This window comes from Pezoporus wallicus, unplaced genomic scaffold, assembly GCF_028554395.1.
Source record: "Pezoporus wallicus isolate ANWC-B61680 ecotype Strahan unplaced genomic scaffold, APGP_CSIRO_Pwel_v1 contig_6789, whole genome shotgun sequence".
NCBI classification, from domain to species: Eukaryota; Metazoa; Chordata; class Aves; order Psittaciformes; family Psittacidae; genus Pezoporus; species Pezoporus wallicus.
The window spans coordinates 311745-431066 of record NW_026637361.1 but is presented as its reverse complement, the minus strand read 5'-3'; the positions used below and the strand labels follow the sequence as shown (position 1 = coordinate 431066).

The window sequence follows — 119322 nt, the reverse complement described above, 5'->3', positions numbered from 1 at the left end:
CCGGGAGCCGTGGAAAGCCTTGGGTACTGGCTTTGCTTTTCTGAGGTAGGCACTTAGATATCGGTGCGTTGCATGGGTGTGATGGGGAACAGAGCTGGCGGCTGCCGTATCTTAGCACTAACATGAGGTTTGTGGATTCTTACAGCACCCCTGCCTGACTGCCTGCTGCTTTCTTAAAGATTGCGTTTTTTGGGATGTTTCTTAGTGTTGCTAATTTCCATCACCAGTTTCATTCCTTCCATTGCCTCCTGTGACCTTCTGGGGAAGTGTCCAGAACTTAGCTCCTGATGTTTCCTCCCTGCTTGCTTTTCCTTTCTTTCTCTCTCTTCAAAGTTTTCCCTTCATTTTATTCCCCATACATAATGATGCTGGGTTGCTTCTTTCACCATTTCCTTCTGTAAACTGATGCCAGACAACAAAATACATCTGACATTTGAAATTTATTTGTAGAAATTACTTTTAAAAGGGTACAGAAATAATCACAGCTTCAAGATAGGATAAAATAGATTAATATAATGACTGTCATATTAGATTCACATTTCAGGGAAGGGGAGTTAAGTCGGGGGTTCTTCTGTACATCCTCTAACATTTGCTTTTTGGGGTGAAAGTGGCAGCTTCTGATGGCGTTATGTAGATACATACCAGCACAAACAGCCCCAGCTTGAAAGTTGTCCCTGGGGTATAATTTTTCAAGCTTGCACAATTTTTCTCATGGTCTAAAAAACAGAGAATAGTTCATCCTTAATTCTTTGCAGCATCTGATATTACATCTTTATCAGCATGGGAATTGAAAATATATTTTATAAACGTTGCCTCATCATATAACTTCCAAGTTAAGGAAAATTATAACCCTACTCTCTATGCTGTATCTTATTTTACATCAGGTGGCATTCCCATTTGCCTCAGCATGTTTATTTTCATGGCTAAATATCCAAGACTTTCTTTGCAAGGAAAGAGGAGTAGTTAAGCGCCATCTTTTAATTATTTATACTTTTTCTGTTTTGCAGTGGAAGATGCTTCTCCAAACATTGTTCTAAAAGCACCTGAGTCTTCTAATTCATATGCTTTATCTTTGGTTGATGCTACCCAAGGGTCAAAGTCAAGCCAATGTTGAGGCTCCCAGAATTTATTTATACGGGACCAGAAGGTGCTGGCTACATGACACTATTTAAAAGAAGCAAAAATGTGACTGGGACCATTCATACTCATTTCTCAGACTTGCACTATTTGCCTTGTTAAGGCACCTGGGTACTCCTGGCATTTCCGAGGGGAATGGAGCAGTCACTGCTGATATTACCTGGATACTCACAGGCATGACCCCTCTGAGAATCAGGCTTGGTCACACCAGTGCTCCTCCTTCAGTAATGTGGCAGAAAGCCTCCCTCACCAACAGTTGCTTCTTCTTGCAATTAAGCCAGCAACTTCTTACTGAACTGCCATATGCAGTCACATAAATAACAAGGATCTATCTTGTTTCTTTGTCAGCCTGCAATATCCTTTTGCAGTGATCTGGGAACCCATCCCCAGGCAGAGTGTGAGCGGGCAGGAACCCAGCCCCAGACACAACCACAGAGCCTTGAGCCTTTCCTTCCTCCTGCTGCCTCTGTCCTCACCCGGTCTGTCATCTCTGTGCTCCATCTGCATCCCCCCAGAGCAACCAGATTCCTGTGAGATCCAGATCCTCACCAGCAGCCCGAGTAAGCAGAATCAGGCATTCACCGTCATGGAGTTAGAAGCTGATTCACCAGCATCAGTTACTTTATGAAACAATTAATTTAATCAGGATACCATAAGGAGCTCCTTTATAGACTTTCTCAAATTGGAAAGTCCTTGTTGGGCAATGCTCTTGCAGGGAGCTCTCTAACAATATCATCGGATAATTGTTTTCCTGGTGCTGTGTTTGGTGTCACAGGAGGCTGCAGAATGCAGGCACCAAAATCTCACAGCTGAGTCTGGGCTCGGGCTCTGGCTCTGGTGGACCAAGAGCAGCATGGTAATCAGCTCAGTATTTAAAATTCCCTCCCTCTCCCAGCTCTGAAAAAATGATTGCAAATAAATAGGAAAAAAAGCATGTTACTACTGCTCTCTATATTATGAAACTAAATTCTATCTTCAACTGTGCTTTAGTGAGTACTTTGAAGATGCTGGAACTGTATGTAAACGGAAGTACATGTTGGTTTACACTTTCTCTAAATAACATCAGTGTTTACTGTAAGAGTTAATTCTAGATTACGTAAAAAAAAACTGAGCTTAGACTTAAATAAATACAATACTCCTTATGCAAAATATTGGCAACACTGCGAAAAGTTGCTAACATGAGTCAGTGGGTCAGACACATCCATGGCCTTTAGCTTTGGTTCTTTTCATCTGAGGATAAAATCACAGACACTCAGTTGAGAAAATAAATAATAATTATTCATATTAAGTATATAATTTGCTGGAGCTGGAAGTCACTTGTTATCAATTACAGTACTAATTTATTCCATACTTGACCTTTCAGTACTCAGTGTCTTTTTTTCTTCCAAAACATACTTATTCAAGGAGCTTCACTGAAGGTTGTCAGTCTTTCAATGGAAGTTGTCCATCTCATGGTGTACCCAAAGGTTCCTCCTGAGCTGGAGGAAATCCTCCTTGCTCTAAGAGTAGTTTATTGGTGCCTGGATCTATGTGCCCACATATTATGTGAATACAGAGAAAATGTAGAAGGATCGAGCTGTTCTTCATTACATCCCTGAATAAAGTCTAAAGGAATATATAATTTACCATAAATAAGGACTGTGCTGTCATATTCCTCTAAACTAAACAATACAATTTTCCCTTTGATCAGCAGTTAGAATGATGTGAGAATTACTAATAAAACGTGTTAGTGTTTATTTTAGTTTCTTCAGACAATCATTTTTATAAACCTTTTCCTTCCGATGTGATTAATCAGTCTGATTGTAAATGTGGTTTAGACCTAGCCGGTAACTCAGCACCACTCACCCCTCGCCTTTCCCCCTCTGGGTGGGATGGGGAGGAGAATGGATTGAGCTAAGAACAATTTAATAACTAAAATAAAGTAAAATATAATTATAATAGAAAGAATACCAATAATAATAATAATAGGAAACAACAAGAGAAGAAATGAAGGCTCGGAAAACATGAGCGATGCATAATACAATTGGTATTATGGCATAATACAATTGGGCTCATGGCCCACCAACCAATACCCAGCCCAACCCAAGCAGCGATACGGGCCTGCCAGGTAACTTCCCCCAGTTTATATACTGGGCATGACGTGCTGTGTTATGGAACAACCCCCTGGCTAGTTTGGGTCAGGTGTTCTGTCTCTGCTTTCTCCCAGCTTCTTGTGCCCCTTCTCACTGGCAGAGCATGAGACTGAAAAGTCCTAAGCGCTACTTAGCAACAACTCAAACACCGGTATGTTATTGGCATTGTTCTCAGACCAAAGCCAAAACACAGCACTGCATCAGCTAACAGGAAGGAGAAAAATAACTGTTACAGCTGAACTCAGGGAAGTAAACTAACACTGATAATAAAATCTGCATTTGATAACAGGTGCTGTTTAGTCAGATTCACAGGAAAGATCTTGTGCATCTCATTCAAACCTCTTGCATACAGCTGATCCTGTGAGGAAGCAGACATCAAACCACGTAAAATGAATGCTGATTTCAGCCAGCCCAGGGTTTAGCATGTAGAAGCCAAAAGCTTTTACCAACAACTTGTTAAAATTCATCTATGAAAATTCGTTTCAGACAGCACTAAAAATCCTATTTCCATGAAAAATTGTTACTTTTAATTTCAGAAGATGAAGGGTGAAACAGGCAAACATGGGATCCCATGACATCCCATTGCTGTATTTTGGCAATTACTAAGACACACTTGAGTATCCTTATGTTGCACCTGCAGGTTTTTTCACAAAATCCTTCACTGGATGTTTTAAACCCCACCTTTCTCACCTGTCCCACACATCACTCACTAGACATGCGCACATGAAGCTTAATTGTGTTTCTGCTTCCTTTTTCAGAATGATTTTTTTTTTTTTTTCCTATGGATTAAAACTGCCTTAATAGTAAGGAAATTGTTCCTATTAAGGAAGTTATTGCTGTTGTTATGGTCCCAGGGATTTTCTTTAGCCTGTTGTGTTTTCCTACAATGTGTTGAAAACCTGTGCCTGGCTTCACGTGCATATTTGAAAGCCCCAAAATACCTCAGGAATCCTCCCTGCTCCCTGACCTGGCCCCAGTGCCACCATGTGTACCATAGGTAACAGCAGTATCCAGCCCCATAGGGCTTCATCTTAATTGTTTTCCCCCATTTTGTTTCCGTGTAGTTGTGTTATAGATTTATACTGGATTTTATAGCCTTATAAATAATTGTCTGTAGAATAACTGGATGCAGTTACATCCATTCTTTCAGTGTTCACGTCTTACACTTCCCACAGTACATTTTATGGTGTTCTGCTGGTAATAAGTGTCATTAGATGGGTAGGTTAGCTTTAGTCTTCAGTCCTAAATTTCTGTTATTTTTAGTTATTCCTGCTTTCAAAAGAAGTGCATTGTACTAAAACACACTATTAGAAGACTTTTTCTGCTGGATGCATAGGCAAATTGTATAAGCCTTTTGTCTAGGCAATCTAAAACCTATTTTGAACATACAATGAGAAGTATTTACCAAGTGAAGTTTTTTTTTCCAAACTGGAGACCCCATTCCTGGCCCTACTAGTTATATGGAAGAATGAACTAGCACACAGCAAGTGGGTGTAACACTGTTGCCAGAAAAAGAGGTGAAAGCACAGTCTTTTTGGTGGTTCATGACTATTTTTAACTTTAATTTCCTTTATAATTATTTCCTTTTCTGGATTCATAAATCTGCAGTAGCCTGTTATGTAAATCTCATCTATTCCCATGTTTACAAATTATTCTGGCTTAGATTTTGTGTTCTTTGCACTTTGGAAATTCCCACAGACTTGATGTTTGGGTGTATAAAGACATTTGCAGGATATCACCCCATGTTTAATACTAGTTCTGTACAGTAAGCCCTTTGTAATGCCAAATACCCACCTGCATTTATTTTAACCTCCTCTAGCATTTTTGTCAGAGAAGCTACTTTTCACTTGCTGTCTCAATGACTGCTGTATAGTAGGGTAATACCAAGACTCTGGGGGAGGGAGTTTTTCTTTTCATTAGTTATTCATTTTTCGGGTAAAGAAAAAAAAGGTGGGGGAATCCAACAGTGAATTCCCTGTGAACATATACAATATGGATTTTAAGGGGTAATATAATTGTACAGTTGAGGGAATAATCACACTTACGTGCAGTTTTTAGAAGAATTATTTAGAGAATAATAAAATAAGAAGAAAGAAAGAAGAAGAGAGAAAGAGGAAAAAATCAAACATGTACTGGAAGGATAAAAAAAGGTAGGTAAAGGCAATAATTGTGGCACAAAAAAAAAAATCAGGCTAGAAGCTCTCAAAATTGTATTCATGGAAAACCATTTAGCACAGGAGATAGTGATGGCTGACTGCAACAAATTATTGTGTAACTTAGCTATGTTCAGCACTGGAAATGCTCATGCCCTATGTGACCAAGGGCTTTGGAAGTTGCCTAGGAGGTCCTGTAACACATCACACATCTATAATGTTGTCTGTTTCCAGTGTTTTCGGGTTAGTTGCTTGTGCAGTATTGCTACAAGATCACAGAGGTGACCAGACTTAGCTAGAGCAGTGCCTGGCCTTATGTGTGGGTGTAGCGACTGCTCTACAGGCATTTTCCATGTCTTTCAAGAGTCTTCCAGGGTAAATGGGGAAAATATAGGTGAAGCATTGACAAAACTGTAAGGATAATATGTTATTTCACTGTGGATACTTCCACATTTAAAGGCTATCTTGTCATATTGGAAAGATACTGTGTCTTACCTTCAGAGTTTACAACATTTAAGGATGAGCAAAGTGACTTTCAAAACGTTACTAAAGTAACAAGTGGCAGGAGAAATAGAAGAGGAACCACTTCAAGAGACGCTTCATTCAGGGAATTAATCAGTGGGGAGTCAGGACTGGCCATGGAGCTCTGATCCATGAAGAGCTCCCAAGCCCTCACCTCAGAGACAGACACAGCAGGATCACGTTGAGAGAGCGGAACAGCACCTGAAAGCACTGTTCTTGGTGAAATTACTGACAGCTTTGACCATGACATTCATGGAGACCAGATGAAATATTGCTGACACATTTGCAGTGTAATCATTGCAGATCGTTCCTTAGCCTGGGTATCGCACAGACGAGTACAAATAAATGTACTGTTGTTGGTGATAAAATATTATGATGAATACTGGCAAGTGGTAACCCTTAGCAATAATATGATTGTCATTGCTAATATGTAGATCACAACCTTGGAGACATATGATTTTGATTATTTTACCTAATCAATACTTCACAAATTCTATTTACAAGCAGTAAGTAATTTGTAAACAAGCAATTTAGCACATTTGCTTTTGTTAAACTATGCAGCTTCCCTGCTCGTACTGATGACACTATTCTGTTTGCCACTATGCACGACTGAGTTGGGGTTTGTCTTTAAAAAAAATCAGCTCTCTTCATTATTTTTTTTTTCCCATGTGTAGCTGGAAAATGATAGCTTAACATTTTCTGTTTGTACACGGTGTCCTTTCCATCTACCTAAAGGTCCTAAACCATCCTTGAAAACGGTTAAACACCAGCAAGTATCCTTGAACTAAGGATGAAAGTCATTTAAACTGTCAGTGTTAAAAAGAGAAAACCGTTAACCATTTCTGTGCTGTTTCAAAAGCTGCTACCTCAAGTGCTGGATGCTTTTTGTGGCACTGGTGAAAATGGCTTTACCCATGTATGTTATGACAGCAGATTCAGCTTGGGGCTAAGGGAAACATCTGTCACCACAAGCTCATTCTATAGCACTGAAAGGACATAAAACAAACTTCAACTGAAAACCTGCTGGAATTATCTGAGTGAGCAAAAGACAACACAGCTGATCTGCTTGAATTGGGATCTGTCCAGCAGTTCCAACATTCCCACATTTCCCAGTCTCTGAGCCTGGTGAGGCAGGAACAGTGCCTGAGTTCCGGTTCAAGGCAGATGACAGGGAAGCACTGCCTATCTTCTTGCAGAAGGAACTGCACAATTTCCCTTTCAGCCTGAGGTTAGCCTGCTGCCTGGGCTCAACATGTGCACAGGAAAAATGGGTATTTGTCTACAGACTTATACCCTTCTCTCCTCCCCATGTTGGCCAGAAAGCTTTCTTTTAAGCAAGGAAAGAGTCAGTAAAACTTTGGAAAGTGTTACTTGAAGTCCCTATTCAGGAAACCTGTGTGGTTTTTTCCCAAGCAGCATGCGGAATATTTTCTGAACCTGGCACAGCATTGAGATGGATAGTTTGTAAAGGGAGCAGGGTCTCCAAGTTGTTTTCTTTCACCTGTGTTTAGGCCTTCCTCTTTCTCAAGCATTGCTCAGAAACATTCGTGAGTTTTTATGAATGCATCTACCTGGCCATGCATAGAAGTAAATGATACTATTCTTCCCAGAGATATTTTTTAATGTGCTTTAGATGACATTGCACAATGGCAAATGTAACATCAGTGTGATAGACATTAACACGTTTTCCCAAAAATGCCCAATAGTTAGCTAAAGAAATGCAACCTTTTAATATTTTGTGAGTTACTAAAACAAACCAAAGCTTTTCAGACAATACCAGATTTACCATGACTTAAGAATTGGTAGAAAACTCTTCAGAAGTCTACAGATTTATTTCCCAATTGCTGTATGTTTCTTTGGTGAATTCCTGAAGCAAACTTCCCTTAGAGACACTAACAGAGGACAAGATGTGACATGAGGTTTTAGGGAACACTGCAGATTGTTTGGGTTTTTTCCTCTTTGAAAAGTGTACAGAGTTATTTATATTTATATTTATTGTTATTGTTATTGTTATTAATAACAAGGGACAGGGAAGGAGAGAAACTGAAAAGCAAGCTACTTTAAAAACTGTTGTAAGTATTCACTGTGCAGTATACACAGCTCTACTCTTACCAAATTTTACAAGTATGACTTCAAATTCCTTAGACACTGGGCTTCTGCTATTCCTTTCTATTCCTTTCAGTTTGACCATGATAGGCATTGCTTTTGCATGCTCAGCAAAAATAACAGCTTACTCTAGCACTAGCACTTCCACAAAAAAGCAAACCTACTCTCTTTTGGTCTACTGCATTGTAGATGCCAACTCAGTATTTCAATCTACAACTATATCTTTGTCAGTCCAGAGTCAGCTCTTGCTGGCAGGGAGAAGCCCTGTTGCAGCTCCTGATATATTTCTCTTGTTCACTGTCACCCACAGACACATCCTCTGAAAGCAAGCAATAGCCCAACAGTGATGCAGCAGACTGCTGAGCAGGGAACACCATTCAAGCATTGAATTCTTAGAGTTGCCACTGTTTTTAATCAGCTCTTTAAATAATTTATATTGATTACAGGGAAAAATACCCCAATTTCCTTCCCCAAAAGGCTGTGCCTGGTACATAGTTGGTATGAGCACACACATGCACTGCAGCCCTTGACCTCATGGTTGAGACCTAATCACCACAAGCAGATGAACATCCAGCTTCTTGGCCACTTCCTGATCTTCTCTAATGGTTAATTTGGCCTCAGCCCAGGCCTGTCTCTGTGACATGAGGAGAGCAAGAGGCAGCTATGCTTCCAAACAGGGTAGAAAACCACACGGGAATGGAACATTACTTTAGAACAAAGCTCCTGTGGTTTAGAGCAATAATTAGTTCTTCAGGTGTTTCTTTCTGGAAAAGTTGTTTTCTTTCTGCCTGGTTAAGACACTTACCTGAGAGCTGAAATTTAGAAGCATCATGTTTACTTATGAGAAGAAGGTAATAAAGGCTGCTAACATCTGTAAGTAACAGCAAAATTCAGTACACTCAGAAGGGCTGTTGTTGGGGTGTTGGGGGTGTGAGAGGGTATTTGTTGGGGTATTTGTTGAGGGTGTGTGCTTTGTCTATGTTTTAGACCCAGGCAAGAGAGTTCATTCCTGTATGTGGTGGTTTGTCTTTCTTGCCTGAACTGCAGTCTTGTGTATTTTAAACTCAGAAAGTAGAAAGCTCCAGCAAGTACTTCTAAAGATTATCACATATTCTTATTCATTCCGTGTTGGACCTGTAAGAAACACAGGTAAGAAAGTATCAGAAATTCTCTGAGCTGTGAAAGCCCTTCCTGAGCCCTCCTGGCTCAGTTCCAGTAACAAAGTGACTACCACAACCACCTGTTCAGCTAACAGCTTCCGGATGACCTTTTAACAACTTTTTGTCAATGCCTTCCTGTTACCCAGTTCCCGTAAACGACATGTAATATTGAATTAAACGTGCACGCTTCTTTTTCCTTTGCATGTGCCTTGCTAAATGACATACTCAGACAAATATTTTGCATAATTTCATTGACTGTTTCAGTAAGAGCTTTCATAATCTCAGTATTGATAGATCTACATTGCCTCAGATGTCAGCTTTGTGCTTTTCAAACATTTAAGATGTTGCTTCTGTAGAGTGTCTGGCTTTATCCAGACTGATAAGGAGTCTTTATAGCAACTGTTATTGATTCCAGTCTGCCATAGGTAGCCACTGGCAGCAGCATTTGGTGGCTGTCAGATGATCCATCTAGAAGGTCTCTCTAGTTTGACAGCAGCTGCTGTCTGCAGCAGTCACATCCCTACAGTTCAGCCAGGGAACAGACGACATGAGCTCTCCTCATCCTCTTCAGCGTAAAATCAGTCGAGTTACTACAAGCAGCCATGGCAGCAGTTCCAACTAGATGGGCTTACTTCTGTGATGCTGTTTATGAGGAGCACTCTGGTGATTTGTTCCACTAGTCAAACTGCTGGGGTAATTTCTGGAAGATAAGTTACAAGCAGTTGTAGATAGCGATGTCTTAAGCCACCACCACCCTTCCAGCAATGATTGTCAGATCATAGCTTTAGTATCAGAAATGCTTAAATTACTGTTATGATTTAAACCCCAGTATCATCCACTCAGGAGTACATGTTATCATCATAGTGCACCAGCATTTTCCAGAGCCTTCTCTACATAAATATTCCTAATGGTAAGTAGTTTAAAGGAGAAAAGGTTTGTGCAAATACCTTAAGTAGTAAAGGACTCATTGTCCCTAACATTATTGATAGCACCTATTGCAAACCCTGATGCAAAATCATTATGTTTAAGTTGAAGAATGACACTAGAATCCTTACTTGTATGTGTAACTCCTATCACCTCAGTTTCTCTTGCAAAACTATGACTTCTCAGCAGATATAATCAGAACTAGCCAAAGTTAGTTTTTTCCATAACTGAAAGTTCATAATAAACTCACATTATTTCCTGCAGTATCAGTAGTTAAACAGATCAGCTGACATTATTGTGCTTCCAAACAGCATGTGGTTCTCAGATACTACTATCTAGAAATGAGCTCTCCCGCCAGAGTACTAACATACCACGTCTAAACTTGACAGCAATGCACCACAGAAAGTAGATGGTTTAAATGGCAGAATTTGCTTTCTTTCCATTTTAATGGTTTGTAAATACTTCTAATAGCTTTTCCTGCATTTCCCAGTGTCACACACACCTCCAGCCCACAAGGCACAGCAGCCAGCATAGACACAGGTGTTTGCAGGGCCTTGGAGCTCAGCTTGCAACAGTGGACAATGGCAGCCTGGGTGCTATGGAGAGGGGGCTTTCTGCTAGCAGGAACTCACTGCTTTGGGGTGTAAGGCTAGCTACACCCAGGAAAGCTTTATATCATCCCTTCAGGAGTGGAAAATCCTCTTTATTATAGTAATAGTTTTACCTACAACAGAACTTTGGTAGTTTTTCTCCCATCTGTAGCATTTTTCCTTTCTAACCTACCCTGCTCTTCCTGAATGCATCCTATAGGTTTGTCTTATTTTCCCTGCAGCCTATGAGAGAAAAGCACATGCAGAGTCCCTCATTTGCTGTACCCCAGAATTTCTGAATTTGATAGCTTTTTTAAAAAATTAATGGTAGTTTTTGCAAGTTCAGAGCAAATAAAATCTACAGTGACAGAGAAGAAAAACATTTTCCACCTTTTTAGACTTCTTGTAAGTTAATTACCAGTTTAAATTTAAAAACAGAAGAAGGAGGCCAAATAATTTATTGTTCGTATTGAACCACATACAAAGACAGAATTTTATTATGATACAAAAGGAAAGAATTTGTCATCATTAACTGTAATGTTTTCGGGAAGGAGGTTAGATAGGAGACTTAGCATCATTACAGGTTTTTATCTAAAGATTTCCTGCCTCAGGTAATTGTTCTGAAGAAGTAAACACAGAGGGATTATGTCATTAATTCTCCTTAATGAAGTTCTGTGCTAAGTGTTGTTTTGTAGGCTCATTTGAAGAATTGTAACAAAACCTCCAGGTTTTTATTTATGTACTCATTTTGCAGATTCTTTGCAAAACTGTGACCGAATAATGTATTTTGTTTTCACTCTATTGCCACTAGTTCATTGAGATCAAATAAGGCAGCTAGTTATGTGATTCCTTTTCATATCTACCAGTGACAATCTCAAGAAACTAACATGGATACACAAGCATGGTTACAAATATGCTGGGGTTTTTTATTTTAATTAAAACACAAATTTCCAAGTGTAGGCATCTGGTCCACTGACAGATATATCTATACACTTGTTATACTGTGTAGTCTATACAGACTATTTGCAACAGATCAGCTACTCAAACACTGTCAGCATCTGTTGCTGAGTTATTCTAAATACTCCTCCTGTTTTTTATTTTTAAATGTTATTCCCATTGGAAATAACATCTTCCATTCTGCAGGAAGCAGAATTAAACCAAGAGAAAGTGTGTTTGTTGCAGATAAACATGCAAAAGCACACATTTGTGCATATACCTGCACAGGTGAGCACTACTTCAAAGACTAAGAGCAGCACTATATTAAGAATATTAAACAGTTCTTATCAGAAAAGTCCACTGTCAACAATCTCTAATTCAACTGAACTGCTAACATAGCTTGTGTGTCAGGTAACAGGGCTCTTTGCTGTGAGAATTTCGTTTTACTGATTCCCATAGTAGACCACAGGGAAAATGTTGCTGTTTGGTATCAAAAAAAAAAAAAAAAAAATCAAGATAATCTTCTTCTTTGGAAAGTCCTGGTTAGCTCTCCATCCTATGGCCTAAAGGTTTAAAATCCTCCAGGAATTATTCTTTGTGTTGTAGATGTGCCTTCTGCTTTTCATACAGAAACTGAGCTAAATTTCAGTGAGCTTGAAGGTTCCACACAGATGGTCGCTAAAGGCACATTACTAGGTGGCAGGGTTATGCGCCATCACCCTAGGGTACCTGAATGACCTTCATCTGCCTCCAAGCCTACCCATGACAGCCCTGCACTCCCTCACTTCAAGCCTTGTAGCAGGGGTCCCAGAAAACATTCCAATTTACAGCCTGAACTCTTCCCTGCTTCACGGGGTAGAAAACAGTTTAAAGCTTCCTGATGAAAAGATAGATCAAGATCACAGTATATGCACACAAAGGGACTGAATGAAGCTAGGCTCATAGCCTCAGAGGTTGATTTGGCAGTTCCTGACTTGACAGTCTGCACTTGTTCTTCTCAGAGTTCACATTATGCACACAGCCATGCTTTTCTTTTTATTGGCTTCCTGTTGCTTGAAATACTGCAGTAAAATAACAAACACTGCTTCCTTCAACATTTGGAATATGTGTATGCTCAACTTTTATGAGAGACTATAAAGAAATTTCAGTAAGTACTCTTCCTATAAGCAAATCTAACAAACAGAACTTCTATCTTTTTCTTTTCATCTGGTAGTACAACATTCCAATTGTAAATGCAATTTTAAAGAGTTTTCCCAAAGAGATTTCTCCTCAGATCCCTTAGGAAGATGTTTCTTTAGAGGAATCCCATGGGAACTTCTTATTGGTTCTTGTGTGGCAGGCATGGTCTATTAGAAATTAATTTTAAATGTATTTTCCTGAATGGAGCTGCAGTTTAGTGGCTATTGGTGAAAGAAATATGCTGCCAATAATGAATTGTCTGATAACAGAATTTGGGATGTTCACAACTGGAGAAAATCACAAACACCAGGAGGCATGCATTGCTGATATCCTTGAAACCTTTCTGCCCCAACCAGCTACACTCTAGTAAGATCTCTGATTGAAAGACAAGACCATTTCACAAAGTTCTTTCTGTACTTGTAGAGGCTCATTCTGCTGAGAAGACAGTCCCTCACAAGACAGACATGAGAATTTCATGATCAGCATCTGTATTTCCTGCTGTGTTTTTTGTTCTTGTGGCATTAATACTTCATAGGATTGTCTGACAGCCTCTTATCACCTTCCCCTGTGCGATGTGAGTACCTTGCAAGGTATTTCATTCTTCATTTTGTGATTTGGTGTTCAGTACATTTGTTTGGTTTTGGGATGTTCAGCCCTTAGTCGATATATTATATGTACTTTATTCATTATTATTATTATTAATAATAATAATTATTATATATATAATCATTATATGTACTTCACTTGTAGTGAAGGACCTGATCCTCTAACAAAGTTTTGACCCTTCTAAATCTGCAAAGTGTTGTAAGGCTTGTCTTTACTGACTTAATTATGTCATTACTTCTCACCTGTAACTCTCAGCAAGATTTAGAAGCATGGAAAGTAAGGGGAAATAATCTTTCTTTTTTGCTTTCTGTCATTTGCTTTCTCATTGCATTCTCAGTAGCACTGAGTGGCATTGCTGGTAGGGAATCTGTAAAGCCAGTGATATCTCAAATGCTTCCATCTTCTTAAAAATTTTCACTGAATGCTTTTTCTTGCATATGCAGAAAACTGGGTAAAATTTGGTGAAGAAAATAAAATTATAACTATTTTTATAACTTGGGATAATACCTGTTTCACCTATTTGCATGAAAAATAAAAGCATGTTTTTTCTACAAATCAGCACAAAGCACATTCCTCCTAGAAACTTATACATGCCTTAGGGAAATAACAACAGAGAATTATTTTCTTTACCATTTTTTTTCACCAGATTCCGCAAGAAATGTAAGGGGTCAGACACTGCAACACATGGAAACTGATGTCTTCAGGAGACCCCTGATCCCGCTGCACCAGAAGAAGCAGTGGTGTCAAAGCTGAGAGAGAAGCCTGAAGTCACAGCATCCAAATGGGTGCTGGTGTGGCAGGGGGAGGCAGTGACTGCTCCCTCTGACATTTTTTCTCCTACTCCCAAAAAACCTGTATAGCACCCACATCACTCCATTAGCAACGACATCACAGAAGAGACTTCAAGTGAGGCTGGTAAGAGAAGCTGTATAGCAATGGCTTCATTGCTCCTCCCTTGTGGAGACTGTAAGAGAGTGCTCCAGTTTGCCTGCTTCTTTGTTCCCGAAAGCACGTTAGAAATGAGGGAGCATTTGTTCTGTGTCTGTTTCTTTCTCAATAATGAGCAGTCCTTCCTATTATCTGATTAGTGCTTGCTACTGTTCATGTTCATTAAAAATAAAATAAAAAAAAGGAAAATAATTATTTTATTAGCTGTAAGAGGAAAATAATTCTACACTGCTGAACACCTCAGACAACACAGCTGCTTGACTGTATGGTTTGGGACAGCTTCTCTTGACTGTTACAGTTGTGGACATGTGGAGTATAGTAATTATGGTTTTGAGCAAGATAAAAGCCATTGCTTGTGCAGTTTCTCGGGATTCTGTTTGCCGGAGCCAAAGTGCTACAGGTCCCTGTTCTCTGAGGTAAGACTCCTTTGGAAAAATACATACTCTGTTTGAGGTGTTTTGTTAATAGCATCCAAGCATGCAGGTAGGATGTAGCTCTCCTCCCACGAAGTAGAAATAAATGAACGATTAATAAAAGGTCTCAAATTCAGAGGATTATTCTGCCTGTGACTTAAGCCTGAGGAGGATCATTATCACCAGCAAGCAGAGGATCTAAAAATAGCCCATGGAGCTGAGTTTAAAGCATTAGTTTAGCCTCTCAGTAGAAATTCAGTGCATTGTCTAAGTGTGGTTAGAGGCAAATATTATCTTACAACAACTTACAATTTTACTTTACACTGGAAAGGAAATAAGCATTTCTTAGTATCAGGATGACTGACACTATTTCAGTCTATCACTAAGACTTGTGACAGAAAGGAAGAAAGAATGAGGCAAAGCTGCAGTTCCCAACAAGCACTTTTTCTCAGAAATGGGGAGGAGTGGATATGCTAATTCTGAAAAGCCTGACTAATAGTTCTGGAAATCAATTCAGTCTACCCCTTTACAGGCAGTTGGAGAAGAAGCAACAGTCGTAAAAGCATGGTGACCAGCTTACTCTCCACGGCATCAAGAACAGAACAAAAATTAATCTATTTTATTTACAGCAATGGCAAAATCCATCTTAAATATTAGGAATAACTTTCTAATTATATTTTAGAAGTAAAATAGGCTGTTTTCAGAATTTGTGGAATCTGCATTGCTGGACATGCCTAAGAACAGGCTCTACAAATATCTGTGAGAGTTAACTAGACTTGATACCAGAGAGTGGAATTAATGCCTGTGGTTATACCCAGTCTTAGATTTCTACAGTTTCTGAGACATCTATTGTAGCAAAGTAAATCTTCATCTAAATGTGATATCCTATAATCAAGCCCATCTACACTATATTGTTACCTTAAATTGGTCATTGAATAGTTCCCTATGTAAGAAAGTTGAATGCATAATTAATAAGTTTTGTACACGAGTAATGGATGTATATTAATGTGTATTTTTCACAACCTGATTAAGAAACTTGTCACATGTGGACAGCCTACTGACCTCAGTGTTTAAAATGGCAGAAAAGAAAATACATCTAAAAGGTAGCCAGCACTGAGTGAACTGTATACGCTAAGTATTTTATAATCTGAAAGACCAGTTGTATTTACTGTTATAAAAAATGTATACCCAGAAGCGTTCCCTGGAATAGAGCAGTGGCTGTTAATACAGCAGCAAAACGCCTAATCCAAATTGAAGGCAAAAGGAGCTGGGCAATGACCCAAATATATTTTCCTTAGCCGTGAATTAGTGAACGAGAAATGAATCTTTTGGTTATTGGAGATCAGCTCTCACACAGAATGTTCTAATTTCCTTATCCCCAGCATTTCCTGATGTTAAATGTATGACAAAGTTATTTTTTATCCTTGAAAAGAAATGGAAATAATTTCTTACACAGAGGTAAATATCTATGCATATTTTGTATCAACTGATATTTTTTGCTTTTTGCCAATGTTTTACTTAAAAGATCATAAAACTAACGTCTCTGTTCCACTAAAAAGGAAAGCTCTTGAGACCTTGTATTCCCTGCCTGAACAGAACTGCACAGGTGAGGGCAAGCTTCTCATAAATCCCTGCAACCTGAAAGCTTAATAAACCCTAGATTTAAATATGTTTGGGAAGACAGGAGGGGGTTGAAAGTATATGCAGCATCAAGGGATGTAACTCTGTTTACCTGCATGGTCCCAAGAAACACATTCAGAAAGCAGAAGGCATCAGGTCAGGCGATTTAAGAAGCAACCTCTTCAAGCAACTGCCTTGGCTTATTACCCATGATCTTCTTTGTGATCTCCACTTTCATATTAGGATTTTCAGAAATGACTTAAGTTTCTGTCATCAGCATAAAAAGCTACCACTTTGCTCATCATTTTTCTCCTCTCCCAAAATCTTGCATGTCCTATGACAGCGAAGTTGTTACTTGTGACAGCTTTTGCCTTTTCAGTGTCTTCTCTGGCTGCTGTAAAGAGAAGTGATCATCTTCTCTTTACAGCTGCTAGATATGACTGCATTAAAAAGTCATTTCAAGCCTTTTGCTGTTGAGTAGATGATCTGGCCCTAAACTTCTTATGAACTTAGGTTTTGCTTATCATTTTGAGTAGTGGGCACACTATAGCAATTACTTATGTTCTTTAAGCTCTTTGAAAAGAATAAAGCACTCTGTAAGCATTAAACATGTGTTTGTATAGCAATATTTCCATTCCCAAGCTAATACTTGCACAACGTTGAAAGGCCTAAAGTGAAAAAACACTTCTAAGAAGGAAAAAAATCAGATATACTCAGGTCTCCTTTTTGTACTTTGCTCAGGGTCCTTGCAAAGTAAGGCACTCTCATCATGTTTGTCACTCCTCACAAGTGAAATTCTTTGGCTGAGTGTGGTATTACCTGGATGGAGGAAGCAAAACCCTGCAAACTTTGAATAGAAAGGAGAAGTAACTTTGTACTTGGGATCTGGTACCAAGCTAGGTAAAAGATGGAAAACTGAACCCAAAATAATCTTCCGCACCAAAAAAAAAAAAAGGCAGCAAATGAAAGAAAAATTGAGATTCTGAAAAGAAAGTAAGAGAAAGTCTCTATTTGTTTCAGTAATTCCATATTAAACAGAGCATTTTATTTTGAAGTCAGTCATCAACAAATGCAGGTGTGATCCCTTTTCAGTATGCATGCCCTGTAACAGGCAAGTACACAGGAACTAGTTTTGTGCAGAACCAGATTTTTAATAGGCTTAAAAACTGATTTCCTGATGCAGATTTCTCAGGCAAGACTCAAACATACCTCTTTAGCACCTGAATTGAGAATAAATCTTGCCCGTCATGTATGATAGTCTCACAATTAAGCAAAGCTGTGCTTTGTTATCTCCATAAACTCTCATTTATATTATACAAACACTGAGGACAGAAGCACTTTCTTAGTAAAAAATGGAAGCTAAAATCGTTGGAGTGGTTCCACATGCTATGATGTTCAGATGAAATGACAGCGAGTTTCTTCTGCTCATCTAAATGACATCCAGCTACACTGTCTCTGCAGTTCTAAACAGCAACAGAACAGTAACTAGCAGCCTAAACTGAGGTTTGTAAATATCCAGAAACCAGGGAAAGGGTTTGAAAACGGTTTTAGTTTGCAAATGTTGTCTAATATTGTATTAGAAAGAAGTCACATACTGGAACAGCAAAAAATGCATGTGAGGGGTCTGATGGAAATAATTGCTGCTTAAGAGTATTCAAATTCCACGAAGAGCTTATGAAATAGTATGAAACCAGAAATTTAATTAAATTTCTAAACTGATCATTGCAAGCTTCCTTTTATTATCAGATTTAGGCAGAAATGGCCAACACCATTCTGGATCTTCCACTATTAAAAAAAAAATTATTTGGCACATCCCATCCCAGGAAATGCAATAATGCTGTTGAGCTTTCATGTATCTGAACCTGACAGATACCCTGCTCTGAAGCAGATGTTGAAGCAGGTGCCATCAGCATTTTCCTGACTTTTCTGTCAGAAGATGGTAATCTCATGGACCATCTCTAGAATATATATATTATTTTTCACTTTCTTCCTCACATCCTCTACTCATATTCTCCAAGGAAGTGTCCAAATCTGATAGGAGCCAGAACATTTTCTTGCAAATATAAAACTATATCCTCTGTCAAAGTAAGGATTTTCAATTCTTTTTAGAGCTTTCCCTTCCTGACTACAATGCACCACTTGACTTAGGGACCAAATATTGGTATCTAAATTGGAAAACTCTTGTTACATTCCATAACATGGGTATTTAGAATGACTGTTTGGAAGAGCTGCTCCCTTTCTCCATTGATATATAAAGAGCTAGGAAGACAGACTCTTCATTCATTACTTATATTACACACCAGAAGTTAGGCAGTATGATAGTCTCCTCTGCTCCCATTATTGCTCACTGCAGGATATTCACCTGAGCTCTGAAGTAATTTAATAATTATGATGTAAATGACTTGGAGGCAGATGGGTTTTAAAGGATCTTTGCATTTATTACTGTGATAATTTTGTAGCTTGTGCCCTGAAAAAATGTCACGCACAAATGACTGTATGGTGCTGTGTCACTGCATGCAGTCACTAGGCCACAGTGATGGTGTTCAGCAGGGAACCGGCCTTGGAAAACAAGTTATTTGGAGGTAAAGTTCTACAATAGCTTTCTGAAACCATAGACAGGAGAAGCAGGTAGAACACCTAACAAGGACCAAGACATGTCCCTGTAAATTTAGGGGGAAGGAGTTTGGAGTTTGTAGCACTAACTGAAAGCCAGATAACCACACCAGATGCGCTGCCTTGCCCTTTTAATAAGGGTGTGGACCTGCCTCAAAGAAGACAGTGGAGAATGATATCATTCTGAGATACTTATGCATCCCAGCCCTGTCTTTGCCTGTGAGAAGGCTTAACTGGTTTTGATTTCTTATTTTTGGGTTAATTATGATAAGAGCTTTAATGGCTGTGAGCTAAGTAGGTTTGTGCATTATACTTGCTGAAAGACAAAGGCAGTGATCACTGAACTGTACTTCTGGTTTCCCAAGACTATTCCCTTCATCTCAGCTCGAAGTTCTTGTGTCACAAGACTGCCACATTTCTCAGCTACACAAATCTTAACACCTTATTTGCTTGTTTCTGTGGCAATTTAGAAAACCAGCTTCTTCTCACATGATCTTGGTTCTAGCAAAGCAAGCTAGAAATGTGACATTAAATAATTCACCACTATTTTTCTTCTCACTCAGGCTCATCATGAATTATTGTTATTCTGAGGTCATCTGTAAATCAGAGTGCAGCACTGAAAAATCAGGCTACAAAAAATTAGTCAGTTTCAACAGAAATCAGATGACTTGTAATTATTTAACTCAGGGAAGCTCAGAAGAACATACACATTTACTTTTAATACCAAATTTGTGTTTGGAATGATGCCGTCCACCAGTCAGTTTTAATAGGAACATAGGATCTGCCATACTCCATTAAGCCAATGATCCATCAAGTCCAATATTCTCCACGCTGCTTGGCAAATGCAAGATGCTTCAAAGGAAGGCAAATTGTCCCTCATGCACTTGGCCGATTTTTTAATTTCAATAGTCTGTTGTGCAAAGGCCATTCCATTCTTCATATCAAGTCCTTGTCCCATATGGTTACAAATGTTAAAGTAATCAAGTGGCGTGACTGGCCAAATGTACAGTTTAATAATATTTAAGACTCTGTTTATGCTCTGCTTGGGTCTGTTTCTCTTGAACTGTCAATTGGTTTTGTGTACAATGCTACTCACATTCATTCTCATTATATCTCTAATTCCAATTCAGCAGCTAAGCAAATTGACAGTATTCACAAATCCGTACAAGCTTATGTCAGTATTAAAAAATCAGTTACGATTTTATATCGACCTTAGTGGATATTTCTATTAAACTGCTAACTTGTGTCACAAACCAGCATGCGCTGATCAGAGCATGACAATAGTGTTCCACTGCATTTCCTTCATTAGAATTATATTCTATTGTTGCATGGTTGTGTCTTCTAATTTCTGAGGGAGGTGAGAAAGGTTTCTAATTTATGTCAATACTTTGCAGTTTTGACCCATGCGTAACAACTGCTGATGAATTATTGGCTAAGGGACCCGGAGTGCTGTGGTTAGATACTAGAAACCACAGGGAGATATTTTTATTATTTTGATATAATTTGCCTATTTATTAATTTTTTGCTTTCTGGGCATAACATTTTTTTCTCTTGTTCTCTGCTGTTTTCCTTAAGGATTTCATTTATTACTTGAGGGCCTGGGACATATTTTGCAAAGTTTACACCTTTCTTTCCTTTCACTGTCTTGCACCTGGGCTATAATTTAGGAATTGGGGTTTATCAAACCATTTCAGACACAATGGTTAGGTCCACCCACTAACATCAAGATTATCTCATGTTCTGGGCAATGCACAGATATCATAATGCAGAGCAATTGGGGAGGACTGGAAAGTAAAGTCAGAAGCTCCACTATAGTGACTGGTAGATTTATGTATATATATATATATATACATATATATATATATATATATATATACAGGATTAGGCTCCAAGGCCCTGCAAAGGGGAAAAGGGACTCTATGAGTTAGTGACTGTATATCTGTATAAAAAGCAGAAGGAAAAAACTTTCAAAAGTACATTAAAAGAGACAATTACTGGATACTATAAAATGTGGATTTTTCTTTTCTTATCTAGGCTACTTTCAGTAGAGCTCTTCTTCAGCACTGCATGGTACAGAATACCGGAGGGATCTGATAGCTCTAACGGACCATGGGAAAAAACAAATCTCAGAATATAATAAAAGGAAAAGAAAAAGGTGGAGGACATAAATGGGAGAAAATGTTTCTAGAAAATAGAGTGGCTGAGAGGGCAGAGCACAGCAATGTCAATTTTGACTGAAGTCCGATAAAAAAATATGTCAAATGCAGCAAGGAGCAATCCAAAATATCCAGGTAACATTTCTCTTGACATGGCCTACGCTGACTTCAGGCAGAATCCGCGACAGTGACAGTTATTCTCTGCTAGGGCTTAGCTGCGGATCTGGCTCCAAATGCCTCAGTGAGAATTTGTTGACGCAGGAGACGATCAATGCGATCAAGTGATTGCCAAATTTATTGCAAAGCCTTAACACCTTATATACTGTTTCTTACATGCACTTACAGTGATTTGGCATATTATGATTGGATACATGTCTTGAAGACCCTTAGTGACTAACATATAATTGGTTAAGCACAGGTGTGAGAACTTGACCTCGAAAGCTTGCCAACAGTCCACAGTTCTCATTAACTCAGTGAATTCCAGCTTCTTCTTATCTTGCTTGCTTAAGCTTCTTTGGGCCTCTCATGGCCTTGCTGCATCTTTCAGGATTATTCAGAGTTTATGTACCAATTATGCATTCTCCCATGAGAACACTGTCTCCACAAGAATTGCTAACAGTTGTTGCTCCATTGCATGGGGGTGGCAACACAAGGGACGAGGGAAGATGGGCAAACTAAAGGAATATAAGTAGGGAACTTACATGGGAGCCGAAAACTTTACATGCCTTGGTAGACAAAATTTCCCACTATTTTTTTTTCATGGGATGAAGAGTCAGGTTTAAGATCTCAGTTTGTCACATGGATCTTTCAGTTCCTGCAGAAGTCAATGACAGGCTAGTATGTTTTATCTGGATTAGATTTGTGGCTTCATACAAAACTGGATACTGATAACTTAATTAGCTTAATTTAACATAATCAGACAATGGGGAATCTAATGGGGCTATAGGAAGACACTATTAAGGAAAATGTTTTGCAGTACTTTCATGATCTAATGAGCTGTTTTGTATTAACTGTGGGGGTGTCACAGGGAGAAAAGGACCAAAATGCCGATACACTCATGCTTTCTTACTTCCATTCCATCTCAGTATCTACCTCATTTCTTCAGTGATTGCATCTCTGAAGATGACTGAAACAAACTGTTGCCTCCTCTCCAAAATCTCTTGTGTATATCACTGGTTTTGGACAAGTCAGCGTATCATTGTTGACCTTCTTAGAACTTTGTATTCACAATAATTTCCACCCTCCCCTTTTAATAAGGCAAATGTATGTAATCTTGGGTGTCTATCATCTCATAGAGGTTCTTCATTACAAAATGTCAAGAAGAAAGGACAGAGAATTCAAGCTACATTTCTGTCACTCATATGACTTGAGACACCATTTCTATTGGTTAGTCATATATTCATGTGCAATCAATCATTTCCATTTGTGAGTGACAGACAGAAGGGGTAACATAACAGATTCATTTCTGCTAAAAAGTTTGCTGAAATTATGATGAATTATGTTAAGCACTCCCTAAATCTGAAAATGAACTGTTCAAAAATGGACAGAGGTAATAGCCTGGTTCAAAGTGAAAGTACTTCAACTGTTAAAGAAGTTAAAGGGCTCCTCTTTGATGATTTAAAATTTCAAAACTAGAAAGTTTGAATGTGTGAGGCTCTTGGACTGTTTTTTATCTAATACTGAAGGTAAGTTATTTTGGGGATGATTACATAAGCAAAAGAGATTTTTGTAATTTCAGAATCAAATTTTGGCCACATTTTTTTTTTTTTGCAATTTAAAAAAGAAAAAAACTTCTGTATGTCTTTTACCATATTCTTCTTGCACCCAGGATGTGTATTTACATGTGAGCTTTTAACATAAGCCGTTAAATAATCTTTGTACCTCTTCAAATGAATTCTATGCCAACATCAAAGTCCACAATGTGCAGATTCCTTATTTTCTGGCTTGCCAGACATATATTTCTGTCAGCAGCTGTTTCATCTGATAAGGAAAACATTTTCCTTTATAGCCTAATTTTGATGCTCAGTATTCCAGTTTCTGAGCATTTCCCTCCTGCTATTAAGATCAAGTTTTATTTGAGCTCTCTATTGGTATCAAATCCCTGTTAGTTGAAAGGCTAGGGTGGGGTGGGATTCCTAGACTTCATTATTGCAGGCAGTTTCCACACATCAGTAGTGGCAGTGTAATGAAAAATATTGAGGAAGATGGAAATACCTCTATTATGGGGCATATAAATGCTTTCTGCATAAAAGATGTTTCTTTATGTCTGTCTGTCATATTATTGCAAAGTAGTCTGCCTTCTATGGCTCTTCTGCTGAATAAGCATCTCTGGTCTCATTTTCTGAGTTGTAATGGGAACTGTAGATGCTGTTTACTCCTAAAAACCAGGACATGGGTGTTTTAAAAATTAATGCAACTTCTGAGGGTCTCCTGAGATTTATTTTTTCTTCTTAATTTGGCAGAGATACCAACCCACCTAGATTTGGCTATGTTCTGAAAACCCTGAGAAAATTTCTTCCATCTTTTCATGAACATGGGTTTCTGGTTTTATTAAAAGCCAGATATGGAATTCAGACTCTACTGAGAGTGACTGCAGTGTTTTCATTGGCCTGAACTCAGGGTTTTGTTTTCCTGAAGTTGGAAAATGAAATTGGCAATGACCTCCTTATCTCTGTGTAAGCACCTGGTCACACGCCCGGGTACTACAGGGACTACTGAAAGACAAGAGCAGTGAGGTTCTTTAATCTTGCTTTCACTTCTACAACCATCTTCCTCCTCAAAACACATATTAATTGAACGAGACACCTACCTTTTACTGATCCTAGCAGAGTTATTCTAATTTTAATGGCAAAAGATATTGCATCACCACTATATTTTAAATTGGCATTCAGTGAATAATTTATAAGTACTGTCCTGTCTCCCTTTTTCCAAAGTTTTCCATTTTCCCTGTCTATGACTTTGAAGGTTGTTGTTACTAATAAGTGTAGTCTCTTCTCACAGAAGCATTCTGTTTGTTTTTTTCTTTCTTTCTATTGTTGAACACCTCCCAGCTGCTAGGAACTTCAGCATTTCTTCACTCCCTTTTCTGCAAAGTGGCTTTTCTTACCTACAAGTCAGGAAAACTGTAACAAACATACATACAGGATTTTTAAAATTTCATAACACAGAATATGTATATGGGATCTCCAACCCTGAAGTTGGCAAGAGTCAGATGAGTTGCATGCTATGCAAAAGCAAGATGTTGGCATCCTGTGTCTGCTTTAATCAGACAAGTATATGCATATAAATAAATACACAAAAATATATATTTACTATGTCTCTTATATTGATTCTGATTAACTCCTAATGAATGTTTCTGAGCATATCTTACTTCAAAGACAAGATGTGACCTCTTCATAAGAAGTTTACTACCAAGAGGCTTAAGACTAACCCACCAGTTCCCACTTGGGAATAATAATATCTAAGTGCTCAGTGCTTCACTGTGCACTGAACAGCAAAACTTCTCAAGGGTAATTGTTATTTGGTAGAACTGGTACCATGATTTTTGCCATACTAGACACTGAACTATTATTTCACATGGCCACAAATAACTCAGGAGCTCTCCAGGAGGATGAACTCCCACTTGCAGCATAGCTACACTCAGTGGGACCTTTTTTCAATCTCTTCTCCTTGCTGTTCCCCATTCCTGCAACATAAAAAAGGTTTTGGATGACCCACTGAGTTGCTTTCACTCAGATATTTAGTACCTGTGGTTGAGGGTTACCACCTATTCCAGAGCACCATGTGGAAGGAAAGATTACATTTTCAATCAACACTGTGCTGTGGTACTTACTCCTCTTCCAACAAGAGGAATTTAATGTTTTAAGGTATGGCAAGCATTTAGTACCATATGGTATTTATCCAAGATTTCTGATGGGATTTAATAAAATTAGGCTCTGAACTATGACAGAATCAGGTAATCTTCCAGTCAAAATTGCCAGGCATCCTGGAAAATGGAGCTTTGAATGGTACAAATGAGGATGAAGGATCTTCTCCTCAGGGAGCCACGCTTGTCACTCAGACTTGTCTTTTACAGTGGTAAGCTGCTGTTTAAATTTCTCTCTGCTAAGGTGTTACAACGGAGAATGTGCCCACAAATTAAAATATAGTACAATATCAATTCACAAAAAAATGTGGGAAATCCACTTGTTTCTGGGTGTAAAAATCATTGTGAACTGTTTTAATTCATCACTGACCTGTTTGTCTCTTGGTATTATTTTTTTATGTCCTGTTTCCCCTATTCGGATCCCCACAGTGACTCAAACCCTGCTCTCCCACTTAGAAAAAGACTGAAATGTGTCCAAATATATTCAGACTTAATACTTGCACTGGGCAGAAAATGTTGCTAATTTGCTAAAATAAGAGGTAGTCTGCACTCCATGCATCCATTGCAGCTCTTGATCTCATTAGCTGAAATACTGAGTATGGTATGTCCATGTGATAATTTTTACTGTCAACCAGCCAAGGGACAGTAGGATGCATTGCATTCACCCACCCACATTTGAAGCACTGTCAAAAAGAAAATCTAGATGTTGAAGATGTTGTCTTGTGACAGTAAATGTTTTTATCACGTGGTTGCCAGCACTCCACAGTAGGCCAAGATTCACATTTACATTTTCAAGGAGTATTGACTGACACAGGGACAGGGAAACTAAATTAAGGAAGAAAACCAGCCTTTTATATAAACAAGCAGTAAAGCAAATCTTATGAAAGTGTACTTTCTAAAGTTTATAAGCTCCATACAGTCCCCAGAGCAATGTACAGACAAGGGAACTGATTCTGTAGCCCCTTTCCTAATAGCACTTCTGTTAACTTCTACCAGTATGAGTGAAAAGAGAGGAATAAAATTTAATTGGAAGAGGCTCAGGATCATGTGGATTTGTTGAAAAGTGTGCAAATACATTGATTTGCTTAAAGACATATCTAGCTTGCCTTAGAAAAAGGGAAATAACAAGTGCAAACATATAAATGTACACACACAGTTGCCACAATGCAAAAAAAGAGCATTCGTCCATTTTGTCTAGACAGACATTCTGCAGATCTGTGAAAATGTAACTGGTATCTATCTAATGGTTTTATTGGCATGAGACTTCAACAGCCTTTTAATATCATATATTAGACCACAAAATACCACTGCAACACACAGCTCTGAGGGCTTGGTTTCCACTAGGTGATTTGACAGCATTTTAGACCCACTCACTTTGCATGGGCCTGAATTGCTGCACAGTGTCCATGAAATTACAGCGTCAGGTCTCAGGAATTTGTATGTTCATCTCATTTAAAAGCCTTAAACCATAATATTAGTTCTGAGGCTGAGATGTGCTTACAGATCAGTGATATCATATCACCCCTCCTTTTTTCTACATGCTGATTAACCTGTTTAGACTTTATTAGAAGTCCTTGATGTAGGAGCTAAATGTCCTTGAAAACATTGGGTTCTTGGCAAGTAGGCAAATTCCCAGTATGAGGCAAAGAAGGCCAATTTTACTTTCATTACACTTCCCACCAACTTCCCAATTTTCATAAAAGTAGTACACACACGTTAGAGAAGGGTTCAGTGTACTGCATGGCCTGGATTCTATTTCTAGCATTACCAGGAGTGTCTTTTTTCCCCTCTCTTCATCCGTCACCTCAAGCAAATAAAAACCAGTTTCGTCTCTTGAGAGAAGATACTCTTACTTTTTTATAAAGCAGGAAAAGAATTGTTTGGCATTATCACATACCATGCAAGGTTGTTATGCAAGGGAAATTGTTACTAAAGGTTCCTTGGATCTTGCTGATTTTTAAATGTAAATCACTTAGTATCAACATTCCAATTTTTAACAAGCAGGTTAAATTTATTTTCAGACTAAAACTGTTGAAACGTACCTCTCAAGAAATTCTGGTAAGAGCAACCCCAGAGCACATTCACTACATGACTTTTTTCCCCATTACTTGTCACAGTCATACTGATTTGTATATCTGCTTAGTCAGGTGCCTTGTAGATCTGAAAGGTATTCCTGCTTCTCTAGTGGAATCTAAGAATCTGATTATATTTCCTGATATTTTTGTATACTGAATGCCAGCTGTGCTGTTTGTTCCAATATTTCAGATCTTTACTCCATTCATCTGCCAATTTTAAAGAAGCTGAAAAAATGTGAAAGAGAAATATGAAACTCATGTTTTTGAAAATATTTCAAGGAAATTTATTGCTGTGGGTTCTTTAGACGCCTTATTTCAATTTAGAAAAGCAATTTTTTGATCGCTTCCTTCCAGCTGAAGAATATTGCCAATAGAAATTTTAAAATCAGAATTGTGTACTTCTCATGATTTGAGGAGGATGGATAAATTCCAACAGAGTTGTCAATCCACGTAATCAAAACCCTGTTCCATTCCTATTCCCCCCCCCCCCCCCCCCCCCGTCTTGATCAAATCAGTCCCATGAAAGAAATGAGGGATTGTATAGTGGCTGCAATTCCAAGTCAATCATGAAATAGTTATGGCATTAAGTCCATGTCTTAATTAAAAAAAATAAAAAGAGCAGGGAGAGTAATCTAGCATCTTTAGTGATGTAATACTATACCTGCTACATTTCTACATTTACTACTTGCTATAAATCTTTCAGGCTTTTCTGTTCAGTCTCTGTCCATACAGCAGTACAGCTTTCAGTATTTCACTCCTGTCTAAGCAGCTTCCAGGAAGCAGTTTTCTAAATTAAAATGACATCACTTCAAACCCCTGTAAATTCAAGTCAGCATTCACAAAACATACTGGACTGGCAGCCTTTGACTGTAAAGTCTTTAACCAGTTGAAATAACACAGGACACAACGTTGTATTGCTCTGCCTGGTCTACTCATCCTTTCTCCCTTGCTTTTTGAAGTTTGGCTACGTTGACATCTATCTGATACTTTGATAACATTAAATATTTTTGCGAAGAATAATGATTCTGGAACATTGGCATTATTGACATTATGAATGTTTTCAAATACGTGTAAAAGATTTATTAAATGATTCATACCTTTTTGAGAACATTCAGCCATATCCAGAATTTTGTAGGTGCAATTTCACTACCATTAGGTTTCTCATTTATTCTGCTGTTTCAGAAGTGTGGCTTCATGCAATTTGCTTATTTGAATATGGCACTTTGAGGCCTCAAGCATACCATCAAGACACAGCAATGATGTTTAAATTCGTACTGTCAAGTAAGGCAGTGATGGCTGAAGTTTAATCACACAAGAATTATCATATGTCTGTTTCAATACTGTGTTCTGGTAGCAGCCTGGTACTTCAGACTCCAGTAAATTTTCTATATATAATTTTATTGTGACTGAGATTGTTTCCCTACACATTTCAGTTGGAAATACAAAATATTTCTAAGACTATAACCATACAGAATATGTTCAAGATTTGTAATGGATTCTTTTGTTGTCATCCTGGCTGTTTTTCAGGTAGAATTTCCTTCAAATAAACAAAGGGGAAAATTCCTCCACTATTGTTGTGCTGCAGAGTTCAAATGCAAACGAGTGATGGGCAAAAAGCAAGTAAAGCAGGAAGGACAGGATGAAGAAAAGCAATTAATCAAAAAGTGCATTAGGAACCAAGTATTTTGGCTTGATGGCTTTGTAATAGCATGGTGAGAAAGAGAAAATATTTGGTCAATTTTTCTTACACTGTCCTTTCCCTTCAGTATCAAGAAGGAAAGCTAACTTCTCTGAAAATTTTGACTGACATTTCCTCTCTAACATAGGTGGTAAGGGGAATCTGATTTCTCAGAAGTCCATGTTGCAGGGATATTGTGTAGTAGAAAAAATGGCCTTCTACACAGCACTTACAGTGCTATATTATAAGAGATTTTTTCCACTGTCTCACACAGCATTCTCAGAACAGAAACAGTTCAATAGAAAGTTCTATGGCATGAAATACATACTGTAATATATAGTATTGCAATTACTTGGAGAGTTATCATTATTTCACCCCTCAAAATGGAGGGATGTATCACACAGGCTTCTGCAAGGGTGACTTGAAAATCAAGTATTATCAATACTTAGATAATGGAATAGGTAGTAGTCATTACCTTTCATTGTAGAAACAGCAAACCAATCTCTGTTTAGACAATACTCAAATAATAGAAAAAACAGCCCCTAGAACATGTAATTCCAGTTAGTGATGGGAAGTGCAACAAAAAAAGTAAGAATGTGACTTTCTTAAAACTAGGAACCAATATTAAACTCCTCATTTATGTATCTCTGAAGAGAAAATAAACCTTCATATATGGAAGCCTTGCTCATTTGGGAAGCAAGAGCATTCCTCATTTACTTCCAGATGTACTTATATGTGTTCTCAAGGGAAATTCTAGGGGCAATTGAAAGTCCATTCCTGTAGCCCACAGCAGTAGTACAGGGGTTTTTGTTGGTCGGTTGTTTTTTGTTGTTGTTGTTATTTTTATGTTTTGTTGTTGTTTCTTTTTAAGGAACACAGCATGGGCAGTATCTTTTTTCAAATCAAAGGGCCTCTGCAAGAATACAAGGTATGATGCAAACAGATTGTTGCATGGCTGTGCTCTAAAATACCTAACGCTGATACAGTATGTACAATTAGGTTAGACACCTAGATTGTCCTAAATGAGTAACCCCAAGTATTTCAAAGCTACGGTAGCTACACAACGTATCGGTTTCTTAGAGAGCAAAACTTGCTGTACCTGTACATAATTCCACTGAAGCTCAATAGGATTTTGCATGTGATGAAAGACGCAAGAAACTACTTCCCTAAATAGTTCAAGATGCAACCTAATTATAGTCACAAAAACAAACCCCAATTCTTTCTTCAAAGCTGGAGCTGAGTAAATTATCTCTGTGAAACTCCTTGTTGATTTTTCCTGTGCTTCATGAGTACAAATATTGTCCATATAGAAAACAACAAAGGCAAACCCATGGCTGACACTGAAAACAGTGTACAGTGTGAGATAATGAGCATTTTATACTAAGAGACTACTTAATGGTGCTCAGCAGTGAGAATTCTGTGTAAGCAGTCGTATGGGGATTTAAAGTCCACTTTCTCTGAAGTAACTGGAAAACTTACATCGGACTTGCCTTTGTTAATAGACTTGTGCAAATTTGTATTTATGCCACATAATGCTTAAAAAAAAAGGTTTAAAGCAAGAGAAAAATGGCATCTCAGCAGTATGGAGACAAAGGAATAGCTTTGTTGTATATCTATATCAACATATAGTCTCCACATACCTACTGCTCAGCATACTTTGTGTATAAACCCATAGATTCTCTGTCTCCATTTTAGTAGGGTTGCAGTTTTGTCATAGAATACTTTTGCCTACAGCATAATGCACGGAAAATCTCACAGTAAGAAAAGATGTGATACATTTCCGTATAGCAAGAATCTTTGTGACGGATATCAGTGGAGTATACCTAGCTCTGATTACACGCAGTGGGCGTCTTATCATCCTCCCACTGTTTTTTAGTTTAATACCAGTCAAGTTTAAACCAGTCAAGTCTAAGGCAGTGGCATCTGAAAAATTTTGGAACAGCGAGGCAGTGAAAAAAGTCTTTTTCCCCGAAAATTTTGAACTTCAACTGTTTTCAGCGTAGGGATGAATATTTCTCAAAGCCATGAGCAAGCTTTATGCGGATTTGACCGCTTTTGTGTTTGGGCAGTTTTAAAGAAAACCACGCTGTTGTTCACGGCCACCGCCGCTTTCACCTGAGCTTCCCTAGGAGCTCGTACCGTGGCGGGCAGCCTTGTAAGGGCTCGCTGCCACCTGTGCAAGGACTGCTCAGCGGCGGGGTCCTCCCGAGGACTCCCCCACAGAGGCAGCGATACCCGCACCTGAAGAAGGGCGTACCGCGAGCAGGTTTCACCTCGGCGGGGGCGGCAGGCCAGGGCCGACGGAGGAACACTTGTAACAGCCCTGTGGTACCAGCGCCTCCCCCTCACGCCCCCCGCGCCGAGGCGGTGTTGGGCGGGCGGGCAGAGGGAGGGGAGGGAAGGGAAGGGAGAAGCGTCCTCTCCTCTCCGGGGCGCTCGCTGCGGTAGGCGGCCGCTCCTCTTCGCGGTGGTTCGTCTCCTCTGCCTCAGTAACGATGGTGTCCTAGCGAAGGATGATGACAGGGAGAGAAGAGGGACACAGCCGCCGCCGCTGCCGGGAGCCCTTGTCTCTTGCTCGCTTCCTCGGCGCTTCCCGGCTCCTGCTGCCGGGCTGCGCATCGTGCTGCCTTCCTGACGGGCGGCAGGGGGAAAGGGCGGAGGGGCGGCGATGGTATTATGGTGAGGGTTTTGTCCTCTCTAGGTACTCTGTCCCCAGCTGGGCAGGGCTTTTCTCTTTCTCCTGTCTTCTTCCTCACCACGCACGCTGCCGGACGAGGCCGGCCGGGAGCGGGAGCAGCCACCGCCACCGCCGCCTGAGGGGTCCCTAACCATGTCGAGCAAGAGCAGGAAGAGCAAGGAGCAGGGGAGAGTGACCTTCCCTCCACAGAAGGAGGAGGAGGATGAGGGGGCAGAGGAAGAGGAGCAGCAGCGCCGGCGCCGCGGCTGGAGAGGCATCAATGGGGGGCCGGAGCCCCCTCCACCACCTCAGAGAGCCGTTAAAACGTTCCGGGAGCCCTACGGCTACTACCCGACACAGCCCTTCGCCAGCACCATGTAAGTCGGGGCAGGGTTAAAAGGGTGCTGGCAGGCAACTTTCCAGGAGTAGCCGTGGGTGGCCGGCCGCCATCTCCCCGGCAAGTTGCGGCGCTCGACCCTGGGAAGCGACGCCGGCTGCGGGGCGCCTCGCTCCGTCCTGCCGAGCCCGGGAGCTCGGCTCGCCCGGCCTGGCAGAGAACGGGGTGAGCGGTGGCGGCTTGCAATGGGCTGAGGTGCAGGGACTTCGGAGAAAGCGCCTTGAGGGGATAGTCCGGTCTCTACCTGCCCTCTTCCCCCGTGCTGCCGCCTCCCCAACCTCTCGGCTTTGCTCCTTCGAAGCGAGGCGGTGACAGCACCTAGCGGGAAGCAGGTAGGGGTCCCCGGGCGCTGGGGCGTAAGGCATTACAGCTCTTCCTTTGTATTTTTTCCCCTTTTTCTTCTCCTGGCTGCTACCATAGCTGCCGCGAAAAACTAATTATTGACTCGGCTGAGGCTTAGAGAGCCCACTGCACCCTTTTGCACTAGCAGTGCTAATGCATCTTTTTTTTTTTTTTTTTTTTGAAATCCAAGCTGTGGGAATCCCACATTCCCCACAGAAATACAGAAATCAAGAAGGACACCTGTGCAGAAAAGCCTCAGTTCCTGAGATGTCTTGTCCTGTTTTATGTTGTCTTTGGAAATTTCAGTTTGTTGTTGTTTTTTTTTTAAATGCTGTTTATATACATATATATATATACACATAAAAATCCTGACCAATGTTAACTTTTTTCTTTTTTTTTTGCCTCTGGCTTACAAAATGTAGGTTGTTCATAATTTATTAAACTGTTCTTGTAACACACTGCAATCTATCATAGACTTACTTCTGAGGGTCCCTTGAGTATTTTGTACTTTCAGGACAGTATTTAGTCCTTGATTAAGTTTTCTAATTACCACATGAAAAACACTTTATTTTGAGTTTTAAGGTAACATATTCAGCATTTGTAGAAAAAGCCATAGTTAAAATTGCCCTAGAGACAACTGTAAAGTATAAAAATAATTAAAGTAGTGCTTAGAATGGGGTAACCACAAATAAAAATGATTTTTACCACCCCAGGGTAGAAATTCTTCACATATATTCTGTACCCAGCAATCCAGACTTAAAGTGTGGGAGTCTTTCACATGTCTTCAGCTGTCTGAAAGTTAACTGCCTTAAGTCATTTGTCTAGGCTCCCTCTGTAGTTGATGGGATGAGAGAGAAAATAGCAGTAGGCAAGGCAGCATTGTCATTTGTCTTCTTTCTTGAGGTGCCTTTCTCTGTTCACCATAAAAAGAGCCTAGAGGATGAGTTTAGACTCACCTTATATTTAGACAGCTGAAGCTAGCTCAGATGAATTGTAACCTATGAGTCCTAAACTTCTGGGTCCCTTTTAGGTTAGTGTCCTCCTAGAACTGCTAGCATATTCCTTTCTTTAAGAAACAGGTGCTATGCCACCAGGGAATAAAACTGGGGTTCAGTTTGCACAGCTATAGGCATTTGAGCCTGGAGCGAGTTCTGTCTGTTGGAATTGCTTCCTGGTATATAATTCTTGTGACCCTGTCCTGCGAGTCTATGACAGCGGTGATTGCAAGACACTTTTTGTCAGGTCAACTGTCAAAAGGGCTGACATTTATTCCTGTAAGAGGAGTGTATTAAACTGCCAGGTCTTAGAGGGAAAAGACCCACAACTACTATTTCCCTTATTATATGCCTGCATTCATCCTTGACATTAACAGTGGGTTTTTTTCTTCTGGAGTAACATTTTGTGTTTGGTGCTAATGCGTAAAATCAGTGTATGTTAAAGAAAGAAATACGAGTATCGGTTTGTTCCATAATACACTCAGATTGACACATGTAAAGCTTTAGTGTGTGCAAAGTGAGTATGAGACTATTTGACTGGAAGAATTTGTAGTCCGAATATTCAGTACTGACAAAAAGTGCTAGGGGAAAGAGGCAGAAAGATGTCAAGTAGTGTGCACAAGAAGATGCACTTAGCTGGTATAGAAATGTCTTCATTCTGAAACCTGTAACCAGTGCAAGGTACCAGTCAATGTACAGCTGACTCCCATCTGTGCTAAATATTTGTGGAAAAATAATTAACCTCAGATTCACACTAAGACTGCAGACTGGATCTAATACTTGTTTCACAATATGTCCCAGTGGGAAAAACATAGACAAAAATTGTAAATTAAATGTAGTAGGCATTGGGTGCTTGGTTTCCTAAGTCTCTGTAAAAATTGTAGCTTAGTTTCCTGAGTGGAATGACAGAACACAAATAAAGGACTGTAAAAGGAGCTTTAAAATTCTTTGCTGCTGCAGCACTGTTTGCTGTATTTGTTCTTTCCTGGTGAGATACTTGCCTTTTCTGTGTATAGATGTACTCATGTCACCAAAGTATAGCCCTTTTTTCCCACAGGAATTCAGATGTTCAGTATTTTTTTGTTGAGGAGTTAATGAAGAGTAATTGTCGGAAAAAGATCTGCATAGTTTTTGGAGCTGGGGGGGGGGGGGGAGGGGAAGGAACAAGCTAAGTGTGTGTACACCTCCCCCAATACCTCTTTGTGTTTAGTTCCATTTTTTGACTAATTCTTTACAGTTCAGAGCCAGAACTTCTGTGAGCTGAGATGAGGGCATTTTGGATGATGGATTATATCATTTCAAACCAGTGGGAGAGTATAGACTTGAGTCAGATCTTGCAGCTGGCCTGATTTATGTTCTGCTGTTCAGCTGAATTAGCCAATTAGCCTCTCTTCTGGAAAGCCCAGGCAGTTCTTCACAGAAGGGAGAAGGAAACTCGTTTAATACATTTTAGATTTGCTGCAGGGATTCCCAAATTGGGTGGAACATGCGCAAGCTTCCATGCAAGCATACATGAACGTGCACTATTTTTACCAGTGGAGAAACAAATTTACCAGCAGTCTCTTTGGCACTTGGTTGCAGCAGAGCTTGGAGGGATATCAAAGCCTTCATTTGGGAGAGTCGGCGAGGTTGGGGCGTGGGGAGGTTGCCCCTCTAACCCTGCCTGTCATCCTGCACAGGGCCAGGAGCTGCTACCTCCCATAGAACAGCTCAGTCTTTTCCTGTGGTGGTAACAAAGCAAGCGTCTGAGACCATTTAGTTTAAGAGATCTCAGGAGTCATGAGCTAAAATGCTGCTCATATGTATGTGCATGTCTGAGCACTTACTTTTTTGTAAGGCTTTCATTTTAAAACTGGGACTTCAGAGGCTACTTTTGGCAGAAAAGGCGCAGTCCACATCTGTGCAGCTGCTGACTGATGTTGTCACTGTTAAATGTGTGTGTGCATCGCTGTTTCTGTGATGTACTTACCTGGCTATAATCACTGGACTGCATTTCCTTTTCAGGGCTAGAAAGGAATCAAGATCAATAGAGTTGTACTGCAGTAAACCTCACAAGTTTACTGCAGTGGGGTAAACTTGTAAGTTATTAATGCTCTCTTTTATTGCATTTAATATTTCAGGGAGAATAACAGCCTGTTCTTTAGTACGGATGTTAGAAAATTTCTCTATGGATCAGGGAAGGCCCAGAATGAAACCCCTGTTTCTCCAGTTTCTCTCCTTTTCTTTTAAAATTGCTTATGCAGTTTGCTGTGTTAAAAAAATAGACTTAGAAACAAGATTATAAAACTTTTGAATTGCTGTTTTTGAGATAATGAGCAGCAGAGCACAAGAAATTCTTAGATCAATTGTTTGTCCCACATTTTTGTCCTGCTGCTGCAATTCTGAAAGTTTGAATGTGAAAAGTTATAGATAGTGTAACAGAGTAGAAATCTGGAATTGAAACAATCCATGGTAGAAGCAGAGGTATCATTGTACTTATTCCAGTCCTTTGCAGCTGCAAGGCTGCTCAAATTTGTAGCCTTGTATGTAGGAACAGCTCTTCCCAGGCAGCAATATGACTCTGTGTAAGGTCACCGTAAGTGGGCAGAGTGCAAAACACAAGAAAACAAGTTGCCATTGCTTGTTTAGTGGAAATTAAAAAAAAAAAAGTATGTAATTGCACATACGAAGGTTATACATTTTAGATTAATATAAGGTAAACGTAAATATGTTATAATGTAGGATAGGTTTTTGTGTCTTATGACATCACCTGGTATGTAATGAACCAATTAGTTTTTCAGTGTGTATATAACATTGCCCTATCTGAAAGCTTGTGATACTACTCATTAGGTAAAGGTCTTGAAAGGTGGTGCTCTTTAGGAGCCGTGGCCTCACTAACTTGAGAGTTCTCCCGTGCAAAGCTGAAATGGAGGTCTCCTGTTTTCATATTATGCTACAAGGGGCTGACTTAGGGTCATGTCACATCTTGGTTAACTGTTAATTGTCTTGTTGTGAGTTACATTTGTTTACAGATATCGCTGAAGTTTTTGAGGGTTTGCTCAAGTATGAGGCAATGAACTAAACTTAAGCTGGCAAATGGACAAAGGTAGCAGTACAGTTAGGAAATATAACTTGAGACCATCCTTGGTTTATACTGATGAATGAATGATTCTAAAGATAGGTGTTTCTGAAGTTCTTTCTTCTTGCTGATGAAGCTCTTCGGTTCCTCAAAAGAACTGCCTAACTGGTGCATGCTTAGAACCAAATGAGCGTGTCCAGATTTGGTGGAATTGGTGTACTTCAGTTAATGTGATTGCTTTTGTCCAATTCCATCCTTCTTATTTGTGTTGAGCAACAGAGGCTTGAGGCTCCTTACAGAGGCAAGGTTGAGAATATGAATTTTAAAGGCTTTAGGAAGTAGAAAACAAATAATTAATGCACTTTCAGTTCTCTTTTAATCATAAATCTAATATATTTAGAGATGTAACTCTAAATACAACAACTTGAGATTTTGTTGGTTTTTTTTCAGTTGGCAAATTTTGCATATAAAATTTGCTGAAAACTGTTAAATAGTTTAAACTAAAATTTTAACAATATTCTTCATGCTTTTGGATAGTTAAAAAATATAATATGTAAGAAGAGGAGGGCAGAAAATGGAATAGGAGACCTTGTACTTGATGCTTCTTGCATGGGGTACTCTGACCAGAGCTGTGCTGGCTTCAAGGCCTTCGAATTAGCTGAGGGAAAAGGGGAAGAAGAGAGAAGGTATATGGATGAACCTAACAGTCTTCTGGCTGTGTGGTGCTGTACAAGATGTTTTGCTTTTTATCTTTTTGGGAGGTTTGACAGAATTTTCATCACTAAAATGCAGAGTCAATTTCACCTTTATTTTGAGAAGATTCTGCAGTCAGTTCAAATATATACTTTCTGTCACAAGATTTATAGCTAAGGATATCTTCCTTATGGGGAAGATATTCTAATGGAACACCTTTGGAAGGTTATATCTCTTTTTAAGGAAGTCAGATGAATCACCTCAGTCAGACAGTAGGTTTTGAAAGAAAGGTAGAGAAAACAGAAAGAAAGTGTTATATATTTTTATTTTTTCAGAATATTTTTAAGTATAAGGTAAAGTATATTGGTTTATATTTCATTAAAGATGAGGTTCTGGATAGCAGTTTAGAGTCCTCTTAAATCAAGAAGTCAGCATGAGTCAATTTGTTCTTTTTTTACTTTTTCAATACCCATACTTTGTTTCATAACATTACAGTAAACAACTATATTCTGTAGCTATACGTTTTTAGATGTGGAGGAAGACTAGAAATGCAACAGCGTAGCAGGCAACAATATCTTTTTTAAAAAAGTAACTATGAAAAGACAGTACTTGTTGCTTTACTTACTATTTTGCTGGGGAATAAGGCAACAACCTGTGCCTGTTCACCGTGTACACTCTGGGCTCAAGTCTTTATGTCTGAATACTCCCAAATGTGAAATATGCCCGAGCTTGAAAACATTAAGTCAATTTTGTGTTTAACAGGCTCAGATCCTGTCTGTTGTACAGCCTTTTTTCATGGAGTTAAAGTAGTACAATTTTGGCACATATTTCAAAGTAAATGCCAATTAGCATTGCTGACACTGCAGTGCCACCCAGGTCATTTCTGGTATTTCAGAAACACCAAGCACAGATCAAAATGTAAAAAGATCAAATGCTTCCTCCCAGGAGAGACCTGCCTTGGTAATAAGTATTACAAATCTCTTCAAGTGGTCTGCAACAGAACTGCGTTAACAGAAATGCTCAGAAGATGGACTACCTGTTAAGATATCTGTAGCTGTGATAAAGTGATTACAATTTTATGTTTGGTTTAATTTATTACAACTGATGCAGGTAGCTAGGAGGTCAGACATATTCTTACAGTCTCAATGGAATTAGAAAGCTGTTAGGGCTGACACTGCTGCATATGGGGAAATTCAGTGATGTCAACAGGTGTATTTAGCGCAGTGGTAATATTGCTAAGATCATTGTAAAAAAAATCACACGCACACAAAAAAAAAACACCTACATTTAAGAGGCTGTTGCTCTGGTGGTGGGTTTGAACCTGCAGCAATTAGTATATGCAGCTTTTGAAGCTGCCCATGGAGGTTGCACTAGGTTCTCTTAAACAAACAGCCTCTGTGTGTGCCAGAGGTGTGTGTGGCATTTTCCCCTTGGTTCTGTCCTTCTCCAGACTGATGGGGTTTGCTTAAAAAGGGCTGTTTAGTATTTCGCTTTGCTCTCGGCGTTCATTAGGTGGACCCACATCTCTCCTAATGCACATTAACTGGCTTTTGCGTTGAGGGTAGAAGGATCAATTTCCTTTTCAGTTTTTCTCTAGCCTTCTGTTCTTGTTTCTGAGTTTCTCACCAAAGTGAATAAACTAATTTTCACAATGCTTTTGTGAAATGGCAGCAAACTGTCTTTTTTCTATAGATCATGGACAAAGGCTTATAGGACTTAAGGAGCAAATTTGAAATTTAGAAGGCCTTTTTTTTTGTCTCTGTATAACATACATATATATATATATATATATATATATATATGTATTCAAAACACACCCTCCATTAACTTGTGTATTTTTGATCAGCTGCCCTGGTATCTCTGTGCCCATCAAATCATCTCCAGTGATCTCTATCCCTTGAGGTACTGGATTAACTGATAGAAGCTATAGCCTGAGCTGGCTTAGAAAGTAAAGGGAGGTGGCTGATGTTTGCAGAAGGCAGTGAGGGAAGATTATGGTATCTCTTGTACCTTTCTACGCCTTTAGCCCCTGTTCTGATAGGCAAAATGCTTTTCTTCTTCACCCAGCTGTGACCACTTCAGCCTGATCCCATCTATTCTGTTGTTTCAGACCTCACCAGGCAGTTGTTTCTTGCTGTTTTCTCCAACAAGGTAGTGTCTGCTCCTCAACCTCTCATCCTAGGTCCGTTTTCTTTGTAATTCCTTGTTTCTCTTCTCTGAAGCTCATTTCCCCCCTCTAGTTTCCTTAGCTAGGTCCATCTCAGCATCTGATTTCTCTGGTATTTCAGCCCATTTCTGTTTGCCTTCCATTGTTCTCAGCCAATAGCTTCACTGGTTCATAGTTCCAGTTTCTATGTTTTCTGAATTAGCTTGTTCACTCTTTCTTTTCTCCTGTTCCCCTTCTCTTTCCTCTCTCTTTCTGCTTTTGAAACCAGTTTTTGAGGTGAGTTCACAGGCTCCCTGGCTCTCAGGACCTTTTCCAAATCTCTCTTTGCTACACCTGTTTTTTCTTTGCAGTGCAGCCCACCATTCCAGTTTTCATTTTCATTCAGTACCTCTTTGATTTTCCCTTTTTTTTTTTATTGTATTACAAGAATGCATAAAGGCTTTTAAAAATATGTATATACTCATGTGATGACATTAGATAGCTTCTTCCTTTCAGTTCCTGGAATGGTAGATATATAATAGAGTATAGTACTAATTATTATTGCAAGTAGTATAGGAGATGTGATTTATTTTATATGTATGCTGAAGTGAGTTGGGAGGGAGTTCTGAAGTGATATTTTGCATAAAGTAAGGAAAAAGGAAAAAAAAAGTAAGATCTTGTCCATGCTAATGGACCAGAAATGGTCTGTGGCATTGAACCTGTAAGTGTCTTTAGACTGCAGACAAGCAAGCACGAAGGCAGAAAGATCACATTAAAAAATGCTTCTTGTCAATAGATGAGTAAATTACACGGGACAAAAGTCATTATTGTTATAGCCACAGAAGAGGAAGCTACAAATAACCAACATAGTGAAATTCCGAGAATTTTAAAAAAAACCCTTTGTTTTCTCATTAGGTACATTGAAGAAAGTCCATCTCTGAGACGTATGACTATGATGAGGGAAAAGGGAAGGCGACAGGCCATTAGAGGCCCAGCATTCATGTTCAACAACAGAGGCACCAGTCTTACGGCTGAAGAGGAGCGCTTTCTAGATGCAGCGGAGTATGGGAACATACCTGTGGTGCGCAAAATGCTGGAGGAGTCAAAAACACTCAATGTCAACTGTGTTGACTACATGGGTCAAAATGCCTTGCAGCTTGCTGTAGGGAATGAACATTTGGAAGTGACAGAGCTTCTATTAAAAAAAGAGAACTTGGCACGGATTGGAGATGCCCTGCTGCTTGCGATCAGCAAGGGTTACATTAGGATAGTGGAAGCAATTTTGAATCATCCTGGGTTTTCAGTAAATAAGCGACTGACTCTGAGCCCTTGTGAGCAGGAGCTCCAGGATGATGATTTTTATTCCTATGATGAAGACGGTACCCGCTTTTCTCCAGATATCACTCCCATAATTTTAGCTGCTCACTGCCAAAAATACGAAGTTGTGCACATGCTATTGATGAAAGGAGCAAGGATAGAAAGACCTCATGATTATTTCTGCAAATGTAATGACTGTACAGAGAAACAAAAGCATGATTCTTTTAGTCACTCTAGGTCAAGAATAAACGCATACAAAGGACTAGCCAGTCCAGCTTATCTGTCCCTCTCCAGTGAAGATCCAGTACTCACTGCTCTAGAACTCAGCAATGAACTTGCCAAGTTGGCCAACATTGAAAAAGAATTCAAGGTAATGGCATTTGGTGTTTTTGTTATTATTTTAAAGTTGCTGCTACTTCATGAAATCCTTAGATACTTTAAATTATTTCCTTTGTCTTTACTTCTTCCATTGCAAATGCTTTCATGATATTTATTGTCTCTTTTGCTCTTGAATATGAGGTTTTAATATGTAAGTCTTAAAAAAAGATAATATTTAAATGAAATGAAATTGCTTTTGCACCTACTGTGTACAAGGAAAATTGGAAAAAGGGATAGTGTGTGTTCTGATAAACTCATAGCAGATGAAAACCAGTTTTGATTGCTGTAGCGAAGATCAGTTTTAGGTACAAATGCTGAATAATGTAAGTGCAATAAGCAAAAAAATTACTCTTTCCTTAAGCATACTGCAGTATTGATCTTATTCCCTCTTTCATATTTGGACTAATTTTTAGTGGTGTCTAAATTGTTAAAAGTACAGGAAGTGGAGGGTTTGATTCACCTTTTAAAAATGTCTCTTATTCAAAGTCAGCTGTTAGACTGATAACAGGTGTAGGTGCTGTTATCTGGTTTTGATCTGTATCTGATTTTGTATGTCAGTGCCCTGACTCTTCTCTATATTTCAGCATCTCCATCAGACAATTAATGACTTAGTTAACTGTTGCCCAGTTCTTTTTTTAATGGTTTTGAAGTTTTTTTTTGAATACCTTGAAGTACCCACCTTCTCTCTTGCCTGTCCTCTTCCCCTTCCCCCCCGTCACCTCAACCAAACCCTGCCAAGAAAAACCAAACCCCAGTACACTGCATGTAATAAGAAAAGCTCAGCTTGGGGAATGATAGATTGCTCTCAGTGGGCAGTAATGGTTAACAGCACTGTGTTCTGCAGTGTTGGGTACTACTTGTTTGTTTAATATCATCATAAACGATCTGAGAGAGGCAAAAGATGCATTAACCTTTTGCTAACGCTATGGAGTACTCAGAATAGGTATACCACCACCTGGAGAAATACAGACAGAAATTATTAAAGTGAACTATACTAAGAGAAGAAGGAACAGTTTTAAAGTCCTGAGAAAGAGCAGCTCTAGATCTGGCTGAGTGATTTAAAATGTGGTTTTAAAATGAAGTCTCAGTGCTGAGAAGGATTCATGTATTATACCACACACTAACAAAGTATAAAAGTCAGCTTAAACCTTTCTTCTTCCTTTGCTGAAGGAACCCACTCATGCCATGCTCTCAATTGTGTAATTTGGCATGTGGATTGAGTACTTCCTCAATGTATTTATGTAGGACTGTAGGAAAAATGTCAGTTTTTAATTTTTTCTCTGCTGAAAATATACCATATTGAAAGTACTGAAAGTTCTGTGAAAGCTCTTTGTGAACATAAAATTGAAGAATTAGAAAATTTCATCATATGCACAGAGCCTGTTGGCTTGTGGGCTTCACACAATAACTACAGTTATGTTCCTCATTTACAGACCATTATAGAGGATTAAATCTCTGTATATAATAACTGTCTTATTTCCCACTGATTCCTTTTCAACTAGGCCAACAACCTGAGAATCCCAGGGTTTCCAGAATCTTGTGCCCAAGATGGAAGTTATGTGGTTTCTAAATAATGCCTCAGTGGTTGTGGATACAAACCTTCTTTCTTTGTTTCTCTGCCCTTGTTTTCTCCTGCAGTTTATAGAAAGAACTTTTCGTCTGGGTTGTACCTTAGAAACAATACCATCCTTTTTTTTTTTTCTTTCTTTGTAGTACTGCATACAAATTTTGTTATTGTACCTGTGTTCAGAAACGCTGAAGGGCTTATGGACTCAATTTAAGCAGTACATAACTTCCTCGGAACCCAAAATACAATCTCTGCCACCAAAAGCTAAATTAAGGCAAGCTGTATCATGTTTTTATAAGGGAAGGATGCAGATGATTAAAACTGAATGGAAAAATTTCAGTAAAAACATAAATTCATGGAAAGCTTTTGTGACATGAATACAATTCAATCAGGGAAAAACAAAAGGTTGAAATTTTGCAGGAGAAAAGCAATGAGTTTTGCTTGAACTTTTCATTTCAAACCAGAATTGAAAAAAAAACCAAAACACCCCCCCCCAAAAAAAAAAACAAAAAACAACTTCTGTTTTTAAAATGTGAAAATATTCTGGTTTTCAATTTTTCTTTTCTTCATGGGCTTGTTTTGGTTTTTTGTTGTTTTTTTTTTTTTTTTTTCCCCTCTCAACTGTTTAGCCCCTAGTCTGGGATGACTAAGAACAAAATAAGAGAAATCTACTTTTTTCACAGATTTGAGTATCTTTTCATAGTACTTATACAGCTGCTAACTGCATAAGATAATTTCATTTGGGCACCTATAGTAGAAATTGTTCCTGGCTTCCTGCAAGCATGGAAATTCCAGCCTCTCATCAGCCTCAAAACATGCCAGTGAAAGATTTGTTCTCCTCATTGACCTCACATCTGTCTCTCTTCCTTGTGATTTTTATGTGCCTTTGGGAACTCTTTCTGTTTCTACCAAGCCTGGTAAGAGAGTTGCTTGTTTTCCTCTGGCATCAATGGTTGGTTGCCCTTCCTGGGGAGATGGAAGTGGAAAATGGAGGGAAGGAGTCAAAAGAAGAGGCAAGGAATTTTTTAGCATCACCATTAAACAAAATCCGAGAAGGTCTGTAATTGCAAGTCTGATGAGAAGACCATGTATTCCACCGGGGCTGTGGGGAGGTACAATGGGGTGTTCATGGCATGGGTGTAATACAAGATGCTGCACTGAGGGCACTGAGGACTGTAAAGACAGATCAAGGAGAAAACAAACAGCACGTCTCTGTCTTACAGAACTACTTAATTGTAAGAGCTGGCCACATTTGATATAAATCTGATTTGTAACTGTCGGTTCAGAGCTTTCTTTTCTACAGGTATGTTATCTGAATGTGCTTTGTCGTATCCCAGAGGAGAAGGCTCTAGTCCAACTTTTGCACTCCCTACGAGGCAGAATGACTGATAGACTTCCGGTGCACTTTGCTTTAGGATCATCCCTGGAGATACTTAAGTATTCTAATCAAATTCTATCTATATCACAACATCAACCAGAAATGTTTCAAGGAAAATGGACAAAACAGTTCATCTCCCACAAAAAAACTGACAAATCTGTCTAAAGGAACTAATGGTGATATTCATGATTTATTCTTAGTAGCTATGGTGCATTAAGGTCTGTACATCTCATAAGCATGCTTGCAGCAATACACCTCCTCGGACGTAGAGCACTTATACAGAAAATACTTTCCTAGGTGGTTTTCCCACAGAGAAAGAATACACCTGAGGGCAAAGCTTCCTGGTAAATACTTGCTAAATTGTACTTCACATTTTTTGCATATGCAAAGTCCACTCTGCCTCTGTGACTTATGGTTTACACTAACAAATGTTTGTGTGAAAACTAGAGTTTACACAAGTGTATTAGAAATGTGGGAAGGCGGCTTAGGACATTAATTCATGGCAATCAATTTCCTGTGAATAATAAAAAAAAACCCTTGTAAATTGCACGGAATTTTTTTTTTTTTTTTTCCCTTAGAAGTGAGGAGAAAAGATTCAAAGAAATCAGTGAACCTTGATTTTTCCTGGAAGGTAAAAGATGTGTAGCCAAGAATAAGTATTGAAAATGAGTACAAGTAGATGAGGAAGCTGGAGCACTAAAGATCATTTCGATTCCCTTTTCATTCTCAAGCTTCCTTACTTCCTACTCCTTTGTGAAATCCTTGTTCCAAGCTCCTCTTGCTCTTTTTCATCTTCCATGCTAGCTGCTATCACACCAAATTTCAGTCTCTTAAAGCAGTTGATTAGATTCTTTCCTGTTAGGTCTTTAGGGGTGGTTTTTTATGTAGTAGAGATAACTAGAGAGAAAGCAGCACTGCTGATGAAGTCCTGTGTCTAATATGAAAACCAGAGTTATGCTTCACTCTAAAATTCTTCACCAATTTTGGTATTTACAAGGGCTTTTATAACCAACGTGTCTGACCAGAAAGTGTTTTCAAACTGTATTAAATGTGCTAGCTTGATTCCATTTTTTTGTTGAAAAGGACAAAACCTGTTAAGCTAGTGTCCTGGGTTCAGCAATAGCAGTCATTTTTCTCCTTCTTAGTAGCTGGTGCAGTGCTGTGGTTTTGACTTTCAGCCTGGGAACAGCACTGATAACACCGATGTTTTCAGTTGTTGCTGAGTAGTGTTTACTCTGTCTGAGTCTCATGCTCTGACAGGGACAGGGAGAGGCCGGGAGGAAGCAGAGACGGGACACCTGACCCAAACTGACCAGAGAGGCATTCCATACCACAGCACTTCATGCCCAGTATATAAACTGGGGGCAGTTACCTGGAAGGGCAGATCTCTGCTTGGGTCAGGCTGGGTATTGGTTGGTGGGTGGTGAGCGGTTGTATTCTCTTCCCTTGTTATTTCCCTTATCATAATTATTATTGGTGGCAGCAGCAGTGGTTTTGTGTTATACCTTGATTACTGGACTTTTCTTATCTCAGCCCATGGGAGTTACATTCTTTTGATTCTTCCCCTCATTTCTCCGGGAGCTGGGGGAGGAAGAAGGGAGGATTGAGTAAGTGGCTGTGTGGTTCTGAGTTACTAGCTGGGCTTAAACCATGACAGTTCTTTGTGGTGTCCAGAGTGGGGCTCGACAGGTCGAGCTAACGACAGATCTGGCCAGAATGTGTCTAATCATATTTGTGATAAGCATTCATTTTTTTGGATTAATAGTAACTTGTCACAACGCTGATTTATTTGCTCTCAAAGTTTTGCTCTTGATCTCAGTTTCAGCATGTTGTCCCTTACTTACAACTGGTATTTGCTGTTTTAGTGTTTATCAGCTGGGGGCCCTAGGCTAAAGTTCTCGTTTTGCTGTACTTTATGATAATGACTTGTAATACAATAGACTCATTGGTCATGAAACTGGTCTGGCTTGCATTCCCAGTGTGGTCATCACCTCTATACTTTGGGAGGTATATAATGGAAGTGTTCAGTAATCGTGCATCTTTTTTTCCCTCCTTGGGTTGTCAGCTTGTAAAGGAGACATTCCCTTACGCCCCCTGCTCCCCCACCAGACTATATACAACATCATTTGAGAGTTCTGAAGATTTTGAATGGCCTTTGGATACCCTCTGTGTGAACTGAAGAAGAGAACAAAGGTCAAGGATGATCATCCCATGAAAGCTGCGGCTTCAGTCTCTGGTGAGCAGGTTCCCAGATGGACTGGAAGAAATTATTTTACTCCAGCTCGTGTGATAAAGAATACTAATCCCTTTCTACAAGATGTAAGTGACCAGTATTGTGATCGCTATTAGAGGGGCCCTGCCTTCAGCTGGGTGGAGGTAGGGGACAATCGGATTGAACTGTGTGGGTCAGATGGCCTGGCACACCAGTCCCACAGAAGTATAAAGCTCTAGTAGATACCGGTGCACAGTGTACCCTGATGTCATCAAGCTGTCAAGGGTGGAATCCATTTATATTTCTGGAGTGACAGGAGGATCCCAAGAGTTGACTGTACGGGAGGCTGAAATCAGCCTGACTGGAAGGAAGTGTCAAAAGCACCCTATTGTGACTGGTCCAGAGGCTCCATGCATCCTTGGCATAGACTACCTCAAGAGAGGGTACTTCAAAGACCCAAAAGGGTACTGATGGGTTTTTGGTATTGCTGCTTTGGAGACAGTGGAGATTAAGCAGCTGTCTACCTTGCCTGGTCTCTCAGAGGATCTTTCTGTTGTGGGTTTGCTGAAGGTTGAAGAGCAAGTGCCAATCATGACCACAACAGTGCACTGATGGCAATATCGCTCCAACCGAGACTCCCTGATTCCCATCCATAGGCTGATCCATACACTGGAGAGCCAAGGAGTGATCAGTAGGACCCACTCACACTTTAACAGCCCCCTGTGACCAGTGCAAAAGTCTAGCGGAGAGTGGAGACTAACAGTAGACTATCGTGGCCTGAATGAAGTCACACCACCATTGAGTGCTGCCGTACTGGACATGCTAGAACTTCAGTATGAGCTGGAGTCAAAGGCAGCCAAGTGGTATGCCACAACTGATACTGCCAATGCATTTTTCTCAATTCCTTTGGCTGCCAGAGTACAGGCCACAGTTCACTTTTACTTGGAGAGGCATCCAGTACATGTGGAACTGACTGCCCCAGGGGTGGAAACACAGCCTTACCATCTGCCATGGACTGATCCAGACTGCACTGGAACAGGGACAAGCTCCAGAACACCTGCAATACATTGATGACATTATCATGTGGGGTGATACAGTGGAAGAAGTTTTTGAGAAAGGGAGGAAAGTAATCCAAATCCTGCTGAAAGCCGGTTTTGCCATAAAATGGAGTAAAGTCAAGCAACCTGCACAGGAGATTCAATTCTGGGGAATAAAATGGCAGGATGGACGTTGTCAGATCCCCACAGCTGTGATCAAAAAGATAACAGCAATTTCTTCACCAACTAATAAGAAAGAAACACAAGCTTTCTTGGGTGCTGTGGGGTTCTGGAGAATGCACATCCCAAATTACAGTTTGGTTGTAAGCCCTCTCTATCATGTGACTCAGGAGAAGAATGATTTTAAATGGGGCCCTGAGCAACAGCAAGCCTTTGAGCAAATTAAACGTGAGATAGCTCATGCAGTAGCCCTTGGACCTGTCCAGACAGGGCCAGATGTAAAAAATGTGCTGTACACTGCAGCTGAGGAGAATGATCCTACCTGGAGCCTCTGGCAGAAAGCTCCAGGGGAGACTCGAGGTTGGACCCCTCGGCTTTTGGAGTCGGGGATACAGAGGATCTGAGAGCAGCTATACCCCAACTAAGAAAGAGATACTGGCAGCCGATGAAGGGGGTCGAGCTGATTTGGAAGTGATTGGCACTGAAGCACAGCTCCTCCTGGCACCCCGTTTGCCCGTGCTGGGCTGGATGTTCAAAGGCAGGGTCTCCTCTACACATCATGCAACTGATGCTACATGAAGTAAGCGGGCTGCACTAATTACACAACGAACTCAAATAGGAAATCTCAGTCAACCAGGAATTCTAGAAGTCATCATGGACTGGCCAGAGGGCAAAGATTTCAGAATGTCACCAAAGGAGGAAGTGATGCGTGCTGAAGAGGCCCCACCATATAATGAACTGTTAGAAAGTGAAAAGCAGTATGCCTTGTTTACTGATGGGTCCTGCCGTATTGTGGGAAAGCATCGGAGATGGAAGGCAGCTGTATGGAGTCCCCAGTGAGAAGCTGCAGAAACTGCTGCAGGAGAGGGTGAATCAAGTCAGTTTGCTGAGGTAAAAGCCCCAGGTGGCCTTGGACATTGCTGAACGAGAAAAGTGGCCAGTACTTTATCTCTACACTGACTCATGGATGGTGGCAAATGCCCTGTGGGGGTGGTTGAAGCAATGGAAGCAGAGCAACTGACAACACAGGGGTAAACCCATCTGGGCTGCTGCACTGTGGAAAGATATCGCTGCCCAGGTACAGAACCTGGTGGTGAAGGCACGTCATGTAGATGCCCATGTACCCAAGAGTTGGCCCACTGAGGAACACCAGACCAACCAACAAGTGGATAAAGCGGCTAAGATTGAAGTGGCTCAGATGGACTTAGATTGGCAACATAAAGGTGAATTATTTTTGGCCCGGTGGGCCCATGACACTTCAGGCCATCAGGGCAGAGATGCAACAGAGATGGGCTCGTGATCGAGGGGTGCACTTAACAATGGGCACTATTGCCCAGGTTACTCATGAGTGTGAAACATGTGCTGCAATTAAGCAAGCTAAACAGTTAAAACCTCTTTGGTATGGAGGATGATGGCTGAAGTACAAATACGGGGAGGCCTCGCAGATTGATTATATCACACTCCCACCAACCTGCCAAGGCAAGCACCATGTGCTTACCATGGTGGAGGCAACCACTGGATGGCTGGAAACATACGCTGTGCCCCATGCCACTGCCCGGAACACTATCCTGGGCCTTGAGAATCAGATTTTGTGGCGACACGGCACCCCAGAGAGAATTGAGTCAGACAATGGGACTCATTTCCAGAATAACCTTATAGACATTTGGGCCAAAGAGCATGGCATTGAGTGGGTATATCACATCCCCCACCATGCTCCAGCCTCTGGGAAAATCGAACGGTACAATGGGCTGTTAAAAACTACACTGAGAGCAACGGGTGGGGGAACTTTCAAGCATTGGGATACACACTTACCAAAGGCCACCTGGTTGGTCAACACCAGAGGATCTGCCAATAGGGCTGGCCTGGCGCACTCAGAACCTTTATGTACTGTAGAAATGGTGCACATAAGGAATTTGCTGGGGAAGACAATCTGGGTTATTCCTGCTTCAGATAAAGGCAAGCCCATTCATGGGATTGCTTTTGTTCAGGGACCTGGATATACTTGGGTAATGTGGGAAGCTAGGGAAGTCCGATGTGTACCTCAAGGGGATTTGATTTTAGGGGAGAACAGCCAATGAACTCAATTATATGCTGTTGCCTGCTACGTAGCAATTTTATAGCCCACCAGCTAGATGTCTTCAGGTCACCAGTGACTGGCTCTGACTTCCCTCCAACCATCATCCCAAAAAAGATTGAACTTTAACGAAACCAGAGGAGCTCAGCAGTGACCAGACGAGTTCTGCGATGTCATCAGCAGGCAACAATCCCACACTGCACACTGTCTCTCCTGCTCTGAAAGACTGTTACAAGAGACGGAGCCTGACATCATGGACAGGATGAACTCAGCAGCTTTATAGGGATTGGTCCATGGACTAAGGAATGGTATCTCTCTCTTTGTGTGTGTGTTTATGTATATATATATGTATGTATACATATATGAGACAAGAATGATGGTATTGCAAAATGTGGGATCTGAGCATGACATGAATGGTATGGAATAAGGGGTGGATACTGTCCTGGGTTCAACAGTAGCAGTCATTTTTCTCCTTCTTAGTAGTTGGTGCACTGCTGTGGTTTTGACTTTCAGTCTGGGAACAGCACTGATAACACCAATGTTTTCAGTTGTTGCTGAATAATGTTTACTCTGACCAAGGACTTTCTGAGGCTTAAGCTCTGCCAGGGAGGAGGGGAAGCTGGGAGGAAGCAGAGACAGGACAACTGACCCAAACTGACCAGAGAGGTATTCCATACCACAGCACACCATGCCCACTGTATAAACTGGGGGCAGTTACCTGAAAGGGCTAGATCGCTGCTCAGGTCTGGCTGGGTATCAGTCAGCGAGTGGTGAGTGGTTGTATTCTCTTCCCTTGTTATTTCCCTTATCATTATTATTATTGGTGGTAGCAGCAACGGTTTGTGTCATACCTTAGTTACTGGACTGTTCTTATCTCAACCCATGGGAGTTACATTCTTTCAATTCTCCCCCCATCCCTCTGGGATTAGGGGGAGGAAAGGCAGGGAGTGAGTGAGTGGCTGCATGGTTCTGAGTTACTGGCTGGGCTTAAACCGTAACAGTTAGAAAAAGTTATGGAGTGGTGTTCTACTGGTGTCTGTCTTTATGAGAGGTTAGAGAGTTGTGAGTTGTACTGCTTTGTACCTCACAGACTGGCTAGGGAAGCTCAGTCTGGACCTGTATCTTATCTTAATGTAAAGAAAGTGGTCATTACCATAGTTGGAGTACCATGTTTTCCAGTCGCAGTAGGACCACAAAATACCAATATTCCCTCCTTTTATGTTTTCTTCTACTTTTTAGCAGAGCCTGATCACTGTAGCTGCTGTGGGTAGCTAAAGTTAATTGATATTTACCCTCCTCCCTGAGAACTTTAAAATTGCTACTGCATAGCGATGGGAGAATTTCTAGCAGTCAGAGCAGCTGATGGAACTTTCCTTTGGAGTTGCCATAGGAAAAAAACAGGTCAAGATAGCTAAAAAGCCACATGACAGTCTCCGTATACCAGCTTTCAACCAAATATTGTTCTGTTTAGGCAAACTCAGTTCTCACAGTTGAAATTGTGCTAGCTGATACCATATCAGTATTTGGTCCATCATAGAAGGATCAAAAAAGATTGTCATCCCGCTTTTTATAGGATAAATCCCTGTTCCCAGTTCTGATAAAAGCTCCTGCCGAAACCAACGGAAGAGGAGGACGTGCATCTAAAAGGGGAATCTGTCACTGTTCCAAGTACATTTACATAATGCTATCTCAGCTGAACTAACAAAGAGTGCTCAAGCTTGATCTACGGTTAGATCTAACCTTTAAAAGGCAAGTCCCATATCTATAATTGTTACTGCAATTACGTTCTTGATTAGCATATACAGTTTCTCTAGTGTTATATGCTGACTATATGCATGATCTCAAAATGGTCATGTAATATGATATGTAATACTCAACATAAATCTACAACTGTATATAATGTGTGTGATCTAGTTATGCAGTTGTGCATGGTCACAAACTGTGGTGCATACAGGAATGTGGCTCTCCTAATAGAAAACAGATCTATACATTTTGTCTGCCTGCATGTGATTGCTCAGTACAAATTTTCATTGGAATAGTTAAAATCATCTGAGTGAAATCACTTAAAGTTTTCTTTGTTTATATGATTTGTTCTTTGCACACAGATTGATAGGTTCTGTAAAATTCATAGATAAAGTCACACGCTAGTCTTTAGTGTTGTGAGTGAGAGCACATTATGCTGAGTTGAGCAGGCTGAGGTCCAACCACTGATGTGTGCCAGAGTCCTCCTGTGGGCTCATGAGAGACAGTTCTGCAGTTCCAGTCATCCTCAGTTGTCCATTAGGTACCGGTGTCAGCTACAGTAGCTGTGAAACATGGAATACATGCTGATATTTTTGGTGTTAACAATGTATGCATAACCGATAATTTATTTTTGAGAGAGATCATTTAAGATGATATAGCCAGTGAAATCAGTGGAATTAGGTTGTGAATTAATGGGAAAAGGACTTTGTTCAAGGAGGTGGAGTATTATGACAAAAACTAGGCTAAGAACCCTACTTCAGACCTAAAGTCTATAGGTGCCTTAGCCTGGTGTTCCCTGGGGGGGGGAGGTAGGGGTGGCATTAGCCTTTTTTAGGACATAGAAGATATGAGTGGTCTGGTGGCTTCATTTGTATGTTCTTGAGAGCAAGCAGAGGTGTGTGTGGATGACTGAGACCACAGATTCTGTTTTCTGGTCTTCATAAAACACCCTAGAGGTAGAAGATTGAAAATTGGGTCCCATGGTTACAGTGTGGGTAGTGTTTGTCTGTTTCATACTATAAAGCAATCAAATAGAAATAGACTGAGATAAACTTGATTTCCTAATACACAAGTCGGTTAAGACCTTGAGAGGCAAATCTGACAAGTTTTCCTAGAGTAAGATTCAAAGTCTGAGTTAGATTTTAACAGTGCATGTGCTTGTTTTCAGTTCCCATAACAGCATTTCTAAGTAACGTAGCCTATATTTAATACTTAAATTAGAAAGAATAAAACTTAATCCATGGTATCTTTAATCTTATCTGGCAGTAAGCATAACTTTTATAAGCAAGTGCTCTATCCACCTATTCAAAAACGTGTAGCACTGTTAATTTTCCAGTAGAACGTGGATGCGTCTTGGGTAGTAGAGAAATAGTCCATGCAAAGCAGTCTGTCCTTCAGGAACCGGCAGGGCTATTTGCAGGGTGGATGGGTGTAATTTTCAGGATGCCAGTTAATACCATGTGAGCTGTGGTGGCAGGAGCTTTGCACCCATTGCCAGTATCAGTCAGGAGCTCTGACACACTCATGGAAATGAATCTCCATTCATGAGAGAACAGCAAAATCAAACCATCTGTAGTGTGTTGAAATAGCAGTCTTTATGTGATAGCACTACAGTCACAATTTGCCTCCCTTTTGCCAAAACGAGGTGATTTTACACCACTTTGCCATTTGTAGGCAGTATTTCACAACTGCCAGTGAAAATGTGCTCTTCTTCCTTAGATTGTACCAATTGAGAAAGCTATGTTAATTGCTCTTTTAACCTGTACGGGTGACTATAGCAGAGACATACTTGAATGTTCACATTTTATGAATCTGATGCTAGGCTGTACTCTGCTTGCATGTGTGGTGTGAGACTTGGTTACAGCTTACACATGAAGTATCACCATTTAATTTTCCTGACTTTTATATTGAAAGTTGTTAGAGAAGTAACTTCTTAGTAATGTAACTTTTGCTATCATGTTTCTGTGTTGTTTTCAGGAAAAAGAGAATAGTTAAATAGTAAAGAAAATGGAGTGAACCCTTAGCAAGTGTAACTTATTTTCTAGATAATACAAGTCTACTATTTCTCCTTCTCTTTCTTCAGTTAGAAAAGGAATGAGAAAAGATATTGTAAATGAAGCCACTCCCCACAACTGGACTGCCTATGTTCATTGATGCAAGGACAAAATTTGGATTTTGTCGTAAAGCACTTGAATAATATACAAAACCATCTAAACTTTATTAAACTGTAATATAGTATCACCTTTGAGCATAGGATAGATAGAAATAATACTAAAACAAAGACTTTCTCCCCCCCCCCGTAAAGTTACAAGTGCCTGCAAATTCAGGCATGAAAAAATTTAGTTTCTGTTTTAGGAATATAGAACTATGATTAAATTCATTGGAGTTAGTGTATCCACTCATGTGCTGCAAACTGCAGATTTACAGCTACTTCATAATGTTGAAAGACAAATTGATTGCCAGCTGTATTCCTTTTGAACTAATATTATGCTGTATCTGATGTTTAGCATAGTTTTTGCTCAGCCATCTCATTAAATAAATGCCTTTCTTTTGCTGTAGTGAAATGTATAAGCAACTCTTGCTTGAAATTGGAAATTTAAGAAAGAGTGTTCAAGTTCTCACAGATACATAACAATTTTGTTGTGAAAACAATATAGACAGTGTCAAGAACATAAGACTTCATCTGACTGAAGGCAAGGTATTGTTTTAGGCTTCACTAGAGTTATCTTCAGTCTCTACCCTGCTTGCACTGAAGAAAGTCCCTACCTTCATTTTACACTGCCTTACCTCATTGTGTTTTGCTTAATATCCTTTACAAGCCTGAATTATAGCAACTTATACTTTCAGTTCTTGGTCTCTATGATGAAACGGTCTTTCTTGACTAGGTTGTCAAGAAAAACTGTTTCTGTTTATTTGTCTTTTTTTTAAGACTACTATTCTAGCCACCATTCTGGAGTCTTCCTCTGCAAGGCTTTTATCTTTGTGGGATCTAATGTCTCACTTTCACATCTTTTACTTTAAAAAGTACTTATTTCGGTACTTTTTACTACTTTTTACTTATTTCAGTGCTTTTTACTAATTTTAATTCTTTGCAGTTAGACCTCCATGCTTATATTTTACTCCTTTGACTAGCTTTCTTATGAGACTGTCTTTTTAAAAGTTCTAAGTCTTAGTCATACGAATGCTTGCTCATCCTTTAAATGAATTTAATCATATATCCCAGTATTTTTATAATTGGCTCTTCTGTACTGTTTTTCTTGGTTACCAAAACCAAATCTACAATAACTTACATCCTGTCATTTCACTGGCAACCGTATTTATTTGTCCTCTATGACTAAGGGAAATGACAAGGTGCTGTTTAGTTCTATGATTATTACTGGTTGTTTCCAAGCCTGTACCTAGGATGCTGATCTTCCCTAATAAAACAATTCCTAGTAGTATTTGTCTATGGTAATGTTTCAGTTTGATTCATATCTGAATCTGACCTGTGGGATTGATAACCATGATTGATTCTTGTAATTATCCTATGCAGCTTCTTTTCCATCTTTTCCCAGAATAAGTTGAAACTACTGAGAGCATGTTAGTTTCTCAATACCATTTTACAGATGTTGAGTTGAATATTTAACAAAACTAGCAGTTCAAGGACGTGAAAGTTACTTAGGCAGGGGGGAACAACTGAGGGTTTTAGGAAAAAAAAAAAGACATTAAATGAGGAAACGGCAATGGCAGCAAAGCCATCATTAGAGAACAATTTGAGAGTCTAGTAGCTTTGAACGGTTCTTTGAACAAGCTGTTTTTTGTGTTGCCTATGCAGGGAATTCAGGGTATTTTGCCCATAACACTGGTGTCCAGGTTCACACCACAGTTACTCGCTGCAGTTACTTTGTAACCCACTCTACATATTGTTGGGCATGAAGTGTTCCAAGTATAAGTGGGAAGCAGAGTGGGTGGGAAATGGAGGGAAGTGATTACGGTATACAGCAGAGTAGAGAGTAAGCAGTCATTTTAGCAGTGTAGAAAGAGCAGAAATATATTCGTAGCCTGGGAGGCAACCCTGTAAGAATTACTTCATTAATTGTGAAGTTTTTGCAAGGGTGAGGTTAGTATTTCAAGAGTTCTGGTCCTGGTTTGTTTGAACAATTCTGATTTGTCCATTCAACTTCCCCTTGCTGCCCATCTGGGTTATTTTCATCACACTATTATGTAATGTTCCAAATGCTCTGTTAAACACCTGTCATCATCTTCTGTTCAAGTGGCTACTTTGTGTCAGAAGAGAAATTATTCAGCTGTACAAAAATTCTGTCATGTCTGATATGCTCCCACTTGACATAGTATGTAAAAGTCAAACATTATTCATTTCTAGCAACTTGTACGGGTTCCTTTTTCCTTGCCATTGACTCTTAAGCACGTTCATCATGGGCTGTTTTCTCTAACCCTTCTGTTTCAGAATGACTATCGCAAGCTGTCTATGCAGTGCAAGGATTTTGTGGTGGGTGTTCTTGACCTCTGCCGAGACTCAGAAGAAGTGGAGGCCATTCTGAATGGGGATTTAAACTCCGAACCAGTTGAAGCGCAGAGACACAGAGCATCACTGAGCCGTGTGAAGCTGGCCATTAAGTATGAAGTCAAAAAGGTAATGTCCTCATAGCAAGTGCTTTCAGACAGTGTAATCAGAATGCAGTGTTGCCTCATTATCCCATGGGTGTTATGGACCGGCGGTCAGATGCATTAATGAGACATAGTGTACGTAACCAAGATTCTCACAAGGCTGAAGTGGACTACAGCAAAGGAGTTGTTTAGTCTATTTTCTGCAGCTGAGAATTGGCAGGAGATTTTAATAACATAAATCAGCTGGGCTAGTAAGGTGACACACAGTTGGTCAGACCCTTCTCCTGAGTAAGCCAAAAGAAGACATTTTAGTGTGACCATATTTTCACTCGGTGAAAGCAAGCTGAGTCTTGTTGCCGGTCTGTGTGATGATATCTAATCCAAAGAGAAGGCTGTATTGGTGAAAGTATTGGTTTCAACCAGTGAAAAGATCTGGTCTGTTCGTTATTTCTTTTTATTATCTTTGCTTTCTAACTGAATTAGACAAGTAAATTGTGGGAAGTAAGTCTTGCAGCTATCTACTAGCATTTTTATCATCAGAAATGTTTGTTTATTTGTTTGTGGTGAGGTTTTTGGGTGGTTTGGTTTTTTTTTTATTTTTTTAAAGAAAGGTCTTTTAATACTTTGAAAAAGGAAGAGTACATCTAAGTTCTCTTTAAGTATATCATTTTTTGATTTATTTTAAAGTATGACAGTAAGTCATATAGTTTATTTGCAGCTGTATGGTTTTAGTGAGAAATCCTACATGATTTACCAGAGTGTTTCTTTAAGATGTATTTTAAAATTCGGTCCTGGAAACGTATGGAAGATATTTGTGGTTAATCAATTTGTAGTTAATTAATTGATTTCAGTTCTTCATCTTTGCACCTGTATTCATCAATGTTTTGTAAAGTACAATGTGGTTTTGGTTAATGCCTCTCACAGTAATTTTTAATGAACAGTTATCTTGTGAATGAATGTTATGTGTTGAAAAGTGTAGCTGTGTATCACACACTGGACATATCCATTAATCATGGAAATTCCCAATATATCGGCACATTTTTTCTCTTCAAGATCCCACTACTCTAGCACAGAAAATAGTTAATACTGTGTCGTACTGTGGGAGGACTCAAGAAATACAGCAATGCCTATGCATTATTTTCAGCTACCGGTTTACATGGTTAGCATCTTTTCCATTCTTAACAGCCATTAGGTTCACCTTCTCCACAAGATGTGTCTTGTGTCTCTCAGAACAAATAACACTGCCTTCTGTGGCCACCTATTGAGTCAATCTGCCATATAAAATGAATTGAAAGCAGTCTGCCAGAACAACTGGGACATACTGATGTTTATTATGTCCCCAACAGACGGTTAACAAAAATCGTGAATGCATATCCTAAACAGCAAAACACTTTTTCCAGTATAGAATTGGTTTAGAGCAGATAAGTGCATATTAAGTACCAAAATTCAAGGTAAATATATACAAGTATTAAATTAATTAAAAATAATAAAACAGGGAGAGAATCAAAGTTTATGAGCATGTTATCATACCTAAATAACACATGAATTATTTATGCTATTGCATTTTAATATGTACCAAACCCTTGCAGAGACTTATGTCTCTGCTTTCTTTCTGAAGACTGTAATTTTCTTCTAAGAGGTCGTGGTCACTGATGGAATCCATTCCTGAACAAAGGATCACACAAGTCTGTTAAGAGTAACAATAATCTATGTAGTAAAAAAAAAACCAACAACAATTCCATGTAGCAAATTTGTTCTCTCCTCTTGCAAGAGATTAAGTATTTGTATATAAACTCAAGGTTTTGGCTCCAATTTGTGACAAATACAGTTCAGAACCTGTAAGACTAATGATCTTGGTGCAAAGAAATAAATAGATGGTGCACAGTTGTTACCATATTCATGCATATGCTGCTCCCTATAAATGGCCATGTCAGGGTCCAATTGGAGAAAACCCCAGTGTCGGACCCTGTTTCAGTTCATGATCCAAAGAGTGAAATTAAGATGCTAACAAGGTCAAGTACCATAATTGACCAGTTGGTTTATTAGGAAAGGGCAATTATTACAAAAAAGGGAAATTACTGTAATAAAGGGGATAGTGATAGGACAGATTGGAAAAAAGGCAGAAAATGAAGCAAGGATTCAGGGTGCAGGGGGAGAGAGAAAGTCACCACCATGGATCCAGCAGTGTCCCAAGGATCCATTGCCATCATCAGCGGTGAGAGTTCTTCAGGATTCATAGTCGGTATTGGAGCAATGTCCCTCGAGTCCATTGGAGGTGGGTGGCCTTGTGGAGGCGTCCTTCTGGAGTCATTTCCTTGAAGGTACCCCGTGGAGTGTGTCTTCTGGAGTTGCCATCATAGCAGTGTCTCATGGAGGGTGTCCCTCAGGGTCCGTAGTAGTCAGAGGAAAGTGTCCTCACAGAGGTGTCCTTCTGGAGTCATCCTCATGGCCTCATGGCAGTGGCTCCCTGGTGATGTCTCTCTTGGTGATTACCTTTTCCCCCTTTTAGAATGAGTTGAGTGGAGTACCTCTGTTCTTCCTGTCATGTATTACACTTCCCTGGTGGACCAGTTTCCCTGCTCTTGCAGCCAGCTTTTCAACTGCATGCCTGCAGCAATTCTTGGGATTTGGGTAGCAGTTCCTCACATCAATCCTCTAGGTAATGGATGGAAGAGGTTTAGCTCTTTCCCACTCATCCCTCAGGCAATGGATGGTGGAATCCCAGTTCAATTCCTCACACCCTTTTCCCAGGCAATGGATATTGGAGTCTAATCTCAACTCCTCCCACCCATCTCTGAACAAAAGATAGGTGGAATTCCATCTCAGCTTTCTCAGGCCAATCTTTGAGACAATGGACAGTGGAGTCTGATTTCAGATCAGTCTCTCACAGGCCATTAAAGAGGGCATGGCAAGGACTGAGCCAGGAAATGTCTCTGCCATGGTGGTCCTTTGATGCTGGGGTCAGCTCTGTTACAACTGTGGCAGATTCTAGCGATATTCTGACTGCAGAACAGATTCAAATGTGGGAACTCCACTCAGAATGTTTTCCACCCTATAGCTGTAGGAAGCAGACAAGGATGTGGCTTACGTTTCTTACCTTTCAGTATTTCTACCTGGGTTTCTGAGTCAGCTACATTAAGGTCAGTTTGCTGTTACAGACAGCACAGCCAAACAGAACTACAGGTCCATGAAATGGTTAATGAGCCATATGCCCTTTTCAGAGGGAGAAGAGAGAGGAAAAAACAAATGACAAGTGAGCATGCGTGCTCACAAGTTCACTGCTAGGGAAACGGGAAGTTTTAATTCCATTAGTAATGAAACTCTTGCACTTACTATCTTAGTCACTACATTAAAGTGTAGCCTACCTTGTAAGCAGGATATAATTTTGAAGCTAAGGTTCAGACTGAAAGTGCAGTCCCAATAGCGAAGGACTAAGGGAATTAATAAATAGAATGGGGGGAATAAAAGGAGGGGCAAAAAACCAACCAACCAATCAAAACAAAACCCCAACAAAGAAACAATCCCCCCCCCAAAAAAAAGAAATAGCACCCCTCTTTCCTCCTTCCCCTCCCTTCCCCCCCCCCCCCCCCCGAGAAACTAGTTAGAACAAGCAGGCTCATGCAGTATGCTGAATTGCTGCAGCAATAGTGCTTTCAGTATTGTATTTTAACTCTGTCCTTAGATTGTCAACCAAATTACAGAGAAGTGCTGACGCTGCCAAATTCTGCATTTCTTGCCGAAATAAAAATCAAAATGGAATTTCCAAGTGAGTTTGAGCAAAATCACAGAATTTAATTTTCAAACATTGAAGTTTTGAATCAATAGATAACAAAGAAGATTCAAAATTCTCTTTCTACATTGTATGTTTGTGTACCAAAGTATGCCAGGATCTCTTCCTGCTAGGTCTGAACTCAGTCATTAGGGTGTTAAGGATAAATAACATTATGATCACTCTTAGTCATAAAAATATTTACATACTGATGACTTGGTTTACAGTCATGAAATGTGAAGTGTTATAGCCAATTATGCCCAGAAAGGCAGCATAACTAAGAATTAGAGCTTTTAGTGACTAGATACTGTCCTTCTGCATCCTTGTTGCTCACTGGGGTTTTGATTGGATCCTAAAATGTTAAATAAATGTGATCATGAGTTCAACATATGTAAGTAAGAAACTGCATGGAAAGCAGGATGAGAGAAGAGAAATGCAGAAGGATGTACGATGGTGTGATTCATAGGTGAAATAGGATGTGAACCTACTGTCTTTGGAGGAGATGAAGCTGGGGGGAAAGACAGATACATAAGGCAGGGAAACAGCTAGGGGAAAACTGTTGCTGAAAATAAGGATAGTGAAATCAGAAATTCAAGTATTTCAGTGAGCTGAAGAGAAGGATGAATTTCAGTGCTTTTATGGATGAAAGAAGTGACATAAATTTCTCTGAGGGCTTGGAAGTGGTGCATATTGTGCAGTTGCCAACAGTTAAATAAGTTGCTAAGATCTCTAGAGCTGTTAGACTTAGTGCCAGGTATCTTGCCATATCCACTGGCATCTTATTCACGAACTTCTCCATTTTCTGGGGAAAATTATAGCACAGGCAGATCTTCTCTTGCTGTCAGATCAAAATGTTGATAAACCAGGAGGAATAAACCAGCACACGTTGGATGAGATATACAAGAAGGCCTGAGGGCTGATTTATACCCCTAGGCAAGCTACCTTAAATCTCCTTTGCTGTTTCTTACTATTGCTTCTGGTAACAGGAACAATGATGTGGGTGTTTCTTCTTTTTCCTCTTCAGTACAGCTTTAAGTCTGTTTTTAAAAAATGTCTTTGTAATTTGAAATAATTGTTTACTTTCATTCCTGACTTTGGCCACAATTAACCTGCTTGGTCCCTTGATGTCCTGTGTTGAGAATGAGATCTATTTTAGCAAAAGAAGAGACCGGGTGCATAGTCAGAATACACGAGTATACAAAATCCAGTCTCTTTTTCCAATGGGCCAGGTTGGCAGCTTCAAAGATGACAGCCTAATAAAAAGAATACAAACAATTTAGGTTGATATTTAAAAAAAAACTTTAAAAATCTTTTTATGTATTTTTGTTGGCCATTCCACTATAGGTACAAACTGCATTAATATATGATCTAATTGGTCATGAATCGCACACCAAAATACTTTGGGACTTACCATTTAGAGCAAAATAGGTTAAAATATGAAGGTTGCTTCCCTTTTTAAAGTTTCTGCAACAGCTTCAGATTCTTCCTCTTGAGAGTTTTAAGGTTGCCTGTTTTCATTGCCAAGGATTTAATTTTACTTTTAAAATGAAATCTGCCCTGTTGTACTACTGAATGTTCTTTTTAATGAGATTTGGCACATAAATGGCATTTTGCAGGCAAGACCTGGCTAACAACAGTGTATATAGTACATTATGATCTCAATGGAGTACAAAGGATGATAAAATGGATATCCAAAGTTTACACTTTTTAAGTGTAAGAAACTTGGATCAAATCTCACTCTTAGACCAACAAGGATTATCGAAGTTATCAGAATTATTTTTAAAACATTTTTTGTGAAACTGCCTAGCATTCTTTACTCTGATTTACTGGTTATTGTCAGCTCTTGTGACAGCTACATTACCAGATTTCTTCAGATTGACGTAATAACTAGGCTGTTACCTTTGTGTTTAATTGATGTCCCAAGCGCTCTCGTGATGTCTCACAGGACATGGTATAATAGTGACAATGATAAGTATGATAGGACTTCAGAAATGGACTTAACCAGAAATGTAAGTATAATGGGCAAAGAACTTAGGGAATACACATGGCCTTCACATTCCTGGTTACACAGCATGATCATGATGGGGTGGTAGCAGAGTCTCCTCTGTCCAAGTTGCTGAAAGTGGACATCCTAAAGAAATACAACAGTGGTTTAAAAATAGAGCAATACATGCTCACCCTTCAACAAATTCGCCCAAAAGTGATTTTAGTAAAATGAAAGTTACAGCATATTAAGACAAATGCAGTTGTTGGCAGCAGCTCATTTTATCATTCCATAGTTAATTTTGGAATCATTCCCTTTCCCTGTGAACATACTAAAATCTTACTGAAGCTAGGAAAATAGCATTTGCACATACCTGTTGCATAGAAGAAAGATGGAAGTTGACTGGTTTCTTTTTTAAGTGGCTACTACATCCTTAATATGTGCCTGTTTAATACCTTAATGATTCAATCTCTCTGCTCTTGTTCAATTTTGGGACACTTAAGGAAGAATTCATGGAAGATTGGGATGAATGAAATGGTTGATTATGGTCAGGCTGAAATATTCAGTCTCCACAGAAATTCTGCATGTACCTTGCATCAGCCTGATTTGCTGAGAAATTGTTGGAAGACTGAGTTTCAACTCTGACACGATGCAGTTGGATATGGGAAGCTGCTCTAATAATGCATTAAGAGGCTTCTATCAATGATTACTGTCCAACATGTGCAGCCTTGTCCCCAAAGTGCTGTTTTAAATCAGCTCTGCAGTTTCTTCTTTATTAATTAACCTTTAATTTAAAGGAAAGGAAAAAAGAACATGTTTTTTAAGGTCTAAATTAAAACCAAGTATTTAAATTAATCATGTATGTAGCAGTTACATAGTTCTTGTTACAAATAATAATATGTCTTGGTTTTCTTTCTTTTTCTTTACAGTTTGTAGCCCATCCAAACTGCCAGCAACAGCTACTGACTATCTGGTATGAAAATCTCTCAGGATTGCGGGAGCAGACCATAGCTATCAAGTGTCTGGTTGTGCTGGTTGTGGCGTTGGGCCTCCCATTTCTAGCTATTGGTTATTGGATTGCACCGTGTAGCAGGGTACTGAATTTTATAAATTACATCTCTTGTACAATTCTGGAAGCTGGTCTTCAATTTCTGGCACTCAAAATGCAATATTGTACCTCCAATTCTGCTGCTTACGAATTTTAACTAATTAAAGGTATTTTTAGTAACCTTTAGTCTTGAGTCAAAAAATGCTATTTGTTTTATTTGCACCATAAAGAGGGGACCGTGGTGATGAAGCATGAAAATACACTGTCATTAAGTTTAAATGAAATTGTGCTTACTTCACAATCTCTACTATGTATTTGTATTAGTAACACGTTTTGTTTTTTTTGAAACTCACCACTCAGATTCTGTATTAGGTCTCCTCTGATGGCATCTTAAGATCTGATGCTGTTCCAGTATAAACCATTACCAGAGCATCTGTTGGATTTGTGGATGCAGAACTGAATCTTAAGTAAAATATTTGTTATTCCTACCGTAGATCTGTTTACCAGGTGAACCATAGAGCAGAAATGAAATTAAACACAGTATTCCGACCATGTGGTAGGGTGTATTCTTAAAAGAGCTTAACTGTAAACTATTGCCCCATTATGGAAATAGGTGGGTGCTTCCAGCTTCCCTGGTGATCTCACAATGAAAATAACAGCAGTTTCTTTGAAATACTTCTAGACTGTAGCATGTGAATTGTCTGCAAATGAAGCACATTGATAGATACTTGGTAAATCAGAAGGAGGACAATTTCTCTGTTACATTACCTTTTTTCAAAATTTTAAGTAAATTTGCTTTGTGCTGAATGTGGTATTTAAATTTTTTCCTTAATGAGTTAAATGTGAGTTTTGCTCATTTGTATTTTGCTCTTATAATTCACCTCAAAAGGATAAGATTTTGCTGATTGCCTGCATGTTTCAGGGGAACCTGTCTTTTTCTGTAGGTTGAATACTTATTTACTTTAAAGATAAGCATTAATGAAAACAGTATAATTGTTACTGTCATTATTATCTGAAATGTCACTATCTGTCAACATCTGTAGTAAAGATATTCCTCATTCACAGCTCCATATCACAGAAACGTATTAATATATTTTTAGCCGGTGTTTAATATAGGAAAGTGACATTTGTCCTTGAGCTTTAATTCTCAGTACTAGAAACACCTGACATTTTTCCTAGTGTTCATTTCAAATAAAAGTACTGTACATCCCTATCAGCAATTTGATACTGTCATTTCCAAATACTTTCTAAAGGTCAGGAGCAGGAAGGGAAGCTGAGATTGTTTGCACAGGTAGTAAGTGCTGTTTAGTGTGTGCTGCTCTGCATAGTTCATAGTAGCTGACCCCAGTTTCAGGAAAACCATTCCTTGAAATGAGGAAGCCCCCCATCTCCTGAAATTGATTTTTCTTCTTATACAATACTGCTGATTGTATTTAGCAGCTCTTCATGGGAAATTTTGGAATGTTGCATAATATTGGTGATGTATGTGATAGTGTATCATATTATAACCGTACATTAACATCAATAAAGGTTGGACATTATGTACAGAGAAGTATATTATTTGTTGTAGTGAAGGAGACAGGAGACCTGTGACCTTAAGAGGTGTGCAGCAGCTAAGATGAAGAAGTCTATCTAGTATCCACCTTGCCACAACTTGTGCAGATAGGACAAGCATTGTCCTCCTCAGGCCACAGGAAGGAGGTGCATTCCAAAGGTACTGCTCCCAACAGGAAGTAGGCTGGGAAGGACAAGTAAACCTACGTGTGCATTCCCTGAAGATGCCTCCAAAGAGAGTAGTTAGGTAATCTCAGTTCCACTTCTGTGCTTTAGCTAGTGCATAAATGGCTGTCTGTGGTGCAGCCTCACCAATACCTGCGGTTTTTTTGAGTATGTGGTGGGGAGTTGCAGCAGCGCAGGCCATATGAGACCTTTACTGCCTAAATAAAGCTTACTGGCAGTATTGCCCCCAGAAAAGTGGGTTTATAACGTGGCACTTTTAATGCTGGCTTGCAGGCTAGTACTGATGGGATCATAGACTTTTTCATATAGTGAGTAACTGTGACAGGCCTATCGCTCTTTCCAGTCTGGTCTTCTGGAGGCAGATGGTCCTCTCTTCTGAGGCAGATGGACTGCCTCTGCTGTTGCTGTTTTGTACTTCTGCCAGGTACAGATATGAATGAAATCAGCTGATTTTATGTGAAAATAGTAGTATTTCTGATCTTACTCTTCTTAGTCCATTCTGAGGGAACAGTCATTATTTTTAGTAGACATGAGTTATTTATTTGGCACTTAGATCTCTGAACATATATTCTCCTAAAGAGACAATGTACTCCATGAGGTTGCCTTTGGGAGACTTTAGTCTGAAATGGTAAAGCATCACAATTCAGTATCCTTTCAAAATGAGGTTTCAGACTGTCCTGAGCTTTGAGTGCCCATTTACACTTCTGGAATGTCTGATGAAAGAGTTTGCTCCTTTGAGAAAACTTTCATTCTGCCTTTGCAGCTTGGAAGAATTCTTCGAAGCCCATTTATGAAATTTGTGGCACATGCAGCATCCTTCATTATTTTCCTGGGCCTACTGGTGTTCAATGCTTCTGACAGATTTGAAGGTATAACAACGCTACCGAATGTCACTGTTACTGATTACCCTAAGCAGATCTTTAGGGTGAAGACTACCCAATTCACCTGGACAGAAATGCTGATCATGGTGTGGGTACTTGGTAGGTATATAGCCCCTTCTTTTAATGTCAGCTGTTCTCTTGCAGATATAAATTGTAAAATAAAAAAGTCCACTCCCAGACCTTCGCTCCTGCTGTTGCATGATTAGAATAAACCCTTAAGACAGATAACAGTACATTAGAACTGGTGAAAGCATCAGATCATCTCTTTGCTGCCCCCTCTTGCAGCATGGGGTAAAATTTTTTTTGCTGATTTGCCGCACTGTGTGGTAATTCTGGCATTTGTAACGGGACAGCAGGTTTGCAGAAAGCATACTTTATTGAAGTGGCTTTCTTAAATAATAACAGCGTGTGCCAGAAAGCACATCAGTGCTTAAGTGACATTGGTGCTGACACAGTATGTGGGGAAATCGCAGTATCTACCAGTGTCAAGTGGCTGGAGTCAGTTATCACTACTCTGTTGTTATAGATTTGAGAGGGTGTTTGTTTGGTTGTTTTTTTATTGAGGGGGGAAAGGGGGGATTGGAATCTGTGTGGTTGCTTTGTGTTGTTTTGGTTGGTTGGTTTTGGTTTTCCTTCTTTTCTTCACAAAACTGTTAGACTGTTTGAAACTCCATACAGCAGAAAATGCAGTCTTGTAGCATTTAATCCAGGTCAAGTGCTTTACATGGCAAAATGTCAGTTAGCTGCATGATAATGTAGCATTCTTGGCTTCTACAGGCTGTGGGAGAGAAAAGAGGTAGGTGTAGCAGGTGGCTGCTACATGACAGTGCCTCACACTGCCTTTTGAATCACCTATATGCCTGGTTTAAGTCCTGCTTTGTCTTAAATTATGTTAGAGTAGGGAGATGCATATCTGTGTGCTGCCTTCTGGTAGTCCCAACATACATTCCTGGGGAGCAGCCTCTTTATTTGACAGGAGGCAAGGACAGAGATTTTAGTGGTCTTTAGGACTTGGGCACTGTGAGAAATTTCTTGGGCGCTCAGGGACAACCAGCCTTAAGCCAATTCAGTGCATGGCTGCTGTGCATATGTTTGGAATGGCAGCAGTACCCCCTCTGAATTGCTGAGCCAAAACTGAACTGCACATAACCAAGTTCCACTTGCTAGGCTGAAAGGCAATCTTCTTCTGCCAAGTGGAGAACCAGTAGTTCAATTGTGCCCTTTGTATTTGGTCGTCTGTGTAGCTGGATAGTTGAGATCCTCTGTAAATGTGAACCCTTCTGATTCAGAAGTGGTTTATGAACATAAATGGTAAGGAAGTGAGAAGAGTTCTTTTTCCATATTTAACATTCTTCCTTCAGAAGTACAGCATTCTGTTTTTTATTTAGGCCATAATGCTTTCACTGCAAAGTCATGGCTCTATGCTATCCTATGTGGAGATGTTTGAGCTTTATCGCCACGTATCAATTCATAACTTGCTATTTGATCAACCCTGTTGAAACCAAAAGGGCCTTACTCAAGGTGTGTGATGATGCTGTGACACTGCAAATAAGTGAATTTTTGCTCCACTGGTACCACCTGGTTTTATGAATTGGAATGCAGAGAATGTAAGTGAAAAGATTTTGGCCAACATTGCAATGTGGTTTGTCACCTTTTGTTGCAGGTATGATGTGGTCAGAATGCAAAGAGCTGTGGCTGGAAGGACCCAGGGAATATATTTTGCAGTTATGGAATGTTTTGGATTTTGGGATGCTGTCCATTTTCATTGCTGCTTTCACAGCAAGGCTTCTGGCATTCCTGCAGGCCACAAAAGCACAACAATATGTGGACAACTACATTGAGGAGAATGACCTCTCTGAGGTTACACTTCCTCCAGAAATAGAATATTTTACTTACGGTGAGTTTAACTTTTCTTCAACACAGATCTGAACATAGAAAAACTGGTAGGATGCACTATAAAGCATTTTGAAGCTTTAAGATGAATGTTTGCATGTGTTTGTGGTGATCCTACTTCCATTGAGGCAAATGGCATAAATCTTGATTTCAAAGGGAATTAGGTTATATCCTGAACTTGTACCAGTGGGAAAAGCTGGTGTGATTAATAAATTAAATTGTTCATTATCCAACACTGTTACCTTCCCATCAGTAACAAAAAATACAAATAAATTTCTGTCTTTAGCATAGTGCTTATTCAGATAAAACAGTTGTGTTTCAGAGAAGCAGTAAGGAATTATGTATTGTTACATATGTCAGGTTAAAATGCAAACTGCAGAAGAAAACATCATGTTCTTTCAAGTACTAGTAGAAGGTGATGTAACTTAGATTTATTCCTTGTGACTAAGGGAACTGCTAGACTCTTTGAATATTTGTCTCAACTAAATTCAGACTTGCTCATGGAAAAATCCTATCAAGACTTGATTTTCAGCATTGTGATAAATGAGTAACTCTACCCCTATATTTTGTATCTTCCAGCTAGAGATAAATGGCTCCCATCTGATCCTCAGATAATATCCGAAGGCCTTTATGCAATTGCTGTTGTTCTTAGCTTTTCTCGTATCGCATATATCCTGCCTGCAAATGAGAGTTTTGGGCCTTTGCAGATTTCGCTCGGAAGGACTGTTAAAGACATCTTCAAGTTTATGGTCCTTTTTATTATGGTATTTCTTGCATTTATGATTGGAATGTTCATACTGTATTCCTACTACCTTGGAGCTAAACTAAACCCAGCCTTTACAACGTAAGTATGAAGTTTTGTTTAAGTAAAAAGCTAATATGTAACTTTCAGGTTTTTCACTAAGGTAACAAAGACTGTGAGATACTGTATGCTCTTTCCTAGCATTAAAATAAAACTGAAGAAAAAACCAGCTGAAGTCAGTGGGAAATCAGGTATCTCATCAGAACACAAAATTCTGTCCTGCTTGCGTAATGGAAGATTTTGTTGCAGTTTGAAATAATTTTACCTTGTGTTAATCACACAGATTTGTGGGAAACCAGTTGGTGGAGCATAGTGGAGAAACTGAATGTACCATGAACTTTTTCTTCTGGGTTTGTTGTTTTGATCAGTGCTCTACAAACCTGATTCACAGATAAACTGCTTGAGATTGTTTATCACTTACTGTAAGCACAACTCATATATTTATTTGTGTAGATAGTTAATAGCATCTTCCTCTTTTTTTTTTCCCCTTCAGAGTGGAAGAAAGTTTCAAGACCTTATTTTGGTCAATATTTGGCCTGTCTGAAGTAACCTCTGTTGTCCTCAAATATGATCATAAATTCATAGAGAACATTGGTTATGTTCTTTATGGCATATACAATGTGACGATGGTGGTGGTTCTGCTCAACATGCTGATTGCTATGATCAACAGTTCATACCAAGAAATTGAGGTGGGCTCTGTTCTCAAGTTGTTTTATGTTGAGAAAAGGCAGAATTACTAAGAATTATTTCAGTGAGCGCATCTGGATTATACAGGAGTAGTATAGTTATCTCCTTTACTGAGGTAATCTCAAAAAAAATACCATGTTCCTAGGACTGACTTTATCTAACAACCCAGCCAAGCTGCATAATCATACAGAATCTGAATAAGTAGTTCATCTTGGGCCATGTGTACGCATATAAGGAGATGTCATCCAGTCAGAAATTTTAAAATCTAAAGTAATACTAAAACAAAGACTGCTGTGAAGTAGAAATGAAGGTTACTGGGCATAACACTTTAGACATGGGTTATTGTTTCCAGTTTCCTTAGGATGTTTATTTCATGATTCTTTAATGTAGTACACTTCTATCTCTGACAAGTCATTAGAATACAGATTAAATGCTGTATTCATGTGGGCTTTAATGGAGATCTGATTTTTAGTTCCAGTCATCATACTTTTTAACAAAATAGGCAGGAGTTAGACACTTGTGTACAGCAGTGATACTTGAATATACTTTATTATATTTATATGCCTCTGTAGGTGAAATATGGTACAGGTACCATCTTTAAGATTGTTGTGACTGAGTCACACTTTGCAATGCTTATATGCTTTGTTTGTAATATGTGCTTTTTTCCACTTTAGGTCCGATATCAAAACTTGGTTCTATGTTTACTGAGCTTTGCCATATGTCCTGAAAACACAGTGGTAGTATTGCTCCAAATCTGCCAAAAGGCTCAGTTGAATGAACACTCTGATTTCACACAAATTATTAGCTGCATTGCTTACTAAATGACATATAGTTTATTTGAATTTCATTATGATAACAAAGTATCTCCACTTTAAGAGACAACTAATTATAATATTTATCATCCAACTCCAATAAGAAATTCAGAAAATTTTAAAGTAGAGAAGATACTTTGGTTTTAAAAATTAAGTTGCTGAAATTAAAGTATATTTATATTGCCAGATTTTCAGACCATGAGTTTTGATATTATTAGAATACTACATTCTCATAGATGCAGGTGCACACCCACACTAGCAGGATAAAAAAATATTGTTTAAGACAGAGTATAAAAATAGATAAGTAATTTCCAGTATTTTCAATGACTCTAGGGTAATAACAGAGAATTCAGCAGGAGAAAAATAGTTACAATAAATCAACTTTTCACCTTTGGAATAAACCAAATCTAGCCTTTGAGTACTTCAGTAAGAATGTGTTTGTTAGGACAAAATCAGTTCGTCATTTTTAACACAATTTCTGCATGGCAACAAAGTTTGTGTCTTCTATATTCCATCATAAATTGGATTCACTTTTTATGTAATAAGCTAATGAGTACTACCATTTTTAACCATCTGCCTTGAGGCTAATACTTCATCACTTATGCAAGTACCAAATTCATGTGACCAGTTTAAGGAGAAAAATGAGACTTCAAAAACCCCCAAAAGTTCCACTTTAAATTGCAAGGAATTTATATGTTGGCTTTCACTCAATGCAGAAATAACACTTATTTAAATGGTTCATATGCTTCAACTAAGCATTGTCAATGAGATGTTGCCATAAAGAGACAACTGAAATTTAGTTAAAATGGACTTAATAAAGTGGTTGCCTTTTTGCAAATCTACTGGGAGTTTTATTAGCAAGCAACATTTTATGTAAAACAGAAAGGGTCAATATTTAACAGAAGTGTCATGTGGAAAAAGTTTTGTATTTCCTAAAAATAAAGCACGTACCTGTTTTTATATTTTTACACAGGATGACAGTGATGTAGAGTGGAAATTTGCTCGTTCTAAACTGTGGTTATCATATTTTGATGATGGAAAAACATTACCTCCACCATTCAGTCTTGTACCAAGCCCCAAATCTTTTTTCTATTTCATCATGAGGATCATTAACTTTTCTAAGTGCAGAAGGAGACGACTACAGAAGGATATTGAAATGGGAATGGGCAATTCCAAATCTAGGGTAGGTACTGAAATCTCTTCATTGCAATGAAGATCTGTAAATAGCATTTTGCTTTTCTTTTTGTTCTAGGATATAACCTGTGCTTCCAATGATGGTATGGTAATTAGTCAAGCATTTGTCTTCATAGATCTACATTGCAGACTGCCTAAATATACTATATCAAACAATAAAATAGCCTTAAATTTTCTTAGGATAACAAGGTCCAATGACTGGAAAAACACAATAAAAATAAAAATAACTGAGTACTTAAAGATGCAAATAATTCACACAAGGAATAACTTAAATATTGAATAGGGATGTTTTCAGCCTCTCTTACAAAGATTTTTAGTTCAGGGTAAAAAGAAAAACAAAACCAAAACCCAAAACCAGAAAACCAAAAAAAAACCAAAACACCCAAACCTGGAGGGAATAAGAGGAAATAACTTTTCCTTTCACTAGGACAGGAGACAAATGAAGTGTGGTCAGTATAATACTCACTTCCCACTGTCAAAAGCTGTGTTCTCAACAGAAGACAACAGGAAAGAGGAAGGGATCAACAGTAGTAATCTTCAGTGCATTAATGGCATTCTAAATTTGAGTATCTAAATGTTCTTTACAAATATAAATGGAATGCAGTGTCACTAAAAATTAATGACAGATGCAGGTTAGGGGGTTGAATTTTACCTGTGGATACACATTTTTTACGTAATCCTTATTAGTGTATCTGAAAGGAGAGTCTGGTATTTGATTTGGTAGTAACAAACCTTCTGCATTTGTCACAAAGCTCTCTCATGAAAGATGGCTTTTTTTTCTCCTTCTATTTCTAACCCGCTGCTACAAAAATCTTGTATTGTTTGGGATCTAATGGCTTTGTGATCACTGAATGGTCGAGCAATGACCTTTTTTAAAAAAATGCAATACTATTCCTGAAAAGAGCGCTTTGGAAAAACACTTGAAGCTAAGCAGAAATAGTTTTGAGCATGTATTTGTAGTTAAAAGCAGGATTATGACTGCAGATCCATAACAGATCTTTGTTAAAGCCAGTTCAAAGAGTCTCTCCTTACTCTGGCCACTCATCTCTGCCTCCAAGTCATAATTCATTATTTCCTCAGCTGTGCAAGCACATTTGCTTTGGAGCTGTGCTGTGAACAGGATAGCTTTAAAAAAAAAAAAAACACAAATCCAGCAAATAAGGCTATCTTGTTGGGTTTGGTTTTTTTAAAAAAAATAATATTCTGGTATAGTGACACACCAAACATGCCTCCAAGAAAAAAAAGGAAGAAAAGGAGCTGAATGCTTACTGTGAATTCCATAACAGGTTTTAATTTTCTCTTATTTCTCCCTAGTTAAACCTTTTTCAGTCAAACTCCAGAGTTTTTGAATCACACAGCTTCAACAGCATTCTCAATCAGCCGACACGCTATCAGGTAAACACATGCAGTGATCACTGTTTTGAGTAATAGAACTGTGTGAAAGTACTAGCAGAATTTTGTGTTTCAAGTACATTTTGTCTTCACTAGATAAAGAAAACCTCCTGTAGAAATCAAACTCTGGAGTGCTACTCTAAAATAGAGTTTAAAAACTAGCCCATGCAAAACTTAGATTTTCCTTTGATGGCCTGGGTTGGAAAGTGTGAGAAGCAAGTATCTGAAACTGATTTCTGAGGAGGCAATGTGAAGGCATTGAGCTGAGTAGATTAGCACTACTTTCCCTTTCTTTCTTCACATCTGAAGTGTGACATTCAACATCACTGCAGATAGGAACGCTCCTTTCTGGTAAGAGGATTCTGACAGATACTCCCTTCCTGACATCTTTCCAACTCAGAAATAAAAGAGTAGATAGGAGCCCTTGTGAAAATGTTGACAGTATGTAATCTACTGTGCAACCCCTGTTAGACGACCTACATTAGATTGGAAAGGGTAACACACTTCAACAATATTATCACATACAAGGAACACTGGCAGTTACAGTATAAAAATACAGATGCCATCTTAATGAATCCTTTACAGCTGACATTGCATTGTCATAGTGTAAAATCTCAATTTTTATTTTTAAAAGATAAATATTTATATTTTACACATCCGTTCATATGTGAACTCCACAGAGTTGACCTATTCTACAGCCTAAATTAGATGTGTTTAAACATATTTTCCTGTTGTCCTGTTCCCTACAAAAAGTTGTGTTGCTCTGTAAATAAGAGGATAACAAAGGTGTTTCATTGTAATGATGAATCTCAGCATGCCGCCAAAAAACCCATATGAGGCACCTGCTTTATCTGAGGCTGTTCATTTATTCACTTACACAGATATGAGGGAGATAGGTGGGAAAGAAAAGTGAATAGTGTTTAATTGTATATGCTCATCTGATTATTTAACTGTTGCAATTTGGCAGCAAATAATGAAAAGACTGATAAAACGTTACGTTCTGAAAGCACAAGTGGACAAAGAAAATGATGAAGTAAATGAAGGTAAGAAAGAGACTGCAGTTGCAACAGTCAGAGACAATTTTTGTCATGTTGTAGTAAGAATTGGCATTACAGGGGTGTGTGGAAGTTTCAGGTAAAAAGAGTGTTATTTTCACTTCTAATGCACAGAACTCAGACAGTAGTGTAAGTATACCTGTGACAACAAAAATGGACAAGTAGGATCAAAGAAGTAGAGCTGAGAAATATTATGGGACCCATTTTACAGGTGGAAAACGAGAGCACAGAAGTAACAGTTACAGTAGAAATTTGTGAGGAAGCCATTAACTGTATGCATACTTCCAGAGTCCTAGTCAGAGCTGTAAGAATTCACATACCTCACTCTTGCTGGAAGAATAGTATTTGAAAAGTTTAAGAAGCTTCTGCTCTTGAGCTGAATATTCTATGATGGAAAGTATCCTGTTGCTTGTTATAAGCCTGGCCTTGACAATTGTCTTCATTTAAGTGCGGTTTTGTGTTCATGTCAAATCGTAACACCATTTTAAATTGGTTGACTTTTTCTAATTCAAAGGATATTGGTAAGGAAGAGGAGAGAGACTCAGAAGCTGTGAGTTTTACTGCCAGCTCTGCCACACTTTTCCTGTGTGATCTTGCACATCACATCAGAAAAAAAATCTCTTTGCCTTTTCTTTCTAAAAGGGGGTACTAATATTTACCAGCTGCTCAGCAGTGTTGTGTGATTAATTCATTAACCTGTGTAAAACCTGTGCTTTTTGATGTCCTGTCTACGTGTGGAGAACAACATTAGGGTACAGTGGGCTATTAAAATACTCTTGGTACTATATAGGGGTGGAGACACACTCGCATTCCCTTGGGAATGAGAAGAGGTAAAGCCTTTCCTGTATCTGCTCTCATGAACATTTTGAGATGATCACCTGAAATACACACTGATGTGATTTAACAGTATTTGAAGGAGTATTAAACTTTGCTAACAAGTATTTCTTTCAATGATTAATACAGGTGAATTAAAGGAAATCAAACAGGATATCTCCAGTCTTCGCTATGAACTTTTGGAGGATAAGTCCCAAGCAACAGAAGAATTAGCAATTTTAATACATAAACTCAGCGAGAAACTAAATCCTAATATGTTGACATGTGAATGATTCAACAAAGGAACTATGGTTTTGACTACAGCACAACTACTTATTGGCAATAATATTTCAGTATCTTATACTTGAAAAATGTATTGTAGATTTTTAGCACTAAATAACTTCATGTACAGCTTCTCTGGAATTTATCTTAGGAAATTTTATTAACTCACCATGCAAAGATTGCTCTCTTCATTTTACTTGTCTAAAGGCAAAGAACTATTTTTTTCTTTTTTTGTTCATGCATTAAAAGGTATAATGGTATCAATTGCTGATCTTTTAACAGGTTTATGAATACATGTTGAGAATTCTTTGCACTAAATTTGCAAGAAAAGAAAAAAAAAAAAAAGTAAAATAACAAATACAGCGTAGTACTGTGTTCCTTGCACCCATGGGGTCCAAATAGGATTTTTCTTAGTACAACAAATCAACTCTAGATCTGTGGAGGATTACTTGAAATCTTTGTTCTTTATTAATGATGTGTTTAAGCTAAGGCCTTATGGTATGATTTCAAAGAAATAATGAACATCGGCCAAGTGTGAATGTAATTGTAGCAACAGCATTTAACATGGATGTATATACATGTACCCACGCATACCATTTATTAATCTAGCATCTTTCCTTTCACGAGTGAGGACTGGACGTCTTATTTTGTAAAACCCAACATCGGCAGGACACCGACCTCAGTCCGCAGCTACTCTTTATGCGGTAGAAAAGATTTTTTTAACGTTCTTACTTGCCGCAGGGCTGGTATTTTGTTACACTGTTTCAATGCTGCCGCCGTGCTTGGTTCTTCAATAAAACATTCCTACTTTACTGACGCTCCCTGCGGGCCCACTCCTTCCGCAGCGCCGCGCCGCGCCGCGACCCGACCCGACCCGGGCCCGCCCGCGCTCTCTGCCAATTGCGCCGCAGGCCGCGCTGCGGACCCGCCCCTCGCGGCGAGGGGCAGCCGGCTCGGTTGCTGCGGTAACGGGAGCTGTGGGTGCTCCGGGGCTGCGTCCCGTCGGCGCTATGGAGCTGAGCCTGGCCCGCGTGGACTACCTGCAGGTGGGTCCGGGCCGCGGGCAGCACCGCTGTGCCGGTACCCCGGGGAGCGGGCTAGGCGAGCGCGGGTGGCCTGGGCCACGGGGTGAGGCGGCGGCCGAGGGAAAGTCGTCCGGCGGCCTCACGATAGGGTGGTGGGGCCGGTGAGAAGCCCGAAGGAGGGCCACGGTGCTTTCGGGGGGCGGGTGTGAAGCGCCGGCCTGTGGTCCCGGGGCCGGGCAGGCCTCCCGTCTCGGCCCTAGGATGTGCGGCTCCAGAGCCGCCTTAGCGGGGCTGGGCCCACACCGGTGTCGCGCCTCAGCCCCGTTGCGTCCTGGTGACAGCGTGTCTGCTAACAGGTGGGGGTGACGGCGCAGAAGACAATGAGGCTGCTTCCCGCGTCGGGGCGAAAGGCCACGCAGAAGGTAGCGCCTGTCGCGACACTGTGGAATGTACCGCGAAAATACTCTTAATCGTCTCGTGAGGTTCTTTAGGTAGTATGCCATGGAGGTAGGTCTAGATTAGCTATTAGGAAAAAGCCTTTTCTCTATGAGAGCGGTGAGACACTGGCGAAGGTTGCCCAGAGAAGCTGTGGCTGACCCATCCCTGGCAGTGTTCAAGGCCAGGTTTGGACGGGGTTTGGAGCAGCCTCATCTAGTGGAAGGTGTCCCTGCCTGTGGAAGGGGGTTGGAATTGAATGATCTTTAAGGTTCCTTCCAACCCAAACTATTCCATGATTCTGTGATAGGAAAAAAACTTCTGGAGCCAGTGTTTTTGGAACATTTTGGAGAAAACATCAACAACAACAAAAACCCAAAACAAAAAAAAACAACCAAAAAACAGAAATCTGAATTTGGACTTGAAAAACTTTCAGGACCACTAAGCAATTTTTAAAGCTTAAAGCAGTGCTCAAACCGCAAGGGAGTTCTTGCATATTTCTCTATTTCTGTTTTGCTAACACTTAATATAGATGAAATATTTATTTTAAATTTTTCCTTAATGTAAGTTCAAGCTTAGGAAACTTAATTAGGAAAACTCGATAGAAATAACAGTGTATGTTTGGTTTTAATAATACATTCTCAGTTTGAAAATACAGCTATTCCCAAATATGCATTTTCTGGAGTATTGCATATGATGGTTGCTGGTGTTTGCAAGAAGAAGCAGGAAAAGGATTGGAAATGCTTTTGCTTAAACCACTGTTCTTAGGCTTTAATGTCCTATGTGTAACGGTTGACCTAGCTTTCCAATGCATACTCCCATAGAGCTATGTAAAATAAGTAGTGTAGAATGCAAAGTACTTAAATACAGAAAAATATTAACGTAGGAAAAGTATTATTTAAAAATATCTATGCATGTAGTAAAAAATAACAATGCGTTATACTTTTGAAGGTGGTTGTTGGAGATCAGGATGGGGTCATTACATGTTTTGGCATAAAAAAAGGAGAAGCTGTGGTAAGTGGAAATGTTCCATTCCAAGTTTTACTTTTTAAATATTCCTCCTTATGAACTTTAAAAGCCTTGTTTTTATTGACATGGCCAATAAGATACCTGTAGAAGGTGTCTAGGTAGAACTGTGGACTGATTGCTAGCCATGATGAGGGCATGCTGATTTCATGCCTGGACAAGCACACGGTCCTCTACAGTTGTAGAGTCACGCATTACGGTGTATCATCACCGAGAAGGTCAGTTTAACACCTTTTGTTCTGCAGGTCACTTGGGCTTAAGTCTGTATGGGTACTCTGTTACAGTGACTGGACAAAAGCCCTCAGTGAGTCACTAAGTCACTCACCTTAGGGGATTTTGCCAAACTGGTTGCTTTTTATGAGAATAGACCTTTGCCCAACTTAATAAAATTTTATCATTTTCCCCCCCTTAAGGGAATACAAAGAAATCTATGTAGTCTTCTGGAATAAAAATGCAACATATAAGTGGAAGGGAGTGAGTCACTGTTATTTAAAAAAAACAACAACCCAAAACAACAAAACAAACCAAAACCAACCAAACAAAAAACTTACAGCTACCTGCAATGCTGAATTTTTCCTATGGATGGATAACACTGAAATAATAAAGTTTTAATTTATCGTATTTTTCAGCATTTTATACTTACCAACATATAAAATGCTTGATTGCTTTGTGATTCTGAAATGTACAGATTATTTTTGTCCACAAATAATCCATAGTATTTTAGTTTTGCCAAAAATTGTAAAGCAAATTTGTTATCCTTTATGTTAAAAGATTATCATAAATACAAAGTTGTGATGATGAAAACTATTTTTCTGTTTACAGCCAGTGTTCAAGACACTGCCAGGCCAAAAAATTGCAAGATTGGAATTGGGAGGGGCTCTTAATACACCACAAGAAAAAATCTTTGTGGCTACAGGATCAGAAGTGAGAGGTTTCACAAAAAGAGGGAAGCAGTTTCTTTCGTTTGAAACTAACCTTACTGAAAACATCAAAGCTATGTATGTGTATTTTGCAATTTTTTTCATAGCCACAGCAGACAGTTTATAATTTTATTAAATGATATTTTTCACTATATTGTGTGCTTGTAAGTAACGCTGAGTGTCAGTCCAGCTTTACTTGTGCCATGACATGTAGGAAGGAACTTAGAAAATCATAGGGAAGCTTAGATAGAGTAGGGGACTTGGGAGGGGTATGGAGGCACCCACATCGGTACAGATGCAGGTGAGCACAGCTGGGTTATTTTATCACATACACATACCCTTCCTCTGGCAGATGAGGAACAAATCTTTTATTTTTCTTTTTGGTTTGTGTTGTAAAATGCTGCCATATATATAAACTGGCTTGGGAAGAATGAATACCATCAAAATATAATAATTAAACTTCTATTTGTAGGATTTTGCATGGAGACAAAATAGGAAATAGAAACCTATAAGAATCATGTGTGTTTAGCATTCATAAGAAACTTTTTAATAGCTGGAACAGCTTGTGGGGCCCCTGATGCCTTGAATTTGCCAGCAGTAGAAAGGCTAAAAGACTATCACTGCAACTATGTTGGGAAAATGCTACAGAAAGTCTTTTCTTCTTCTCAGGCATATTTCAGGAGCAGATCTCTTTCTTTGTGCAAGCTACATCTATAACCATTACTGCGACTGCAAAGACCATCATTACTACCTCTCAGGAGATAAAATCAATGATGTTCTCTGCCTTCCTGTACAGAAAGTGAATTGCATTACACCAGTACTTGCGTGTCAAGATAGAGTCCTGAGAGTTTTACAGGTTAAAATACTTATGTTTTATGTATTGATGCCATAGAATTGGACTAATTCTTGAGGAAATCAACATATCAGCATGGCTTAAAACACTGTAAGGATAAACATATTGTATCTTATTTGGCAGTGTTACTGTCTACAATGCTGGTACATTTATTTATTTATTTTTTAAAGGAAAATCATTATTATAAACTTGCAGAATGAGGATTAATAAACCCACTATAAATAGGCTTTGGAATTCATAGGAAGAGATAGATAAGAAATTGATCCCTTCAAATGGAAAGTGCTTACATAAGGGAATTTAATACCTAAGTCTTTATCAGTTTGGAAATTCTTACTTTCACCAGTTAATTTTGTGACAGGTCTAAGTAATATCAAGTGGTTTAACAAATCTATTTGCCAAATTCACAGATTATTTTTAACAATAGCACATTTCAAGAGTCCTGGGTTTTTATTTATATAAACTTTACCCTGTTTTGGCTTAGAAATGGTTCTCCCATCGGTATGGGGATTTTGTGCAAGTGAAGTATATCAGTTACTACTATCCATAATAATTTTTTCCTTATGCTTTGGGTTATTGTTTTGTGGTTTGATTGGTTGGTCATTTGTGGGGGCTTTTTTGGTGATGTTGTGGGTTTTGGTTGGGTTTCTGTTTGCTTGTTTGCTTGTTTTTTACAAAATTCGTTCCAGATAGCTCTTTTTGTCTTTAGGGATCTGATTTACTGTATGAAGTGGAAGTTCCTGGACCACCTGCTGTTCTTGCTCTAAATGGAAATGGGGGTAACAAGATTTTGAACATGCACATAACTAAATAATATGATTTTACTGTATTTTTAGGATTTTATTGCCTTGTTAATTACATTTTGCCTTAATGTTAAAAATGCTGCAGAAAACTGACTAGGTGATGGAGTTTATTACACATAAATAAATATCAACACACACATATATAACTGGTTTAGTTCTAAATTATGTTCACAGTTAATTGAAAGCCTCTTACAAGAGCAGCGAGATATGAGGTAGTCTCATTGTGTAAATACAAACTGGGCTCTGGGGGGTCTTGTCAAAATTGAGGTTTTGGATTTCTCTTGCACGTGGTTTTCCAGAACTAGAATCACTAGCTGCACCTGTCCATGGATGGATGAAAGTATTGAGTAGACTTCATACAAACTAAGTCTGGAAGGATCAAGCTTAAAATAGTTCGATTATCCCTTTTCTAATCCAACCTAATAGAAATCGCTTTAGTGTGTTAATCTGGTGCTTAATTTAGTTTCAGTTAAATTGTGTGGCAATGACATCAAGAGCTTGGAAAAGTAGTTCTTACTTGTGCTGAAGTCTTGGCACAACATTCACTGTTGGATGTGTGTTCTGAATTTATCTCTTTGTTTCCTTTCTGTAAAGGCAGTTTAATAGCTGAAATTTAAAGTATTGGATTATGAATGGGTTTTAGGCATAACTGCAGTACAGGGAGGGCATTCACACACAGAAGAGTGATAGCCAGGAACAAATTGTCAGAACAGGTGCAGTTTGCATATATTAATTTTTGGTTTTACAGCCTGACAGTTCTGTTATACAGCACTAATGTTAGCATTTTCCTTTTCCTTTGGGCTATAGAGTGTAATTAAACAACACTTTCAAATTTTTGAAACTGGTGTACTTGATTTTATTGATTGTAAATTCAGTTTATGTGTTCAGGTGATTCTGGAGAAGAAATTGTGTATGGAACTTCTGATGGTAAACTGGGTCTTACTCAGATTACTGGTACCAAGCCTGTACCCAAGTGTGAAGTTGGAAATGACAAAAAGAGAGGAGGTATGTGTCTCAGTCTCTCACTCTTTAGCTTTCCAGCGTATGTGAGGCTTTATTGCAAGTCTAATAATCAGGAAATCTTATTCATCGATACTTTTGAGGGAAGTTGTAATTATGTCAGTATTTGCTATTAATATGAGTAAGCTCTCCCTTTCATTCTTCTGATTTTCTTAGAAATGATTCTGATCGGTTTCTCTTCCTTTGCATTTTCTGTTCATATTATTTCCAACACTTCTGCATACTTTTATTTTTACACTACCCTGGCATTTGTAAAGGAGCATTGATTCATATATATTTACTTCAGGGTTTTACCATTTCATGACTAAGTGCAAATATACCTGCTGGATTTTTTGGATGTTCAGTGGTCTTAAAGTCTCTTCAGAGGGAAGGTTAGTATCTTTCCTGCAAATCTGTCTTTGTTTTTTTTTTTTTCTTTTTTTCTTTTTGTATTAAAAAAAAAAAGCCCCTATAAGGGAGTTTTGTCTAAAGACAGAATAAGGCTTTCATTAAAGCTCCAGAATAAGGCTTAACTGATCAAAGCATAGTACAACACTTTCCCTGTTTTAGCCTTGGTATGCTGCTTCTGCAGCATCTATTAGCCCCTACACCTTTGTGAAGGAGAAGACCAAGAATAAAATAGATATATTTTTAAATTTAAATATATCATAAAAGCTATTGCTAAATTATTTTCCTAAAATGCTTCCTAGTATGTCCTTACTCTTAATATAAAATACATATGAATCATAAAAGTTACATTGCATCTTGATTTTCATATTCTTGTACAATCTGTCTCTGCTGCTTTTCTTTCTTCCAGACCCTCTCTCTCTTTCCTGTCCAAACAAGATTAGCTGTCATAGGCTTGTTCAACATGTGCTGGTAGTGGGTTTTTCCACTGACGTGTTGAGTAGCAGTACCTAGTCCAGATCTGGCACAAGTCAGATCCCTCTTTCTGTCACCTTAGCCAGAACAGTCCATTTACCAATAGCTTTAAGTTAATTATAAGAAATCAAGAATGCTTGCTTCTTCAACTGACAAAGTTACAGTAGTGTGGACAGAAAAATAAGTTAATCTGGGGAAATGTTTGACGAGGAAGAGTTAAACCCCTCAGAATTAAGCTATTTGAACAGCAGAAGGGGTCTCTCTTCAGTAGTTTTGGTTTGGAATTGGTTGCTGTAAAACTCACTGTACAAGCTTAAACCTCAGGCACAGGTGGGAGACTTCAGCCCTCTAGTGGACTCATCCAGAAATAGCATTAATAAAAACCAGCTGACCAAGAATCTTATTTCTATGTAATTTAATGTGGCCTATGTATCATTGTGTCACAAACAAATAAAGATGAAGTAAATAGTTTTCTTTTCTTTGTCATTAGGTATATTGTGTATTGATAGTTTTGACATTCTGGGAGATGGAGTTAAAGAATTACTTGTTGGACGAGATGACGGAATGCTAGAAATCTATAACTTTCAAAGTACAGATGATCTCGTTCTTCAATATGATCATGTAAGTCCATGTTTATCATATTCTTCTTTGCTGAAAAAAAATGAAAAAAAAAACCCAGCCATGTGTTACAAAACCTATTTACAAGATCATTACTACTAAAATGTGTGGCTTGTATTTAATTTGATAAGCTCTATAACGTTGACAACATGAACTTCAAACCAGTATAGTAAAATAGTCTTCATCTGAGGAAAAATCAAAAGAGTAGATTCGATCCCTAGTGGTTATTTCAGCCTTCAGTCAGATTGTTAGCTCCTGCTGGAAAAATGTAATCCATGAGCGTTTTGCTTTAAACTGCTTTTTAATGCTTTTGTTATGCACAGTAGAATTGGAATGCATTTGTTAAAACACACCAATGTAACTGACAGTCATGAGCTCACTTACTCATTTGTAAGTCTAGATATTGTGCATCTCTGGAGGTGTCTTGTGATGCAGGTAGGAGGAGGAACCCTAAAAACTCCACAAAAACCCCTAAACTTTTAAAATGAGTGCAGTAATATTTCCCTCTGCTTGAATGCATTTATTTGAAGGCTTTACCGGAGAGCATTACATCAATCCAGGGTGGCTGTGTAGGAAAAGATGGATACGATGAAATTTTAGTATGCACATACTCGGGTAAGCTTTGTATCATTTACTTAATAAATGTCACATAGGGTGGGTGATGTGATAAAAATTAAGCAGATTATGTTGTTAATACAGCTCACTTCCCTTAATTTTTTTGTACTGATTGGAGCCAGGATAGTGTTTTGTTGAAAAGATCTCTTCTGATTTAATATTCACACTTAAAACTATTTTTTTATATTCTAAGATATTCATTATGTGTTTTCCTGTGTAACACACCAGATGGTTATTTTTTGGTGTAGACTGCTGCCTAACTGTGGTGAAATAATATGTTATGTCTGAAGGAATTATGTATGACATTTTGGATTCAAAATACTGAGACATAGGCAAGTTTTGTTGTTGTTTTCCTATCTTTTATGTAATTTCCTTCCTCTTCAGCTTCATAGAGCTTTGAGTAGGATTGATTTTGCTTTCAGTAGATGCTTTTCAGCTTCCCTGGTGAGGTGTCTCAGCAGCCCCTCTGTAGGATTTGACCTATTGGCCTGACTCTTACAGAGGCCACAATAAACATGCTGCATGTGTTAACTGCTGGGAGATAAAATATTGCTAATTCTCTATCTTTGGTTATTTTCAGTGCTGAAAAAACAGCCTACTGAAACCTCTCATATTCAAAATAATGTATTGTGGCAAGTTACAATTCTCAGTGGGTTATTGAGAAGTAGCAGTGTTCAAGTACACCTCTTTCAAATAGTCTTTCAGTGATTAAAAGACTCTTATACCTCACCTCATATGATTGTTTTGGTATGATAGGCTGCAACCATACTGTGGTCAAAGTCTTTTGTGGCTTCTTTTATTGGGAATGTTATAAAGATCCATGAATCCTAGAAGAAAGAAAAAAGCGAAAGCTTGGGTTCACCTGTGGGTTTTCAAAGGTGTAATCTCTGGTAGGATGTGCAGTAGACTGAGCCTGGCAGAGTGGGAAAAGTAGTGCTTTAGAGCAGTAAAAATGACACGTGAAGCCTGGCAGTAAATGACTTCTGTGGTGTAATTACGTAAACAAAAAGATGATTTGTGGTTTTTCCCTCCAAGGGGCAGCATTCAGCCTGAAAGCACACAGTTGCAACATACACTTTGCTATGAACGCATTGCACAGCTCTTTGGTTTGTTTTGCTTTCAGCTGTAGTACTGCAAAGACCTTTAGCAGATAAAATAGAGGTGGGAAAAAAATGTAAGCACTCAGTTAAAAACTGCTGCAGAGGGATTTACTGCTCTAAGTACTTAATGAAAAGAATAAGTAATGTTAAAAGTTAAGAATAAAATCCATAAAAACCCATGCTCAGTGCCTAGATCAATCCTCCAACGAAAGGATTAAGTTCAAGACTTGGTTTTCTCTACCCAGTATCTGGAACAAACATCACTCCACACATACAAAAGCTGAGTGTAGACTTTTCTTTATAGCTTATAAGGAATATAAACTTCATATATTGGTTTAGGCTGGCTGACAGGACTGACTACAGAACCTGTCCATAGAGAAGGTGGATCAGGTGAAGAACTAAAATTAAGTCAAGAAATGCAGAGCAAGATTTCATCCTTAAGGTAATTGCACTAGAAAGAAAATTAAATAGAAGAATTGAAATGTTAAAAGCTGGAATGTCATCTTTACTTCCTATCTGACTGGATTTTCTATTTCATTAATGTATCTAGAAGTAGAAGCAAGCCTTTTTAAAGCAGAAATGAGTATCAGCTTCATTTCAGTCTCTTTCTATCTTGCCTTCATTTGCTGATGTCTTAATGCCTTCTCCCTCAGTATCAGCAAGATAAGATTCCCTTCTTCTATGCTGCTTATAGCTTCTAAATGATGGGAGGAAAGCAGGCGCTAGCATGTCACTCACAATGTGTATATTACTTTTGAAGGAAAAAGTTGTCCTTTCCTGTGACTTGTAGAAACCCTTTTTGGCAAGGTACAGTAGAAACTACATTTTCATCTGATATTGTTTATATTTTGTCTTTGTTATATATGTGGAAGGAGTGTACCAGTCACTGCTTGGAAAATTGTGGACAGAAGATAAACATGACTGCCTTGCAAGCTTAATCTACTTAATTTCTAGGATAGCTTTTCTAGTTGCTTTTTTTAGACATTATATATGGTTTCCCTTTTCTAGGAATGAACTGCAACACTTGCAGATGAAAGTACTTCAGGAACGTGAAAAGTATCAGCAGTCTTCTCAATCCAGTACTGCTATTTCATCAGTACCTGCATTTAATGTGAATGATAAGTTTACATTGACTAAGGATGATGCTAGTTACAGCCTCATCTTGGAGGTGCAGACAGCTATAGATTATGTCCTGGTGCAGGTGAGTGTGGAGACTTCCTAGTTCAAAAATCCAAGTTATAGTATCAGAAGGATATGGATTTTTAAATGTCTGAATTGTTATAAGAGAGAAATATATAGCCTTGCAGTGGTGAAGTACCTGTTGTAAATGCTTGTTACGGAACAAACACAATTTAAACTTTTCTTGAACACAGCAAGGTTGCCCTACCAAAGTAGACTAAAATGGCTGCTGTACTAGCAGGTTTCTGTGTAATATGTTGTTTTGCATATCCCTCCTTATTTAAATAGCAACTAACTCACTCATCTTAATGAGGTACAGATTCTCACTCCTCAGTTAAGTACCCTCTGTCGTGGAAAATTAATTTCAGAATGGTATGGGCCACCTGTGCACTTTCAGTGTGGAACAGCATCTGATTTGTGTGCAGTTGATGATAAATACTCCTGCCAAGTAGAGCAGCCTTAATTAATAATTTCTCTTACTTCATCAGCTGAAATTAATGGTATCTTTGGTAGTCAGAAGGAGTAATGGTACTGAATTACCTTCTCTGGTGATATGCATTGGGAGAAAAAATAGACGAGGAATTTGCCATAACAAATGGGAGAGAACTACTGTAAGATTTTATTTTTCAATTGTTAATCAAAATCTATTTTCATTAAGGGTGTTATTAGAGCAATGCTCAGCTACAGCTCTATAGTATCTTCTGTTTCCATACCTAAGTGAGGAATAATGAAATTGTTTAGTCTTGCCCTGAACTTAATGTAGAATTTAGAACTTATGGCCTTTTATTTAAAGAAATATAAACCAGTATCTGATATTCTTTTGCTGTGAAAAGACAATAGAACTGGTTTTTTTTTTTATTTTTTTAGGAAGTATGTTACATATTTATCAGCATTTCCTGGTACTTCTGTGGAGATATAAAGCATTACCAAATCAAGCAATGAATCATCCTAATACCTTTTAATCTCATTTTTAAAACAGTATTAGATTTAATTTTAATTCCAGTGAAAACACATCTAGGTAAGAAATGGTCTGTGTCAGAAAGGTCACTGTAAGTGAAAGGATCTTTAATCATTATGTATTATGATCCTTGGTTTCCTGAATATTGTAATCCCCCTATTGAAATAGGGAAACACTTCAATCATGAATATACATCATGCATATGGATTAAGTATATTTTCATGTCTGAAAGATAGTTATACATCTTATACTGAAGTTGTTGTAAGTCAGCCACACAAGAGTTTGGGACTCCATAAGAGAGTAAGAGAAAGATCATCATCTTATGCCGGGATTAAGTAGTAAACTGTGTGTCTGTTGTTAGACTTTTACCTCATGGATGAAGCAATCATTTCCTCTCCCTTATTAAAACAACTGATGACAGTTGGAAGATAAATGTATTAGAAGCTACTCAGGAACTTAAGCTCTTTATTTTTCTTATGTTCTGCAGAGTGATGTCCCAGTAGACTTGCTGGATGTGGATAAAAATTCTGCTGTTGTTAGTTTTAGCAGCTGTGATTCCGAGGTAAGTGAAACAAAAGAGATTATATTTATAGAGATTGCATGATGAAAACTCTTAATAATGTATAGTAAAAATAGGATTTGGGTTTATATATTTGTCATTTTAAATACATGCAGTTAAACTTCCTATTTGGTAATTTTGGAGAGCTCAGCTTCATCAGAGATACTGCAGAATTAGGAGTTAGTAGCAAGTCCTGACATAAGGCAAATCTTATGTCTGCAAAAGGATCCAGGAGAGGAGGCAACTGCTCTCTTGGGTTTTTTTCCTGTCTGATCAGGAATATGAAAGACACATTCAGTTTTGGTCTCTTCTCTGAATTTGCCACTATCACATCTATATACTTCAAAGTAATTTAGGTGAAGGACATTATATTTTTACTTAGTTCATCTCTTAAAAATCACTTAAGAATGTGAAAATTCTGCTGCATAGGGAGTCATACATTTAAGTTCATTTTTTATGTAATAATTATAAACTTATACGTGCAGAATTACTAATGATGTTTAGGGCCAGGGAGAAGATGCAGAAACTGACTTAGCATTATCAAAATCTTCTGTGAAGTCTTTTTCCTTATAACAGTCCTCTGGGTGTTTTAGTTTTAAGAACTAAATTTGCACATCATTGGTCTACCCTGAAGCTTTCAGAAATCAACTTTAAGTTTCTTGTCATTTATGATGATTAATTTAGCTTTTCTGGGTGTGTTTTCTTACCCATCTTGCTTCAGCTTGTGGATGTTGGACTAATACTACAGATGAGTGGGGCAGGCTGACATGCATTCTTCAGATGAAAAGTAGATACCTGTGTAATTTTAATGGTAGTATTAAGAGACTTCAGTTGATTTCTCTTTATACAAAGATTTTTTTTTTAATTCTACTGTAATTAAAATTAATGGGAATAATCAAGAGAACCAAAGATTACTTTTTTGTATTTAACTTTTGTAAAATAGCTGTACATAAATGGCAAAAACTTTACTGTACATGTAAAACAGACCAATTAAAACAGACCAGTAGAACTTTTGTGAATCCACGGACTGTTTTGTGTTATTTTTCTGGTTTTCTGTTCTTTACAGCCAAATAGCAACTTTCTTCTTGCAACTTACCGATGCCAAGCAAATACTACGAGGCTTGAACTTAAGGTAAAATGCTCCAAAATATTTTTTACAATAAATTCATGGTTGTGTAGATGTCTGCCTTGGAATGGAGGGATCTCCACCTGGACTGACTGCCTAGCCGGGGCAAATGATCAGTCCAATTTCTAGGGCTGGCTGTTTCCTGAGCACCTTCTAGTCTGGGGCTTGTGTTCCTTTATATTTGTGTGTTAGGGTTTCTAAAAGCTTCTAAAAATGTGTTCCTTCAGAGGGGAGCCTGGGGTCCTTCATAAATGTCCTTATGATGAAAGGAGTGGGGAAATCACAGATTGTGAAAATCATTCCACACACCATTGCCAGAATCAAGTAAAATGGAGAGAGGCGTGGGAAAGAAAGCTCTGGCAGTGTTTGGCCTCAGAAGCATTAGAAGGAAGTTACACTGGGAAGTAACAAGGGAATATAGACTGGATATTTATTTTGGAGAGGAAGTGAATCCAGTCATTCCATGCTTACTATACTAAAGGCATGGGGGTGTTTTATTTTTAAAGAATCACCAAATTCCCATGTTTTGTGACTACGACCTGGAGAAATAATGAAGGAAATCACAATTAGGAAAATCCTCAACATGCCCACAGCTCAGGCTCTGGGTTTTCTCTTTATTTAGTTACCTAACACTGAAGCCTCCTAATCTGCGTTTACTTATCTAAAACTCTCAGTCAAAATATTATCATTAGAAATTTAAGCCTTCATGAATTGCATCAAGGGTGGGGAAGTTGGGGGTGGTTACCTGTTTGTTGGTGAGGTTGCAATAATGGACCTAGTGTACAGAATTAAGAGTCTTATTTCCCAGGTCCCTTTCTTAAGAAATACTGTTAGTGGGTTTATTGGTTCTGAGCAGGTCACTTGATCTTCCTGTGTCTCAGTTCTCATATTTTAATTTAGGAATATGACCCTGGCCACCTTTAATAGGTACCTTTTACTAGGTAAAGAGTAAATAACACAGGAAAAATGAATCAAATGCATTCATGATACATAAAAAGAGGGTTTTTTTTACTCTCCCACTAAAAACATTTATAAGCTTGCTGTTGTGTGTCATCATAGTGCAGAGTGTCATCAGACCCTGTGGATTTGGATCCTGATGTGATGGATTTGATCTGTACAGGTTCTACTGCCACCTCACCACAATGCATTCAGGATCTCCACTGATTTACACTTGTCACGTGGAGTTCATTCTCTTTTTGTACTTCGCCTATGCAGATGCAAGATAATACAACTTTTAAGTCTTGGTGCTTTTGTTTCCAAAAAGAACTCTTAACTAACTTATTTCTATTCAAAACATTTAAGCAGATGTCTTCCTGCCAAATGCTGTTTTTTGAGTTCCAGGACCCTATAAAATAGGGGATATGATCAAGATTATAAAGCAAACCTTTACTTGAACTCCAGTCTCCTCTTTTGTTTATATAAAGCTGTTTCAGTAGCTCTCCTGCCCTACTTTTACAGTGGTGTTGATGCTACAGGTGGGACACTCCTATTTCTGTCAGTTCTGCTTGAGGGGCAGACTTCTTAGTGCAATCTGTGTAGCTGAGAAGTGACTGATGCATTGGTATGTTCTGCAAGGCATGGAGAGTGTGTCCTGTGTCTTGAATGTGTTTATACACCCTGCTTGTTGGGTATTCCAAGACTCAAACTTAAACTTGGCCTCTTACTCTTCCAAAAATAGCTCAGGAAGAACTTTGATTGTTATGAAGAGATGAACTCATATTTTGAAATTAACTTTTCTCTCTTGAATTTCTTAATGTATTCTTTGCTGCCAGCTGCTACAGAATGTATCTTTTCCTTAACTAAAAGAAAGATTAAAAAAAAGGGTGCCACTGCAGAATTCGAAGCAAGTCAACAGACTTTTTCATTTAACTGATCAAGAAGCAAGTTAGAGGGTTTTATTTTCTTAACAGCTCATTTATCTAAATAACAGCACTTCACTGGATGCTACTTCATATGGTTTTAAAGCATTCTTGTAATGCTTTATTTATAGTGGCACTATGAAGTAAATACAGTGCTATAAATATTTCTGAATTACATCAGTATTTTTTTAACACATTTTGAACATCCACTGATTTTCCAAATCATGGTAAATTAATAATTTCCCTTTTGTTCCTTTTGGTGGGTTCTGCTTTTATTTCTGCAGGTTCGGTCTATTGAAGGTCAGTATGGGACACTTCAAGCATATATAACTCCAAAAATTCAACCGAAAACTTGCCAAGTTCATCAATATCAAATTAAACCACTTTCGCTTCATCAAAGAACTCATTCTATTGACCATGACAGGTATTTGCAAAGAAAAATCAATGCCACCTTCTCTTGAAAAACTGAAAGGATCCAACTGAAACAATGTTTTACTCTATAAACTTGAGTGCATCATTTCTAACCTCTAATTTACAGTTTTGAGCCTGTTGTTCCATTTTGTGGGTTTTCTGACACGAAATGTGGGTTTAATGGGTTCCTTGTCAACTTTTACCCTTGTTTACAGGGTTTGGTGGGAGGGGTTTTGGTTGGCTTTTTGTTTTGTTTTTCATTTTATTGACCTGGGTTATAGTGCAGCCCCATGTGTTAGTAGAGCTGAGGGTGTGGTAGAAATGAAACTTAAGTGTTACTAACCATAGTCTTTTCAGTTTCAGCCTTATTCTCCCCTCCACCCTTTTAATACAGTTCTTTCCCATAGCTAATTTGGCTCCAAAACTGAGCCAAGATATTTTTTTTCCTTATCTCTCTGTTAAGATCCTAGTATTTTATGCAATGTCTTCTTGATTTTTTCCCCCACCTCCAGTTAACATCTTGTATTGTCACCAAAGTGTTGCTTGCTTCAGAACAGAACATGAAGATTGAAGAAATGATATAAAATGCTTTTATGTGTAAATGCTTCAGCACGCAAATGAGACCCATTATGCCTCATTCTTGAAATAAATGCTGTGTCTGTGGTTTATGCCATGGGAGGTTGTTGAGGCTGTTTGCCATATATACTGTATTATCAGATATTTACCTTTGTTGTAAGTTTCAAGTTGAACAACTTGAAATGAGATACGTCAGAAACTTCCAACTAGTGTCTTGGCCAGTTCTGACATGCCTGCTAGGAGACCAAATTTGAATGTACTCATAGATTTTAGTCTTGAAATACATAAAAGTAGCTGTAATCTACAAGATGTAACTACTTAGCAAGATACCCGACATTTCCCAGGGTGTAGATTAAAAATAAACCACAATGTGGAACTAACCTTTTTTTTCGTATGAGTAACTAGTGCACTAGCAGTGCCCCTCCTTCATTAACTGCTTTGTTTTTTGTTGTTAATTTCATAATGTCACAGACCCATGAATACACTGACGCTCAAAGGCCAGTTCAGTTTTGCTGAAATTCACTCATGGGTTGTGTTTTGCTTGCCTGAGGTGCCTGAAAAGACTCCCGCTGGAGAGAGCATCACCTTTTATTTTCAGAACACCTTCCTGGGTACGCAGCTTGAAAGCACTTACAGGTAAAATACAATTAATTAAGTGCAATGTGACTATGCTGTGGGGTTTGTCTTTTTCATTCTTGACCAGTCTGCAAGTACCATTTCATGCACATACCACTCTACCCTCAATCCCATCCTACTAAAGAGAATAGGAATCTTTCTTAGAAAGGCTTGTCAAACATTACCAGGGTGTGCATTATCCAGTAATGATGCACTCTGTATCTCAAATAGGGTTTTTCTTTAAGTTTGTCCAAAAAACCAAAATTGCCAGGGAAGAAAGGCTTGGTATATTGTTAAGATGTTGGCTTGCTTTTAGAATTTAAAGAATAGAGCTAGCTAATATAGCCCTGAAATGACTGTGTAATGCCTATTGTTTTCTAACGTCTTTTTTTTTTTTTATTGAGCAGCAGAAAAAGGCATTTAATGCTCATGCAAACAAAAATGTGATGAACGTTAAGCTAAAATCCTTTTTTCTGAAGCTTTTATTAGGCAAATATTATTTCTATGTTTCAGATTAATACTCAGTTCTCAACTTAGTTATATCTTCCTTCAGCAAATTATATATATCCACCTGAAAATGGAACTGTTATTACAACATCCGTTGTAATTATTTAGATTCCAGCCTACTCCCTGCCTACCATACATGTTGCCTACTCATAATGTAAAAAGCTGCTGGGTGGTGGTTTGCTGGGGAGAAGGGGAAGTTTTAATACCCTTCTGGAACTGAAGCTTTTCTGCTTGGCTTCAAGGTATGGCAATGATAAAACTTAGGAGGAATATATACAGTCAGAAATCTTACTTGTGTAACCTTAGTGCCATACAGTAAAGATAACTGCTTTTTGTATACCTGAGATCTGTGTATACTGCTTTGTTTTATTTATGGAACAAAGTGTTCTCTTTGAAGGTTACCGTGGGAAGGACAGAATAGCATAGATGTGTATACATGCGTGATACATGGAGAATCATTACAACGTTATAGAGGTTGCCTACTTTGATAATGACATTGACTTACAGGCCTCCTATTTTAACGCAGGGACAAATCTACTGCACCCATGTGTGTTTAAGTTTGTTCATTTAAATTTTTTCTTCCTTTATAGAAAAGGTGAGGGATGTTTTAAGTCTGACAACATTTCTACAATATCCATCCTAAAAGATGTGCTTTCCAAGGAGGCTACGAAAAGGAAGATTAATCTCAACATATCATATGGTAAAACTTTCCTGTTTTGTTGTCCTTGACTTCAATTTTATATTCTTATACATGGAATATTTGATATTTATTTGCTTGTTGTTTTTTTTTCACTCCCTGCCAGACATAAATGAAGAATCTGTGAGGCACACATTAAAGCTTATCCACCCAAAATTAGAGTACCAGCAACTGTTGGCCAAGAAGGTTCACTTAATAGATGCTTTGAGAGTAAGTATCTGAACTCCTGCAGGAAGGATTTTTTAGGGGGAATTATGCTGTCAGATACGAAGCTGCACAGCTCAAGTCAGATGTGTGTCATTCTGGTTTCCATTCAGTTTCTGTTCCCAGGATATGTATTGTAATTATCTAGGAGACAGACTTCTTCAAGGAAAATTCCCATTTATACTATGCAACTAGTGAATAACGTGTAGGATTACTAACTGATATTGAGGATGCTTAAACTGGACAGTAGAAGGCAGACAGCTTTACCACCTAACATTCTCCTTTTGCCTGCTGTTATTTTCCAGTTCCTTTGTTTCTTTCCACTAACCATTGAAGATTTTTTTAGATCTGGGAATGAACATCCAGGCCAGATGCAGCTCCCTCTCTTTGGAACTTTATCCCAGTGTGTCATAATTTCTGAATTATCTGCTTTTAAATCTTTTGCTTAATACCTCCTCCTCAACAGTTTGTCTTTGGAAGGTACCAGTTAGGCAGCTTGTCTCTTGGACTTTTTCCAACAACTGGAAATTCAGCAAACAGGATTTTACTGTCAAAGACTTGCTATCATCTCTGTTGGTATTTTTTTGTGGTTTTTGAGGGAGAGTGGAGATGAAAACAGGCAACCGATTCTCTCTGGTCCTTTGGGGGAATCAAATACTAGTTGCCAGAACTCTTCAGTTAGTAGAAAAACTGACTACCAGTGAGAATAGCGTGTGCCTTTATTATCACTAAGAGTATTTTACCTTAATAGGGTTTATATGTGACAAACCAGGGGGTGAGAATAATAGAGAATTTATTCTTAATGCACATTATGTTTGTGCAGTTATAATGATGATGCACATCTTGCTTGTTTTAAGCTTTTTTTTCTCTTAGCAGATCTTCAATAACTCTTTCTTGGTTTTTTTTTATGTGTTGGTTTTTTTTTTTAGTCTTGTTGCTTTTTTTTTTTTTTTTGATAAAAACTTATTGATAGCCAGTAAAATAATCTGATGATTGATGAAAGCTATTATCCTAGCAGACTCATGAGGCACAGCATAATTACCTTTTGTCTGGAAAAGAACAGTCTTTCTGTGGAGAATAAAAAGATCTGTACTATTGATCATCTTAGATTGGTCTGATGGTAAACTGGGGCATTTAGAAGAGGTCTTTAAAACTTTTTGCTGTCACAATTTGAGTGATGCTTTCAGAGTTTACTTTTACTCTCAGACTTCAGCATGTGCTACACCTTTTAGGCATTTACTTATTCTAGAAATGAAGACATGATGAAGGCTTTGAGCCTCCACTAGGCTTGATCCTGTAGGTGCTGGGTGGTGGTGCGATCCTGTTCTGGCAGTACTTGTAGCTGGAGGCTGTAAGACACAGGATTTTGAGAATCCAGTCTAGGAAGTGACAGGTGACATCTGGCATTTCATTATAAGACTAGAAAATTAAGCACTTCGAAAGTAACTCCTGCTAGTTTGGAAGGCGATTGTCTTTGTCTCTGAAGTACTTCCTCCTGTCAGACTCCTGTCTTCATACTTTTATGCTTTCATGATAATTAAATGATGTTAATTTTTAATGATTTATAATGTCTTTGAGGAATTACAAGTTCATGAAGGAAATGTGGACTTCCTGCTACCAAAATACCGCAGCATTTTGGAAGAGGCAGATGAGCTGCTCGAGGAATACAAGAGACAACCTGCACATCTTGAGAGACTTTATGGTTTGTTGATCAATTCAACTTTTTATTTAAATGTAACTTGATGTCCAGAGAGCACAGTCGATGTGACTGCAATTGTTACGAAGTAAGAATTAGTAGAGTTGAAATAATTTGATAAGTGTGTACACTTGGTTAGGTTCAGGACTGTCTGGTCATACAGGCAAGACTGCATATTTACATCCTGGTTTTGATCATAAAAATCTAAAGTTAAAGGTAAGGTAGTAAAAAAGCCTAGCAAATACTGGAAATAGCTTGTATGCTACTACAAACTTCGAGTAACTCTCTAAAGGTACTCAAGAATTGTTCACCCAAGAATTTTTGGGCATCACAAGCATATTACTGAGAATGAAGATACCAGGTTTATTTGCAAGTGGCTTTTCTTAACAGACAGCTTATTTTATTCTTGTCATGTATCTTATGTTCCATGTCTTTATGGACATAATTAAGGATCATATTCAAATTCACAATGGCATTTAAGAATGTGTATGAGCTAAATGACTGGTTAAATTTTGCAAAACATCATAAAAACAGAAAATTAAACATGGGGTGGGAAGGGAGACTTGTGGAAAATGATCCAAGTTAGTGAAGGAAATTCTGTAACCTTCTCTGGTGTTCCCCAGTCACCTCTCAGCTCAGAGATTCTCTGCCAGATGCCAGGTGTAATAAGCCTAAGTATATACAGCATAAGCAGAGTCCCCTTTACCCATCCCATGATAGTTCCTCACTCTTTTATGTTTCAGATGTGGGTAATTCTAAGTCAGAAATACATGCTTTGGAATGAAGCTGGAATCTGTGATGTCATAACTGTTTTGGGTCTATTTATAAGTAAATCATGGTTTAAAACATGAGGTTTGAAAAGAATCTCATCTCTAAGCCCAAATTAAATTAGAATAGTTGGTACATAATAGTGACTTAGAGATACGTCAGCTAGAGAAAACAAGGCAAATAATACTCGAATTTTACATTTGCAGGTATGATCACGGATCTCTTCATAGATAAATTTAAATTTAAAGGCACCAATGTGAAAAGCAAAGTTCCTCTTCTCCTCGAAACTCTGGATGGCTGTGACCAAGACGGACTAATTGCTTTCTTTGACGCTGCAGCCTGATAAGGGAAAAGCTGGGTAATTTTTCTTTTTTTTTTTATTTTACTCAAGGCAGTTCAGTATTCAGTCCAAAAGCACTTTTTAAGAAAAACACTATGTTGTACTTCAGCTTCATTTGTATTTATTATCCTACTGAATGCAGTAGTCACCTTTAGTTTATATCAGCTGTTAAGTGCACGCAGAGTATCTACACCCACGATGTTCCTGAGAGCTAAAGAAAACCTAGAATCAGGTATAAATACCCCGTTTCCTTCTTGCAAAAACTTTTTCCACCTGTAAGAACATCTGGAGAAACTGTTTTTCACAGACCTAACTAAAGGTAGAAGAAATCTGTGTGTTAACCTGTACCTAACTATGGTATTTGCCTGCTGCGGGTATTTGTGTTGTCACACCTAATGTCACTGGGGTGCATGAAGAAGGGGGAAACTGTACTTTAGGGTCAAGACAGCTGCTATTGGAGCTGCACGTTCACTCCTGCTTGGAGCGTGGCTCGCATTAAACTTTCTCCGTGCTTCTCCCGTGTCTTCGTTCTTCATTTCAAACCCCCGCCTTGCTTGTCGCTCGGTGTCCCTCACGGCTGGGAGCGCTGAGCCGGCTGCGCGCACCGAGCGCGGCTCACCCGCCATCCCCGACGCAGCGCCGCCATCACTGCGGACGACGCGCGCTCCCGCCGGCCCGTCCCTGCGCCGCCCGCCAGGCCCCGCCCCTTCGCCTCGGGCACTGCCCGCCGCTCGCCCCGCCCGGATTGGCTCCTGCCGCTGCCCGTAGGCCGCGTGACGCCGTGCGTCGCCGCTCCCTCTGATTGGCTGATTCAATAGTCGCGGGCTACTTGAACGGCGAGAGCGGCGCTTCAGCGCGAGTCTCGGCGGCCGCTTTGGTTTTTCCTGGTCGCCCTCTTCCTCCGGCGGCCCCTCCCGCGGCCATGTTGGCGGAGCAGGAGAACCAGGAGAACGTTCCTCCAGGCGCCAAAGCGCCGCCGCCACCCGTCGGCGGCACCCGCGTGGTGCTGGGGCTGCTGAGGAGCGCCCAGCAGCGGCCCGGGCTCCTGCCGCAGGTGAGTGGGGCAGCGGGTGTGGGCGAGCGCGGTAAGGGGTGAGATGGGCTGGGGCGGCGGAGGGTGTCAGTGCCGGACCGGGCCCTCTACGGCGCTGATGGGCCGCTCTCCACACAGGCGGGGCGGCGCGGCTGCGAGAGCCATGGCGCGGCGGCGGGGCGGCCGGGCGGTGGGCAGCAGCCCTTCGCCATCCATGTGGACGAGCCGGATGGGGAGCAGCAGCAGCGGCGACGGGGTAGCCCGGCGACCCGAAAAGAGGAGGCCTCGCTGGGTCTTCGTGCGGCTGTCTGCGCCCTCGGGGAGCGGCGGCCTCTGGCACCCCTGGGCAACGCCATGGAGCTGAGCTTCGGTATGTGCCAACAATTCCCCCCCCCCCCCCCCCCCCCATCCCGAGGCTCCGGCAGCCCTGTTGCAGCGCCCGGGTCCGCAGGGCCTTTTCCCGGGCAGCTCGGGGGCGAGCGTTTCCTACCCAGGTGTGATCTCGGGGAGGTGTTTCCAGAGCAAACTGGAGGCTGTAGGGGACAGACACTGGTTTGGTTCGACCCAAAAGATCCCTTTCCGGTTGCTGAAACCAGTTTTGTTTCTTTGGGCATGCCGTTACAATACAGCAATTTTTCAATCAAAAGGGTAGTTCCCTCTGCTGTGAGAGAGTGGTCTTATGGGCCCCCTTTTAATATGGCTTTTATCTTCTGCTTAGATTCTCCAAGTATTATGGATATTTCAATAACCTCAGAAGCAGAAGAGAAAAAAACAAATGTTAATAACATGCCAGACTATATCAGCGATATCCATGCATACCTTAGGGAAATGGAGGTGAGCTGCTCTCTATTTATTTGTGTACAGGTTATGGGGGAGAGATTCGAGGCTGAGAAATGGATGTAAACATTAGTCACTACTATAGTGACTAAACTAGAACTTGCTAGAAATGGAGGAATAAGTTGCTGTGTCCACTTGTATGAATATGAGATTGGTTTCTTGTGATCAAGTTGATTGATTGTGCCATGAACTGAAGTTGGAAAGCCAGATTATGGAAATGTAAGGTACTGAGCCTAATCTTATCCTTGTTTACTTCTGGTCTGCTTAAATTGTGGTAAATAAACAGTTGCTCCCCTACCAGCACATAGTCCAAACTCAATCTTACCTGTCTTCTAAACCTACAGGTGAAGTGCAAGCCTAAGATGGGTTACATGAAGAAGCAACCTGATATTACAAACAACATGCGGGCCATTCTTGTGGACTGGCTGGTGGAAGTTGGAGAAGAATACAAATTGCAGAATGAAACCCTGCACTTAGCTGTAAATTACATTGATAGGTTTCTTTCTTCCATGTCTGTTTTGAGAGGAAAACTTCAGCTTGTGGGTACTGCGGCTATGCTGCTTGCATCGTAAGTGAGATTGCTGAATTTAAAATTCTACCTCCTGGCCTTGTACAGATGGAATCCTTTGGCTATGGCATGTCTGGCTACAGGCATCAGAAATACTATAGCCACGGGAGAGCTTCACACTAGAAGACAAATTGGGAGTTGTCAACCTAAAAGTTTGGTAGTTTATATGAAACTTTGCAAGCAAGGTTCTAGGGTGTCTTTGTAGACGGCCCTCAGGTGAGGATTCATCATTTCTAGGTGCAGCAGCAGGCTTCTGAACAGTTACTTATGCATGTTAGTTTCATGGGTTGTTCTGGAATTTCTGTAACCGAGTGCCGGATAGCCTGATATGTTAGCACTAAGCAATTGTAGTTCTGTAATTCTGCTGATTCAAGAGCTACAGAATCAAGAGCTACAGAATCAAGTGCAGCAAACTCGTTCAGTAATAGTGGCCAGCTACTTCACAGGTCAGAATTCAAAGTAGGATGCTGGCTTTCATTAAGTGTTGCTACTTATCTAGCTTTCTAGTATTTGATTATTTGCTCATAACTACTTCTCCTGGCAGGAAGTTTGAAGAAATCTACCCTCCTGAAGTAGCAGAGTTTGTCTATATCACAGATGACACCTACACCAAGAAGCAAGTTCTAAGAATGGAGCACTTAATTTTGAAGGTTTTGTCATTTGACTTGGCAGCTCCAACAATAAACCAGTTCCTCACTCAGTATTTCCTACATGAGCAGACAAATCCTAAAGTGGAGAGCCTATCAATGGTAAGTAAGAATTAGTAACTTGACCTGTGTGACTACAAAGTTCACAAGCTCTGTTCCGTAGTCCCAGTAGAAAAGAAATGCTGAAGGATTCTCCAGCCCAGGCTTCCCTGCCTCCTCCTTTTAAATGTGTAGTCTCTGGGAAAGCTCTGGAGAGCTTGTACAGTTTGATACATGCTCCTCCAGCAGTGGTGCCACACCACTGGAAATTAATGCTCCTATCACCGTGCACTGTTTGAAATGCTCCATTCCTGTCACAGGCTTACACTTGCCCAGCTCCAGCATGCCCACTTACATCAGAGCAGGCAGAGATTCAACTTTAATTTGGGGTTTGTTTCACTGCTAGATGTTTCTCTCTTTATCTCAAGCTGCCACACCTACTCATCCACTTTGGCAAAAAAGGACTTGTGCTTTGGTTTCCCCTTCAATAAGCAGTGAGCTTTAAATCCAGAGGCTGGTTTCTTAAGCACAGCACAGGTAACATTTTAGCTACAGTTATATTAAATCCTAATTGTGTGGCAGGTACCAGAGCTCCCAAATAGAAGCCTTTGTCTCATTGTGTAAAGGTCGGGCCTGACTACAACCTGCCTTCTGGATTAAAAAATACCTCTACATATAAAATGTGGTATTGAAAAAATATAGGTTGGGAATGCTTTTTGACAGTAGCCAACAGTCAATGCTAAAAGAGAAAGTAAGTGGACACTAGTAAAAGCTGTGCTCCATCTAATAGCAGGATTGGAAACTTAAATGAGGGTTCTAGTGCAACTATTTAAAGGCTCTTCTACTTCCTTTTGGAAGCAGATGATTCCCCTTACTCTCATTTCTCTTGCAGTACCTTGGGGAGCTGAGTCTAATTGATGCTGATCCTTACCTGAAATACTTGCCATCAGTTATTGCTGCTGCAGCGTTTCATCTAGCAGGCTATACTATCACTGGACAAACTTGGGTATGTAACACTGAACTCGAGCCTCCACACAACTTTATGTGTGTCTAGTGTATTCGTAGGTTCTAAAGGCTTGGGCTGCAGGAATCGCTGCCCCTCTGCACTCTTTGGCTGTTAATTATGGATTGTTATTTGTGGTAATTGAAAAATGGGAGGCACATACACCCCTTGGAAGAGACATCTACTGATGCACTCCATTCTGTCGATCATTCTCAAAGCTGTAAGCAGCTTGCTTGTGATGAGGAAGTGGGTGGTTATAAAGCTGAAGCACTGGAGGCAAGGAATACTTGTTTACAGTATGATAGTTTTCAGGATTACTATAAGTCTACATGAACTGCTAAAAATCTGATGAGTATTAAACTACTTAGTGCTTCAGAAAACAGTGCTCTGGAACAACAGTTTCACAAGCAAGCTAAAATCTTCATCAGTGGCTGTTGGTGTAAGTGAGCAGAATCATTAAAAGGTTCCTTTTTCCATCAGCCTGAATCCTTGTGCAAAGTAACGGGCTACTCCCTTGAGGACATCAAGCCTTGCCTCCTGGACCTACACAAGACCTACCTCAAAGCAGCACAGCACACACAACAGTCCATAAGGGAAAAGTACAAGGGTACAAAGTGAGTATCTGTAGAGATGCGTGTTGAGTTGGTATGTATACCCAAGTTATCCTAGCACATAACTGCTTAATGGGGGGGAGGAGAGGGGTTGGGTGTATCTTGAGTCTTGAGATTCAACTAACCAAATCTACTATGTCAGCAAGATGGTGACAAGACTCCTCAGGTTTTTGCAGTGTTCTGTTGAGCAGTACTTGGTGTTCACCAGGGCTGCTATCACTACCCAAATTGTCAGGTAGAAACTGGAGCAATTTTCTTATGTTCCCACAGTTGGTAGGCAGGAAATGGTGCCCAATGCACCTAAAAACCTGTGGCAGCATTGCAGCTGACAAGCCCCAAATGTTTCCTGCCTTGTGAGCAATGTGCTTTGCTGCAGTACTTAGCTGTTTTGTGTCAGAGAGCACTTGAGCAAGATGACATCCTGCATCTTTCTTTTCCCCCTCTCTAGGTACCATGGAGTATCGCTTATTGACCCCCCAGAGACACTAAACGTATTGTAATAAACAAGAGACTGTTCTTACTATGTATATTACAAGAAAATAATGTACAGTTTTAAACATGGCTCAAAATTGCAGATGTGATCACTTGGAATATTAATACAGGTTTTCATGAGCTTAACTAAAGTTCGCTTTACATGTTTTTAATGTAAATCTTTTGTACATGCAATCTTGTTAAAATATTTAGCTGGGGTTTTATACAAATGTTCTCTTCATGCACATAATTAACCATGCAAAGTCTGATCAAGTGAAGTCTGAGACAGCTTATGTAATTATAGACTAAACATTAACATTAGCAGTGCATTATAATAGTAGGGCTTTGCCTCATTCCAAGTACGAATGACTTGGACTCCACAGCAGTATTTGTAGCTTTTTTTGTATAGTGTCTAGTTTAAACTGAGACTTAGTATAGGGTCCAAAACGTGGTTTAATGGCTGTAATACTGGAAGAAACTGTATACCTATGAGGAGAAAACATTGCCGGAATCGACTCTGGTGAGACACTTTAGGATGTGCCAGCCACTGGAAGTATTTATTGCTGTGCAATGTAATGTCAGATTTCCATCAGGTGAAAGTTTGAATGCTTTGCTGGAGGGGACTGCACAGCTAGAACTGCTACATCAGGTCATACTTCTTTCTTCCAGTAGAAAATGGTCTTATAATAGGTATTTTTTTGAGTCAAACTGTAAAACTAATAGTAATTTAAACTCATGGAATTCTCACTGCTGTGTTAGCTGTCTTGAAAGCCCATTAATATCTATTAAAATTAGTCATTGGTCTGCTTACTGAGTGCCTCTTTAGGGGCAGTGGAGGGGTTAAACTGCATGAGGTTGAAATACTGCTCCATGCCCTCAAGAGGAGGGAATGTTTTCTGGTGTGGATGGGCTGTGTATGGAATGGTACCAATTCTGTACACTTCTCTTGCTTGGAAAGGAATGTTCCCCTGTGGCATGCAGCAAAAATGTAGGCCAACTGGTCTTACTTTTCCTTAGTTCTGGAACTGCTACAGGAGCAAACTAGCATCTAATTGGCATTAGATTGAGTGGATGTTCACCTTCAGCCCATGTAAATGGAGTGGTGCTGCCCTGTACGTGCTGTTCTTTGTGTATAAAGCAGTGAGTACATGTAAGTGGGTTAACTGAGCCACTTCCAGGTTTGCTAATAAACCTTTTTTTACATCTGATGTTAATGGTCTTGCCAATACCTTAAAACCAGTGAGGGGTAATGCTACCATCTTAAAACTGGCATTTATTTTTAAAGTTTTTTGTCAGGGGCTGCCCTGTGAAACCTGTACCCCTTCAACTTGAAGTTGATTCTACACTGTCTGGACACCCAGCAGGTGCTGGGATAAACTCTTCACAGTTGTTGAACAGCTGTTATGGTGCGGGCTATTGAAAAGAAACATTAATCGTAATTTCTCTGTCAAAGCTGAGAAGCACGTGTTACAGTGAGACAACATGCACATCTCGACTTGAGAACTAAAAATTTGCTGTTCTGCCCCTACCCCTGTGCTGCAGTCTAAGCCCTCCACAAACCACCTCTATTACAAAATTGACCCAAGTGGTGGTAGCTTTCCTGGTCCTAATAAAAGAATGCAGCAGAAACTGCCTTTTTTGGCCAGCCTGAGATTTTAAGGATGCACTTTGACTTTTAGAATGTTCTAATGTTTAATGAACATGTTTCGTTGGTCTATCACGTTTTCCAATAGCCTTTCAGTTTAATTTCAGTACATTACCACTGAAAGGATAAAACTAGTTGGGAGAAAAACGTGCAGTAGATCCTGTGTGGTGCTCGGTGTTAGAAATGCTGTAACCTTGCAGGAGAGGGAGTCTGTATATGCAGGAATGTGCTTGCCACAGTTTGTGAACTTGGAAGGGCAACTCAGAATACTGACTGCCCATTATGCTTTGAAGATGACAGAGCACAGCACTCTTCATGGGAAACCACTGGGTTCTGCCTTCCCCTCCTTTTTTTTGTGGCATATTACTGGAAACTTTCCACGACCACTGACAAATATGAACATTGGAAGAGGAGTAATTTATAGGAAGCTAATCAATTCTTTTCCCCAGAAAAGAGCAGTAACACTACTTAAATGGCAGGACCTAAGTGGTTTTATTGTATTTATTACTGCTTAATGAAATGCCTCCTTGCTCCATTTTCAATGGAAGCTGTTCTGTTACTGTTTCCATAGCCCAAAGAAATGTTCTCTCTTGCTTCTGAGGTCTGTTTTCAGGTATACCAAGACTTCAGCCTAAAACAAGGCTTCAGACATGGGCTAGTGCCTCTGCCCCCCTCGTTACTGACATCTCTTGCAGCTGCACCAAGCACCATCCTCTCCCACCCTGTAATTTTCTGAAGTTAATATAGGCTGATTCTAGCTCTTGCTCTTACTTTCAATAAAATACCCCAGGTTGTACTGTACTACTGTTTCACTTATCCAGTTTAACTCCTCCTACTCCCTTCAGTGTAAAGCCTCTAAGCAATGAAGGGTATAAGATGTTGTATGTAAAGAGAAACAGCAGTACAAAGAAGTTTAAGGTCTCATGGCACTGCAGAAGTAACAAGAAACTGAACCTTCCCTCATTCCTATACTCCCAACAGCAACTTTGGGTTGGAAGAACCAACATGAGGAAGACGCAGGGATTTAGTTCTGGTTTAACTCTCGGAGGAACAGGGCTTTCTAGTTTTATTCCTTTCTGGAAGAGCACAACTGGAATAAAGCTCTACTTGGCCAGGAAGCATTCTTTTTTATTTTTTAACATTACATTCTAAACCTGATTTAGGGAATGTAACATCCGCAACAGTGACTCAGCGCATGTTTCTATGTCATGAAATGCTATGGTCACATGTGAAATAGGCCCACTTGGCTCTTGTAAATACATGCACATTCCCAGCTAGACTTGCTTTTTGAACAAGAGTCACGTATGTTGGAAACTTCCTTGTCTCTTTGGTTTGCACAACTAACATCCAGGGCAGAATTCTTTGAATAGAGCTCAAGAAGCATTCTTGTCTGTTGCATGTAATATTTAATTAAATTTTCTAAGAAACTCCATTGCTGAAGTATGATTTGCTTCTCTATGAAGACTTTGTGGAAGTTTGATGTTATTTTGTTAAGTACATGCATTTGTTGGTTTTTTTTTGTTGTTGTTTTTGCTTTGTTTTTTGTAATACGAAGCAGTGAAAGCTAAGATACGGAGTGACATGGCATGGGCATTTAGGACTTAGCCATGGCATGCCATTTGCACCTTGAAGAACACTCCGAAGTATGAAATGCTTCCAAGGGCTGACAATAGCTATCAATCCCATGGGGAATTTTAACTACGAATCTGACAATTTTAAGAAAAAATGAAAGCACAGCTCAAGACCAAAACCCTGTGGCTGCATGGCAATGACAAAAGGGAACCGTTCGGAAAGAGTGGAAATGCCCAGGTAGCCGGGCTGCCTGTGAGGAACTGTTAAATTATTTTTTTAACCAAACTAGGGAGATCTAAGAGCGTGGGATGGTGTTGCTATGATGAAAAAAGAAAAATGTGAGTTGAATGATCATGGAATGGAAATGTAATGAGGGAAGTCTGATAGAAAACAGCGAGGCAAAGTGGGGCTCTGTGGTTGATTATGGCCATGTTATCTCCATTTCAGTCCATGGCTAAGGCACCTTGGTGTTGTATTTGGGATGGAATGACTTTGCAACCTGGCCAAATGGAGAGTAGTAGTTTGTGGCAAGAAAAGGAAAAGTGAATGCCCTGTAGGTGTGAAGAGGTATCTAATTGTAATTGCACTGATGTGGTGATCCAGGCTAGTAGTCCTCCTTTAGCTGCTGCTTTGAAATATGGCTGTTTGCGTAGGGGCCTTAGGAACGACCTCAAGTTGACTGAGGCATGCATTCCCAAAAGAGGAATGCTTCTTAGCTGCAAAGAAATCTGCACTGCGCAGCCCAGGCCACTTAGCGCAGACGATGATGGGTGATGGCACCTAGACAACTCGTTTCCCTCTTAGGTGGTAAAGGAGGAGAAATAACCTGAGGCATGCTGCCTCCAAGTCCAAGGTGGGGAGCATTAGAAACTTGAAAATTGGAACCGGAGACCTCCTGGCGCTCCCGGCTGCTGGAGCCTTTTGCCAGGCACCGGGAGCGGCCCCCTTTTTCTTCGGGGAGGGGGTTGCGGGTGGGCAGTTGCAGGAGGAGGGGCAGGTCCGCACAAGGGGCGCGCGCGTGCCACCTTGCTGGGAGCCTCGCACGCCCAAGTAGTAATCCCAGCGCTTAGAAGGAGGGAAAGCATACAGACAAACCAGAAAGAATGTCCCTGCGGAGCAGAAGCACGAGCGGCCCTTTCAAAGAGACACGCGGGATCAGGCCAAATGCTAGAAAGAGCAAAAGTGGCATCTGCAAACCGTGCAACAGGTTCGAAAACCATTCTGCTTGTAAAGACAACGTTTCAAAAGGGAATCCTGAAATCGGGAACGGAACCAGGAGGCTCTCGGCAAGTAGATTTTTCACAAGTACCTCGGCAAAATGGGGATGGGTCCATTTTGGTCAGGGTTGACACTTTTGCAGGGTGGCCAGAAGTCTTTCCCTGTCGGAGTAATCAAGCGAAAGAAGTCCTTAAGTGGCTGTTGCAGGAACTTCTCCCAGGAATTGGGGTGCCTATCGGAATATCTTGGGCTAGAAGTCCACATGTGATTGCAGAAGTGGTTATTAGAGGGCATTAGTAAAAGGCTGGAAATGACTTGGAACTTCCATACGCCTCGGAGGCTGCAATGGAGTGGAAAAGTCAAAAGAATGAACCAACCTTTGAAAAGGCAGATTAGTAAAATAGGTGAGGAAAGTAATTTGAAATGGCCTCAGGCCCTCCCGCTGGCCCTTTTGCCATCGAGAGAGCTAAGTCAGAAGCATGGGAGCACTAGAGTAGGATGAAGAAAGCCCCATGGTCATGGCGAATTGTCAAGAGGGATGTGACAAGACGTCCAAATTGACTCTGAAATAGGTCTAACTTTGTGTATCCTTTTCAAACCTGGGGAGAACGGAGATCACTTTGGATGTTAGTGGGAGCCAATTTTGTGGTAAAAACAGAACCAGAGGAAGAAGTAGTAAGAAACGGAAATCTCTTGAAATGGGGATGGACTTCTGCTCCAATTCCAGACCTCAATCCTGACAAGGAGATGGCAAGCGATCAGGAGGAAAGAAATGAGAAATGAAAGGCAAACAGAAGCAGTGGAGTTTTTTTCTGTTTCTATCTGCCAAGAAAAACACAGGATGAAAATTTGGTGTTAGCATGAATGAGTTTGCCAATCTGCAAAATGTGTCACAAATGACTGCTTGTTTACCAATCCCAAGAGCAGTGGGTGAACTAAAAAAAATAATAAAAAATAAAAAGCTTTTTCCTGGCATTAAACCAAAGCCATAATTCCTTTTTACCACCTGAACTGTGACCGGGTGCAGCTCACTCCAGTAATGGCACAGGCAGCTTTGTTAAGAATAGCAACACATCTTACCTCTGCCGTTCACGTTGTAGATCTCAAATGAGCAAGTTTACTGGTGTAGCTGTGTGGTAACTACGGAATTTCACTTTCATGCTTTTTATTTATGTATTTAAAGGTGTGTACAATTTTATAACATATACATAAAAGCAGAACTAGATATGGGTTGGGAGGATGTAGAATTATCTACAGAACTAAGTTCAGTAACAACAGACCAAATTACGAATTATACAGCACTTCTGAAGGAAGGATGATGGCTCTAATGAGCAGCTCTCTTCTTTTTTCTCCTTTTGATAAATGCTTTCTTACTTGTACTTCCTTTTTTCAGGTTGGTCTGTGCTCTACGAGGAAACAACACTTTTATCATAGAAGTGTACTGAATGGTTTTACTTCAAGAAAACACAGGCTGATCGCCTGTAACAGGCAACCATCCACCATGCTCAGTGCAAAACACAACAAGGGTTTCCATGGCTAGTGCAGAGCTACTGTAATCTATCTCACTTCTGAGACATAAAATTGAAGATGCAGTACAAGATTAAAATTAATTTAAGAGGTAGTAGGATATCTGCAGGATATCCTCTATGGAGCAGCTCCTGCAAATCCTGCTCTCGCTCCCTTTGGAGCCATTAGTCATATAAGCATTTCATCTGGCTGCAGGGCAGACAGGATGAAGATGACTGCCTTCCTGGGACAGGAGCAAACTAGCCTAGATTTAGAATTCCTCACTCTCTGTTATCTTTGTAGTCCCCTTGATCAACTGAAACCTTCCTTGGCCTTGCCAAATCCTATGCTACCTGAAAATACTCCTTATGAACCTTTTTCCCCTCCTAATTTCAAATAATGGTTACCTTGTTTTCTTTGGTAGTTCCTGTGGTTGTAGAATGACAACTTCTTCCTCTTCACTGTCCGACAACAGAATAGGTTCATCTAAAACAAATCAACCAACCACAAACCTGTGATCATTTTTGTACAAACAACTTCTGTAACAAATAACTAGGAAGAGCACTGTCCTGGGTTCAGCTGTAACAGTTGTTTTTCTCCTTTTTAGTAGCTGGTGCAGTGCTGTGTTTTGGCTTTAGTCTGAGAACAATGCTGATAACACACTGCTGTTTTGGCTGTTACTAAGTAATGCTTACCTTGATCAAGGACTTTTCAGTCTCATGCTCTGCCAATGAAGAGGGGCATGGGAAGCCGGGAGGAAGCAGAGACAGAACACCTGATGCAGACTAGCCAAAGGGGTATTCCTGCCCAGTATATAAACTGGGGGCGTTACCTGGAAGGCCCAGATCACTGCTCACATTAGGCTGGGTATTGGTCAGCAGGTGGTGAACAACTGCATTGTGCATCACTTGTGTTGAGGGGTTTCTTTTCATTTTCCCCTTTTAGTTCTATATTCTCTCCCCTTGGTACTTCCCTTATTATTAGTGGTAGTAGTAGTAGTTTTATATTATACTTCAATCGTTGGACTGTTCTTATCTCAACCCGTGGGGTTTGCATTCATTTGATTCTCCTCTCCCATCCCTCAGGAAGCTGGGAGGGATAAAGATGGGGAGTGAGCGAGTGGCTGCATGGTTCTGAGCTACCGGCTGGGCTTAAACCACGACAAGCATTTTTCAAGAAACATTCAGAGTGGTTACTGTTTAATTTGGAGCCTTCCATATACTACAGAAATCAGTATTTACTTTGAAGAAAACAAGTGACCTGGTGAAGTGAGAGTAGCAGATGTGTGTAACACAGGTGGAAAGTGGCTACAATGGTTCTCCTTCCTTACTAAGGACTTCTTTCACATTTTAATCCTAGACTGTTAATAAAATGATATAAGAAGCACATGTGATAACAAGATAAACACTTACCCGTCTTAGTTTCCTCCATCATACTTGTATCCTCGGTTTCCATTTTCTGGCATTCAAAGGCAGTAGCATCACCATCACCTTCACCTTCCTCTTCTGCTGCTTCTTCCCTCTCCGATTCTTCAAAGTCACCCCAGGAGTTCTCTATTCCTTCCCCAATTTGGGCTGTCCCAGGTGTGTACAATACTGGATTGGCAAAACTGAACTAGTTAAGAAAAATCTCTGTGTTTGCTGGTAAACTTGACAAACTCTGAGAGTAAACCACTTGTTTTTTTTCAAGCTGTATCTTTTCTCCCCAGGGCAGAACATCCTTAAAGGAGAGGTGAGAGAGAGTACAACTTCTCCAGCTACTGTAACAACTGATCACTTCAGACCTTAGTGTTGCATTTTAGGCTAGGAATGAAGCTAACTACAAGGAATTAGAACCAAACCCAGTGTGCTGTTGATGTTTCCTCTTAGGCTGCCTAAGCCCCGAGGAATCTTGGATGTGTGTTTAGTTTCTAGTGCTAATGCAGGGGACAGGAAGCCTGGCTTCCCCCTGAATAATACAACAGAAAAGATACACTTCTGAAGGAGGGTCAGCTTTAGTGATGATTTCTTCTGCTTGTTCTTCCACATTGTTAGTATCCACAGCAGCACTCTCCATTTTGAAGGCAGTGATCTTTTGATTCGGTATAGATTCTGCAAAGCCAAACTTGCCACCTTCTTTCCTAGTCATTCAGTCAAAGACATTAATTTTTTTCAGGATGCTGCACACTTAAAAATGCTTTCTCTTTTCAAGCTCAAATATACACTTGCTATTTAAAACAAATACAAGTGAAAGCAATTAGATGCTCAAACTACAGGCTGACTTTTTAGTATGTTTCTTAAAAAAACACCCATTTCCCTTCCTTCCCAAAACACTCACCTAACTTTCTGGTCATTCTCCAATGCTTTTTGAATGAGTTCTGTTATTTCTGCAACCTTAACAGCTGTTATTTTACTGCATCTCAGAACCTGTTTGTTATACATATAACAACAGTTTACTATCATGAAAGCAAGATGTTTTTTAACTAAAACTGTAGAACATCATAGGAGTCACAAACACTTGAAATAAAAGACAGCATCCTAGTAGGAGGGACTTGGATATACTATGAGTTGATGCAGAAGGTTAACATAACAGCCTCCATCTATTCATGAGAGTGCAGTCTGAATTGATTTACAGACTCCCACAGGGGAAAAAAATCTGACCCAACAATCTGCATGATACATAGTACTATGCTCTTCTACTAGGACTAAAAATCTGTAATTTTTTCCAATTGAATCAGAGAGGTAATTGATTTCTTAGCTTCCAAATGTCAAGGATACTTCAATATCAAGATTACAGCACAGGAACTAGTTTATATACAAGAGAGACTGGCTAAGGCAAAGATTTACCTGATTCTTTACTAGCACAATCCCTCCACTAGAGTCGATGGTACAAATTTCTTGATGTTTATTCATGGCAATTACAAGGAGACCATCCATTACACGTTCCTCACGTTCACTTGGATCCACTAATAAATAGGTCCTATAATCGAGTTTTTAAAGATAGGGCAACAGTAAAAGCTTGAGGCGAATTACTACCCTTAAAACAATTAAACAAAGGAATTGGTTTATGTATTAGAAATTATAGGTATACCCCCTCACCCCTCAAAAAAAAAATTCCTATGTCGTGTCTATCACTTCAGAAAGTGTTTTAAGAAACTGGCTTGTCAATAGAAATATTTTTAGGACTCTTCTATGTTTAAAATTCAATTCTGCAGAATAAGTTGTTTCTATCAAAAGACTGAAAAATCTTACCCTTGCTGGAAGAAGGCAAAGCTGACACAAATAGGCATGTGGTGGATACTCAAGGGGACAGGATCACGTTCCTCAGGAGTATACTTTAAAAAGAGTTTGCCCAGAAGACAATTACTTATAAAACACACCTAATTTTCAAATCACATACTGTACAAAGACGTTTTAAAAAATAAGAAAAAACAAACAAATACTAACAAATGTTTTGTCATCAAAATATTTCAAAAATTCTTTCTATGCTTTTTGTGCAATTCTTGCCCTTTACTACCCACGCAGGTAAATACAGCATCTTCATCATCTTATACCTGGTTGAAATAACTGTAAATACTTGATTTTTTACAATTAATATTCCCATAAACTGATATTGCTAAAATTCTGTATTCAGCAGGCTTCCTCACTACCCTTACAAATCTGGAATAGCAACATATCTATCCTAAAACTTAAGTACCTTGGAGTTTATCTGCTTACCCAAACATCTAATTCTCCCCTTTAGAAACGAAGAGCTGCCCGAGATGCCACATGTAAACCAGTATAACTTACCACAGTTACTTCCTCTCCTTGCACAGACACATCTGGTCTGCGAAAATGACACAGAGCTACAATCCCTGCTATGCTGGCAGCATCAATAATGTTACCGTCATGATTTAACAGGTGCATGTCCAGGCGGATTTGCCAAACCTGAGAAGAAACCCATACGTAACTGGTTGGTCGTGTGTGACAGGATTCTACAGAAGTTACTGTTTTTTTCCAAACAATTTCATTTTCTGAACCATAAGAACCACCATCACATGTTCTTCAGGTCTTTGCTTAAGAAGATGGAAGATCTGAGGAAACTGGTCTAGTGTGAGGCATCCCTGCCCATGGCAGGGGGGTTGGAACTGGATGATCTTTAAGGTCCCTTGCAACCCAAACAATTCTATGATTCTATGATTTCAGTATATTCCAAGATAACCAGTGTGCCAGATTTAATTATGACAAAATACGTAACACTTAAGCATAAGTTAAACTTCATTCTGCAAAGAAAATATTTGAGTGTGCAGGGTCCCAACTACTTCAGAAAGCCTCTGTAGACATGCAAGTGGAAAATGCCTGTAAAGTCAGATATGTGGATCTTCACATTAATCTACAATAGGAATTTCTATCTTCCAAAACAAGGACCATCTAAAAAAAAAAGAGTATATGCACCTTTTAGTTTAAACCCACTTGAAATTCATGGGTTTTCATACCTTTTCACCAGCAACAACGCAGAGAGATTCAGTATCTATACATCTGGAATTTCTCAGGCATCGCTCTATTTGTCTGTTTAGTTTCACCAGTAAGTCAGACTGCCTGTCAAAACAAAATTAACCCCAACCGAGTATGATTACACTCTATACTTCCTTGTATCATAGAATCATAGAATAGTTAGTTGGAAAGGACCTTACGATCATCTAGTTCCAACCCCCTTGCCATGGGCAACCATGCCAGTGGCTCTTCTGTCACACCTGCCTAGTCTCTTTAAGACAGCTACATACCTGCCAGGCTCAAGACCAGGTGCAGCCATTGGTGAGAGCTCAAGATTAACAAAAAGTATACCTTCTGTCGGCCTACTTGGCTTGGGGGGAACAAGTTCACATGATACTTGTGCAAGAACCCTGCAAAAGTAAACAAACCGCTAAGTCACAGAAGTTAGCTGGAAAAAAAACCCTATCACTAGAAACAAACTATATACTTTGAGAAAGCATGCAGTTAGGGTTTTAGTTTGTATTTCTCACTCCTGTCAGTTTCTTGTTTAACGCCTGTCATACGTATTTAAACTTTGGTCAGTAACTCACAGCAGGAAATGCAGGAATCCGAACATTTTACTGTCTCTGAGGATTAAAAATAAACTCAAACACATGACAACCTATACCTAAACGCTTATGTAAGCGCATGTATTCCACTTCCCCACATATAAAAAAAGGCAGTTTGATTCGCAGAATACATAACATGAAACCAGCAACTAAAGAGATGAAAAATTATAATTTTGTCTTATATACACTATTTTTAATCTACAGTCATCACAGAAACCCCATCCCTTCCCTCTTCCTTCCCCTTCCCCCTCTCCTCTATGGCCTTTAAGCTTTGTTTGCTGTGATCTCTCTCGGCAGGCTTTCGGACACCTCACACTGAACGCCACGGAGGTTTTGCCTCCACACGTTCGGAAACACAACGCCCAAATGCCTTTCCCTCCCTCAGGCGGTACGCTGTGCCCGCCCGCAGCCCCGCTCACAACCTGGTCTTGCCCAGCTCCACGATGCAGCAGCCATATTCGGTGCCGAAGGAGATGCGCACGTTCCGGTAGTCATAGCACTGCCGCCCGTCCAGGCGCTGCGGGCCCAGAGACACACACACACCAGGTTAACACGCCATCCCCCTGCGGTTCGAGGGGCCGGAGGAGCAGCGCCAGCCCTCCGCGGGATGGGGAAGGGGAGGCCGGGGCCGCTGCAGGGGCTGGGGGAAGGGGAGGCCGGGACCGCACCTTCCCCTCCTCGATGGCGCGCAGAAGGAAGCGCCGCTCGCAGTTGGAGACGGGCGACGGCTTCATGGCGGACCTCGGGTGGCGCGACGCGCTTCCGTCATCACCGCGCGGCGGCCGCGATGGGCGGTGCGTGAGGTACACGAGTACCCGCCCGCCTTCCCCTTCCGGCCCGGGGCGCCCGCCGTTGAACTTGGCAGTCCCCGGAACGGTGGGCACAGGGGTCTCCTGCTGCATCTTAGGGGCCACCCTTAGGTGGCCCGCGGTCCGAAGGCTGGCTGCCCAGAACGCGGGCTGGAATCGGGGATTTTCGCACGTCCTTCGGCCGTGAGGGGTCGTGCCGAAGTGCGGTCATCATGGAAACTGCCCGAAATTAACAAACGCAACCGCATCCCAGGCATTTTGAGAGGTTAACGCTGTGGTAGGGCCCAGTCTTCAAGATGTGCGTGCTCCTTCAGTCCCTAGGAAACGGCTAGGGTGGTAGTTGGAGCAAGGCAGGCAGTGCTGTAGGCTAAAAGGGAGAAAAAGCTTCAAAACCGTCAGGAGAACATCCTTTCCTGTTGGTCTGGCGCGTTGTCTGTAAGTAGAAACTCAAGTCCTTTACAAGGGGCGTTTATGCTTAGTTTGAGTTCGGTGATTCAGAGACATCTCTAGGGACTCGCCAACAAAGTTTAAATTGACAAGCAGGTATTCTTTATTGTGGCGCTGGGAGACACGGGGGATCTCTCCTCCTAGTTTGTCTCATCCAAGCATCAACCAGGCTGTGATTATATTGTCCTTAAACATACATACTCATTAGATTACATACATTACATCATACTTCTAGAGAATGCCTCCCGCATGTACACTAAAATGTGGTAGTGGGCTTTGGGACCCCTGGTCTTTGTTTCTTCATCACTTTGTTTTAGCATCGTCATATCAGTAACCACCAGAGGGTTTTGGCAGAACTTATCTTAGTCATTTCCTTTTCTCTATAGTTGCTAACAAAGCCTAACATCCTTGAAGTTACTTATTTACAACCCTGTTCTTCAATCCACCCCATTCTTCAATCCACCCTATTCTTCTAGCAACCCCATTCTTCAGTCCCCCCTTTTCTTGTCCTATTGCAAATGCTTTTGGAACTGAGTTATATACAAGACCAGATATTGGCCTATGCAGTCTTGTTAGCGTCGGGACAAACACATAACCACCGGGATGGTTATATGAGGTGCTTTATTGAGGCGCCGGGAACCAGGGGTACGCACCCAAATCTGGTTCCGACTCCCGTCACATCGCGTTCGCAATTTATACACTAAAAATCTCGTAACTAGTACATATTCAACACAGATTACATCATTGACTAATACATATGCATCAAGGATTGCTACATCAGTCTATTACCACATCAGCCTCTTCTGCGCTTGCGCAGCCCCCTCTGGTGGTCGCCCTGATGAAGTAAGGAGTCTTCCTCAGATGAAGTAAGAAGTCTTCCTCAGGTTGTCCTCTTCACCTTTCCTCTACTTGGCTAGGTCCCAGTCGTCTTCCGGACGTTAGCATTCTCTTATCTTCACCAGGATGCTTCTGGTATGCCCTTTTTGGCTATCTTAAACTTAGGTTCTGCTTGGGTAGAGTTTTACAATACATACACCCATACTCCCCTCACCATACACAGTTATGTTAGCTCTTGCTACCAAGATTACCATTGTAACATTTAGTTATAGAGTAACTATGATACATAAATGGCAAAGTTATGACGTCTTCTAATATACAAAGCCTCACTATTGATTTATAAATTTCTCAAATATAATCATTTTACTATTTTATATGATTATTTTATTGTAAAAACCTCACCCTCTCTAACAGTCTCACACGTGTGGGTCCTGAAGACTCAACTTGCCATATCTTCTCTGGCTCTGGTGCTTTCTTGACCCTTGAATAGTGTATCCAAGCAGGTTGTTCCTTTATCTTCACTGCTGTAAAGGTAGTTAGTAATACTTGGTATGGTCCACTCCACTCCTCTTGTAGGGGATCACCTGCAAAATTCTTAATATAAACCCAATCTCCTCACTTAAAAAGGGTAAATAGGATAATCTAAACCTCTGGCCCTGGTCCCTAACACTCTGACGTTTATTTCTTCTAACTGTTTTCTGAAGTTTACCAAGAGCTGTTTTAGGTATCCTCCTACTTCTTGAAGGCTCTGTCCTTTAAATTGAGATTGATATGGCCTTGCATGTAGAATCTCAAAATGGGCTAATTTCTTCCTTTGACCGAGGTTTTGTTCCGCGTCTCAATAAGGCCAGTGGTAATGCTTGATACCAATATAACTTAGTCTCTTGACAAATCTTCCCAAGCTGTTGTTTATTTAAGTGGTTCATTTTTTTCCACTTGCCCACTGGCCTGAGGCCTATATGGAACATGTAATTGCCAGTCTATTTCCAATTTCTTGCTGATTTCTTGTAATGATTTTGTGTACTGTGGTCAGAGGAGATAGTTGCTGGTACCCCAAAATGAGGTATTATTTAATTTAATAGCACCTTAATCACTTGTTTTGCGTTATTTGCCTTGCAAGGGAATGCTTCTGGCCACCCTGAAAAAGTATCTCAATACCAATAAATATCAGTAACCTCCTTTCCTAGGTAATTTAGAAAAATCTATTTGCCACTGTTATCCTGGGTAATTCCCCTTTCCAGTTGTCCCTACCCGATTCCTGTTTTCAATCTTAAGGTTATTTTTCAGACATAGTTGACATTGTTTGGTCACTAATTGCACTATGGTATATAAATTTCTTCCTGTGATCTGTTTGTTTAAATGTTTATACAAGGCGTTACTTCCCCCATGAATTTTGTTATGTTCTTGTTGTATCACCTTCCATAATTGATTATAGGGGATCACTACTCGCCCATCAGGTCTTTTTATCCAACCCTTTTCATTTTCCTGTCCTTCCAAGTCTTCAATTAGTTTCATATCTTCTTTAGAGTACCTAGGTTTATTTTGCTCAATTACCAGTTTACTGTCAGGAATTAAGGACATCACCTCAACTCTTTCTGTTTCTGCTGCCTGTTTAGCATCAAGATCAGCCAAATCATTGCCAATCTCTTGATCAGTTACCTTTACAATGTATGATAGGCACTTCACTAGGTACTTGTACAGCTTCTAGCAATCGCAGAATTTATGTTGCATGTTTAATTTGTCTTCCCTGGATATTTAAAGGTCTTTCTAAATTGCTCCCTGTGTATGAACTACACCAAATGCGTATTTGGAATCAGTTCATATGTTTATCCACTTGTCCTTTGCCAACTCCAAGGCTCTAGTCAGGGCTATTATTTCTGCCTTTTGTGCTGAGGTGTTAGAGGGTAATGGTTTAGCTTCTGTTAGCTTTGAAGTTGTAGTTGTGGCATATCCTGCTCTTCGTTTACCATCTTTAACAAAGCTGCTGCCGTTGGTGAACCAGGAATCTGCACCCTCCAGAGGCTCCTCCTTCAGGTCTGGTCGGCTCGAGTATACTGTCTGTAAGTGACCAAGCAATTGTGAACCAGCGGTTCGGTAGGGGTTTCCTGAAGGAAAGATGCTTTTTGTTCCAGGACTGTTGCTACTGCATGTGACACTAACACGGTGATCTTTTGTCCTAGTGTAAATTTTCAGGCCTCTTGGATGTTTAAGATGACTGCTGCCACTGCTCTCAAGCATCCAGGCCAGCCTTTACTTGTTTCATCCAGCAGAACACCATAATCATGGATCCAGAGTCAGCACCATCCTGTCATTCCCAGAAATGTCCAGAGATCTTTAGCTGTGGGTGGTCGTGGTGTCTGACAGATTGCTTCCTTCCTAGCTGCTCCAGGTTCTTGTTGTCCTCCTGTTATTTTGTATCCTAAATAAGATACTTGAGTTCGAATTAGTTGAGCCTTCAATTCAGTTACCTGGTTTTCATTTAGCCCTAGAAAGTTTAACAGTTCTACAGTCCATTAAACACATTCTTTCTCGGTTTTGATAGCAATTAACAGGTCATCAACGTATTGTAGTAAAGTGCCTGTCTGGGTGGGTGCTTCCCAGGATTCTAATTCTTGTGCCAATTGATTTCCGAAAAAGGTCAGACTATTTTTAAAACATCTCAATAAGGATTTCCATGAATTTGGAATGTATAAGAATTTATGCACACCAATCTTTTTTCCCAATTTATATTTTAATGGTCTAAGAAAGAATGCTTTTTCCCAGCAGCCAGTAGCTCCCACAACTGTAACAAATTCTTGTCCAATCGGATTTAAATTTTAATTCACTACTGGGTAAGTCACCTCTGTATCTATCAGGAATTCTATCTCTTTTTTTCCTTCCCCTAGTTTTAATTTAACCAGTGGATCCGCTAGGGTAGATTCCCCAGGTCCCTGTCAATCTAACTTTAGTTCAGTTACTGGTGTTTCCTATTTCTGTTGAGGACAGTCTTGTTTCCAGTGTCTGAATTCCTTGCATTTTAGACACTGATTAGGTTCTACATTGTGAGAAAAATTTGCTGTCTCCCCTTTATTGAACATTCCTCCTCTGCCTCTAACTGCTATTCCTCTTCTTCTGCCCTGTCCTCTGCTTCCTCCACAGGTCCCTGTGTGCCCTAAAGCAGCTACTGTAGCAGTTGCTATCGTTCTTCGTAGCTTTTTCTCTTTTATCTGTTCCTGACTTCTATAAACTTTCCATGCTTCAGCTCCTAATTTTTCTGTATTTCGACTGTCAGGTCCTGATTATTTCTGAAGCTTTCTTCTAATATCTTCTGTTGTCTGTCCTAGAAATAAGTTAGCGATTTGTAATTTCCCTTTGGTAGAAGAATGGTCTAAGGTAGTATATTTTCGCATTGCTTCTCTTAATTTGTCTAGGAATTCGGTAGGTGTTTCTTTTGGTCCTTGTTTTATTTCAGATAGAACTGACCAACTTATGGCTTTTGGTATCGCATTTTCTAGCCCAAATTTAATCAGATTCCGATATCTCTTTAAAGCAGCATAAACTGCCAGATCATCATAGTCCCAGTCTGGTATAGTCAAAGGAACATGTTCTTCCATTCTTCCTGCTAATATACCAGTGATTACTTGGGCATTAACCTGAGCACAAGCTGTTTTTATCACCAGTTGCTTTTTGGTTTCAGTTAATGCATCTAATATTAACTCTATATCTCTCCAATCAGGATTCTGACTTTTGACAATCAATTTGAATTGTTTTACTATTCCTATTGGATTGTTTTGATAATTTTTCACAGTCTGTTTCTAAGCATCTAAGTCTCCCACTGAAAAATTTACTCTTATTCGGGTCCCATTGCTTTCCCTAGAGGTGCCTGTGTCACAGGTCCTGTTTTACTACAGACGTGAGCAGCGATTGAGGTATCTTTAAATTCTTTTCTGCTATTATCATTACTGTTCATTCCTTCCTGTTCATCAGAATGAGGAGGACTTGCAGCAGGGGCTACAGGATTTATTGCACCTTGCGGATTTTGTGTCACAGCCGTCAGGGAGACATAATCTATCCTATCTTCCTCCCTTTTTCTCATTTTCAGACACATTTCACCTATGTCACATCCTGAACAACATCTTTCTAATTTGGGTTTCAGCCTTTTTTATCCTTTTCTAAAGCTAGAATCAGAGGAGCAGGTGGCGCTCTATTTATTTCACATTCTTTCTGCCACTCTGTGTAACTTCTCAATGTGAAAAACATATCTGCATACATCACTTCATCCCATTTTCCTTGCCACCTTAAAAATAACATTAATTGCAACAACGTATTATAATTCAAAGTCCCATTTTTGGGCCATTTTTCCTGATCCTCTAGGGTATACAATGGCCACCATTGGTTACAATATTTAATTAAAGTCTTTTTATTTACCGAGCCCCTGGGGAATCCTCCTAATTCTTTCCAGTGAGCCAGAATACATCCTAAAGGGCTCTTTTCTATCATTTCTCTGCTCTATTTCCCATTATTTTTGTATACACACTATACACACACTCACACGGAATCCCAAAAAATTCCACTCACTTGTTAACAATTTTGAAAACAAAACAAAAAACATACACCACATACACAAATACTAATTAGCAGCACAATAAAAATAAACATGGTTTGCCATTCATTAATTACTCAAGCACAGCATCAAATACTGGTTTTCAGAAATTGGGTCAGACACCAGAAAAATACAACTGCGTTCCCACAGGTGACATCTCCTATGCCTTATGGAACTATTCAGAATGTATACCTGTATACCAAACATACTCTAGCAGCCGGGTATACGCCTTTACCTATGAGATTTTTCTATCCCAATTTACAGAAGGCTTTCTTATTCCTGCGTACACCTTACGGAATATTAACCACGTTCCTGTGTTCCTGCATTGGACATCTCTTACACCTTATGGAACACTAATCGGCATTCCTGCATAGGGCATCTGCTATGCCTTACGGAATGCCATAAAATAAAATAATCAAAAGAATACCTTTACAATGATGGTGATGGTCCTTGTCTGCTCCCGCAGTGATCCGAGTGAATCGAGGGGTCCCTCCAGGGAAAATTTTCTGGGGCACCTTAGGGATTGGGTATTTTCTTTGGAGATCAATTGGCAGTCTTTAGGTAGAAATTCTGCCTGGTTTTGCCTTTTTTGGTGTTTAAGTCCAGTGATAATAGTATTAATTAGTGAAAGCTTGGGGTTAAATTCCAAAACTCTCTGGTTACAGTCAACAACCTTGGAAGCATTTGTATTGTTTGTAGGAGCCTTCTAAATGATGTTACTCCCTATCAATTACAAAAATGTCACCTTAGGCATATGCTGAGATTTGTGCTTGGGGCTAAAGTGGGAAAAATCCCTGTCCCAGCTTCTCAGAGTGATCTGTGGTGTGCCTTGATCTGACAGGCTGGCAGCAAATGCCCTTTTTCATCACTCCTCTTGACGTAACTGGGTGACTGAGTGTTTGGGCTGGTGAGGAGTTGTAGTCTTGTCATGTAGCAAATCGCAGCAATAGCCTTTTTGCAAAAGAAGTTCTTACAAAACAGTTTTGGTGAAGTAGTATTTTTAAAGGAGTCACACTTCTGCACTAAACCAGAACATTCAACAGTGTTGTCAGTCATTTGCATTAGGTTTTCTTGCACCAATATGTGTTCTGTCAGAAACATTTCCAGAAGTGCTAATTATACCTTTATTACTGGGAAAGCAGGTATGGTGGATTTTGCTTCTGATGCTGGTCCTGTTCAAGATCAGTACACAGAGAAGTTGGTGGTGAACTTCAGGAGGAGATGGATAGGTTTCCAAGGGAACCGGGTCAGGGGAAGTGTGGGCTTGAAATCAGCTGTGTCATTTGATTCCTGCCATCTTCTTTACACAGTCTACTTTGTGGAATTTGGGTGTGCACATGTGCTAGAAAGGGTAAAGAATTTCATGCACAAATCAAGCAGGTGTAAGATTGCAGCACTGGAAATCTGAAACAGGCTATGTGGAAAATAAGGTCAATATAAAAAGTTAATGAAATAGAAGTTGAGCAATTACTATATTTCTCTACAGTGAAAGGCAGAGTTACAATTGTAATCAAGTAATAGAAATACTCAGGGTGTTTGAAATCAGAAAGAAAAAGAATGAGTGTATTACACTGCAGAGTGAATAAATCACAGGCACTCACACTAAAGGAGGAATTATCAGAAAGAAAAGCCTAATGATCTATTGTGCCCACATTTCATTTGAGATAAATGCTCTGTAGGCTGCAATGCTTGAATTGGATTAT

General features: G+C 39.7%; 4 protein-coding genes across 6 annotated transcripts; 3 read left to right on the top strand and 1 right to left on the bottom strand.

Annotated features, from left to right (window-relative positions):
* The first annotated feature begins 31274 nt into the window (after window positions 1-31274).
* On the top strand, window positions 31275-74783 carry TRPC3 (transient receptor potential cation channel subfamily C member 3). 3 transcript variants are annotated; one of them, XM_057405140.1, is made up of 13 exons: window positions 31275-31867; window positions 40037-40808; window positions 55455-55640; window positions 62298-62462; window positions 64920-65136; window positions 66701-66934; window positions 67510-67774; window positions 68226-68421; window positions 70205-70414; window positions 71740-71820; window positions 72785-72860; window positions 73387-73422; window positions 73836-73975. In XM_057405140.1, exons 1-12 carry the CDS (start codon window positions 31644-31646, stop codon window positions 73395-73397), a joined length of 2637 nt encoding a protein of 878 aa, XP_057261123.1. In that variant the 5' UTR covers window positions 31275-31643; the 3' UTR covers window positions 73398-73422; window positions 73836-73975. The 3 variants fall into 3 exon arrangements, with proteins under 3 accessions (XP_057261123.1, XP_057261121.1, XP_057261120.1); XM_057405138.1 differs by lacking the exon at window positions 73387-73422 and having other exon boundaries at window positions 64920-65025; window positions 73836-74783; XM_057405137.1 differs by lacking the exon at window positions 73387-73422 and having other exon boundaries at window positions 31276-31867; window positions 73836-74783.
* Window positions 74784-74945: 162 nt separating this feature from the next.
* On the top strand, window positions 74946-95327 carry BBS7 (Bardet-Biedl syndrome 7). The gene is made up of 19 exons (XM_057405141.1): window positions 74946-75013; window positions 75349-75414; window positions 76379-76441; window positions 77276-77451; window positions 78043-78229; window positions 78933-79002; window positions 79915-80031; window positions 81398-81528; window positions 82056-82140; window positions 83580-83682; window positions 84249-84441; window positions 85865-85939; window positions 87003-87068; window positions 89206-89345; window positions 90380-90544; window positions 91621-91730; window positions 91834-91937; window positions 93510-93633; window positions 94602-95327. The coding sequence occupies exons 1-19, from the start codon at window positions 74978-74980 to the stop codon at window positions 94736-94738; spliced, it is 2148 nt and encodes a 715-aa protein (XP_057261124.1). The 5' UTR covers window positions 74946-74977; the 3' UTR covers window positions 94739-95327.
* A 301-nt stretch (window positions 95328-95628) lies between these two features.
* CCNA2 (cyclin A2) lies at window positions 95629-101152 on the top strand. Its single transcript, XM_057405149.1, has 8 exons — window positions 95629-95789; window positions 95907-96138; window positions 96487-96602; window positions 96950-97173; window positions 97718-97922; window positions 98752-98865; window positions 99343-99476; window positions 99922-101152. The coding sequence occupies exons 1-8, from the start codon at window positions 95658-95660 to the stop codon at window positions 99971-99973; spliced, it is 1209 nt and encodes a 402-aa protein (XP_057261132.1). The 5' UTR covers window positions 95629-95657; the 3' UTR covers window positions 99974-101152.
* A 4372-nt stretch (window positions 101153-105524) lies between these two features.
* EXOSC9 (exosome component 9) lies at window positions 105525-111723 on the bottom strand. Its single transcript, XM_057405148.1, has 12 exons — window positions 111613-111723; window positions 111367-111461; window positions 110627-110746; window positions 110339-110441; window positions 109653-109790; window positions 109116-109198; window positions 108711-108843; window positions 108202-108290; window positions 107858-108004; window positions 107298-107494; window positions 106293-106371; window positions 105525-105785 (listed from the first exon to the last, which is right to left on the bottom strand). The coding sequence occupies exons 1-12, from the start codon at window positions 111676-111678 to the stop codon at window positions 105704-105706; spliced, it is 1332 nt and encodes a 443-aa protein (XP_057261131.1). The 5' UTR covers window positions 111679-111723; the 3' UTR covers window positions 105525-105703.
* Between the last annotated feature and the right edge of the window lie 7599 nt (window positions 111724-119322).

What these genes read in the sequence shown, in the direction of transcription:
- TRPC3 (XM_057405137.1), top strand. Translation starts at nt 31,644, where the DNA reads ATGTCGAGCAAGAGCAGGAAGAGCAAGGAGCAGGGGAGAGTGACCTTC. An exon ending in ACATTGAAAAAGAATTCAAG is followed by an intron (nt 40,809 to 55,454) that starts GTAATGGCATTT and finishes CTTCTGTTTCAG; the next exon opens with AATGACTATCGCAAGCTGTC. An exon ending in AATAGAATATTTTACTTACG is followed by an intron (nt 66,935 to 67,509) that starts GTGAGTTTAACT and finishes TGTATCTTCCAG; the next exon opens with CTAGAGATAAATGGCTCCCA.
- BBS7 (XM_057405141.1), top strand. Translation starts at nt 74,978, where the DNA reads ATGGAGCTGAGCCTGGCCCGCGTGGACTACCTGCAG. An exon ending in ACTGAAAACATCAAAGCTAT is followed by an intron (nt 77,452 to 78,042) that starts GTATGTGTATTT and finishes TCTTCTTCTCAG; the next exon opens with GCATATTTCAGGAGCAGATC. An exon ending in ACATCTTGAGAGACTTTATG is followed by an intron (nt 93,634 to 94,601) that starts GTTTGTTGATCA and finishes TTACATTTGCAG; the next exon opens with GTATGATCACGGATCTCTTC.
- CCNA2 (XM_057405149.1), top strand. Translation starts at nt 95,658, where the DNA reads ATGTTGGCGGAGCAGGAGAACCAGGAGAACGTTCCTCCAGGCGCCAAA. An exon ending in GGCCCGGGCTCCTGCCGCAG is followed by an intron (nt 95,790 to 95,906) that starts GTGAGTGGGGCA and finishes CTCTCCACACAG; the next exon opens with GCGGGGCGGCGCGGCTGCGA. An exon ending in CGCCATGGAGCTGAGCTTCG is followed by an intron (nt 96,139 to 96,486) that starts GTATGTGCCAAC and finishes TCTTCTGCTTAG; the next exon opens with ATTCTCCAAGTATTATGGAT.
- EXOSC9 (XM_057405148.1), bottom strand. Translation starts at nt 111,678, where the DNA reads ATGAAGCCGTCGCCCGTCTCCAACTGCGAGCGGCGCTTCCTTCTGCGC. An exon ending in GTGGAGCTGGGCAAGACCAG is followed by an intron (nt 110,747 to 111,366) that starts GTTGTGAGCGGG and finishes TTACTTTTGCAG; the next exon opens with GGTTCTTGCACAAGTATCAT. An exon ending in GCGTTGTTGCTGGTGAAAAG is followed by an intron (nt 109,791 to 110,338) that starts GTATGAAAACCC and finishes GTTTCTTCTCAG; the next exon opens with GTTTGGCAAATCCGCCTGGA.